This window comes from Ovis canadensis, chromosome 14, assembly GCF_042477335.2.
Source record: "Ovis canadensis isolate MfBH-ARS-UI-01 breed Bighorn chromosome 14, ARS-UI_OviCan_v2, whole genome shotgun sequence".
Lineage (NCBI taxonomy): Eukaryota > Metazoa > Chordata > Mammalia > Artiodactyla > Bovidae > Ovis > Ovis canadensis.
Genome location: NC_091258.1, coordinates 69,729,046 through 69,847,657, shown reverse-complemented (window position 1 = coordinate 69,847,657; position 118,612 = coordinate 69,729,046). Strand labels below are relative to the sequence as shown.

General features: G+C 54.1%; 5 protein-coding genes across 15 annotated transcripts; 2 read left to right on the top strand and 3 right to left on the bottom strand.

Moving 5' to 3' along the window:
• Nucleotides 1–8,098: 8,098 nt before the first annotated feature.
• CLEC11A (C-type lectin domain containing 11A) lies at nt 8,099–10,462 on the bottom strand. The gene is made up of 4 exons (XM_069551377.1): nt 10,076–10,462; nt 9,652–9,841; nt 9,145–9,336; nt 8,099–8,782 (listed from the first exon to the last, which is right to left on the bottom strand). The coding sequence occupies exons 1-4, from the start codon at nt 10,220–10,222 to the stop codon at nt 8,337–8,339; spliced, it is 975 nt and encodes a 324-aa protein (XP_069407478.1). The 5' UTR covers nt 10,223–10,462; the 3' UTR covers nt 8,099–8,336.
• A 2,026-nt stretch (nt 10,463–12,488) lies between these two features.
• LOC138419563 (uncharacterized) lies at nt 12,489–14,650 on the bottom strand. The gene is made up of 2 exons (XM_069552432.1): nt 13,643–14,650; nt 12,489–12,566 (listed from the first exon to the last, which is right to left on the bottom strand). Exons 1-2 carry the CDS (start codon nt 14,648–14,650, stop codon nt 12,489–12,491), a joined length of 1,086 nt encoding a protein of 361 aa, XP_069408533.1.
• A 2,169-nt stretch (nt 14,651–16,819) lies between these two features.
• SHANK1 (SH3 and multiple ankyrin repeat domains 1) lies at nt 16,820–64,087 on the top strand. 2 transcript variants are annotated; one of them, XM_069551316.1, is made up of 22 exons: nt 16,820–17,114; nt 17,358–17,561; nt 18,275–18,346; nt 19,910–20,018; nt 20,122–20,273; nt 22,899–23,066; nt 23,448–23,564; nt 30,636–30,713; nt 30,931–30,997; nt 31,262–31,592; nt 32,490–32,683; nt 37,008–37,121; nt 37,293–37,368; nt 45,615–45,697; nt 45,934–46,058; nt 46,650–46,785; nt 47,225–47,305; nt 48,111–48,179; nt 48,641–48,759; nt 55,758–55,854; nt 58,196–61,334; nt 63,281–64,087. In XM_069551316.1, the coding sequence occupies exons 1-22, from the start codon at nt 16,860–16,862 to the stop codon at nt 63,996–63,998; spliced, it is 6,504 nt and encodes a 2,167-aa protein (XP_069407417.1). In that variant the 5' UTR covers nt 16,820–16,859; the 3' UTR covers nt 63,999–64,087. The 2 variants fall into 2 exon arrangements, with proteins under 2 accessions (XP_069407417.1, XP_069407416.1); XM_069551315.1 differs by lacking the exon at nt 63,281–64,087 and adding an exon at nt 62,783–62,921.
• A 2,452-nt stretch (nt 64,088–66,539) lies between these two features.
• On the bottom strand, nt 66,540–76,502 carry C14H19orf81 (chromosome 14 C19orf81 homolog). The gene is made up of 5 exons (XM_069551418.1): nt 76,436–76,502; nt 69,527–69,599; nt 69,303–69,423; nt 68,080–68,219; nt 66,540–66,904 (listed from the first exon to the last, which is right to left on the bottom strand). Exons 1-5 carry the CDS (start codon nt 76,500–76,502, stop codon nt 66,709–66,711), a joined length of 597 nt encoding a protein of 198 aa, XP_069407519.1. The 3' UTR covers nt 66,540–66,708.
• Nucleotides 76,503–84,870: 8,368 nt separating this feature from the next.
• SYT3 (synaptotagmin 3) lies at nt 84,871–99,557 on the top strand. 10 transcript variants are annotated; one of them, XM_069551331.1, is made up of 11 exons: nt 84,871–84,952; nt 85,589–85,719; nt 87,198–87,363; nt 90,176–90,701; nt 92,894–93,281; nt 93,406–93,624; nt 95,961–96,081; nt 96,383–96,554; nt 96,643–96,775; nt 98,805–98,873; nt 99,042–99,557. In XM_069551331.1, the coding sequence occupies exons 3-10, from the start codon at nt 87,213–87,215 to the stop codon at nt 98,868–98,870; spliced, it is 1,776 nt and encodes a 591-aa protein (XP_069407432.1). In that variant the 5' UTR covers nt 84,871–84,952; nt 85,589–85,719; nt 87,198–87,212; the 3' UTR covers nt 98,871–98,873; nt 99,042–99,557. The 10 variants fall into 10 exon arrangements, with proteins under 10 accessions (XP_069407432.1, XP_069407439.1, XP_069407435.1 ...); XM_069551338.1 differs by having other exon boundaries at nt 84,882–84,952; nt 85,675–85,719; XM_069551334.1 differs by having other exon boundaries at nt 84,882–84,952; nt 87,193–87,363.
• The last annotated feature ends 19,055 nt before the right edge of the window (nt 99,558–118,612 follow it).

Sequence of the window (118,612 nt, the reverse complement as noted above, 5' to 3'; positions counted from 1 at the left end):
TTGTTGCCATTTCCTCCTCCCAGGATCTTCCAGACCCAGGAATCGAACCTGCGTCTGCTGAATTGGCAGGCGGATTCTTTACCACTGAGCCACCAGGGAAGCTCCACTCTTGAATAGAGTGATGGGTTAATAGGTGGTCTTTTTAAGCCTCATATTTACATATCTGTTATTTTGCGTGTATCAGATATTACAAAATAGGCAAAGAGATTGTTTTTAAGGCAGAGCTGGTGTTCCATTTCCTGTCCCCTCTGCCCCCCCTAGATGTGGCTTTCTGCCCACAAGGTGGCCAGGAGTTGTCACTGCTCAAGATCAGAAACCAAAGCCCGGTTGTACTTGGAATCCGTGGAGAGATCCAGAGGGGAAGGTTAACTTGCCTTCCCAAGGAGATTTCCAAAACCCACGCTCCCACTGCCACCCGGCCCGGCTCACACAAACCACCTATACTTTGAAAAGAAGCACTTTGCTCCTAAAAATGATGAGGCTGGCACTTTAGGAGGAGATGGGGGCTGGGGGCTGGGGTAGGAGGTTGTTCAAATGATGAACAGGGGGCTAGCTCAGGAAAAACCCGAGGAAGCCAGGAAGGAGTCCTGTTCACGGAGAACCACTGACAACAGAAAAGTAACTTAAAAGATGCCATCCCATGCTTCACACACTTCTCTCAACTGACCCTTAAAAGGAAGGATACACCTGACCTCACACAGTCTGTTGGAGGAACGTATAACCTGAATATAATCATCATAAGGAAACATCAGGCAAATTCAAGTGAAGAACTTCTATTATTTTTTTTAAAAGAGGGAGAGTTCTTCTTCCAAATTGTCAATATCATAAATATGGAAATGTCCCAGACTCAAGGAGACGCAACAACTAAAGGCAATACAGGTAATGCCAGGCCGGATCCTGAACTGCACGGGGAAAATGCTATGAAGGGCAGCATCTGGGCCAACTGACAAGACTGGTAAGCCACCACTAGATTAGACAATCATTATGTAAATGTTACATTTACTGAGGTTGATTACGGCTGGGTCAGGTAAGGCAATATCTCTAATTCTGAAGAAATACACAGGGAGGTATTTGAGGATAAAGGCCGTGATGTGTGTAACTAACCCTTACATGCTTCAGAAAATATATGTATTTTGAGAAATGAAACCGGCTGGGAATAAAACTCTGCTGTCTGTGGACACAGATAAAGCCAGCTGCAAAGTTAACAGGTAACATCTCTCCTAGAGATCTCTCCCACCACATAGCTGTAGTGTCGAACAACTCCCTTTGTGGGTTACCAGGGTGGCTCAGTGGTAAAGAATCCACGTGGCAAGCAGGAGATGTGAGTTCAATCCCTGGTTGGGGAAGATCCCCTGGAGGAGGAAATGGCAACCCACTCCAGTATTCTTGCCTGGAGAATCCCATGGACAGAGGAGCCTGGTGGGCTATAGTCCACGGGGTTGGGAAGAGTTGGATACGACTGAGCAACTCAAACAACAGCAACAACAAAGGACTATTTTACTCACTGAGAAACTTAGTTCTCAAAAATCATAAGCTTCTGGAAAACTTTGCTATTTGAAAGTATCTCCATAAGAATTACGGAGAAGGCAATGGCAACCCACTCCAGTACTCTTGCCTGGAAAATCCCATGGATGGAGGAGCCTGGTAGGCTGTAGTCCATGGGATCACGAAGAGTTGGACACTTACTGAGTGACTTCACTTTCACTTTTCACTTTCATGCATTGGAGAAGGAAATGGCAACCCACTCCAGTGTTCTTGCCTGAAGAATCCCAGGGATGGTGGAGCCTGGTGGGCTGCCATCTGTGGGGTTGCACAGAGTCGGACACGACTGGAGCAACTTAGCAGCAGTAGCAGCAGTAAGAATTAAACAGGGAGTTTCCAGGTGGTCCAGTGGTTAGGACCTGGTGCTTTCACCAGGTGGCCTAGGTTGGATCCCTGGTTGAGGAGCTAGGATCCTGCAAACTGTGCTGCATGGCAAAAAGAAAAAATAATAATAAACATCCTACTCTTGTCTAGAAGATGTAAGTTAGTTTGACACAGACAAGAAGCCTCCATTTCCAGCCCTGACACAGAGCTTTAGATAGAGTTTCCAGACACAACATGCCACATTTGTCTTAACTTTGTAGTTTCCAAGGAAACAGGACCCTGAGACCACTTTGCAGTTCAGACCTGATGCTGACTCATTTATACAAACTTCTGCTTTGCTCCCGAGCTATTAAAACACAGCTTCACTTAAATTTCACTCAAATTCCTCAGTTCAGTTCAGTTCAGTCGCTCATCATGTCTGACTCTTTGCGACCCCATGGACTGCAGCACGCCAGGCTTCCCTGTCCTCCACCAACTCCCAGACTTTGCTCAAACTCACGTCCATCGAGTCGGTGATGCCACCCAACCATCTCATCCTCTGTCATCCCCTTCTCCTCCTGCCTTCAATCTTTCCCAGCATCAGGATCTTTTCCAATGAGTCACTTCTTTGCATCAAGTGGCCAAAATATTGGAGTTTCAGCTTCAGCATCAGTCCTTCCAATGAATAATGACTGACTTCCTTTAGGATGGACTGGTTGGATCTCCTTGCAGTCCAAGGGAGTCTCCTCTAACACAGTTCAAAACCATCAGTTCTTTGGCGCTCAGTTTTCTTTATAGTCCAACTCTCACAGCCATACACGACTATTGGAAAAAAACATAGCTTTGACTACATAGACCTTTGTTGGCAAAGTAATGGCTCTGCTTTTTCATATACTGTCTAGATGGGTCATAGCTTTTCTTCCAAGGAGCAATTGTCTTTTAACTTCATGGCTGCAGTCACCATCTGCAGTGATTTTGGAGCCCCCAAAACAAAGCCTCTCACTGTTTCCATTGTTTCCCAATCTATTTGCCATGAAGCGATGGAACAGATGCCATGATATTAGTTTTCCGAATGTTGACTTTTAAGCCAAATTCCTCTCCTGCCCCAAATTCTATAGCTTGATCCCAGCTCCTTCTCTGGGATGTGGTCTTTTTCATTGCATGGATCCTTTCCCATCTGAGCCACCAGAGAAGCACAGAAATAGGTGCATAGCCTATCCCTTCTCCGGGGGATCTTCACAACCCAGGAATCAAAGCGGGGTCTCTTGCATTGCAGGTGGATTTTTTACCAGCTCAGCTACCAGGGAATCCCTTCTTTCACTGCAGCAAGTTGGTAAACCTGACTTTGGTTTGTCCCTGGTGATCAGGTTAGGATGGAAGGATGAGTGATGAGTGGATGGATGGAATGGATAGATGGATAGAGTGAAAACAGAAAAAAACCTCATTTAAAATGAATTCAGTAAACCCTGAAGGGCAAGCTCTCATGCACATATTACACATGGTAGCCTTCGTGTGTGTGTGTGTGTGTTTTAGTCAGTCAGTTGTGTCTGACTCATTGTGACCCCATGGACTATAGCCTGCCCAGTAGCCTGCATAACCAGAGGGAAAAAGAAAGATAAAAATTATTTTAACAGGGTCTATTTACATAAAATTCTTTGTATAAAATTCTCTCCATCTCAGCTCCTTTTTTATTTATTTCTGTGGCTGTGCCAGTCTCAGTCACGGCACGTGGGATGCGCAATCTTCACTGCAGCAATGCGGGATCATTAGGTGCGGCATGCAGGATCTAGTACCCCGACCAGGGATTGAACCCAGGCCCCCTGCATGGGAGCGCAGTCTTAGCCACTAGACCACCAGGTAAGTCCCTCAACTTCTTATTTACGATGATTAAGAATATTAGAGTTTTCCTCCTGGGACAGGGGAGAGGACATGTTTTCACATGAGAATTTCATCTCCTGATTTTAACAAGAGGGAGGAGGGTCCCTCCTTGCCCTAGGAACAATGCACTGACCCCTGTTTGCAGTCAACAAGAAACCACCAGCACCCCAAACTCCTGTTCTTCTCCAGTGAACTTTTATTCAAAACAATCCTCCCAAAGAGACGTAGAGAACAGATTTATGAACTTGGGGAGAGGGGAGGAGAGGGTGAGATGTATGGAAAGGGTAACATGGAAACTTACGTTGCCATATGTAAAATACATAGCCAATGGGAATTTGCTGTATGACTCAGGGAGCTCAAACAGGGGCTCTGTATCAACCTAGAGGGGTGTGATGGGGAGGGAGATGGGAGGGGGGTTCAAAAGGGAGGGGATATATATATACCTAAGGCTGACTCACGCTGAGGTTTGACAGAAAGCAACAAAATTCTGTAAAGCAATTATCCTTCAATTAAAAAATAAATTAATTTTTAAAAATCCTCCCCAGTTTTCTCCTGAACTCTAATAAAAGCTGACCGGTTTGTCACCTCTTCAGACTTGTTCACCCCAGCTTTCTTGTTCCAAATTCCAATTCTTCTGCTATTCCCACATAAACTCATTTTGCTGGCAAAATAATTGGCTATATTATGTTTTTAGGTTGAAAACAGATTGATGATGATAAAGCTAAAGCAATGGGATGAACTGTTAACCATAAATATATCTGGGTAAATGGTGTACACAAAACACTATCTGTCCATGGGTCAGATATCTGTCCATTAGTCCATGGGGTCACCTAATGGTGTAGACAAAATACTCTCTCTGTGTTTGTGCAGATTACTTGTAAGTCTGAAACTGCTTCCAAATAAAAAGCTTTGATTCTTTTAAAACAGGCTAAATTGGTTTGGACTAGCGTTTATCAGATCTTCAGCAGGCAAAGGAAGAATTTTTATGTTGTGTCTTATATTGTAATTCAGTACAAACTCAAGAACTCCAATTTTGAGAACTATTTCTTTCTATTTTCTCTGCATTTTGATATTTTCTACGAATTGATTTCACTTTTTAAAGAATGGTAATGATACACCGGTGGAAATTCACCCGTATTTTGAAAAAATTCTCGCAGGAAAGATCTTAGCGCCCACTACATTCTAAGGCTAACGGAATGTTGCTGTTGCTGCTGCTAAGTCGCTTCGGTCGTGTCCGACTCTGTGCGACCCCATAGACGGCAGCCCACCAGGCTCCCGCGTCCCTGGGATTCTCCAGGCAAGAACACTGGAGTGGGTTGCCATTTCCTTCTCCTATGCATGAAAGTGAAAAGTGAAAGTGAAGTCGCGCAGTCCTGTCCGACTCTTAGCGACTCCATGGACTGCAGCCTACCAGGCTCCTCCGTCCATGGGATTTTCCAGGCGAGAGTACTGGAGTGGGGTGCCATTGCGTTGCTGTTGCTGCTGCTGCTGCTGCTGCTGCTGCTGCTGCTGCTGCTGCTGCTGCGTCGCTTCAATCGTGTCCGACTCTGTGCGACCCCATAGACGGCAGCCCACCAGGCTCCCGCGTCCCTGGGATTCTCCAGGCAAGAACACTGGAGTGGGTTGCCATTTCCTTCTCAATCCATGAAAGTGAAAAGTGAAAGTGAAGTCGCTCAGTCGTGTCCGACTCTTCGCGACCCCATGGACTGCAGCTCACCAGGCTCCTCTGTCCATGGGATTTTCCAGGCAAGAGTACTGGAGTGGGGTGCCAATTCTGGTTTTCCTACTGGTTGACTCGGGACCGGACTACATTTCCCAAACTACCTCGGGGCGAGGTCCAGTGGCTCGGGAGTCGGGATCCGAGCTCTGATTGGAAACTGGGTGTGGTCCTCCAGTTTGCAGGGAGTGTAGGCAGTCTTCACATTGGAGAGGGGAAGGAGCTTGCCAGAGGCTCCACAAGAAGCTCCTGATGGCTTCTAGGAATGTGGTTCTGGGCAGGCCTGCCGCTCAGCCTGCTGGGATTTGTAGTCCTGCCAGGCCTGTGCAGGCCTGGTTCTTTTTCTTCACGATGGGGCATCTCAGGTTTACCCCCTTCCTCCACCACTTCTCTGGAAACCCTTACCTCATCAATCCCAACCACCTGCTGGGCCGTCTCTTGTCCATGGCTTCAAGCTCTCAAACCGCAGGTGCTCCACGGTAGGCCAGGGAGGTGGCACTGGCAGAGTCTGGGCTCTTGAGAGGGCTGGGAGGGTTTCTTGGAGGAGGTAGCAGGGTTCCCCTATGCAGAGCAGAGTCCAGAATCAGCCCAGAATACAACATACAGGTTAGCTGATCTGATGCATAAATAGTCCTTGCAAATGCCATCCATACCCAACCTCAGCTGTCTCTTGTGTACACAGCTCTTTGTCTCTTGACTGGTGTGACAGACACTGACAAACAATGGCACCTAGAATGATGGAAAGTGTGATAAGGAAAACCCCTGATCCACTGGGAGCCCAAGAGAGGCGCCTGACTGAGGCCTGCACGACACCAAGGAGGAAGAGAAACAGTAAGAAAGTCATCTCAGGGTTCTCACCATAGCGTCACACAGGCATCTTCCTTCATTCAAAGAACTCTCATGCCTGGGATGCTGGGAACAGGGAGTTAGTTATACCAGCTCTGCCCCACAGGGATCCCCAGTATGGCTGATTAGGGCTCGGTCAGGAGAGGAGTCAGAGGTTCTGGAACACCTAAGGCAGTACTTTACGCTGCTGGGAAGGGATGCTGGGGGGGCGGTGACTCATTAGCCGATTCTTGGAAGGAGCTTTGCATATGCAGACAGTGTCTAGAGAGAGCAGGCAGAGGTGAAGGTGAGGCTGAAAGAGCCAACTGAGGATCAGAGCCCATGCTGCAAAGACCCCTCTGTGTCTGGCACTATTTTAGGATGTAGATCTTATTGCCCCCATTGTACAGATGGGGACACTGAGGAACAGCAAAGTTATGTCTCACTCAAGTTACCCAGTAGGTAAGTGGCCAAGGAAGGATTAGAACCTGGGCCATCTGGCAGGTAACCACTGAACTGTCCCACCCACTGACTTCCCAGAATGTCAGGTCTGTGAGAGTGGAGCTCTCCCAGGTAGCAGCAGACACTCATCGCTGTCTGCCTCATCTGCCCTTTGAGATGCCCTTATGTGTTCCATAAGACATCCTGCTGCCCTACTGCGACCCTCGGAAAGAAACGTAGAGGGGGATGAATTTGGGGCAAAGTCTTCAGTCTCCTGATAGAAGTCTTCCTGACCAGAAGCCACCCCCACTTCTGTGACTCCAATGGGGGCGGTAGGGCTGGGAAATGACTCTTAAAGGGAGTGGGTGGCTTGTGCTCCCTCATTCCACTTCTGGAGATGACACAGTGGCTCGTTCCTCCCACTGGAGAAGCCAATGGTGACACTTTAGGTGGGAGGTGCCATGGCTGACAAAGGGGAAGGGACACAGACGTAAGGACAGACAGGGTCACACTCTGATTCCTGGGCTCCATGATGGTATAAGGATCAGAATACCATGATGCCTGTATGTGGGGAGACACTGGGTGGGTGTTTCCCAAAGAGTTCTTGCTCCAAAGAGTGCCGTCCAGAGTGCTGAGGCCCAGGCTGGGCCTGGGTGTCCTCACGCCCCAGGGGATTAAGGTATGAAAAATGGCCAGGGGGAAGAAAATGTAACGTGTGCCTTATGCACCTCCCTTTCCCAAATGCTCACTTTCCTGGGCTCATGTGAACATCCTACGAGCCATACAAGGTATGGGTAATAGTGCCTGTGTTCAGATGAGGAAACTGAGGCTCATAGCCGGGAGGAATTAGCTCATGGCCTCAAAGTCAAGGAGTGGAGGGATGGGTTGGGAGGGAGCCTAAGCTTCCAGGCTGGGTAGGTCCTTATGCTTGTGTCTAAACACAGGCCCTGGAGTTGGGGGAAGGGGAAGGGGGCAGGGCAGTGCCTGACTTTACATGACATTATGGTACCACCTGATGAGTCAGGTTTGAGACCCACTTAAAAAAAAAGAAAAATTAAATGGGAGTCTTTCCTGAAGGACTTCTCAGAGCCTTTAGCTCCTTTGTGCTTCCCAGATCTCTTTGATCAGGGCCAAGGCCAAGGCCTGGGACAATGACTGACAGGCTCTGGGTCCCAAAGACCTTGAGTAGGGGGCACAATGCAGGCGGAGGTGTTAGTCGCGTGTGCCTTCGTGGACTCCAGACATCTGTGCGCAGGAGCAGATGACCATGCGTACGTATGCACATGTGTTCTCTATCACTGATCTGGGGCTCGAATAATACCTGTAAACGGGGGACAGCTCTGGCCCCGCAAAAAGATAAAAGGTCAAAAGTGCCTCCACTGCCTACTCAAGTGAGATTCCACAACGCTTTATTGGCGCGGGACCTAGCCTCGTGCCCACCGCCTCCGGGAAAGACAGGCAAGGAAGGGGTCCCGGCCCCGCAGGAGTCCCCCAGGGATCGGCCAGCCAGGGAAAACACATTTCCATCCGCGGGCAAGGAAGGAAGGAAGGAACGGTGTCTTTGCGGGGAGTATAGCCCAGGCATAGGGCGGGTAGTGGGGCGCAGCGGAGAGGCGGGGAGCCGGCCCCGCTAATAGGGGAACTCGCAGACGTAGTAGAGGCGCCGATCGCAGTCGTGGTCCCACCAGGAGCCATCGTCCGAGGCCTGAGCCACGCAGTTCTCGAGCACGCCGCCGTTGGGCTGGTTGGGGCTGAGCGGGTGCGGCGCGGCGCTGGGCCGGGGGCCGGGCTCAGGGCTGGGGGCGCGGTGCCAGGCGAAGAAGGATACGCGCTGGCCGTTCTCGAAGAGGTAGAGGCCCTCGGCGCGCCGGTCGTGCACGCCCAGCCACACGGGCCAGTTGTAGGGGGCGAGCGCCGCGCGCAGGTAGCGGGTGAGCGTCTCCATCTGCCGACTGTCAGCGGGCTGAGCCAGGCTCCCGCCCCGCGCCACGCACCGAGCCTGCGCCGCCGCCTGAGCCTCGAAGTCGCGCGAGAGCAGGAAGCACTTATGGCCAAGACGCGCCCCCTTCAGGCAGCCTGCGGGCGGGGCGAGGCGGGGCCGAGCGGAGGCGGGGTTAGTGCCTCGGGGGCGGATCGAGGGCGGGACCAGAGCATCCCGGAGCCAATGACAGAGCCGCCAGGGGGCGTGGCCAGGCCGTGGGGCAGGACCGTAGGGGGCGTGGTGCGGCCGGAGCAGGGTCTGCTCACTAGCACAGTGGGGACCACGTTCACCCTCCCCACCAGCAAGCACACCCCAAATCCTCGAGGGCCGCCCCCCCCTAGCCCCTGACACCTAGGGTCCTCACGTCTCAGACACCCTTCGGGGCTTCCCTTTCCCCACCGGTCCGCGGCCTGACCTGGATCGTCCCTCCTTCCGCGCCCGGCGGGATGCGACTCACCCTCTAAGCGGCCATGCTCGCGCTCTGCGCGGCTCTGCGCCTCCTGCAGGGCTTGCACGGCGTCGCGGGTGTCGCCCGCCACTTCCCTCAGCTGCCGCAGCCCCCGAGTAAGCTCGGCCACGCGGGTGTCCAGCGTGTGCAGACGGACGTGCACCTGGTGCAGGCCGGCGTCCAGGCCGGCCAGGCGACCCACTGCGGGTGGACAGGGCGCACGCTGGACGGGGATCCTGGGGGCGGAGCCAGGGGACCGGAGGACCTGGAGGGGACCCGGGACCTACGGCTTCTGGGGCGGAGTTGGGGTGAGGGGTGGGGCCCTCAAGACTTCTGGAAGGTAGGGGCCAGTGGCCACCCTAGTCTCTTGAGAGGCAAAGCCGGGGACCCGGAGCTCCTGGGTGTGAGGGCTCCGAGCTGGGCGGTGGGCAACTGAAAAATCCTGGGGCAGGGAAAGGACGGTTCGTAAATGACCACGGAAGCCAAGGGGGCAGGGCGGAGCTAAGGATTACTTACGGATATAAGTGATGGCGTCCTCCGGGGTGGGAGAGGGGCTGGGGCTGACGTGGGGGGTCGATGTTGGTTCCTCCTCGCCTTCCTCCCCCTGCCCATTCTCCTCGGTCGCCCAGGCCCCCCTGCCTTCAGAGTTTCCCTCGGGATTTTGATCTCCCCTCCTAGCAGGCAGCCCCAGCGCTTCCTGTAAATGCTAAGGCAAGGAGGGTGATCAGGGCCAGGCTGGCAGCTACCTTCAGACTACCCAGACGCCCCTTTCCAGCTGTCAGCTGGCTGTCTGCCCTCTTCTCTGAACCCATCACCTTCATCCTCTGAGCCTATCCCATCCCTCCCGTTGCCCATTCTTCTAACCCTGGAATACACTCCTCCCAAGCCCACAGTCGCCCACCCGGACGCGCCACTAGAGTCCCAGCAATCTCCAACTCACCTTCAGCATCAGGGCTTCCCTCTCCCGCTCCTCCTCCTGGGCGCCACCCCAGCCCCCCTCCCACTCCCTCTCAGCTCCCCGAGCCCCATGACTGAAGCCCAGGAGCTGGGGTACCACCAGCGCGCCAAGGAGCCAGGCGGCCTGCATCAGGCTGGTCTCGGAGCACCCAAGGCTGCTGACGGGTGTGTCTCGGAGGAGAAGGATGTTTCTGGGGACCTGGAGTGCGTGCTGATTACCAGCCCCCTGTTTCGCGCCTCTCCCAGCTTCTCTCTGGTCCCTCTCCTCCCAACTCTTGTCTCTGTCGTTGGTCTCTGCTCCTCTGTGTGTGTCTCTCCCCGCCTCTCTTGGCTCCCCGGAGGCCCTGCCTCTGTGGCCGGAAACCTCCAACGTTCCAAAGCTTGGATCCCGCCTTGGGTCTCCACACACGCCCTCCTCTTCCCACTTTCCAGAGCTTGCTTCCGTCCCGTCCTGCTCTTCCCTTCTGCCTCGGCCAGAAGCTCCAGAAGGTCAGGAGGATGGAGCCAGCTCCCCAAGGGATCCTGGGGGCTCAGCCTCTGCCCAGGAACCTCCTCAGGGAGTTGACAGGGCTTGGCCCTGCTTCCCTCTCCTCTCCCTGGCCACGCCTCAGGTCAGGGGAGACCTCAAGGTCTTGCTAAGGTTGTTATTATCCTGTGGCCACCGTTGCCCACACACCCTGCGGAAGGAGGCTCTCATAGTATTCTCAGGCTCTTGAGCAACTCCTGCCCCCCAGATCTCCCATCCTGCCCTCCAGGCCCTTGCCCCAGATCCAGATGAGCATCTGTGCCTGTCTGTGGGGATCTGTGCAAAGAGCACACGTGTGGCTTGTGTGCAGCCCCCAGAAAGGTGGGGCTCTTGGATCCATCTGCCATGCTTTCCTGGAAGCCTCCTGCAGTCTGGGTCCTGGTTGGGGGTGACACGGGGAATTCCAGCTGTTCACAGACCCCACAGACAGCTCCATCGGGGTGAGGGGTGGGGGCAGAGGAGAGGGTGGAGATTGGGTGGGGTCCGAGAAGCTTTCTCCAGGAGGTGGAGTAAGCAGCTGCTGGGCTGGGTGCACAGAGAGCTCTGAGCGTTGAGAGCTACTTCATCTCCCGCCTGGACCACTGCAGTCCTCTCCTCCTGCCTCTCCTCCTCCTTCCTCCAGAGCCCCTCCAATCCACGCAGCCTGCCGCAGCCAGAGCAATGCTTCCAAACCGTAAATCAGATCACATCACTCCCCACTCCCCTGCTCCCCCCCAGCTTCCCATCATGTGCGGGAGTGAAGCCAAACCCTGGCCTCAGCACAGGCCTGGCCTGCCCAGCCTGGGGGTGGGCAGGGAAGGGTGGGTCCTTTGCACCTCTGCAAACTCATCACCCCCACTCCCTTCACTGCCCCCCTCCAAGCTCCAGCCACACTGATCTCTTTGCTACTTCCTGAATGCTAAGCTCCTTCCCGCTTCAGAGCTTTTGCACCAGCCTTTTCCTCCTTCTAGAAGGCTCTTCTCCCCAGCTCCTTCTCATCACTGAGGTCTCAGCTCAGAGAGGCCTTCCTCGGATAGTTTATTCAAACACCCCCTTTTATCTTTTTGGCTGAATCAAGACCAGCCTTGTCTTGCTGGCTTGTTTACCTGTTTGGTGTCTGTCTGTCGCCAACGAAGGTAGGCATCCCTGTTCATGGCTGTATCCTTGAAGCTAGGACAGGGCCAACCCAGCACATAGTAGGTACTCAGTCAATTGAACAAGGAAAGGAGCCTTCCCTGGCAGCGGGGTCACAGCTCAGCCAAAAGACTGAACCCTCCATGAATGTGTTTAAGTGGAAACTCTGGTTTCCTGTGGCCCTGGGGGTGGGGTGGGGGTGCCTGGCGACCAGGGTAGAGGTGATGAGGGCAGTGGTGGGGAGGCTGCAGAGGCAGGAGCAGCAGGAGGCTGGCCATGCCTACTCCATGCCAGACCCGTGAGTCATGTAGGGCTTCCCCAGCTTCAGCCAGGCGGGCAGTGCCAGGATCGCAGGGCCCACTCTTCCAGGGGGGACACCGAAGCTCAGAGAGGGGACAGCTGGGCCTGCTGGAGGTTACCAGCGCAGCAGCGGCAGCAAGCAGAAGCTTCTGGCTCCTGGCACGAGCAGGGCATCTGCCCTTAGCTGCCGGGAGCCCCAGGCTGGGACCTTGGAAATCAACACAGCCAGACTTTTCCATTTTCCAAGAAAGCAAAGGGCAGTGTGACCTTGGGCAGGCTGCCCACTGCCTCAGAGCTCGGGCCTCTCTTGTGCACCCATGAGGAGCCTGGGGACCCCTCACCGAGAGCTGATGTCCCGGCCGAGAAAAGCCTCATAAACCATAGAAAGGGTACATAACCCCTCTCACTGCTGGTGCCGACACACACAAGCAGCTGTTTTCTCCCCAGGCCCAGCTGCTCACCACCTGGGCTGATAGGGGTGAATCCAGAACTGGGTCTCCTGGGGCAGCTGGGCTGGCACCTGTTCCCGCTCATCCTGTGGCACCCCAGAGCCTGCAGCTGGACACGCACCCAGAGGCTGCCTGGAACTGCCCTCCGCAGGTGCGTGGGTTCCAGCTGATGGCCCCCGGGGGAGCTGTTGGAGCTGGGAGAAGGGTAGGGGCCTGGGCTGTGGCAACGCAATCACCGCTGCCCTATGCGATCAGCCCGGTCTCTGCAGGTGTGTCCCACACGCCATGCAGAGATGGCTGGGGGGATCGCGTGTGACAAAGAAAGATATGCAGTGGAGATATCACTATGGAGTGGCCAGTAGTGAACCCCAGCACACAGTAGGGGGACTTTGAGCCAGGCCATCTGTCTCTGATTCTGGCCACCACCTCTTGCTGGCTGGGTGACCGTGGGCAAATTGCTTAACTTCTCTGGGCCTCAGTTTCCCCCTCTCGTCATAAATGGGGATGGTGCAAGTCCCTAGCCCAGAGGACTACGGTGTGCAAAGTTGAGGAGTAAACCCAGCACAGAGCCGGGCACACCGGAAGTGCTCAAGACATGTCAGAGATAATTATCGGGAAGGAAGCGGTGGTGCAGGGTCGTGCCTCTCGATGGGCGTGTGCACACCTGTGTGATGGCCGGCCAGGGCACGGTGGGTGAATGTGATGGAGACAAAGCACACGTCTCCCTGTGGTTCTGTGTCTCTGTTTCAGGGTTGCGTGTGAGCTGGAGCTCTGAGCAAGCACAGCGGGCTGCGTGCCCGTGTGTGGGGTGGGTAGACGCGTGTGCTCTGCCGTGTGCATGCTCCGACACACGGGTGTGATATGTACATGATGTAGCTGGCTGTGCTCATGGTAATGTATCCTGTGAGAGCCCGCACGCCCTGGAGAAGATGTGTATGTGGAGACGTCTGCAGGGGCAGGGCTGGGGAGCGACTCGCTGCACCTGTGCCTTGCGGGAAGGTGTGTGTGTGCTGGGCGGACAGGACAGAAATCTATAGCTCTCACCATCCAGTTTGGGGGTGTGGAGTCTAGCAACGAATACTTAATTGCACCCTACTGTGTGTAGAGGTGGTGGGGGCGCCCTGGGAAGGGGCGGTCCTGGGGGGGGTGCGGGGAGAGGTACCCTTAGGGGGGCGGAGCCCCATCGCCGGGGTACTGGGGCAAGCAGGGGTGGAGTCAGGGTTCGGGGATCTGGCGGCGGAGAGGAGCGGTGGGGGAGGGCAGGGGAGGGGGCGGAGCCGGCGGGGGGGGATGGGCGAGGTTTGGGGGCGCTGGGAGGGGCGATGTCTCCTCCGCCGGCTCCCGGAGGGAGGGGAGAGGGCGGAGGGAGGGAGAGAGGGAGGGAGAGAGAGGGAGAGTCCGGGTGAGGGAGAGACAGCGAGAGCGAGAGAGCGAGCCGGGAGGCAGAGGAGGCGCGGAGCGGGCGGCGGCGGCGGCGGCGGCGGCGGCGGCGGCGGCGGCCTGAGGCCGAGGAGAGGAGCCGGCGAAGACGCGGCGCCCGGAGCCGGCCGGACCGAGCCGGGGGCGGGCTAGCTAGGAGGGGCGCGGCGGCCGCGGCGCAAGGGGGGGCGCTCTGCGGATGGCCAGGCCCGGCCCGCGGGGGGGGTGAGGTCCGCGGCCCCCCCGCCCGCCCCCCCGGCCCCCGCCCGCCCCCTCCCCGGGCCCGCTCGCCCTCCGGGGCGGTGGGGCATGGCCTGAGGGTCCTCCGTCTCCGGGGGGGTGGGGGGTGGGGGGAGGGGGGAGGGGCCGCGGGCGCCGCCGACCGGGACTCAGCAGCCCCGCCAGGCAGGTAAGGGGGCCGAAAACCGGGGGTCTGGGTTGAGGGGGGAAGCGCGGGCCCGGGGCCGCGGGCGGGGGCGGGGGCGCCCCGGACGTCCTTGGCCGAGCGCCGGGCTCCCGGCCCGGGTGTGCGGTGGGGGGCGGGGGTGAGGAGGGGAGCGTTGCCCCGGGCGACGCCAATTGGGTTACGCCCGGGTCCCCCGTGCCCCGTCCCGGATCGCGGACTTGCTGGGGCCATGCGGCCCCGTAGCCCCCTGCCCGAACCCGCCTCCCCGCGCTCCGGGGCCGAGGGTTCGGTCGCGGTACCCGCCTCCCGGCCAGCCCGGCCCGGCCACTCCCCCGCCTCGCCCATCGCGGCCCACCTGGGCCTCCTGGACCCCTCCTGCGGCCCCACCCCTCGAGGCCCCTCGCCGAGGTCATTCCGGCGCCCACACCCTCCAGCGGGGATCTGAGCCTCGGCCTCCGCCGCCCCCTTCGACCCCCTGTGGTTTCGGCTTCTCCTTCCAGACTCGTCCAATCCCCTCCCACCCTTTCACGAGCTCCCGGCATCCCAACCCGGTCCCCGCTTCCTTCCCCACCGGCCGGCGCGCCCCCTCGGCTCCCGCCCCCGAGTCCTGCTCCTGGGGGCCTCCGCCCCCTCTCCGCGGACCCGGGCTCTCCCCCACCAGTTTCTCGGCCCCAGCCCGGGCTCCCTCTGCCCGCCTCTCCCCTCCTCTCTCCGCCTCCATTCATTCTCCCGGGCCGGCTCTCGGCCACGCCGGCAGCCTCCCCCCGCCGTACCCCCGCAGCCTCCCAGGGCACCCCCTCTCTCCCCTTTCTTCCCCCCCCCCTCGCCGATTCCTCAGCCCGTCTCGGTACCAGCTGCGTGCCAGCTATTCTTAGCCGCGGAGCGTTTGATTCATGCCGCCCCGGCGGAGTGTGCCCGCTCCCTCCCTCGGGGCCTGAGGGGGAGGGGCCCGAGCTGGTCCTGGGGGTTGGGGGCAGCCGCACGCGCCGGGGGACCCGGCGAGCTTTGCTTTCAGGAGTCCGTGGAGGCTGGGGGAGGGGGTCAGCCGGGGTCAGCAGAGGGGGAGTGGCTGCCAGCCCCAGGTCTGGAGGTGGGAGTGGAGTCGCCGGGTAGGAGAAGGCCAGGGGGTCTCCGCCAGGGCCAAGTAGGGGAGGCTCTGCTGGGTACCCAGAAGGGGAGGGGGCCGTGGCCACGCTTAGGGGAGGGGGTGACCAGCCCATGGCTGGAGGCTGGCTCGCCCACAGTTCTTGAAACTCTCCTCCTCCCCCCGCACACATTTTGTCTTCCCTCCCCAACCCCCCCCCCAGCCCATCCCCACTCCCCCAAAGTCAGCAGTACCCTCCACTGCTTCCCATCTCCATGGCAACGTGCAGGAGCCGGGCCTGGTGTTGGGGGGAGGGACCAGACCAGACATTCTGGTTTCCGGTGCTGGGGTGGGAGGGGGGGAGAAAACGCGGAAGAAGGGCCCCATCTGGACTCACCCTTATAAGACCAATTCAGGGGGGAAGAACAGTGGGGATCTGAAAAATAGTGGAGATCTCACCCCCACCCCCCAGACTCTCATCCCACTCCTTAGCCTCCCTCCCAGCCCCCCAGTCTCCCTCAGAGTGGGCCCCCCAGGACCAGGCAATGCCTGTCCTTCCATCCAGCAGCGCCAGGCCTCGAACATGCCCGCAGGTCACCTACTGACGCCCTACACCCACCCAGGCCCCTGCAAGGCTGTCACCCGGACAGCCCTGCCAGGGCCAGTCTCCCCACCCACCCACACACCTTCTCAAGATGCGCCCCCCCCCCCCGGAAACTCGCAAAGGCCACCTCTTGTGGTTCCCCCCGGGGGACATCTCATGCCTGGTACTCTCTGCCCCGGCCGGGTGCCCCTGCCTCCTGGGATGCTGGCTCTCCAGCCACCCTCCATACACGCGGTCAGCCACACTTCAGTGAAGTCACCGGCTCCACCCTAGGCTCAGGGCACCTCCCTCTCCCCCTTACTACATCTCAGCCTCCTTGCGGTCATCCAGGAGGCACCAGGAGCAGAAGGCGGGAGGACCTCGGGAGAGGAGGGGCCAGGCTGGGGCCAGGAGGGCAAGGTGCCGGTGGGTCGCCCACCTGTCTGTCCTGGGCTAATTTTAGCTGCATTATCCCTGGCCTGGCAAAGTGGGCCAGCGGCTCCCGCGGTGATTCTGCGGTTTCTGGGACACCACCGCGCTGGGTCAGCGGCAAAGTGGGGCGCAGGAGGGGCGGGGGGCTGCGAGCAAGGCCAAGGGCAGGGAAGGAGACACGTGCAGGCAGCATGGCAGGGCTGGTGGTGGGGGGGGGGGCGTGTGTGCCGGGAGCTCAGGAGAGAGCTTGGAGGCGGTAGGAGTGTCTGGGGGTGTGTCCAGCCTCCTGCCTGCCTCCCTGGGGCAGCTTGGAGCCGCTGCCCTGGACCGTGTTTGTCCACTGAGTGTGCCTGTGGCCTCCAAAGGGCCTGGGCTCCTGGTCTGACCGCCACCCCGCCCCCTCCCCCGCCAGCCGCCTGTGATGCTGCCGTCCCCCATCGCCCCGTGGCCCCACGATGACCCACAGCCCCGCGTCAAGCGAAGAAGAGGAACGCCACAGTGCCAGCGAGTGTCCCGAGGGGGGCTCAGAGTCCGACAGCTCCCCAGACGGGCCCGGGAGAGGCCCCCAGGGGACCCGGGGCCGGGGCAGCGCAGCACCTGGTAGCCTGGCCTCGATCCGAGGCCTCCAGGGCCGCTCCATGTCCGTCCCAGACGACGCCCACTTCAGCATGATGGTTTTTAGGATTGGCATCCCTGACCTTCACCAGACAGTGAGCAACAGCCCTCTGGCCGGCGGATGGGGGGCGGGGGAGAGGGGCTGGTGGGAGACAGGGACCACCGGAGTCTGCATGGGGAGGGGGGAAGGGGAAGGGGTTCTGGATTCCATCACACATGGCCCCCACTGCCAGACCCCCATGGGTTTCCCCCAGCCCTCTTCTGTCCTGGGACTCACCCACAGCCCTCTGCAGACCACCTCAGGCCCCTTCTCTCTCTCCGGTCGCCTCCTCCACCAGAAATGCCTGCGGTTCAACCCCGACGCCACCATCTGGACGGCCAAGCAGCAGGTGCTCTGTGCCCTGAGCGAGAGCCTCCAGGATGTGCTCAACTATGGCCTGTTCCAGCCGGCCACCTCGGGCCGGGACGCCAACTTCCTGGAGGAGGAGCGACTGCTGCGGGAATATCCCCAGTCCTTCGAGAAGGGGGTGCCCTACCTGGAGGTGAGACCCCCACAGCCTTCCCAGCCCCTTCACAGATGCGAGCAGGCGTCTGCCCGCTCCCCGTTTTTTCTCCCAGCCCAGCCGTCAGCAAGGGAAAACCCCGTGGGCACTTCTGGCTATAAAGTGCGCCCTAAGAATCGCAGGGCTTCCCTGGTGGCTCAGAGGGTAAAGAATCTGCCTGCAATGCAGGAGACGTGGATTCCATCCCTGGGTTGGGAAGATCCCCTGGAGGAGGGAATGGCAACCCACTCCAGTATTCTTGCCTGGAAAATCCCGTGGACAGAGAAGCCTGATGGGCTACAGTCCATTGGGGTCGCAAAGAGTCAGACACGACTGAGTGACTGAACACTTTGACTTAACAGTCAGAATCAGAGAGGCCTGCGTTCAAATTAGCAGGTCATTCTTGCCTCTGACTGGTCAGCGGCGTGGCCTTGGGTGAGTCATTTCCCTGCCCCAGGTTTCCCCTGGCCTATCAAAGTGGGAAAGGGTTCCCAATGAGAGTGGTTATTCTAGAGCATTCCCCCGGGGTCCAGACACCTTAGGGGTTGCAGTCCACAGGCCCATAGTAGCCCAGCAGCCCTCTGCCCACCCAGCCAAGACTCTGGGGCTATTTTTCGCCCTGACCCTGCACTAACTCTTCCCTGGCTCAGAAGAGGTTTAGACCCCTGACTCTGAGTCTTTTGTCTCTCCCATCACCCCACCTGTGGCCTCAGTTCCGATACAAGACCCGTGTTTACAAGCAGACCAACCTGGATGAGAAGCAGCTGGCCAAGTTGCACACGAAGGTGAGAGGACCCTGCTGGCACTCACGCCACCCCAACCTGGAGCCCCCTTCCCTAACTACTTTCTCTCCTACCTCTTCCCGACAACCCTCCAAACCTTTTCTTCTGCCAGCATCCCCCACTTAACTTGGGATGCTGTGTCATATTTGGGACAACCCCCAATGCACCTGATGTCTCCATCACAGCCTTTCATTAAAAAAAAAAAAAAAACTTTTTATTTTGTACTGGAGTATAGCTGATTAACAATGTTGTGATAGTTTCAGGTGGACAGGGAAAGGACTCAGCCGTACATAGGCATGTGTACATTCTCCCCCAAACTCCTCTCCCATCCAGGCTGGCACATAACGTTGAGCAGAGTTCCATGTGCTGTATAGTACATCCTTGTTGGTTATCCATTTTAAACACAACAATGTGTACAGGACCTTCCCAAAGTCCTTAACTATCCCTTTCCGCCTCTAGCATACATCAGAGCCTTTCTCATCTTCTCTCTTTGCACCTCTGCCCAGGCTCATGCCGTTTCCACCTGGTTCCCACTTTCTTCATCCTTGGATTCTCCCCTCTCATCTCCTGCCCCCACCCCCAGCCAACGTGGCCTGCGACTCTGGTATCTAGTGTCCCTCTGTCTAGGGGCAGTTTCATAGACACCCTGCAGTTCACACAATCCCAGAGCCTGAATCTCTACCAGATCCAAGGATACCCTCCTCCACAGCCATTTATCCTCCTGGCATCTTGCTCTCTGGGGCTTCCCTGGTGGCTCAGTGGTAAAGAATCCGCCTGACAATGCAGGGGGCACAGGTTTGATCCCTGGGTGGGGAAGATCCCCTGGAGGAGGAAATGGCATCCCACTCCAGAGAATTCTTGCCTGGAGAATCCCATGGCCAGAGGAGCCTCGCGGGCTACTGTCCGTAGGGCCGCAAAGAGTTGGACACGACTGAGCGACTTAGTTATGTGCCCACACACCTTGCCCTCCCCAGTCCTCAGGCTGTATGTCAGTTGAATCTCCTCTGATCCCTGAAAGCTGGGAGGAAGTCAGGGGGCTGCTTTGGTCAGAAGTGAAATGAACGATCCTTGACACTTGGGAAGAAAGCTCGCTGGCTGCTGCTTATCCTCAGCCCCACCCCACCATGCACTTGTCTCTGTCCTCCCCCCGAACAGTCCGTCCATCCAGACCTGTACCATCTGTGGGAGCAGCCAGCCACATACGGCCCCTGGGGTACCTGTGGTGTACCAGGTCCAAACTGAGCCTCACTATGAGCGTGAAATACATAGCGGATCTTGAAGACTCAGTACCCCTGAAAGTATCTCAGTAATAAATTTCATGTGGATTACCTGTTGAATCAGTAATACTATGGATATATATGATAGACTAAAAACAGATAGGTCATCAAAGTGAATTTCAATATAATTGGAAGGTCTTCTTCCTTTAAAAAAGTGGTGGCTCCTAGGGACCTCTCGATGGCATGTGTGGCTTGCTATGAGATTCCTCTGGACAGCGCTGCTCCAGACCCAGCCTTGCCCCCTTCCTCCCTGACCGCCTGTCTTCTCTCTCTCTCATCTGCGGCTCAGACGGGGCTGAAGAAGTTCCTGGAGTACGTGCAGCTGGGGACATCCGATAAGGTGGCACGGCTGCTGGACAAGGGGCTGGACCCCAATTATCACGACTCAGATTCAGGAGGTAGGGAGCGGGCTGTGGGGCGGGGTGCTTTGGGAGGGCTGGGGAGTCAGGGACGGCGAGGCCCAGGGGCTGCACATGACCGGCCTTTCCCCCCGCCTCCCAGAGACCCCCCTGACGCTGGCTGCTCAGACTGAAGGCTCTGTAGAGGTGATTCGAACCCTATGCCTGGGTGGGGCACACATCGACTTCCGGGCCCGGGATGGCATGACCGCGCTACACAAGGCCGCCTGTGCCCGCCACTGCCTCGCTCTGACGGTGAGGTTTCAGATCCTCCTGGGACCCTCCCCAGAGCCCAGAGACATCCCGAGTGACCGTGTTCTTCACCCAGACTGCGTTCGGCCAATCCCCCCGGCCCCTCCGTCCACCTCCCCCCTCCACAGTCACTCCTCTGACTGCACCCAAAACCCTCCTGGGACCTATGGGAGCCCCCACCCTCCCCAGTTCAAGGCTCGTGATCAGCTATGGCCGATGGTCACGCGGACCCTTGCCCTGCCCCCAGGTAGATCATGCTAACTTCCTGACACCCAGAACTTCTCCAGCCCTGCTGAGCCAGCAGTCCACACCTACCTCTGTCTCCCCAAGGTCTAGACTCTTCCTGGTGCCCTTTATTTTTTATTTTTTTGGCCACACGGCACAGCGTGTAGGCTCTTAGTTCCCTGACCAGGGATTGATCCCGTGCCCCGTGCACTGGACATGCAGGGTCTTAACCACTGGCCCACCAGGGAAGTCCCCTGGTGCCCTTTAAAATACAGAGTGAGCTTCCCACCGTGCCCCCAGACACCATTGCCCCATCGCTCCCCCCAGACACTGGTTCTCATGCTTCCCAACTCGGCCCTTCCGTTCACTTCTCAACCTACAGCTCACACTCCCAGTACCCCACCTTTACTCACCTGAAACACAGCTACTACTCCAGTTGTTCAGCCACTCAGTCGTGTCCGACTCTTTGTGACCCCATGGACTGCGGCACACCAGGCCTCCCTGTCCATCACCAACTCCTGGAGTTTACTCAAACTCATGTCCATTGAGTCAGATGCCATCCAATCATCTCATCCTCTGTCATCCCCTTCTCCTCCTGCCCTTAATCTTTCCCAGCATCAGAGTCTTTTCCAATGAGTCGGCTCTTTGCATCAGGTGGCCAGAGTGTTGGAGCTTCAGCTTCAGCATCAGTCCTTCCAATGAATATTCAGGATGGACTTCCTGTAGGATGGACTGGTTTGATCTCCTCACTGCCCCAGTATAGTGCCTAAAATGTGCCTTTACAAGCAGATGAACCTCGTAGACCCTCAGTATATATACATGGGGGCTTCCCAGGTGGCTCAGAGGTAAAGAATCTTCCTGCAATGTAGGAGACTTGGGTTCAATCCATGAGTTGGGAAGATCGCCTGGAGAAGGAAATGGCACTCACTCCAGTATTCCTGCCTGGAAAATTCCATGGATAGTGGAGCCTGGTGGACTGCAGTCCATAGCGTCCCAAAAGAGTCGGATACCACTGAACGACTGAGTATGCACACATACACTCATGGAGTCAGCTTGCCTGGTCTTATTTTAAAATGTTCTTTCTCTCCTCCTACCCAAGGGCACTTGATCCCTTTTCATCCATAGGTCAGGATAGAGTGCCCTGGAAGTTGTTGGTAAACACCATGGTTCATAGATGATCCAGCCTAACCGGCTTTCCCTTCCCTTCTCCAATTCTTCCCTCAAGAACCCTGAAGGCAGTCAGACAGCAGTCCCAAAGGTCTGCCTCACAGCCCTGGAATTGACAGACCCTCTTCATGCACCCTCCTCCCTCAAACCCGTTCTCCCACCTGCTTCCCAGGTGGCTCTAGTGGTAAAGAACCCTCCTGCAAAGGCAGGAGACATGAAAGATATGGGTCCCATCCCTGGGTCTGGAAGGTTCCCCTGGAGAAGGAAATGGCAACCCACTCCAGCATTCTTGGCTGGAGAATCCCCATGGACAGAGGAGCCTGGTGGGCTACAGTCCATGGGGTCGCAGAGTCAGACAGGACTGAAGCAACTTAGCACATACACACATACGCACATACCCCCAAACCCCACTCCTGTTCACACCCAATCCCTCCCTCCCAGGCCCGCGCTTGTGCAATCCAGCAGCCACTAGCCACGGGCAGGGGAGGGGGGGCTGTTTAGATTTAAATAGAAGAAAATGAACTAAAATTAAAACTTCCGATTCTCGGGCTTACTAGCCACCTTCCAGCGGCTCGGTAGCCCCCCACGCGGCTGCCATGTTGGATCGTGCGGTTGTAACTATTTCCATCATCGCAAATGTTGGAAATGTGCTGTTGGACTGCGCCACCGCTGACTCTGTTCGCACGGCGCTGGCGCCGCCAACACTCCTCACACACTCGAAGCTGCCAGTCTTCCAGGCTCAGATCCATTCCTCAAGGGGGACCACTCCCTGCCCCTACCCCAGCCCCCGGCCCCAGTGAGGCCGAGCCAAGTTGCTTTGACCCGAGCTTGCCCCCTCTCAGATGCTTTCTCTGCCTCTTCTTGCAATCCAAGACCTCACCACACCTCCCACTCACCCAGGGGCCCTCCTGCATCCAGGCGCCCTTCTCTGACTGGTTCCCCACCACCAGCCTGTTGAGTAGGTGGGCACTGGCTCATAGGGGAAGGCTGGGCAGGATTTCAGAGTAGGAGGGAGGGGTCCTCTGGAGGCATCGCCCCAGTCCTTCCCTTGTTCACAGAGATGAGAGAGGCCCCGACAGGGCAAGGGCCAGCCTCAAGGTTAATCAAGGGCATCGTGGCAGCATCAGCTCTGGCTCTGACCCTGTGTGGGGTTACCCAGGTCTCTTGGTCCAACTGGCCCTTGATAACGAGCCACTACTTGTGTGATTATCGTCTTTTTTTTTTAACCTTTCCTAGGCGCTCCTGGATCTTGGGGGCTCCCCCAACTACAAGGACCGCCGAGGGCTGACTCCACTGTTCCACACGGCTATGGTGGGGGGTGACCCCCGCTGCTGCGAGCTGCTCCTGTACAACAGGGCCCAGCTGGGCATAGCTGATGAGAACGGCTGGCAGGAGATTCACCAGGTGCTCCCACTCGGCCTAGAGGGGTTGGGGGTGGCATGGGCAGCGCGTGGGCCCCGAGGGTGGGCAGGGATCAGGGACCCTAGTCCAGGGGTCTAGGGCTGCAGGTGCTGGGGTCCTCCCAGGGGACGGAGGTGGGAGTAGCATGGTCCCCAAAGAGGAAGCATAGAGGTGTCACCACCAGGACTCTGAGGAGTTAGCCTGGAGGCCTGAGCCTTGGAACGACTGGTGGCATTGACAGTGTGGGTCCCTAAGCAAGAATGGGGCCTCAGAGGGGAAGGAAGGGGGAGTGGCAGATGCAGGGCTGCCTGGCCTCCAGGTGAAGGAGAGAGACGCTGTGGCCAGGTGGGTCTGACCTGGGCTCTGGCCCCCGGTCCCCTCCAGGCCTGCCAGCGGGGTCATTCTCAGCATCTGGAACATCTGCTCTTCTACGGAGCTGAGCCTGGAGCCCAGAACGCCTCGGGGAACACGGCCCTGCACATCTGTGCCCTCTACAATAAGGTCTGCTCTCCTCCTGACTCCCGTCTCCCACCACCCCCCCCGGTGCCCCCCGGCCCGCTCTTCCACTGTTTCATTCATTTGTTCATTCATTCATTCAAGAGAGGTTTCCTGAGCTCCTCCCCTGGGTCAGGCTCAGAGCCGGGGGCTGAGGGGAGAGTAGCGAGCAAGACAACCTCCCATCAAGGGACACACCCTGCCAGGGCGATCCCAAGTGTTCAGAGGGAGGTCACCAGGAATCCAGGTCTCCATGGGGGCCCACATCTGGGCTTGGCCTTGGGGCTGGGTCGGATGGAGGTGGCTCTCAGGAGGATGTGCCATCAGAGCTAAGATGAGCAACAGGTGGTCATGTAGAAGAGGGCAGAAGGGGCATTCTCAGCAGAAGGCACAGTCTGTGCCAAAAAATCCAGAGGGGAGGGGGTCAGGATTGTTACTGGAAATGCAGGAAACTACAGTGGTCCTATTTCTTTCCTTTAAAAGTTGGTTAAGGTATATTTATTCATTTGTTTGTTTTTGGCGGTACTGGGTCTTCGTTGCTGTTGCGCGGGACTTCAGTTGTGGAGCACAGGCTCAGTAGTCTCGGTGCACGGGCTTCATCGCTCACAGCGTGTGGGATCTTCCCGGACCAGGGATCGAACCCGTGTCCGCTGAATTGGCAGGCAGATTCTCAACCACTAGACCACCGGGGAAGTCCTCCTTTTTTTTAAAATTTTTTTATTTTATGTTGGAGTGTACCTGATCCACAGTGTTGTGTTAGTTTCAGGTCTGCAGCAGTGATTCAGTGATATACAGACATATATCCCTTCTTTCTCAGGTCTTTTCCCATATAGGTTATTGCAGTCATTGAGTAGAGTCCCCTGTGCTCCACAGTGAGTCCTTGTTGCTTATCTGTTTTATATATAGTGTGTATATGTTGGGCTTCCCAGGTAGCACTAGTAATGAACCCACCTGCCAATGCAGGAGATATAAAACATGCAGGTACAATCCCTGGGTCTGGAAGACCCCCTGGAGGAGGGCATGGCAACCCACTCCAGTATTCTTGCTGGGAAAATGCCACGGACAGAGGAGCCTGGCAGGCTACAGTCCATGGGGTGGCAAAGAGCCAGACACGACTGAAGCGACTTCACTCGCACGCACACAGTGTGCGTATGTTAATCCCCAAGAGCCCTATTTCTAATGGGTCTCCATTCAGCTGCCAGTGGAGCACCCACTGCAGGGGACAAGGGACAGCCCCCGAAGGGACAAGAGTGTGTTGCCTGTTGTGGCGGTTCAGGGCGGGGTGGACGGTCCCCAGCTCGAGCGCTCTGAATGGAGGTGAGCAGTGAAGAGCTGCATGCCCGCTGCAGCTGTGCTGTCCTGGCTGGTTGGATTCAGGAAAGCTGGGGCTTTTAGCCTGATGACCCCAGCTGATTTGTCACCAGTGCACCAGGGGATCCTGCGCAAATCAGCCCAGGCCCCGAAGCCCCAGTCTTCCCTGCTTCCCAAGGCTCTCTGCCCTTGGAGGGTCTCCCTGCCCTTGGATGGTTGCCTCGGGGTCTTAGGAGGCCAGGGCCTGGCATGCTGCGGCTGATCCATCAGCCCCTTCCCCCCTCCTCCAGGAAGTCTCCCAGAACAGCCCCAGCCCCTTCTCTCTCACCAGAACGTGCAGTGCCAGGATGTGGCAGGTAGCCACGTGCCGCCTTGTGGCAGCGAGCAGTTTGCTCGCTCGGCACCCGCCGAGCAGGGAGAACGCAGTGTTTGTCAAATTGCCTGTACTTCCCCTCCCCGGTGCGTCTGTCTCTCCTGCTCCTGATGCGGGCCTCATTCCAGATTTTCTGATCCCACAGCCAATGCACAGGCCAGGGCACCCCAAGCAAGTCCCCTCCCCTCTCTGAGGTTCCATCCGGCTCCCTGAAGTCAGGATAACAGCAGCTGATTGAAGGGGATGAAAGATCATGCGTGATAAGTGCTCATCCCTAGGAGGCAGCTATGCTAATAATAATGATTATTATCATTATCATTACTGTTATCAGTCAGGATCTGGTCAGGAAACAGAAACCATACTGTCAATTTGAAAGGGAAAATGTAGTGTATAGATAGAGAGAGGGGGGGGTGATTCTCAGGTGGCGCTACTGGTAAAGAATCCACCTGCCAAGCAGGAGACGCAGGTTCAATCCCAGGGTTGGGAAGACCCCCTGGAGGAGGGCATGGCAACCTGCTCCAATATTCTTGCCTGGAGAATCCCATGGACAGAGGAGCCTGGTGGGCTACAGTCCATAGGGTCATACAGACAGGGAACAATTACTCCGAGTGGGTCAGATGAGTCAGCCATTTCCCTCGCCTTGAGCTTCTACTTTCTCATCTGTAAAATGGGTCAGTGACCTCTACCTCGCAAAGGATCAAGGGTGTGAACGTTTGGCTCGCTCTCAGCATGGCGCTTAGCAAATAGATGCTTGACCAACACAAGTTCTCCTCTGACTTTCTCTCCCCTCCTCTTCCTTCTGAGACTTTAAGCTTCCCAAAGCCCAGAGCTGGGTCTGAAAGATTTCCTCAGTTTCTGCCCCTCTGGTCTTCTGGCCAGCCCATCTAGCCTCTGGTGGTGAGGGTCAGGGCCACGTCTGGGTTGTGAACTCCTCAGGGGTAGGGCTTAAGTCTGATCAAGCGCTCTGTCCCAAGGCCGCGGCGTATAGTAGGCTTAGATGCATCTTTGTTGAATGAGTGGGAGTGAATGAATGAATGATGGATCAGATACCTTGAATCTCCTGCCAAGACCACACACAGCATCCAGCTCAGAACACTCAACAGGTATTTGCTTCGAGATAGATTGAATGACTCCGGGAATGAATGAATGATTTGAACGAATGACTTTTGCATGACTCAACTCCACGTCCTCATCCTTTCCGGGCCCATTTCCTGAGCACCTACTGTGTGCCGGCACGTGAGATGAATCAGACACAGCATGGCGCCCGTCCTCGGGAGGGTGGGAGGGTGGGAGGGTGGGAGAGGGGGAGTTCACAGTCTGGCAAAGAGGCAGATGTGTAAACAAATAATTACAATCCAGCGGGAAGAGTGCTAGCGCTCCAGTATATACAGGGTGCTCAGGGGTGGAGCGAACTGCTGGTTGAGATGAAAGAGATGCTCTTGGGCCTGTGCTAGGCAAGGTGACGGTGGGGGCAGGCAGATATGCAAAAACACACACAGCACCAATTTATCGTCGAGTCGGGGAGACGGCATATGCACACAGGGACACACACTCACACTCACAAACATGCCCGGAAAACGAACCAGGCTAACTTTGCCATCCAATCGGGGAGCCATCAGACTTGGGCGATCAGTTGTGTTTTCACAGTAGACAGATGAACGCTAGGATCAGAAAGCCTGGTTTAAGTCCCAGCTGCCCCACTGACTGGCTGTGTGACCTTGCCCTCTCTGAGCCTATCCCGTAGGATGGACCCGTACAAGCATCGTTGATGGGTCTGTCACATGAAGCGGATGAGACCGAGGAAGTGTCTAGTGAATGCTGGTTAGACTGGCATCTGGGCGATTTGGAGTGGAGCTGAGCTGGAGGCCAGGTTGGGTTTGCCCAGGCCAAGACAGAGGAGGGGGACTCCCCTCATCCAGCAACTGTTTATTGAACAGTTCTATGGGCCAGGCACCATGCCAGGCCATGGGTGCCACAGACAAAACCTTGCCTCTCCAAAATAGACAATGGAGTGGGGGAGAGATGCTGGAGATGAATAAAATCGAAATGTAATTTCAGGGAGGCAGTATTATAAGGCAAACGAGTTAATTCTGACTTAGAAGAATGCCCGGCACACAGCAGGTATCATATAAATTAAAATAAAGCCAGGAACAGGTCAAGGGTTTATTTTTGACAGGGTCATCAGAGGGGCCTCTTCTGAAGAATTGGCCTCTGTGCAGAAATGTGAATCAAGTGAGAAAGTGAGCTGTGTGGAGAGCTAGGGGCAGAGAGTCCCAAATCGAGGAAGCAGCAGGTGCAAAGGCCCTGGGGCAGGAGCATGCCTGCCAGAGAAGGGAGGCCAGTGTGCCTGCGGAGTAGGGAGTGAGGAAAGGTGGTAGCAGATGAGGTTGATGAGGCTGGGGCTGGGGGTGGCAGGGCAGGCAGATCAGCGGGGGGCCTCCCATCCAGGGCAAGGACGTTGGGTCTGTTATGACTGACACTGGCAAGGAGTTGATTTGGACTTGGATGGCATTGTCCGCCCCCTCTGACCATCCAGCCCTGGCCCCCAATGCGTCCTGCCTCCTTCCTTCCGGGACTAGCAGAGTGTTTGAGTAAGGGCTCAGGAGTCAGACACACCTGGGTTCAAATCCGAGGGCTGATCGTCACCAGCTCCCTTTGAAGCCTTAGTTTCCTCATCTGTAAAACGGGGACAGTCATCTCCATCTCACAGAATTGTTGGGCTAGTCGGTGGCTACTGCCTCTGAGGTGCTCTGATACGCAACGCAGTAAGTCCCCCGCCTCAAGAGGTCTGACTTGGTGGCTCTCAAGCTGGAGGCTCCTGCACGCTAGGGGACACTTGGCAGTGTCTGTGGATGCTCTCCGCTGCCCTCACTGAGAAGGGAGCGCTACTGGCATCTAGTGGCAGAGACCAGAGAATGATGCTCCATGCAATGCACAGGATGGCCCCACTACAGAGACTTGTCTGGCCCCTAAGCGTCAGTTGTGCTAATGATGAAAACCCCTGATTGGGAGGTTGGGGCGAGCAGATGCGAACTATTACATATACAATGGATAAACAACACAGCCCTACTGTAGAGCGCAGGCAGCTATAGTCAGTCTCCTATGATAAGCCGTTAACCGGGTTTCCCAGGCGGCGCTAGTGGTAAAGAACCTGCCTGCCAGCTCAGGAGACATCAGAGACAGTGGGTTTGATCCCTGGGTTGGGGAGATCCCCTGGAGGAGGGCATGACCACCCACCCCAGTATTCTTGCCTGGAGAATCTCCATGGACAGAGAGGAGCCTGGCGGGCTACAGTCCGTGGAGTCGCAAAGAGTCAGACATGACTGAAGCGATTTGGCATGCACGCAGGCAAACCATAATGGAAAAGAATAGCTCCAAAAAATGATATAAATATGTGTGCATGTGTGCATAACAGATTCACTTTGCTCTACAGCAGTAATTAACCCAACATTGTAAATCAACTGTACTTCAGTAAAACAGTAATAATAATAATAATAAAACGCTGGTTTAGGTTAGTAGCCATCCAGTACACTATATAAGCCTTTGACTGTGTGGATCACAATAAACTGTGGAAAATTCTGAAAGAGATGGGAATACCAGACCACCTGACCTGCCTCTTGAGAAATCTGTATGCAGGTCAGGAAGCAACAGTTAGAACTGGACATGGAACAACAGACTGGTTCCAAATAGGAAAAGGAGTACGTCAAGGCTGTATATTGTCACCCTGCTTATTTAACTTATATGCAGAGTACATCATGAGAAACACTGGACTGGAAGAAGCACAAGCTGGAGTCAAGATTGCCGGGAGAAATATCAATAACCTCAGATATGCAGATGACACCACCCTTATGGCAGAAAGTGAAGAGGAACTCAAAAGCCTCTTGATGAAAGTGAAAGAGGAGAGTTAAAAAGTTGGCTTAAAGCTCAACATTCAGAAAATGAAGATCATGGCATCTGGTCCCAGCACTTCATGGCAAATACATGGGGAAACAGTGTCAGACTTTATTTATGAGGGCTCCAAAATCACTGCAGATGGTGACTGCAGCCATGAAATTAAAAGACACTTACTCCTTGGAAGAAAAGTTATGACCAATCTAGATAGCATATTGAAAAGCAGAGACATTACTTTGCTAACAAAGGTCCATCTAGTCAAGGCTATGGTTTTTCTTGTGGTCATGTATGGATGTGAGAGTTGGACTGTGAAAAAAGCTGAGCACCAAAGAATTGATGCTTTTGAACTGTGCTGTTGGAGAAGACTCTTGAGAGTCCCTTGGACTGCAAGGAGATCCAACCAGTCCATTCTGAAGGAGATCAGCCCTGGGATTTCTTTGGAGGGAATGATGCTGAAGCTGAAACTCCAGTATTTTGGCCACCTCATCCAAAGAGTTGACTCATTGGAAAAGACTCTGATGCTGGGAGGGATTGGGGCAGGAGGAGAAGGGGACAACAGAGGATGCGATGGCTGGATGGCATTACTGACTCGATGGACATGAGTTTGAGTGAACTCCGGGAGATGGTGATGGACAGGGAGGCCTGGCTTGCTGCAATTCATGGGGTCGCAAAGAGTCGGACATGACTGAGCGACTGAACTGAACTGAACTGAACTGAATACACTATAACCCAAGTCACGAGTAGTTTTAAATATCCCAGGAGACACTTTGGAAAAAAAAAAAAAGGTGACATTAATTTTAGTAGCATATTTTGTTTCAAAAATACTATCCTTTCAAGTAATCAGTCCATGGGGTCGCTAATAGTCGGTCGGACACGACTGAGAGACTTCACTTTGACTTTTCACTTTCATGCATTGGAGAAGGAAATGGCAACCCACTCCAGTATTCTTACCTAGAGAATCCCAGGGATGGGGCAGCCTGGTGGGCTGCCGTCTCTGGGGTTGCACAGAGTCGGACACGACTGAAGCGACTTAGCAGCAGCAGAAATCAGTATAAAAGCTATTGTGCTGTGCTCAAGTGTTAGTCACTCAGTCATGTCCGACCCTTTGTGACCCCATGAACTGCAGCCCACCAGGCTCCTCCGCCCATGGGACTCTCCAGGCAAGAATACTGGAGCGGGTTGCCGTTTCCTCCTCCCGGGGATCTTCCCGACCATCTCCTGCACTGGCAGGCAGATTCTTTACCGCTGCGCCACCTGAGAAGCCCCCATAAAATCTACTAGAGAGACTGAAGCTACACTTTCGAGTCCTTGGAATCCAGCATGCACTGTGCAGGCAGAGCACCTCTGTGTGGCCCGGCCACGTTTAAAGGGCGAGTGGCTACTGTCCCGAGCAGGGCGGGTTCCCGCCAGATGGTTCCAAAGGCTCAGCGCAGTGTCTGCGTCGGCTCGCGGCCACAGTAACTGTTTTTCTCTTCCCTTTCCCCCGTGCCACTGACCACCAGGAGACGTGTGCCAGGATCCTTCTCTACCGAGGGGCCAACAAGGATGTCAAGAATAACAGTGGACAGACCCCCTTCCAGGTCTGTTGGGGCAGGTTGGGGAGGCGTGAAGAACTCAGAGGGGCTGAAGTCTGGGGGGCTGGGAGGGAGGCAGGCAGTCTGGGAGAGAGACTTGGCAGGCTGGACTTGCTGGGGTGAAGGCTGGGGGGCTGGGCAGCTGGCTGGAGACCTGATAGTGTTTCCTGTTTGTTTCCCCTCTCTCTCTCCTACCTGGGCCCCCCTTACCCCCTCACGCCAGGTGGCAGTGATCGCTGGGAATTTTGAACTCGGGGAGCTGATCCGAAACCATCGAGAACAGGATGTGGGTGAGCGAGCTAAGGGGAGAAGTCGGGGTCCTGAGGGGGGACGCGTGGTGGGACTGGGGAGTCAGCGAACCTGATCTGGGGGCCAGGATGGGACCAAATAAACCTTAGAGAACCGCAAACACCTGGGCAGCGGGAGGGGTCAGGTTCCAGACGCCCCGCTCTTTCTCATCTGTTTATCCCCTGGTGCCTTCCCCACCCAACCATCTCTTGCCTCCTGTGTGTCTCCCGCTCTGCCCCCCCCCCGGCTTCTGTGCCCCACCACAGTGCCCTTCCAGGAGTCCCCCAAGTATGCAGCCCGGCGACGGGGACCCCCGGGCACAGGGCTGACGGTGCCCCCCGCACTGCTGCGGGCCAACAGTGATACCAGCATGGCCCTGCCTGACTGGATGGTGTTTGCCGCTCCGGGGACCTCGTCCGCGGGGGCCCCCGGCCCCACCTCAGGGCCCCAGGGCCAGGCGCAGCCCACCGCCCCCAGCGCCAAGCTCAGCAGCGGGACCCTGCGAAGTGCCAGCAGCCCCCGGGGTGCCCGGGCCCGCTCCCCGTCCCGCGGGAGGCACCCCGAGGAGGCCAAGCGCCAGCCCCGTGGACGGCCCAGGTAGGAGAGGGCTCAGCCCTGGTCCTACAGACCCCTCTCCCACCCGAATCCCCTCCTGGGACCCACGGCTGCCCACCACCCCCACCAGGCCAGCCCAGGTGCCCACCTCCTGTCCCAGAGACAGCTGCCCCCGCCCCGCCACCCCGCTGCATCCAACTCTCTGGTCCCCACCTCGGACCACCAGGTCTCCCTCCTGACCCCAAGGCAGCGAGGGCTCCATGAACCAGGCCGAGTTTAGTTCATCAGCCGCTCCGTGGTCCGGCCGGGGGTGGGGAGGGCACCCAAGAGAAAGGTTGGTTCCAGCCCCTGAGGACAGGCAGGCAGGCAGACAGACAGACAGACAGCCTGGGCAAGGTGAGAGGAAGCTCAGCGGAGTTGGGGTGGGCGAGGAGGGAGACTGGAGGGGGTTCCAAGCCTGGAAATGAGGTCCCAGGCGGGGAGGATGAGCAGGGGGCATTGGGGGGAGCCAGCTGGAGGGGGACAGGGAGGGGGTGGGTGGGAGGAAGATGGTGGTAGGCTGGGGATGGCGGGAGAGGCGCTGGACCCAGCCCAGGAGGAAGCTAGGAGTCGCCAAAGGCTCGTGAGCCAGGGATGACACAGGCAGAGCTCAGCTTCAGGAAGCTGAATCAGGCAGGGTGTGCAGGCCCGTGGGAGGGGACAGAGCCGGAAGCCAGGAGGCAGGAAAGGGGGCCGGCGGCCCGCAGCGGGCAGGCAGGGGGAGCCCCAAATGCCCTCCTCCCCCCTACCCCCCACCCCCGGCCCCCAGAGCTGGAAAAGGCACTCAGACCCCCTCCCCCACCCTGATGCTCCACCTCCCACCCCCCAAGGACCCCTGTTCTCCCAGAGGCGCCCCCTCCCTCCACTCCCCCTTGCCTCTCACACCCTCTGTGTATGCAGCTCCAGCGGGACACCCCGGGAAGGGCCGGCCGGGGGCACGGGGGGCTCTGGGGGCCCTGGGGGCTCCCTGGGCAGCCGCGGGAGACGCAGGAAGCTCTACTCAGCAGTCCCCGGACGCTCCTTCATGGCCGTGAAGTCCTACCAGGCCCAAGCCGAGGGGGAGATCTCCCTGAGCAAGGGCGAAAAGATCAAAGGTAAAGGGGCAGGGTGCAGCCGGGCTGTGGGCAAGGGTCGGCAGGTGAACTCACCCGCCGCTCAGGGAGGGGCTGGCCCGCGACCAACGGTTGTCCAGGACCTGGAATGTCCAGGGCACGCTGGAGACCTCAGAGAGGCCTAGGTGCCCCTTCCGCCTCGGAGGAGCAAACAGTGGAGCTCAGATGCTGCTGAGGAGCATGCTGAGGAGGTGGGGTCCAGGCAAAACAGAGGAGACGAGCATCTCTAGGACATCGACCCCACGAGGTCCCATCTCGCTCACCGTCACCCTTGAAGGCAGGTGTCTGGAGCCCATTGTACAGTTGAAGGGGCAGAGCCTTGCACGGGTGAAGCAACTTGCCTGAGGTCCCCAGTCCGAACCCACAGTTCTTCTCGCTATCTTGTGCGGAGAGTGAGGGACACACCGCCTTGACTTCACCTCCTGCCTCTGCCAGGCGTCTTCATCTGAGACACGGGGTGGTGGTGCCCACTTCCCCGGGCTCTGATGAGATGGGCTGTAGGTGAAGCCAGTCCCTGCCGAGGGCTTCCTGAACAGAGGCTGCTGTCACGGGGCTTGCCTCTCTCCTGTTTCCCTGCCTTCCTCTGGAAAACCATGCCAGGATCCCCCGCCTGCAGACTTCACAAGGCTGCGGATATGTGTTCTTGGACAGAATGGTGCTTTGGAGACTGGAAGTACCCTGCCATAGTTCATTCAAGGCGGGGGAGCAATTCTTTGCCTGACTCCAGGCCGGCAGACGGGCCGAGTTGCGTAGGGGTTGAGAACCAGGCTGTCTGGGTTCAAGTCCCAGCTCCTGCACTTCCTAGCAGGGCAGCCTCAGGCGAGTGACTTCTCCAGGGTTCAGTGTTCTCATCTGTACAATGGGACCTTTGCGAGGATTAAGAGTCAGCTCTTGGAAAGCCCCCAGAACAGTGATTCATACCTAATAAGGCCAGCTGTCATTATCATATGTGGCCCACACTAGGGGCACTTAAAAGGGAGAGACCCTAGGCCCTGGGGGAAGCTGAGTCTGGGGGTGGAGTGGGGGGTCTTCCCACAGGAGACATGGTTTAAGTGGGCCTTGAAGAGCGTGCCAGGGTCAGAGTGTTAGTGCGGTTGTGTAATTACGTCTGTCTTGTAGTCTGTCTCCCTGGTGCCTGAGTTTCTGAAGATGAGGTCACGTGTCACCAGGGGCCGGGTCATCAGGGCCCAGGTTAATGACCCAGCACACAGAGGGCCTCAATGCACATCTGCTGAGTGAGTGAGTGAATGGATGAATGGCCGGATGCAGGAGCTAACTGTAGGGGCCAGGCAGGGGCAGTGCCTCTGGCAGGGGGACAGCGTGCCAGGGGAGAGAGTGTATGTGTGTGTATGGCTGGGTGGGGGGTCAGTTCAGTCGCTCAGTCGTGTCCAGCTCTTTGCAACCCCATGAACTGCAGCACACCAGGCCTCCCTGTCCATCACCAACTGCCGGAGTTTACCCAAACTCATGTCCATTGAGTCGGTGATGCCATCCAACCATCTCATCCTCTGTCATCCCCTTCTCCTCCCACCTTCAATCTTTCCCAGCATCAGGGTCTTTTCCATTGAGTCAGTTCTTTGCATCAGGTGGCCAAAGTATTGGAGTTTCAGCTTCAGCATCAGTCCTTCCAATGAACGCTCAGGACTGATTTCCTTTAGGATGGACTGGTTGGATCTCCTTGCTGTCCAAGGGACTCTCAGGAGTGGGGGTCAGGTCTGTGCAAAAGAAGAAAGGGAAGCTGAGGTCGGAGGTGAGGGACCCTCCCACAGGCAGAGGGCCATGGGCTGCATCTTCTCTGTGTCTTTCTGAATGTCAAGCCCAGTCATCCGATGCGCTGCCCTGACTTCGTATCCTTTCCTTAAAAGTTCCCTGATTGCCTCAGAGCACACCCACATCCATGATGTCACTGGGCTTCTTCATAGCCCGATTAAGGTAGCAGACTCCCTCTGCCCTCAGAATCAAAGCCTAGGGCCTTAGCCTGGCCTGCAAGCCCCTCCTCTGCTCACCCTGCCCCCGACACAGCCTCATCTCAGGCTAGTCTTTGCTTCACCTGCAGGGTTCCAGGGACCTTAGCCTCCTCATCCTTCCTCAAACGCCCCAAGTCCTTTTCCACCCTAACCTCTTTGCACATGCTGTTCCTTCTGCCCGGAAAGCCTATGCCCCCTCTCTCTGCCTCCTGCACTCCCCGCATCCTTCAGGTCTCAGCCCATATGTCACATCCTCTGAGACGCCTTCCCGAGCCCCCCGTGCCTTCAGATTTATTTGTTTATAAAGATTTTTTTTTGAAGTGGACCGTTTTAAAAGTCTTTACAGTATTTGTTAGAATATTGCTTCTGTTTTATGGTTTATGTAGAACCTTAGCTCCTCGACCAGGGATCAAACCCACACCCCCTGCATTGGAAGGCGAAGTCTTAACCTCTAGGACCACCAGGGAAGTCCCCTCATCAGATTTATATACTCCTATCTGGTCTTTATCCAAACACCCCCTCCTTTTCCCCCTCAAGCCCTGACCTCAGTTTTCCAATCATGGGGTCACTTGTAGAGTTATGACTCCACTGCTGCCAGTCTGGAAGCTCCATGAGGACAGGAGTGAGTGGTGCTGTGTCTGTGTCTGACAGCTCTACTCACTTCCCTGGTGGCTCAGACAGTAAAGAATCTGCCTGCAATGCCAGAGGAGACCCAGGTTTGATCCCTGGGTTAGGAAGATCCCCTGGAGAAGGGCATGGCAACCCACTCTGGCATTCTTGCCTGGAGAATCCCATGGACAGAGGAGCCTGCTGGGCTATAGTCCACAGGGTCACAAAGAGTCAGACACGACTGAGCGACTAACACAACAGCTCTACTCGGGTCCTAGCTTGATGTCTGGCTCATGACTGGCACAAAATACATATTTTTTTTAGTGAACAAATGATTGATTCCCAGATCATCCAGCCGGGCAAGGCAGAGTCAGCCAAGAGCCCAGACCTTTTGACACACATCTGCTCTCTTCCGTGACCTTGAGCATCTCCTGGCTGGGGTTTCCCCAGACCCTCTCAGAAGAGGTGGTCAGTGCAGGGCAAAGCATCAGATGGCCCCAATCCCAACCCTAGCATGGCTCAAGCCACCCCTGGGCAAGAGGTTTTTCTACTTTAGCTTCAACTTCATCTATAAAATGGGAAATCAGTTGTTACCTACTGAGGTGTAAGGATAGAGTGAGTGAAGAATGTGAAGGGCCCAGTGGGCACAGAGCTGTGAAAGATGCTGGAGAGGTGGGTGGCTGTGGGCTTGTTACTGTCACTCTCGTCATGATCAGGAACAGCAGCAGCAAAGCACTGGAACAGAGAGGTAGCAAGACCGGAGTGTTCAAATCCAGGCTGCAAAACCTGGGGCAAACAAGCCTGAATTCCTCCGAGCCTCTGTTTCTCCATCAGTAAAATGGGGCCAATGTCAGTGCCCCCTCTTAGGGTCCTGGCCCCAGTGAGAGTTGGATAGACATTAGCTGTCCCTACTGCCCATCACTGTAGGTCAATGTATGCTTGATGTCTAAGAGGTAGGGGTGGTAGGCAGGGGCCTCTGGTAACAAGCAGGGGAGAAGAGAGACGATTCTAATCTCCGATCTAGAGCCGGGGAAGCAGAGAGAGACAGAAAGAGGGATCTGGGAACAGATGACAAAAGGTTAAGTGGCAAGGAGACTGCAGGAGGTGGCAGGGGTAGTGATGAGGTAAACACGTGACCTAGGAGCCTAGTGGGGTTTAGGGAAGTTACGGAGTAAGTGAGTTGTGACTGGTTACCAGGGGAGATGAGAGCCAGTTGTGGACATGTCCCTAACTTGCAAGGACCATGTCATGGGACACAGCCCTTCTCCCCAGTGCCTCTCGGTGTCCCCATTGTGTTCAGGAAGCTACTATGCAGGAGTGACTATCTCCCACTTCCCCCTTGTGGGGCTTCCCCAATGGCTAAACAGCAAAGAATCCATCTGCAATGCAGAAGACAATGCAGATTCAATCCCTGGGTCCCGAAGATCCCCTGGAGGAGGAAATGGCAACCCACTCCAGTATTCTTGCCTGGGAAATCTCAAGGACAGAGGAGCCTGGCGGGCTGCCGTTCATGGGGTCGCAAAGATTCGGATATGACTGAGCGACTGAGCAGACACACACACTCCCCCCTTGCGCCTTCCTAAGGCTGCCCTTGGGCCAGGTTCTGGGCAAGGTGCTGAGAATTGTGGGAAGGCTGTGCATCAGATGTTGGGAGCGGGCAGGGCAGGGGAGGTGTGGGCAGCACGGAAATGCAGAAATATTTCTATTCTATGTCCCCACTCCCCATCCAGTGCTTAGCATCGGGGAAGGAGGCTTCTGGGAAGGCCAGGTCAAAGGTCGCGTCGGCTGGTTCCCCTCTGACTGCCTGGAAGAGGTGGCCAACCGCTCCCAGGAAGCAAAGCAAGGTAACAAGGAACCCCCAGGTGTCCCCGACTTACTCTAGATTCTCATGTCCCTTCCTTTCCCCCTCCTGGTGGGGGTGGGAGGTCGAAGGGAAGGTTTGGGCCAGGACCCCAGGGGCTGAACCCATGATTTCCAGAGTAGAAGGTCCAAGGTCATCCTCTGTCCCCCTGCAGAAAGCCGAAGTGACAAGGCAAAGAGACTCTTCCGGCATTATACCGTGGGCTCCTACGACAGCTTTGATGCCCCAAGGTAAATGTCCTTACACTCTCGGGCAACCCCCCCAGCCCAAATCCCTCCCATTTCGCCTTTTAAATATTTCCTCCACCTTCTAAATATTTCCGCCACCTTGAAGCCCCCTCTCTTGTCTGCTCCCTCTAGCGTTTGATCCGGGGTAGAGGGAGGCAGGGTTAGCTTCAGACCACACAACCCAACCCCAAACCGTCCTTGGCAGCCACTGAGACTGCCCAGCTCTGGGGTAGCCAGAGACCAATGAGGTGGACTGGGGCAAGGTGGGGATGCCGGGGGCGCTGGGGAGCTCACCTGTATGGTGGCTGGAGGCTCCTGTCTCCTCCACATGCTGCATCTCTGTGAAGTCCTGTGCAGCGGAAGTGTGTGCATCCCGAGCTGGCATGTTGGGGGGGTGGGGGGGGGGGACAAGCAGAGCGGGCCAGGCGGGGTGGGGGCAGGGAGAAGGCACACTGACACCTTTCCCCTCCCTGGCTGCTGGCTGACTTGCTTCTGAAGCTTGATGGATGGGATTGGCCCAGGGAGGTGAGAGGGGAGGGGAAGGGAGGAAACGGGGTCAGGAATGGGAAGGAAGGGGTGCCTGGGGGCGTATGGATGTGTGTGTGTACCCCCAGAGCTAAAGTTCCCCTGTGCGTGACCGTCTCACACAGTCGGCGAGCATCTCTGTACAGATTCCCCAGGCGTGTTCTCGCCCATGTGCCTCTGTAGGTGTGCATGACACGTGTCTGTGTGCATGTGTGGCCGGAGGCCCTTGGAGTTCTAGCCCCGTGCACATGCCCGTGACAGTGAGAGGGTGTGTCCCCCTCGGTACAGATGGGTGCATTTGTGGCTGTCATTTCTGGGTGCACGATTGTGGCTCATTGTGCAGCTGGCTCTCTCTGCACCTCTCTTTCCCCGAATCCGTGTGTCTGAGAATGAGGGCCAGTGTTTTTCAGAGATGTCCAGTGTGTCTGCCTACCACCTGGGGACCGGTGGTGGGTCCCTGCACATGCCTGTCCCTCTTCATGCACGTCGCTGTGTGTGCGCATTAACGCATAAAGTGTGTGCATGCATTTGTGTCTATCTGATTGATCTGGAATTCAGGACCTGGGGTGTTGGGGGAGGGGAGGGAGGAAGAGGGGAGGACTCCAGGGCTTGAGCTTCCAGAAGGGCCAGGCTGTGGGGGAGGGATGGTCATAACTGGGCATCTGAAAGATGACATCCCCCCCCACACCGCTCCCCCTAATCCAGGGAAGGGTCTCCTTGTTCGTAGCATCCTTCCATTAAATGTGTCCAAACCTACGTGTCTGTGTTCTGGCCAGTGGGGATGGATCGGGGCGGGGGAGGGCCGGGGGAGGAGGGGGGAGGAGAGAAATGACAATATGGGAAGAGAGGGTGGGACTGGGGTGCCACCCTGCTCCCCAAGTGTCCGAGGCGCTTGACCATTGTGCGTGTTCGCCTGGCACGTCTCCGGCTCTGGGCACTGGGTGAGTATCGAGGTCCGCCCCCACCACCGGAGTCTCCCCATCAGCCTCTGCTTCTTGTCTCTAGTCAGTGTCTCTGGGTCTCCCCTTGGCTTTGGTTTGGGGATCGTTTGCTTTACCAGCTGGATGAGGGTGGTCGCTCAGCTTCTTTCTCCTCTTTCCTCTGCTTGTCAAGTGCGTTGCCCCCCTCTCCCTCCCTTCCTGCCCGCTGGCATGTGCTGCCCTGCATGTCTGAGCTTCTCCTCCCCACACCCCCACCCTCCGCTGTCCCCGGCCCTGTCTGGGGTGGCCTGGCCCGTGCTGTGACCCTGCCTCCCTGCCGGAGCTGTGTCTTCCCGCCGCGTGTAACCCCTCTTGGCCTCTGCTGCCCTCTCTCCTCTCCCCGGGGGTCTGCGGCTCCCTCTCTCTGGCGCGGAGCCGTGGTGCGTGGATGTCCCTCCGCCTGGACTTCTTTGCGGGGAGGGGTGTCTCTCCCTGCCCTGGTGCCCAGTCTAAACGTCCTGGCTCTTCCTTTCCGGCCCCTTCCAGACTGTGTCGGGGAGCATCGTGCGTCTGTGTGCCGCGGGGGGCGTGGGGGAGGGCTGTGCGTCCCCTCTCGGGGTCTCTCTCGCCGCGCTGTCCCCCCCGGCTCGGGAAGTGGGGCTCGGTGTCCGCGCGTCCCTCGCACGCGGTTGCGAGGCGTCTCGTGTGATGTTGTGCGTCCCTCTCCCCGCGCTCCCTCGCTCTGCACCTGCGCGGGAGGGCTCGGGAGGGGGGAGGGGGCGAAGCGGGGGGGCCCAGACCGGAAGTGCCTCCCCCTTCTCCTCCCCCCGCGCTCGCCCCTCCCCCGTCTCCCGCCAAGGGGGCCCCCGCGCTCCCCTGCCGGCCCCCTCCCCCCGGCCCGGCCCCCTCCCCCGCCCGGCGCAGGACGCCAAGGGGTTAAGCCTCGCGCCCGCCGCCCGCCTCCGGAGCTGTCCGCGGTGCTGAAGCCGGCGCCGTCCGCGGTCCTCGCGCTCTCGCCGCGGCCCGACCCCGCGGCCCGCGCCCCCGCGGCCCCCCGGCATGTGAGCCCCCGGCCCTGCCCTCCCTCCCGCGGGAGGGCGCGCGCCCCCTCCCCCTCCCCCTCCCGGCGCGGGTCAGCATGAGGCGGGGCCTGGGGGCCCGGACACGGGGGTTCGGCCGAGCGGGGACGGGGACGCGGCGGCGGCGGCGGCGGCGGGGGCGGCCGGCACCGGGGCCGGGGCCGGGGCCGCGGCGGCGATGGCTCTGTCAGCGGTCGGCGGCGGCGGCGGCGGCGGGGGTCTCGGGGGCGGCCCCGGGGGGGGCTCCCTGCCGCAGCCGCCCCCCGCGCTCTCCTCCAGCTGGCCGGCCCTGGGGCCCCGGCGGCGCAGCGTCTGGTATATCTACAGGTAACGGAGCGTGCCGCCCCTTTTCCCCCCGCGGCCCGATCCGGAGGCCCCGGCCGCGGTGACGACCCTCCCCCAGCCGCTGATCCCCCATCCCCCAGGCTCCCTCCCAGCCCCCAAGCCTCCCGCCCCCTCCGCCCTTCTCCCCTAACCTTCTCTCGGCACTAAGCCCTTTCCGGACCCCTCTTCTCTCCCCTTCGTTTTCTCATTACCCCCAACCCGAGCCTCTCTCCCCGACCCCCACCACCATCACCCCCGACACACACACAGGCACACACACACTCCTCCGGCCCTTCGTAGGCCCTTCTAGGCTCCCTTCAGCTCCTTCTCCAGGACGTCCCTCCTAAGGAGGCCCTCCAAACGGACTCCACTCCGGGATTAGGGCCCCGCTTGTCCTTTCTGCCACCCTTACCTCCCCCACTCTAGAGCCCTCCCTTCAGGCATCTGCACCCCAGGCCCGCGTTCCTCTGATTCCTGTGTCCCCGCGCCCCTTCACGGAGTTGGCAAGTCCCCCCATTCATACCCCTCTCTCCCATTCACAGTCATCTCCCCCCCATCACACACGCATCCCGCCCCCGTCTCCCCTCCCCTCCTCTTTTTCCGCTGCGTGTCACTGTGCGACGGTGCGTGTGTTCCTGTGGCTGTGGCGGTGTGCGTGCGTGTGTATGACTGCCTGCAGCCCTGTTTGTGTGTGTGTGTATGTAAGCGAGAGAGAGAGAGAGAGAGAGAGAGAGAGAGAGAGAGAGAGAGAGAGAGAGAGAGAGAGAGAGAGAGATGGTGGGCTCCCGGCCCACCTCCCCAACTGTGTCCATCTGTATGTCCCTGTTTGCCGGCGTCTATCTCTGTGTGTGACTTGGAGCGATAGCGAGGCTGTCTGGGGACTAGTGTGTTTGCGTCGGGGAGGGGGGGGTCTGTCCCAGAGACTGCGGCTGTGTTTCCCAACACCCACCCTTCTTGCCCAGGCCTGTCCCCTCCCTGCCAACCACCCTTCACCGGTCCCCATCCCCACGCACCCCTCTCCCTGCCCTCAGGGGTCTGTGACTGTGTGGGGCACGTGTGCTGAGACACGGTTGAGCTTCTGCACGGGAACTGCATCTGCTTCTGTGTGTCACTTCTCAGCATGGGAGGGGGCTTGCTTCCCTGCGGGGGCAGGGGGAGGCTCTGGGCAGGCCGTGGAGAGGCCCCGTGGAGCTGGGACACGGGGAGGGGCTGAGTGGCAGAGGGGGCGCTATGTACAGCAGGAGGCTCTGGCTGTGGGATGCTGGGTGTGCGAGAGGGACCTTCAGCGTGGGGGTGGGGGGAGTGGAGGCTGCTGCAGTCCCTGTGTGTGGGATCTGGTGAACAAGAGCTGGCCGCTGAGCTCCAGAGGCCGCTCAGGGTCGCCGAGGGATGGCCTGGGGCGGAGCATTGTGTGTGCTCCTGCAGGGCAGGTAGTCAGCCCTACGGGAGCATGAATGGGGTGCTGCGTGGGTTGCGAACGGTAGGGCAGGGGGCGGGGCTAGAGGGTCTGGGTAGGAGGGTGGCAGGACGGAAAGGGAACAGGGGGTAGTGGGGGATACTGAAGTCGGGGGAGGAATGGGGAAAGCCGGAGCAGAGGAGCAGAGCGTGTGCGCGGGGCCAACGGAGGAATGGGGTAAGGAGGGGGTGCAGGAAGTGTGAAGAGAACTGGGGGGCGGGGATTCAGGCAGTTCAGGGAGAGCACAGAGAGGAGATGCAGGGAATGTAAATGAAATGCAGCTGCCAGTGAAAGGAGACAGAAGGAAGGGTGAAGTGAATTGAGGATGCGAAAGTCGGAGGAGGCTTCCACGGATGAGAATGGGGTGGGGGCGGGGAACTGGAGTAGGAAAGAAACCTAGGATGCTGTAGGGGATACAGTGGGGTTCTGTACTGAGGCTCGAGAGGCTGCGGGAGGGATGAGGGCAAAGGAGAGAGAGAGCTGGCCTGAGAGGGGGTGAGGAGGCCACAGAAATCTGTGGGAGACAACTGTGGGAAAGGGGATGTGGGGTGTGCAAGGGCAAAATGGGAGGTGGGGGGACAGCCCCGTGGGGTGTAATGCGGGCTTGCAGAGGTGAGAGCTGGTGGGGAGGGGGTTAGGGTCCCGGGGAGCTTTCAGACGACTTGAGGGGGGATCCAGGTGCAGAGCCAGAAGGTATACACAGGAGTAGAGGAGAAGGAATACCCAGTTGTAGAGAGTTATGGGCACAAGAGGGCAACTGGGCAGTTCAAGGAGCGTGAGAGAGACTGCACACAGAGCTGGGGGTTGCGTTGGAAAGTCATGGCAAGGAGAGGCGGATGTCCAGGATGGGGAGACTCGAGAGGGAGGGGTGGGGTGATCTGCTAGTGTTTGGATATTATTGGGGTATATGCTTGCCTACCACTCCAGTATTCTTGCCTGGAGAATCCCATGGACAGAGGAGCCTGGTGGGCTGCTGTCCATGCGGTCGCACAGAGTCAGACACGACTGAAGTGACTTAGCATGTATGCATGCATAGGTTGCCTATGGGGAATTCAAATCTTGGATGTGACATTTTTTTCTGACAGGTGTGATCTTGAGCAAATTTATTTCTCTGTGCCTCAGTTTCTTCATCTATAAAATGGGAATGATAACAGCCAGCCCCTCCCAGGGGGTGTCATGAGGACTGAATGAATACATAAACATAAAGTGCTTGGAATGCCGTCTGGCGTTCAGCAGCGGTTCGTAAATGTTACTTATTGTGCTACAGGCATAGCCTGGGATAAATTTCAGGAACTGGAGGGGCACGTTCATGGTGAACTGGAGCAAACGTATATGTGCTGGGGTTTTTGGTTTCAGTGGAGTGGAGGTTGTTACTATTGCAACTACCTGGGTATTTTCTTGGGAATTGTTGAAGAATGTTGTTCACTGTGTGAGCTCAGGCAAATTGCTTGACCCTTCTGTGCTTCTGTTTCTTCATTTGTAAAGTGGAAATGGTACTCACGCCTACCTAGAGGCTGGCCGTGGGAGATGATGGATTGAGTCATTTACCTGTCATTTACCATTTTCAGATACTGATTGACACATAGCATGGGCTTTTTCTTCGCATCTAATGGATAAAGGAGTCTTACTGAATTGTATTAGGGGCTGGATGTTTGGGGGAAGCTTATGTGTGAAGTGTGAGGAGAGAGTGGGGGTGAAAGATGGAGGGGGATGGGGGAAAGGTAGGGTTTGTGGGATGAATGAAATGAAAGTGAAACTGCTGTAAATGAGGAATAAAGGGGATCTGAAGAGCATTACTGGCCACTGGAGGGCCCTGGAGATCCGGAAGAGCTATGGGGCAGCGAGGGCATGAGGGCTCAGAGGAGACTGTCAGGCTACACGGTGGGCCCAGAGCTGGGGACAAGGATGCTACAGAGTTCGTGGTCAGACACAGGCAGCTCTAACCTCTCAACCCATTTCTATTGGCCCCATCGTTCACCCACTCAAGGAGCCTTCTTGACCTCTTTCCTCCCCTTCTTCATCGCTTTCAACCCCTTCCCTCCTTCTCTTCCAACATTCTGTCCACTCAGATACAAGGAGATCGATCCCTGGGTTGAATACAAGGTCTAGAAGACATAGTGGATATTGTGTAGACATGTTTACTGGAGCATCGTCAGCTCTGAGCCAGGGCAGTTATGGGCTGTGTCTACATGTGCGTGCCTGCTGTTGGGTCCATGGGGTTCTAATAGTGGCTGGGAGCAGGGCTGGGGCCAGGGCACATGTGCAGAACACTGTCCCTATGGTACAAATGTATGGATTCAACTGTGGACATGTTGGGGGTCATGGGAATATCCAGCAGGGCTTGCGTGTGTGGAGGGGGTTGGTGCCAAAATACAGTAAGAACACATTAAGTATTATTGGCATGTGCTAGTTTGTGTTCAGGGGGCGTGTTATGGGAATAGACTGAGATCAGAGTGTGGGGGAGTTATGGGATGTGTGGGGGAGGGGGTTGCTGAAATATACTGGAGTATTTGTGGAGGGCTGTTTTGCCAAACCTGTGGGGGTAGGTAATTGGAATGCACAGGGAGCATGCTTGTCTATTATGGGAGTGTGTTGGGGCCTGCGGATATTACTGGGGTATTCTGAGGGGGCTGCGTGTGCGCTGGGCCGGGTTTCAGACGTGACTGCAGGGTGTCTGGACGCTGCAAGGCATGCTGCCTCTGGGGACAGGGGTGGGGGATAGTGGGTATTCTGAAAAGCCTGGAGCCGGGTGCCTGGGTAATCCTGCTTATACTGGGGCTCCTGGAATGGAATGGATGTGCAGTCCTGATGTACAGCATGGTGATGTCTAGGGTTTGTGGCTGTTACCTGAGTGAGCCTGGGGCCAGTGTTGAGAGACATGAAATAGGTCTGCGTTTGACTGAACCTTCCTGGCTATGTGAGCATCCCCTAAATACACTGGTGGGCTCTGGTGGCCTTACAGGGAACTCTCCACGTATTCACATGCAGTTTTCATTTTGCTAGAATCCTCTGACCGCATGAAGGAGATCCATTTGAGTATGCCAGGAAGTAGATGTCATTGCTGCACGCTAGAATTTTCTGTGGTGATGGAGATGTTCCGTATCTGGGCCATCCAGAGTGGTAGCCACTAACCGTATGTGGCTCCTGGGCCCTTGGAAATGTGGCTAGTGAGGCTGAGGAACTGAATTTTTCCATTTAATTTTTAATTAATTTGCATATAAATAGACACAGGCAGCTAGCGGCCACCATATTGGACAGCTGCTGAATAAGCAGTGTTACAGTTTGCTCAGGGACCTGGGGAGATGTTACTGTAGCATGTATATATGTGTGTGAGTATATAGTCTGGGAGTCGGGAGAGGTATCATCCAAGTACAGTTGTCCCCTGGACCAAAAGACTTGACCAGAGACAGAACACATCCTCCTGCGTCTGCGCTCTGTATGCAGCACTCTGCTGAATACTGTGTGCACTCTAGATTAGGGAACTCACACCGTGACCCTGTCAGGTGGGGTCTGTCATCGTCCGCTGCGATAGACAAGGCAACCGAGGCCCCAGAGGTTAAAGTCGGGGCTCAAGGTCACAGGCAGGAAGTGGCCAGCAGGGCCTCCAGCCAGGCTGTCTGGCGTGTGGCAGTTGTACCTCTGCGTTCCTCCTGCCGTGCCTGCTGAATGGATGGGTGGATGGATGCCCTGATGGATGAATGAGGAAAGAGTGAGTGGGAGACCGCGCACCCCGGGCTCCGAGGGGGAGAGGCCTGTCAGTGCTGCTGCAAGCAGACGCACGTGGAGTGGGTGAGGAGGCTCCTGGGAGGAGGAGGGGGGCGGGACGAAGGGTTCCGGAGCTTAGGCTCAGGTCACCAGGTGGCTGATGGGGCACCAGGTGGCTCCGTGTCTCATGATCCCTTTTCCACTCACCCCACCCCGCCCCTCCCCCACCCTCCCCGCCAGCGATTACATCATCAAAGAGAAGACAGTTCTGCTGCAGAAGAAGGACAGTGAGGGGTTTGGGTTCGTGCTCCGGGGCGCCAAGGGTGAGTGCCGGCCGGGGAGGGCACGGGAGAAGGGCTCTCTGACCCAGGGGGATGGACAAGGGAAGGGACCCCCACCCACCTCTCAGGAACCCTCCCCCGACCTGCCCACCACCCCACCCCGGGGTGCTGGTCCCTCAGCTACTGTGAGGCCTCCGTGACTTGGGTCTGAGCCCCATCCCCTGCTCGGCCTCTCCACCCTCTCCCCTCCGACCCCGCCGGCTCCTCCCCATCTGCAGCGCAGACCCCCATCGAGGAGTTCACCCCCACCCCAGCCTTCCCGGCACTGCAGTATCTGGAGTCGGTGGACGAGGGTGGTGTGGCATGGCGGGCTGGACTGCGAATGGGAGACTTCCTCATCGAGGTGAGTCCTGGCCCCCAGCCTCCCAGGGGCTTCTCCCAAGACCCAGAGCCTGGCCCACCTGCCACAGACACCATGCTTTCCCCTGGGACCCTAGCAACAAACCCCCAGAACCCTAGTGATCCATGCCAAGATGCTGCTGCCCAGAACCAGATTCTCCTTTGGCACCAAGCTTTCCAGCCCCATGCCCTGCCCTTCCCCCCGCCCCCCAGCAGCTAGCCAGCCTCTTCAGTGATTCCATCTGAAAGCCTCTCGAAGCATATCAGACGATAACAGACCTGTCCCAGGGTGTAGGTGCGCACACGTGTGTGTATGTAGGCAGGCACGCGCATGTGCACACACACACACACAGCTGGAGGATAAGGAGGAAGAGAGGCAAATAGGGTGGGCCCAGCCCCTTCCCCAACCCTGAGGCCCTAAGAGTTACAGGAGTGGAGAGGTAGGGGCTTGCAAGGGGGCTGGGGGGAGGAGAAGAGTGACGGACAGCGCCGCAGACAGGGCCAGGCAGGAGGAGGCCACTTCAGCAGAGACCCAGAAGCAGAAAGCATCCCACCCCTCACATATCAGCTGTGGTTGGGGGTGTCTGTGCCACAGGTGAACGGGCAGAACGTGGTGAAGGTCGGCCACCGGCAGGTGGTGAACATGATCCGACAAGGGGGCAACACGCTGATGGTCAAGGTGGTGATGGTCACCAGGCACCCGGACATGGATGAAGCTGTTCATAAGAAAGGTGCTCCTCCCCCCGCCTTGCGTGGTCAGGCTTGGACACTCCCCGCGCCCTCCGCTGCTACTGGATTAAGACTCTCTGCAGCCCTAATGACCCAATGGTCCCGTCACCAGCAGCAGCCGCCCCCTCCCCAAGGCTGCTTGATCATGACTCTCAGGAGAGGAGCTGAGCCCAAGCTTAGCTTGCTGGAAGCTCCCCTGGAGAAGGAAATGGCAACTCACTCCAGAATCCTTGCCTGGAGAATCCCATGGACAGAGGCGCCTGGTGGGCTAGCTACAGTCTGTGGGGTCTCCAAAGAGTAGGACACGACTTAGCGACTAAACACCATCACCGGCATCTCTTCTCTGAGCTCTGGGAGCGCCGCGGTGGTTGGGGGTGGGGTGGGCCTGGAGGGTTTCTGTCCATGGTGCCGACGTCTGACCTCACTGTCATTTTTTTCCAGCACCCCAGCAAGCTAAGCGGCTGCCGCCCCCAGCCATCTCCTTGCGTTCCAAGTCTATGACCTCCGAGCTGGAGGAGATGGGTGAGCTGGTGGGGCTGCCGGGGACCAGGTGCTGCGGAGGGAGAGGGGGCCAAGGGCGGCTGGACCAGCCCTGGGTTTGTTAGTGTTAGTGACCAGGGGCTCTCGTCCTCCTGTCCTCATCGCGTCCCCCAGCCCACAGGTCAGACACCCTCTGACCTGCGTGTGTGTCGCTGGGAACGGGCGTCTGAGAGTCAGCTTTCCCTGTTTCCATCTGTTTCTCTGTCGGGTGTCTCTCTGGGTCTGTAACGTTCCTCTGCGGGTCCCGGTTTCCTTTCTAGCCCCTCTCCGTCTGTCCCAGCCCCACCCGCACCCTTCATTTCTCCCTCTACCAGCTCCCCGCACTCCCACTAACAGAAGGGAAGGCGAGCCCCCTCCCTCCAGGCAAGGCCGAGTGGACCCGGGGGGTCCGGATCCCCGCTCCTCCCCCGCCCCGCCGCCCCGCCGGAGCGGATCGGGGCAGCCGAGCGCCCCCCACCCCGGGTCCCTGAGGGAGGCGGGCGTTCCAGAAAGGGGGCCCCTCGCCTCCCCACGAAGTCCTAACTCTTGGCTCCTCTACTGCCTCCCCCCCGGGCTAGTCTCCCCCTGGAAGAAGAAGAGTGGTGAGTGGGCACAGGGCTGGCGGGGGGGCCCCAGTCCCGTCCCCGCCGGCGGGCTCGCCCCTCCCCGCCCCCGGCCCCTCCCCGCCCCACTCGCGCTTGCGCACGCCCGCCGGCCACGCCCGCAGGCCACGCCCACCGCCGGCCGAGCCCGCGCCGCCCCGCCCCCGGGGGCTCCCTTGGGCTTCATCCGCCTCCTTTGCCCACAGAGTACGAGCAGCAGCCGCCGCCGGTGCCCAGCATGGAGAAAAAGAGGACTGTGTATCAGATGGCTCTCAGTAAGTTGGCCCAGCCCTGCTCCCCGCGGGGCGGCCCCAGCTCCCCCGACCCCACCCCCCCTGGGGTGCCGCATCCGCCCCCCATCCCTCTCGCTTCTACCCCGTGCCCCCTTCAGCCACTTCCACGCTGATCGTACACAAACCCCAGCTTTGCACCAGCTGTTACGGTTAAGCACCCACCTCTGTCCTTAGGCTCTTCGCAGCCCCTTCTGCCTCCGCTCCACCCTCCCTCGTAGGATGTCTGTTCCCCGCCCTCAGCCCTTTACATCGCTGCATCCTGCCTGTCTTGCCCGGCTGGACCGTGTGTCTCCGAGGAGGCCCACCGGGAGGGAGATGGAGATGCCCTTCGCTGGTTCATACAAGTCACTGAATGGGGCACCCAGCAGCTCTGTCTCTGTGCCTGCCAGGCCCAAGCCCACTTCATTTCGCTGTCTCTCTGTCCCTCTTCCGCCTCCCCCTAGACAAACTGGATGAAATCTTGGCGGCAGCTCAGCAGACCATCAGTGCAAGTGAGAGTCCTGGGCCTGGTGGCCTGGCGTCTCTGGGCAAACACCGACCCAAAGGCTTCTTTACCACTGAGGTAGGCAGCCTGGTCTGTGGGACTGGGGAACCTGGGGGACTTGGGGGGAGGGAAGGTTGAGGGGTAGGCAGGGCAACTTGTAGCCTTTATCCCTCCCTCTACAAACCCTTTGTGATTCCACTGTGTTGAGTGCTCTGCCTAAGGGGCACCGGATTTTCTGGGGTCCCTCATTGCTCCCCACTCTGGGGGGGTCCCCTTTCCTCTCTACCCGTCCTCCTCCTCCTTTATCCCCCCAGATCCCATCTCTGTCACCTCCCCCCACTCCCCATCCCCAAATTTCATTGCTCCCTCTCTGGCCCACCTCTTTCTGTCCATCTCCGACCTGCCTTAAGGATCTCAAGGAAGGTAAATGGAGGTCAGGGATGGCACTCCCTGGCACAGGCACAGCGCATAATAATAGGTGCTCCACAAGTGGTAGTTATTAAAATATTAATTATCGTCTCTGTCTCCGCTCTGCCCGCTCACCTGCAGTGGGTGTTGATCACATTTCTGACACTCTGTTTTTAACATGGATTATCTCATTCATTCCTTGGAATCATCCTGGAAGGTGCACTCGGTTGTGATACAGAAGGGAAACTGAGGCTCAAAGAGGGAGCCAGGATTTCAGCCCCAGGCAATTCGGCAACTGGATCCACGGTCCAGCCACGGCCCTGTCGTTTCTGGTGCAGACCTGCTGGTCCCTCACTGGACTGTGCCCCTTCACGGGGACACATCCCCACCACTACTCTCCAGTTCTCTGCCCAGGCCCTCCCTGCCCTCTGAGTGCACCCTCTGACTCCCTTTCAGTAGGCCACACCCACCACCTGGTGGCCAAGAGGCCACTGACTCTAAAAAACCCTGTGCTTTGACTTTGGAGGGATTGTGGATCCTTTTAGGCTGGCCTAGTCCTCCGAATAATACTCCAAATTAATACTCTGAATAATGTATAAAATAAAATACATAATCCATAAGGGTCAAAACCCTTGATAGCTCAGCTGGTAAAGAATCCTCCTGCAATGCAGGAGACCCTGATTCAATTCCTGGGTTGGAAAGATGAACTGAAGAAGGGATAGGCTACCCCTTCCAGTATCCTTGGGCCTCCCTTGTGGCTCAGCTGGTAAAGAATCTGCCTGCAAAAAGGGAGATCTGGGTTCAATCCCTGGGTTGGGAAGATCCCCTGGAAAAGGGAAAGGCTACCCACTCCAGTATTCTGGTCTGGAGAATTCCATGGACTGTATAGTCCATGAGGTTGCAAAGAGTCGGACACGACTGAATGACTTTCACTTCACAAGGGTCAAGAACAGTACATAACCATGGGGAGTGACAACGGAAGGGTGTAGCCCCTCAGGGCAGTACAAGCCTCACCAAAAAGAATTCAACTCTTGTGAGCAGATGAAGTGAGGTTACAAGCCCCTTGAACCAAAAATAAAGGTAAAATATAATATATAAGATAACAAAAGAAGCCAGGTACACAGAAAAACAGTTATCAAAACATTTTAAAATTTTTATTAATATTTATTTTTATTTATTTGATTGTGCCACATCTTAGTTGCTGCACGTAGGATCTAGTTCCCTGACCAGAGATGGAACCCCAGCCCCCTGCATTGGGAGTTCAGAGTCTAAGCCACTAGACCACCAGAGAAGTCCCTCAAAACACTTTTAAAAGCAGAATTTGTGATACAGTCATGTCGGTGCCTTTTCTTCAACACAGTAGCCAGCAAGTTCCGGTGGTGGATCTAGACTACTCTAATTTCAAAGTTTCAAAGAAGCATAAACACTGTTTAGCGAAATGTGCTGTGAAGAAAGCTCTGCCATGAAGCAGGCAGAAATACTTGTGATTTCTGATATAGTCACGTTTTGCTAAGACTGGCACGTTGTGTGGCCGACGTCCTTAATTGAGGAAATGTGTTTTAGTTGAAGGCTAATGAAAATCAAGATGTAGGGAGTTTTCTCTCCATCCTAGTGCACAGCCCCCTCCCCACCCCCAAAATCTATCCACAGCCCTCCCAAGGGTTCAAACACCTACTCTGGAAGGGTCAGTACTCTTACAAGAGTCAAATGCAGCTGGCAGATTTTGTATTCAGAATTTCTTTCCGATTTAAAGGCAGAGGGTCCTTGGCTACTTCTCAGGGCTGGGCCCAGGGCCCTGCATGCAGGAGGCCCTTCCTTCACACCTGTCCTTGGTTTCTCAAAGAATCTGAAATCTCTCAGCCTGGGATTTCCCTGATGATCTGGTTGTTAAGACTTCCACTGCAGGAAGCCCTGATGATCTGGTTGTTAAGACTTCCACTGCAAGAAGCACAGGTTAGATCCCTGGTCAGGGAGATTAAAATCTCGCATGCCACGTGGCCAATAATAATAACCTACAGTGGAAAAGAACCTGTAAGAGAACAGACACATACACGTATATCATTTTGCTCTACACCTGAAACTAACACAACATTAAATCACTGTAAATCATTGTAAATCAATTCATTGTAAATCAGCCATACTTCAATTTAAAAAAGCACATGGGCAGTAGAGCCAGGCAAACCTGGCTTCAAAGCCTGACTCCCTCTAACTCTCTCACTTGGGCCATGCTTTATAATTTTTCTGTGCCTCAATTTCCTGTTCTGTAAAATATGGCTTATGTCAGTCTTGCTGGCTTTTAGGAGGATTGAATGAGATCAGCTTCTAGCAGAGGCTCTCAAGAGATGGTGAGCACCCCTAGCCACCGTAACCTAACTGGAGCCCCCACTGTGACCCCAGCCTGCACCCCCAGAGATGAACCCACAACAACATCCCAGACTCAATATGGAGTCTCTAGTAACAGATTAGGGCCAATCCTGTTCTCATTTATTCAACAAATGCATGGAGTACCCACCAAGTGCCAGGTTGCCAGCTCCTCTTTGCATGAACCTGCGTTAGAAGACAGACGAGATCCTGGCTCCAAAGACACCCCCTCCACCAGGGACCAGACACTAGCCAGTAATAAAACCAGCTACTTGCCCACCCCCATCACTGAGAAATAAAACGCCAGAGGTCTTCATGGGGTCTTCTTTTCTTCTGGGTCCTGGAGGCCAGTGGTCATTTCCCTTTTTCTTTTCTTTCCTTCTCCCTCCTGGCGTCTGTTCCTGGGCCTCCCCCAAGCCCTCCCTCTCATGTTGCAGGCTGTCTCTGTCACCATCTCTGCCCCCCTCCTCCCACCAGCCATCCTGATCTTTCTCAGCCCCTGAGACACAGGGGCTCCTCCGTGTCCTTCCTGTGTCTCTATGACCTTCCTGTGTCTCTCTGCCTCTCTCAGTGGGTGGTCTTGTTCTCATCTGTGTCTCCATCTCCCATCTGTTCTGGCTTCTCTCCCCTTTCCCAGCTGGACTCTGCTGCGTTTAAACCAGGGGGACAAGCAGGCAGTGTGGAAGCCCAGTGCAGACCCTGAGGCTCCTTTTAACAGGGGCCTGCACCACAATGGACAGAGGTCTCTGAAAGATACACCTCTGGGTTAAACATAAGGGGGGCTAGGGAGGATCCACCGCGCCAACAGGGGGGCTGCAGACCCCTGGCAGATCCACTGAAGGTCAAGATCCCTCTTGGGCTCCGTCTCTTCCTAGGGCTTTGCTGTTCGTCTCTCTGTTCTCTCCTCTGTGTGGCCTTCGTTTTCTTGGCTACTGTCTGTTACCTGGTCACTGATACCCTCTTCCCAGGGGTCCCCTGCTCCCTGTCCCCCACATCTTGGACTGGGTGGTCCAGGTTCTAGTTTCAGCCTCTCTCTGGACTCAGTTTCTCCCTCTGGTTATTTTTTCCATATCCTCTTGGTTGCATTCTCTGCCTCTCCCCCTCCCAGGGCGTCTCCGACCCTTCTGACTACATGTTTTCCCCTCCTAGGCTGGCCCTGGCCCTCTCCATGGCAGGACCTCACAGGACCACCTTTTTCTCGCTGCCTTGCTGTTTCAAGTCCCCTCCTGTCTCTCCCGCGCACCTCTGGACCCCCATATCTGTCTTTTGTCTAGCTCTGTCTGTCCATCAGCCTCCTACGCCGGTCTCTTTCCTCTCACCCCTTTCCGGGGCTGGCTCCCTAACGTGAATTTCCCAGCCTATCTTCAGCCTTTGGCCTGTGCACAGCGCCTGGGCACGCTCTCCTGTGGAGGCACCGGACCCTCAGCTGACCCGGGAGGTAGCGCAGAGGAGGGCGGGACCTCTGGCCGACTTCCTGGGGAGAAATCTGCCAGGCAGCCGGTGACGTCACGGCACCTGGCACCCTCTGATTGGCTTCCCTCTCTGCGCGGGACAGGATGCGTCCAGTTTGTCGACTGAGGTCAGCCTGTTCCACCTTGAGTCGGTCCGCCCCTCAAACAGTCATTCCTAGCCTCCTCGGACGCTATTATGCCTCCTCTGTCAATCTGGCACCTCCTCTGCCACTTTGATCCCTCTTGGTGCCGAACTAACCCATTCTTTGATCCCTCTTTTCCCTACACTTAGAAGGTCTACCAGTGTGCCAATATCAGACACCTCTCCCTTGAGCCTGGATCCTCTTCGGTTAAGGGAACTCTTCCTCTGTCACCCTAACCCCCCTGCTTTTATTCCGCCCCCTCCATTGCCTCCTCCCGCTTTGACTTCTCTGTCACTGTGATCCACCTCCCATCAGTCTCTCAGAGATCTAGTGTTACATCATCGGTGGCTTGCCACCTTGTCAGGATGTCCTTCATTCTGCAAATATCTATTGAGCACCTACTGTGTGCTGGACCTGCTGCTCAGTCCTGGTAGTATAGGAGGGAACCTGTCAAATTTACTTCCTTTAGAGAATTGGGGGAACTGGGTTCCACGGTAAGAGAAATCTCCAAATAACAGTGGTTTGAACAAGATAAATGCTTATATCTGTCATGTTGAACAAATCAGGAGTAAGGCGTCTAAGGGACCTGTGGTACCCTCTATGGTCGTGAAGATCCTTAGGTCTTCTGATTGGCTGCCCTCTCTGCTCGGGACAGGATGCTTCCAGTTTGGGTCTAGGATCCTTCTCATCCCAGACACAGAGTTCCCTCATAGTCCACAATGGCTGCTGGAGCTCCAGCTATTGGACCAGCATTCCAGATAGCAGGAACAAGGAACAGTGGAGAGACAGGAGTGCAAAGGAGGGCACATTGTTGCTTCTTGGGTTACCTCTAATGAGACTTTCCAGAAATAGCACACAACACTTCCACTTTTGCATTTGGGCCTGCACCTAGTCGCAAGGGAGGTTGGGAAATACAGTCTGTTAATTAAGTGCCAAAGAAGATCAGGCTGTTCTTATCGAGTAGAATGGGTATTGGGTAAGCCACATGCCGAGAAAGACAGACAACAAAGTAAGCAAATAATTATAATGACTCTAACCTGGGGTGAATGTTATCCAGGCTGAACTGTATTCAAGTCTCCTTCCTATCTGAAAAGAAACGAAAACATTTCTCCTCTAGAATTATCATAAGCCCTTGACCCTGTACCCATAGTGCCTGGGATAATGTCTGGTGCCTTCAGGAAGCCAACATTCTAGCTGGGGAGACAGACAGTAAACAAGTAAACCAGATCATTTCAGATGGAGAGAAGTGCCTTGAAGAAGACAGGACAGGGAAATGCAGTAGGCTGTGACTGGGAGGGATGTTTGAGCAGAAGAGGTAACGATGGAAAAGAATCTGTGATGATTAGGAGGAAAACATTGCGGAGAGAAGGTCCAGGACTTGTAAGTGTCCTAAACAGGGATGGACCTTGGGGCATCGAAGGAGCAAGAAAAGGTGGGCATGGTGGGACCAGAGCGGGAGATGTAGGCAAGGGCTAGATCATACATAGTGTCTTAGTTTGGGTTTCCTAGAATCAGAGTCAGAGATACTGATGCTCGAGAAAATGATTTCTTAAGGGGGAACCTGTAAAGGCGTGGGGGAGACAGGATGAGCTGCAGAGGTCAGCAAGCCTGATCTCCACTGAATTTCCCCTTCAGCCTGATCTCTCTCAGAGCTCTGGAGTGTGAATGACAGGATGGAGTTAATCCCGCCTTAGACCTTCATGTCACTGGGCTGCGGGCTGCTGCTGCCAGGAGTGGGGACACCTAACTGCTTGGGCACATCAGCTCCTTTGGGGGAGGGTGATTCTTCAGAACAAGGTGCTGCAGGCAGGTGACACTGCAGCTGGGGACGGGCACAGCATCCTGGCCAAGAAGATAACTGGGAGAGCACAGGCAGGGCCTACCGCAGGGGGATTTGAAGATCAGACTCGGGAATTCGGATCCCCTCTGAACTGATGTGAGATGTTGTAGTAGGATTTTAAGCAGGGCAATAGCATGATCTGAGTTTCTTTTAGAAAGATCCCTCACTTTTTTTTTTTAAGATTGATTGATTTTTATTTATTTGGCTGTGCTGGGTCTTTGTTGCTGCGTGGGTTTTTCTCTAGTTGCGATACACAGACTTCTCACTGCGGTGGCTTCTCTCGTAGCGCAGTACCAACTCTAGAGTGCCCTGGCTTCAGTTGTGCACAGCCTCAGTAATCTCAGCTCTTGGGCTCAGTTGCGCCACAGCACGTGGTGTCTTCCCAGATCAGGGATCGGACCGGTATCCCTTGCATTATAAGACAGATCCTTAGCCACTGGACCACCAGGGAAGCCCGCCTCTGACTCTTGTGTGAAAAGTAGATTAGAAAGGGGTGTCAGGACAGGGCTGGCAGCCAGGAACCAAGGAAGAGGCTACTGCAGCCATCCCGGCAAGTGATAACTTGGACCTGAGCAGTGACAACATGAGTGGAGAAAATGTGCCCAGATTAGTGATCGGTTGGAAGCAGAGCAGACTCAGTCGATAATCTGCCTACCCTCCCCCCCATTTCTTCCTCCCCACTGCTGCCATCAGGATTCAGAAATCTTTCTCTTCCCCGGAATTCCCTTCCGTTTCCTTCATGCCCCTCTCCCTTCCTGCAGAGGCTGGAGAAGGGAAGGAGGATGGCCATGGGGGGAATTCATGGATTTCCATGCCCTGACTGATCTTTCCCTGCTCTCTTTTCTCTCCCCTCCTCTGACCACCAACCCAAAGTCGAGCTTTGATCCCCACCACCGCTCCCAGCCAAGTTACGAACGTCCTTCCTACCTGCCTCCTGGACCCGGGCTCATGCTCCGGCAAAAATCTATTGGTATGTCACCTGTAGGGGAGGGCATAAGGGATGCCGGAGGGGAAAGGGGAGGCTGGGAGGGTGATGGTTTATGGGGAAAACAAGGGAGCCTGGGGATGTTCTTTTCTTTTTCCGTATGTGACAGTGAAGTTGGGGAAAGAGCTCAGGCTTTGTTGCTGGGCAAACCTGGGTTTAAATCCTGGTTCTTGTCCATCCCAGCTGTGTGGTCGGGGGCAGGTGGCTTCACTTCCCTGGGCCTGGGGCTCTGCATCTAGAAAATGGGGGCATCACTGCCCCTGCCTGGATGCAGTAAGTCAAAGCTCCCACCACAAACTCTGGTTCATTCTCTCATAGCTGACTCCATTTATTTATTCATTTATTTTACAGATGTTTATTGAGCACTGCCATATGCCAGGCTAGACTACTGGGGATTTGTCAGGAAACAAAACAGACTAAAGGGTCCTGCCCTCATGGAAATTACCTTCTAGCAGGGGAAGACAGACAACAGATTATAAGGATGAAAAATAAGAAAATGATATAGTATGTTAATTGTGGTGAGTGCTATGGGGGGAAAAAAAAGTAGAATGAGAGATGTCAGGCGTGCTGGGGGGGCAGGTTTGAGCTGAAAGTTGGAGATGAGCAGGGAGCCGTGGAGATATCTGGAGATAAGGCATTCCACGGAGCAGGCACAGTCAGTGCAAAGGTCCTGAGGCAGGTGTGGGGGACTGAGCTGCCATTTGCTGAGAGAGCAGCTTGGGAAGATAACAGGAGAGATCAGGAGCTCAGTTTAGGGTCTGCTGAGCTTGAGATGCCAATGAGACATCCAAAAGGGTGCAACATTTGGATACATGAGCCCAGAGCTCAGGGGCAAAGATGGGGTCTAAGACAAGCATGGGAGTCTTCAGCAGGGAAGTCATGAGTGAAGTGGTGACATTGGTTGAGATAATCAAGGGAGAGAGAGAAGTCAGAGGTGAAGAGAGAGTCGAGGACTGCGCCATGGCAGTTGATCAGTAGGCGAAAGATTTCACTCCTCCGGTTTTCTCCAAGTTGGCTTGCTGTTTGAATCTAGCTTTTCCCCAACTTCGGTGTCCACAGTCCACCAATGTGTGTTATTTTCCTAGTGACAGCTACCCTTACATCCACCTGACATTGCTTACCTATAAATTGGCTCCCTCTTTTAAAATATTAACCTCATTCTGAGTTCCATCTGTGAAATCACAGATTTGATGTGCTAATTACATTTCTTTTCTGCCTGTACAAGAAAAGAAATCGAGAACTATGCACATAAACAAGGTATCTCTTCCTGGCCCAAGCCAGTTTTGCTCACCTCAACAGACCCCTGGTGGTGGTGGTGGTGGTGGTGTAGTCACTAAGTAGTGTCCGACTCTTGCGACCCCATGGACTGTAGCTAGCCAGGCTCCTCTGCCCATGGGATTCTCCAGGCAAGAATACTGGGGTTGCCATTTCCTTCTCCAAAGAGATCCCTGCTGCTGCTGCTGCTAAGTCGCTTCAGTCGTGTCCGACTCTGCGACCCCATGGACGGCAGCCCACCAGGCTCCTCTGTCCCTGGGATTCTCCAGGCAAGAATACTGGAGTGGGTTGCCACTTCCTTCTCCAATGCATGCATGCATGCTAAGTTGCTTCAGTCATGTCCGACTCTGTGCGACCTCATAGACAGCAGCCCACCAGGCTCTTCTGTTCCTGGGATTCCCCAGGCAAGAATATTGGAGTGGGTTGCCATTTCTTTAGCCTATGTTATACCTTTGGACTTACAAAAGGCTCTCCTTCCTGGCCTGGGAAGGAAGTACATCTGAATTTCGCTCCACCTCTCTTGCTCCCTCTGCTGTTCGCTGTTGTGCAGTGCACAACCTGGATTACTGTATCGAGCGGATTTGCATTTACCACAGCTGGGGAAGAAAGCTCTGGACTAATGTTCCTCTTTAACACCTACTGGGTGAAAGCAACGGCACCCCACTCCAGTACTCTTGCCTGGAAAATCCCAAGGACAGAGGAACCTGGTCGGCTGCGGTCCATGGGGTCGCTAAGAGTCAGACATGACTGAGCTACTTCACTTTCACTTTTCACTTTCCTGCACTGTAGAAGGAAATGGCAGCCCACTCCAGTGTTCTTGCCTGGAGAGTCCCGGGGACGGGGGAGCCTGGGGGGCTGCCGTCTATGGGGTCGCACAGAGTCGGACACGACTGCGGCGACTTAGCAGCAGCAGCAGCAGCAGCAGCAGCAGCAGCAGGGTGTCACCATCAGTATCATCATGGCTGCTGTTGTACTACTGTAGCTCTACAGGATTAGGGGGGACCACCCCTCCCACCCCCGCCCTGCTCCTGGATCCTCTGTGTCTTCCCAGGGGCTGCAGAAGACGATAGACCCTACCTAGCACCCCCAGCCATGAAGTTCAGCCGCAGTCTGTCTGTGCCTGGTTCGGAGGACATCCCCCCGCCGCCCACCACGTCCCCACCAGAGCCCCCCTACAGCACGCCTCCAGCTCCGTCCTCCTCCGGCCGCCTCACTCCCTCTCCCCGGGGTGGGCCCTTCAATCCCAGCTCAGGTGGCACCCACCCAGCCTCGTCCCCGGCGTCCTTCGATGGGCCCGGCCCCCCTGACACCCGGATAGGGAGCCGAGAGAAGAGCCTGTATCACAGCGGGCCCCTGCCCCCAGCCCACCACCACCCGCCCCACCACCACCCGCCCCACCACCACCACCACGCCCCGCCCCCCCAGCCCCACCATCACCACGCGCACCCGCCTCACCCGCCGGAGATGGAGACCGGCGGCTCCCCCGACGACCCCCCACCCCGCCTGGCTCTGGGGCCCCAGCCCAGCCTACGAGGCTGGCGGGGCGGCGGGCCCAGCCCGACCCCAGGGGCCCTGTCCCCGTCGCACCACGGCAGCGGGGGTGGCGCCGGCGGCCCCTCCCAGGCTCCGGCGCTGCGCTACTTCCAGCTGCCTCCGCGGGCGGCCAGCGCGGCCATGTACGTGCCTGCCCGTTCCGGCCGCGGGCGCAAGGGCCCGCTGGTCAAGCAGACCAAAGTCGTCGAAGGCGAGCCCCAGAAGGGCGGCGGCCTCCCGCCCGCCCCCTCGCCCACGTCTCCGGCGTCCCCGCAGCCGCCGCCGCCGCCGCCGCCGGCCGCGGCCGCCGCGTCGGAAAAGAACTCCATCCCTATCCCCACAATCATCATCAAGGCGCCGTCCACCAGTAGCAGCGGCCGCAGCAGCCAGGGGAGCAGCACCGAGGCGGAGCCCCCGAGCCAGCCCGAGGCGGCGGGCGGCGGCGGCGGCGGCGGCGGCTCTTCCGCGCCCAGCCCCGCCCCGGCCGTGTCGCCCGTGCCGCCGTCGCCCTCGCCCGTGCCCACCCCCGCCTCGCCCAGCGGCCCGGCCACCCTGGATTTCACCAGCCAGTTCGGAGCGGCCCTGGTGGGGGCGGCTCGAAGGGAAGGGGGCTGGCAGAACGAAGCCCGCCGGCGGTCCACGCTCTTCCTCTCCACCGACGCGGGGGACGAGCCCGACGGCGGCGACAGCTCGCTGGGCCCAGGGGCGCCCCCGGGCCCCCGGCTGCGCCACTCCAAGTCCATCGACGAAGGCATGTTTTCGGCCGAGCCCTACCTCCGGCTGGAGTCGGCGGGCGCCGGGAGCAGCTACGCGGGCTACGCGGCCGGCAGCCGAGCCTACGGGGGCAGCAGCGCCTTCACCAGCTTCCTGCCGCCGCGACCCCTGGTCCACCCACTGACCGGCAAGGCCCTGGACCCGGCCTCCCCGCTCGGGCTGGCCCTGGCCGCCCGGGAGCGGGCGCTGAAGGAGTCCTCGGAGGGCGGTGGGCCCCCCCAGCCCCCTCCAAGGCCTCCATCGCCCCGCTACGAGGCCCCGCCGCCCACCCCGCACCACCACTCGCCCCACGCCCACCACGAGCCAGTGCTGCGCCTCTGGGGAGCCTCGCCCCCGGACCCGGCCCGCCGGGAGCTGGGGTACCGGGCAGGGCTGGGCAGCCAGGAGAAGTCCCTTCCGGCCAGCCCACCGGCGGCCCGACGCTCCTTGCTGCACCGCCTGCCTCCCACAGCTCCCGGGGTCGGGCCCCTCCTTCTGCAGCTGGGGCCCGAGCCTCCCGCCCCGCACCCCGGGGTGAGCAAGCCCTGGAGATCCGGCGCCCCCCCGGAGGAGCCCGAGCGGCTGCCCCTCCACGTGCGGTTCCTGGAGAACTGCCAGCCCCGGGCCGGGGGGGCGGGTGGAAGGGCCCCCCCCTCGGAGGACGGGCCGGGGGTCCCGCCGCCCAGCCCGCGCCGCTCTGTGCCGCCCTCGCCGACCTCCCCGCGGGGCAGTGAAGAGAACGGGCTCCCCCTGCTGGTCCTGCCGCCGCCCGCCCCCTCGGTGGACGTGGAAGACGGCGAGTTCCTCTTTGTGGAGCCGCTGCCCCCGCCCCTCGAGTTTTCCAATAGCTTCGAGAAGCCGGAGTCGCCTCTCACGCCGGGGCCTCCCCACCCGCTGCCGGACCCACCCACCCCGACCACCCCCTTGCCCCCTGTGCCGCCCCCGGCCGTGGCCGCCGCCCCTCCCACCCTGGACTCGACCGCATCCAGCCTGACTTCCTATGACAGCGAGGTGGCAACGCTGACCCAGGGGGCCCCCGCGGCTCCTGGGGACCCCCCTCCGCCAGGCCCTCCCGCCCCAGCCGCCCCGGCTCCCCCACCCCCCCAGCCTGGCCCAGACCCTCCCCCGGGCACGGATTCTGGTATTGAGGAGGTGGACAGTCGCAGCAGCAGCGACCACCCCCTGGAGACCATCAGCAGCGCCTCCACGCTGAGCAGCTTGTCCGCTGAAGGCGGGGGCGGCGCAGGGGGCGGAACTGGCAGCGTTGGAGGCAGTGGTGGCGCCAGCGTGGCCGGTGGGCCAGAGCTCCTGGACACCTACGTGGCCTACCTGGATGGCCAGGCCTTCGGGGGCAGTGGCACTCCTGGCCCTCCATACCCTCCGCAGCTCATGACTCCCTCTAAGCTCCGGGGCCGGGCGCTCGGGGCCGGCGGAGGCCTGCGGCCGGGACCCAGTGGGGGACTTCGAGACCCTGTCACTCCCACCAGCCCCACGGTCTCAGTGACGGGGGCGGGAACCGATGGGCTGCTGGCCCTGAGCGGTTGTCCGGGATCCTCGACGGCAGGCGTGGCTGGCGGCCCCGTGGCTGTAGAGCCAGAAGGCCCGCCAGTGCCCTTGCCATCGGCCTCCTCCCTGCCTCGGAAGCTGCTGCCCTGGGAGGAGGGCCCGGGCCCGCCGCCGCCCCCTCTGCCGGGGCCGTTAGCCCAGCCTCAGGCCTCAGCCTTGGCCACTGTAAAAGCCAGCATCATCAGTGAACTCAGCTCCAAGCTTCAGCAGTTTGGGGGCTCCTCGGCAGCTGGTGGCGCTCTGCCTTGGGCCCGGGGAGGCAGCGGGGGAAGCGGGGACAGCCACCACGGGGGAGCCAGCTACGTCCCCGAGCGGACTTCCTCCCTGCAGCGGCAGAGGTGAGCAGGGTGCGGGGCTGGCGGTTGGCAGTGAAAGACAGAGGGGTGATGCTGTGGGTACTGGAGTCCACCTCCCGCATCAACCCTGTCCCTTTAGGAGGTAGAAAGAAAACAGAAACCGGGCCCGCTTGGAGAAGTTTGCCCTTAGAGAAGCATGCTTTTCCAGGCACTCGAAATTTCCCTTTATCTCAGTAGCTTCTGTGATCTCCTCCCATCACCATGACAACCCACACTCCATGATGAACAAAGAGTGATGAACACAGGAGATTGGAGCACAACTTGCCCGTGTCCTTTCCTTGGTGGGTTGTCAGTTCTGACAACCCCTGAAATCTTCGAGTCCCTTTGAGCCCAGTGTTGGTTCAAGACAAGAGGCTTTAGGGCATGGTTGTCCTAAAGCCATGTCCAAGCATGGTTCTGGAGCTAGGTTTTTGTTTTTTGTTTAGTGGGGGGGGGGGGGGCTGCTTCCAGCCCTGCACTTGCTAACTGGGTGACCTTCAGCAAAGGAATCTACCTCTCTGTAGAAGGAGGAAGGCATAGAACTCACCTAAAAGGGTTTTTGAGGCCAACTGTATCATGAGATGGAGGAGGGGGGGGGGGAGTCTCTTAAAAGGCCATCAGGTATAGATGGAGGAATCTGGGAAGATGCAGGAAGTTTTCCAAAGCAGCTAGCTAGTTGGAATCAGCTCAAAGTTCAAGCCCTTCTAATCGAAGGGAAAGTATAGTCACATTCCTGACCCAGACACACAGAGCGAGTGGAGAGAGGTTTTTTAACCCTCTTGTCCTTCTTCAGAGCTTACTCTAATTCTGCTCAAGGGTTTGATATCCTTACAGTGATATTCTAAGGTGGTTTCTGAGGTCTTTGAGATCTTAAGGCATCTCACAGATGACAGAGGAAAGGATGCTTAATTTAGTTGACCCATCCACCAATGACTGACTTGCCATCTCTGTTACCCGGTGCCCTTCAGGGGGAGAGGGAGGGAATCCTGCAGTGGACAAAACAAGCAAAGCATATCCCTTATAGAGCTCACAGCCTGATAAGCAGAGGTGGAGGTCAGACAGGAAACAGTCATTGCGGTCATCCTAGGGAAAAAATACAATAATGGGATGGTTCAGGAGAGATGTCTCAAATAAAAGGCAAGCTGAACAGAGACTGGAGGAGGGAAGGGAGCGAACTGTATGGCTCCTGGAGGGAACAGAGCGCTGAGCTGAGGGAACCGTTCAAAGGCCCCGAGGCAGGGACTGTTGTGGAGGGAGCTAAAGGGATGAGGGGAATCCTTTTCTCCCCTCGTTTCTTCTCTCTTTCATCGCCCTCTCCTCATCTCTCTCTCTCTCTCTCTGTCCCCTGTCCCCTTCCATCTCTCTCCCCTGAATGCTCCTCCTCTTTTTTTGTTCCTCTCTCACCGTCTCCCTGTCTTCCACTCTGCTGTGACTTGGCCATACCCCGAAAGGCAGTATAGGGGAGTGGTTAAGAGCTCAGACTTTGGTGCCATATAACTGGGCTCTGCCACTTCCTGGCTGTGTGTCCTTAGGCAAGATACTTAACCTCTCTGTGCTGCTGATAATAATAGTAACCTGCATCAGGGCTGTCACGGGGATTCCATTGAGATGCGATCTGTAAAAGCACTTAGAACAATGCCTGGCACACGTGAGCATCAGTAAGTGGTGGCGATTATTATTATTATCACTTAATGTCTCTTTTTCTTTCATCTCTCTCGACTGTCGCCCTCCCTGTCCTCTCACTTTTCTCTCCCTTCATTTTCTGTCCTGACATCCATCTTACCCCCTCGCTCGCTCCTTCCATCTCTTCCCATCTCTCTACCCCGCGCCCCTGGTCTCTCTTCCTCTCTCCCTGTATCTTGACCTCTGCCTCTTCCTCGCCCCACCCTTGCCCTCCCCCCCCCCCCCCGACCCTTCTCTTCCACCCCCCGCCCCGTATCACATTCCAGACTCTCGGAAGACTCCCAGTCCTCGCTCCTCTCCAAACCTGTGAGCAGCCTGTTTCAGAACTGGTCCAAACCACCTCTGCCGCCACTCCCCACGGGAACCGCGGTGTCCCCTTCAGCCGCTGCAGCCCCGGGGGCCACCTCCCCATCGGCTTCCTCCTCCTCCACGTCCGCCCGCCACCTCCAGGGCGTGGAGTTCGAGATGCGCCCACCTTTGCTCCGCCGGGCCCCCAGCCCCTCATTGCTGCCCGCCTCGGAGCACAAGGTCAGCCCTGCGCCCCGGCCCTCGTCCCTACCCATCCTGCCTTCCGGACCCCTCTACCCGGGCCTCTTTGACATCCGAGGCTCCCCCACCGGAGGGGCAGGAGGCTCGGCTGACCCCTTCGCCCCCGTCTTTGTACCGCCGCACCCCGGGATGTCCGGGAGTCTCGGCGGGGCCTTGTCGGGGGCCTCCCGCTCCCTCTCACCGACCCGCCTGCTTTCCCTGCCCCCGGACAAGCCGTTCGGCGCTAAACCTCTGGGCTTCTGGACCAAGTTCGATGTGGCTGACTGGCTAGAGTGGCTGGGCTTGGCCGAACACCGGGCCCGGTTCCTGGACCACGAGATCGATGGCTCCCACCTTCCCGCCTTGACCAAGGAGGACTACGTCGATTTGGGGGTGACCAGGGTGGGACACCGCATGAACATCGACCGGGCTCTCAAGTTTTTCCTGGAGAGGTGATGGCTGGCCTGGACGGACCAGCCCGTCCACAGAACCCTTGAGCCTGCTGGCCTCTTGACCTCTGACCGCCCCTCCCACCCAACCCAACCGTCCTTCTCTCCCCGGGCCAGGGACTCTGCTAGAACTGCGCCCTGACCCTTGTCTCCCAAGGCCGGAGGTCACCAGGTGGCCTGATCCCGGCCAGACATTTGCACCTCACAGGAGGGGGCAGCTGACACGAGGCGGTGTGTGTGTGTGTGTGAAGGGGTAGGGGGAGCGGAGGGGCGCTGGAGGAAATCACAGAGAGGGGGTGGAGAAGGAGGGAAGGGTCGATTCTGGGGAGCGGGGGACAGACAGAGCCATAGAGGGCCAGCCCTGAGCCTGACCGCTTCGGGGTCGTCCCCCAGGCGGCAGAGGAAGGGGCCGCCCTCAGATTCCACCATCTGCCGCCCCTCTAACCACCCTTCCCCCCTTCTCCAAGCCCCTGGCTCTCCCCACCCTCCCCTCTCCCCAGCACACACAGCAGCCCCCGCCCCCCAGGCTCTTGCACGCCCCTTTGCACGCCTGCTCACCTCTCTCCCCTTCCTGGGCTACAATTTTGCACAAATGCGCCCTCTGGCTGTCTTGCGCGCTCCGCCTTGGCTTCCTCCGCCTGCCTTTGCTTCCGGCTCGCTCGGCTTCCCTGGCACACCACAGCGTCTGTCTCCCCACGCTCCACACCCCCTTGGTCTCAGACTTCCCACGGGCGCCCTCCCCCCCCCCCACCCCTCTCTCCTGAAGAATCTCTGGGCCCTTGCTGCAGACACACTTGGGACACCCTTTCCCTCGCCCTCTCTCAGACCGTGCGCCTCCCCCTAAACTCGCGCCTCCATTCTCCTGAAGCACCCTCTCCCCTTAATCCTGCACCCCCACATTCTCACTCTACCCACCCCTCCGTCTCACAGTGACACTCCCACGGCACCTCCTTGCCCCTCCCCCCACCCACTGTTGCTTGCACCCTCGCCTCCCAGGAACCATATCTTCTCCTCTTTGCCAGGCTTCCCCACTCCCTCGCCCCGTCGTTTCCCAGATCCTTGTCCATCTCCACTGTCAGTTCTTTGATGCAGCTTCTTGCACGCCCGCTCTTGCACACGCATTCTCCCCAGCACGTCCCTTGCTCTCTTGAAGCCGTCTTTTCGTCCTTAACTAGGCTCTTGCACCCCGCAGCCCTGCCTTGCACGCTCATGCTTGAATTTCTGGTTGTTCTTGGGTAACTTTTACCATCTCTTGGAGAACTCTGCAGCCTCTTTCCTTTTGCACATTCATCCCATTCCACACGCTCTTGAGCCTGTATTATTGTTTCTTTTCCTGGCAGTTTTTTTTTTTCCTGCCCCCAAAGATCAGCTCTTATGATCATTTGCACTCTGCCTGTTCTCTTAGCTCTGGACACTTTTTCTGTCAAGAGAAGACCCTGTGCACTCTCAGTTCCTGCCCACTTTGCTTCCTCGCTTCCTCCTCTCCCTGCCCCAGTCTGCCCTCTCAGCTCCTCCCTCCTCTGACTTCCGGTCCATCCATTTTGCACGACGACACCGCCTCCCCCCCATCTCCTAAACTTTCCGTCTCTCCCAGAAACTCCTCCCTCCAGCATGGCTGTCCCTTCCTGCACGCTTCCCTGTCCCTCTATTCCTAGGGCTTGGAAATTCTAAGCCACCCCCTTCCCCTGGAAAGCCCCCTCCCCTACTGTGGGCAAAAGGGGGAGGGCATCGCCCCTGATCCCCACCATGTTCAGCTGCCAAAGAAGGGAGCTCCCCCTCCTTCCCCCAAGCCCATTCCCCCTCTGCTGCCCCCTACCCCCGAGGGGGGGGGGCGCTCCGTCCTTGGGGGGAGGGTGCTTGCAACCCTCCCTCCTTACCACGTCAGGGATCTGCGGGGAACCTTGTGGGAGGGTCGTGGGAGGGGGGAGGGGTGGCGAGGAGAGGGGCGGAGGTCGCGCTGGGCCCCTACCCGCCCCCTCCCCCTTGTCGGATGCCCCCCGTCCGCAGGGGGCCTGCGCGGCGCTCGTCTATCAAGGGCTTGTTCATTCCGGATGGGTGCCGCGGGGTTGGGGAGGGTGTGGGGGGTGGGGAGGGGGGTAGGAGAGGTTGGGCTGGGGAGGGGGAAGGTACTGGATTGGGGGCAGCGCGGGGCGGAGAGAAGCGACAAAGCAAAAAGAGGAACAATAACAAAAGAAAATACAAAAAAAAAAAAACCTAGAACACACAAAAAAATCCAGAAAAAAAAAAAAACCTGAAATAAAGCCCGAGAATTGTCTTCCAAGGGGGGGTTGGGAGGAGGAAAAGGGGGGCGGATGAGGACGTCTGGTTCTCGTTGGGACAGGGATCACACGCGTTCAAATCCACGGGGCCCCGGTCTTCCCTCTCGCGGGCCTCGGAATTCACCCCTCAAGGGGTTGCGACCCAGGCGTCCATTCGCAGGGACTAGGGGAAGACTAGGGAGGCGGAATTATATCATGGGGGTTCGTCTCTACCCCCCGTCACCACCCTCCCCCAGACTCCCCACCAAGATTTTGCAGAGAGAAATGGCTTTTGTACCAGGTCATTCTTTATAATTAAACTCACAGTATCCACCCCCTCGAGCCGACCCCGCCTCCTTCCTGGGGAGGCAACTCCCCTTTTCCTCTGAGGTTCCCGGTGGGTATCCCGAGCCAGCGGGGCAGTGCGCAAGCGCAGCCGGGGCCCGCCCCCCCCAAATGTCAGTCTTCCTCGGTCGGCTCCGCCCCGAGAGCCTCGAGCATGCGCCGTCGGACCAGGGAGCGGCGCAGGTGCAGGCGGTAATCGCTCAGCAGCAGTTCGTCGTGGCGCACGAGAGAATGCAGGTTCCCGCGGAGTCGAAGCCCTGAGCGCAGCAGGCGCGAGCGAGTCTGGAAGTCCGTGACCATGATGAGCCACCTGTGAGGGGACAAGGCCAAGGGGAGAGAAGCGGGGCGGAGACGGAGGGGGAATCGCTGGCGGCCCCAGCCCCGCCTCTGGTTGCTGAAGAGTCCTTGCCTGATCTCTGAGTTCGTTTACCGAACGACTCGTCCCTCAACCCATCGCTGCGTCCCTAAACTCGCCAGGCCTGCACTCTCGTCGGGGTCAATCTGTTCTTTGACCCTCAGAGGGGTCAGTCTAGGCTCTGTCTTCCCTCAGCCCGGTTCTGTCGAGGCTCCATATTTCTAAACCGCCACTGCACTGGCCGCCCCGCCCCTTCAGTGCTGCTCTCAGGCCTGGTCCCGCCCTCCACCAGACAGTCTAGACCCCCGGGATCACTCTGACCCCGCCCTGCAAGGTGCTCAGGCTCATAGCTGCTGTCCCGTGTTCAGACCCCCACTCCTCGGTCTTGCGCATCCCTGTCACCACCTGGGTCACTGAAAGTCTGGCTCCTCTCTCCAGATCCCGCCTTCTTTTCCGATCTCACCTGGCCCTGCTCCCCCACCGCACCCACTCTTGGCTTCGCTCCTTCTAGGCTCCCGTGTGGGTGCATACAAAGTCGTTTCAGTCGTGACCGACTCTGCTCCCTTATGAACCGTAGCCCATCAGGTTCCACTAGCCCGCCAGGCTCCTCTGTCCATGGGATTCTCCAGGCAAGAATACTGGAGTGCGTTGCCATGCCCTCCTTCAAGGGACCATCCCCACCCAGGGATGGAACCCGTGTCTCTTCTCCTGCATTGGTAGGCGGGTTCTTTACCGCTAGTGCCGCCTTTCAGCCAGGTAGGGGTCCTTCTATCTACCACAACCTTCACTGGGGGCTCCAGGCCCCGCCCCCTCACTTTCTGTCCCCTCCCCGCCCCGCCCCTTGATGCGCTTCCTGTTGGCCCGCACCTCCTGGCCACGCCCACCCAAGGTCTCCGCCCCGCCCCGCCTCTCTCCGCCCTCACTCCCGGCCCCGCCCCCTCACTGTCTGTCCCTTCCCAGCCCCGCCCCTCGCTGCGCTTCCTGTCGGCCCGCACCTTCTGTTAGCTCCTGGCCACGCCCACCCAAAGTCCCCGCCCCACCTCTCTCCGCCCTCACTCCCGGCTCCGCCCCCTCATCGTGTTCACTGCGGGCCTACCACTTCAGGCCCTTCACCCCCACCAAGGACTCACCGGTCCCGGCGTCCGGCAGTCCCACAGATGACGTTCATGTTCTCAAAGCGGATGCTGCTCACGCGCCCACTCTCCATGGCCCCAGGGAACTCGGCTTCCAGGGCCTCCAGCACCTCCACGTGGGTAAGGTCCTCTTCAGGCTGGGGATGTCGGGCCGAGTTAAGTCCAGGTGCAAAAGTCCCCACCCTAGACCCACCTGCAGAACCTGCCAGAGCGAGGAGGATAGGAATCTTTCAGGTAGAAAGGCATCTGCTGCCATTCTAGGTGATTCTCAGACAAAAGAATCAATCCTCACCAAGCCGATTTGCCAGAAGTCAATGAACAGTCGGCTGAATGATTCACCAGTTGGCCAACTTTGCCTATCTATTGAAAACTTTTCCAGAAACCTGCGTTGGATGGTGAAGTTTTGGCAGCCCTTGAAGATTTCCGCAAGGATTTAAGCTGTACATTTTTCTTTTTATAGTCATATTAGCATTTTAAGGACTGTTCCTTTGTCAATAAATAAGGATCGTGGGGGAGGGGTTGACATCTTGTCAATCTATTTAACATTCAGAAAACACACTGATCACTAACCACCTTTCAGTCTCAGATTGCAGTGTGGAGGGTGATAGCATATGTCATATATAAAACTGCCAAGAAGCTACAGTGAAATCAAGAAATTGGTCACCTCCTGCTAGACTTGGGTGTGTATGTTGAGCGGCGGAGGCGGGGATGGGGTTGTTTCATGTTCAAAGACACGAAGAGAAGCAATGGAGTGTGGACTGGCCTTGTCAACAAGAACGGTGATCCCTTCGTCAGGGTAAAGTGACACAGATCAGCCGAGGGAACATTCAGAGGCTTGTGCTGGCAAGCCTCATTTAATTCTCAAATTAAAGGGTAAGACCTTAATAGCTACCTCTGCTGAAGCAGGAATGGCCACAGAAACCATACACGGCGTAACCACTTCACTGAATCTGTCAAACACCTAAGCTTTTTAAAAATGAGTTTTTGCACTATCTGTCCATTTTACAGATTTTCCTAGTAGACGGATTAGCAGGATTCCCCCTGTCCTCTGTCTCCCTTCTCTCCGCCTCTCTCAACGACGGCCCCTTTGACAAATTCACATTTTCAGCCACTTATCCTGGCGCCAGGCCCTCAGCTGCTGAGCTGTGGACCTTGGATTCAAGTCCTGTCCACCGCCCCAGCAGGGATCTGGGGTCACGGGCTGGGGGAGGGCCACTCACCGAGGTCTCCATGCACAGACAAAGCGGCTGAGCGGCAGGCGGCATAGGGAACTTCCGGATGCACGGGAGCTCTCGGTCCAGCGCCTCGTATTCTGCAATGACCTGACGCAGATACTGTTTCCTGGGAAAACAGCCAGCGGACAGGGACCTCCCAAGGTCAGGGGTCGGTGCCCTCGAGCTTAGAGAAGCTGAGGTCAGAAATCACGGGGCCAAGGACCACTCACGAGGATTTGACAGGTCTGCCCAGGCTCCGCGCCTGCATCTCCTCTGGGGTCTCTCGATCCACAAGGAGCACTCCTGGGGATGGAAAACCCAAGTACATCGGTTGCCCTGAGCACTCCTCACACCTTATTCTGCTTAAATGACATCACCAAGTGACTGGCTATGCCACTCCCAGGATAGCTCCTCTGCCAGTTATTCGGCTGTTGTGTCTCAGCCCCAGATTCCACCCTGCCCCACCCAGCTGTGGGATACCCCAGAGCTGGGACTCGCTACTAACCCCATTTCCCTTCCAACTTTTGGGGTCCCCTTCAGTTCAGTTCAGTCGCTCAGTCATGTCCGACTCTTTGCGACCCCATGAATCGCAGCACGCCAGGCCTCCCTGTCCATCACCAACTCCCGGAGTTCACTCAGACTCATGTCCATCGAGTCCGTGACACCATCCAGCCATCTCATCCTCTGTCGTCCCCTTCTCCTCCTGCCCCCAATCCCTCCCAGCATCAGAGTCTTTTCCAATGAGTCAACTCTTCACATGAGGTGGCCAAAGTACTGGAGTTTCAGCTTCAGCATCATTCCCTCCAAAGAAATCCCAGGGCTGATCTCCTTCAGAATGGACTGGTTGGATCTCCTTGCAGTCCAAGGGACTCTCAAGAGTCTTCTCCAACACCACAGTTCAAAAGCATCAATTCTTCGGCCCTCAGCTTTCTTCACAGTCCAACTCTCACATCCATATATGACCACTGGAAAAACCATAGCCTTGACTAGACAGACTTTTGTTAGCAAAGCAATGTCTCTGCTTTTCAATATGCTATCTAGGTTGGTCATAACTTTTCTTCCAAGGAGTAAGCGTCTTTTAATTTCATGGCTGCAGTCACCATCTGCAGTGATTTTGGAGCCCCCCCAAATAGTCTGACACTGTTTCCACTGTTTCCCCATCTATTTCCCATGAAGTGATGGGACCAGATGCCATGATCTTCGTTTTCTGAATGTTGAGATTTAAGCCAACTTTTTCACTGTCCACTTCACTTTCATCAAGAGGCTTTTTATTTCCTCTTCACTTTCTGCCATATGGGTGGTGCCATCTGCATATCTGAGGTTATTGATATTTCTCCCGGCAATCTTGATTCCAGCTTGTGCTTCTTCCACCCCAGCGTTTCTCATGATGTACTCTCAGAGACTCACAAATTTCCAGAGGCTTTCTCTTGCCTTCAGGATAAAGTCCTCCCCTGCTATGGGGACTCATTCCTCAATGTGTGGTCTGGGGGAGCCTCTCAGGGTCCCCTCCAGACCTACAGGATGAGAATCTGCATTTTAAACAGATCCCCTCTGAGAACCACCTGCCCTGCGTCACGTATGGTCCCTCTGCTGAGCTCTCTGCATTTCTGTCTGGCCATCCTGGCCTCCCTTCCATCCTTCCAATGCAGTAATCTCCTTCTCAAGTCTGTCCACTTAACAATAACTACATGTTTACAGTCCCTTTTGCAAAGCCAAACACCTTTTAAAGTTCTTTCCACTGAATCCTCACAACAACTTCTGAGGTAGTGTAGTTTAAGTTCAGTTCAGTTCAGTCGCTCAGTGTCCGACTCTTTGCGACCCCATGGACTGCAGCACGCCAGGCTTCCCTGTCCATCATCAACTCCCAGAGCTTGCTCAAACTCATGTCCATAGAGTCAGTAACGCGATCTAAGCATCTCATCCTGTCATCCCCTTCTCCTCCTGCCTTCAATCATTCCCAGCATCAGGGTGTTTTCAAATGAGTCAGTTCTTCACATCAGGATGTATAATGAACCTAAATGTTCCAATACCTAGCTTCAATCAATATCAATATTTTGCCAATCTTGTTTCATCTAGGGACTTCCCCACCACACAGAGAAGCACAGAGAAGTTAAGTGATTTCCTCAAGGTCACACAGCCCAAGCGATAGAATCATAAAAATCGAGCCATCTGGATCCAGAACATGTTCTCAATCCCCCAGGCTGCTGCTTCTCATCCCACTATTGTCTACACAACAGCTTCCTAACTTCTCAACCTCTCTGTCTCTCTCCTTCATTCATCCCATCAGAATAGCACTTTTTGCTACTGTTTCTTGGTTTGTTTTATAGTTATTTATTTATTTGGAGCTGTGCTGGCTCTTCATTGCTACATGGGTTTTGCTCTAGTTGCAGAGAGCACGGGCTACTTCCTAGTTGTGGTGCGCAGGCTTCTCACTGCAGTGGCTTTTGTTGTGGACCATGGGCTCTAGGCATGCAGGCTTCAATCGTCACAGCACACAGCCTCAGTAGTTGTGGCCCACAGGCTTAGTTGTCCCAGGGCATGTGGGATCTTCCCATGTGATCTCCTGCATTGGCAGGTGGATTCTTTACCATTGAGCCACTAGGGAAGCCTCAGAATACCATTTTGAAATGTAGATCCGACCACATCTCCACCTCCACTTTCCTCAGAACCCTCCCAGGACTTCTCGTTGTCTTCGGGATAAATTAAGACCGAGACCACATAGGACCAGACCCTGCTGATGTCTCAAGCCTGATCAGACAACATCGACCTCCTCACTTGCTGCATTCCAGAAACATCACCCTTCTGTGACTTGAACTCTCCATGCCCCCCACTCCTGCCACAGGACCTTGACACATGCTGTAAATCCACGTGGTGCTCTCTTCCCCCTCACTTAGCTCATCACGTCTCCTTGAGCATGTGAAGGGTTCCTGTCTTGAATGCATAACACCACGTACTGGCTGTCATCACAGCTGCCTTTTTACATTTATTTCTATGAGTCTCTAATTATAATGTGAACAACATAAGGTCAGGGGCTTGTCTTCTGCTCTGGGCACCTAGCAAAGCACCAGGCACCTAGTTGTAAGAATTTACTGGATGAAGACTGAAGGGATATAATCATCAAATGCAATACAATATCTTTGTTTGGATCTTAATTAAAACAAACCAACTGTAAAAAATGAAAGTTTTTAATAATTAGGGAAATTCAAATATATCCTAGATGAGATGATATTCAAGAAAAATTTATAAATTTTTGCTGGTTGTAATTAATGGCATGGTAGGTCTGTTTTCTAAAACTTGTTTTAAAACAAATTCGTCCTATAGAATGTCCCCCAAAAAATTGTGTGTGTGGGTGTCTAGGTGCAACAAGATTAGCAAAATATTGATAGTTATTGAAGTTAGGTATTGGAATGCGTGGATTTATTAAACATTTTCTCTATTTTTTTGAATGTTTGAATTTTTCCATAGTAGAGAAAAATCTTTTAAATTCCTATCACAGATAACTTAGAAATAAAATTATATGCCCTGGAAAAGTGTGTGAAATGACTTGGAAAATGACTCTAGCAACATCAAAGTGATATGTTTAAAAAGTGAATAAAACTGTTTCTTGTGAAATGTGGCATTGCAAATAAAGATTCCTAAATTACAACCATGATTTTAATATATTTGTTTCAATGTATATCCATAACTTAATAAAGGTGTACATTTATAAATGAGTACTTATTGAATAATTGAGTAAACATAATACTTCCAAACATCAAGAGACACCTCCAAGGCCTCCTGTGTGCCCTGAAGGATGATGCAGACAAAGAGATTAATGAGACCTCCACCCTTCCCTCCAAGAGCTTTTGGTGTGGTGGGGAAAGTGGTCACCGTAAAGTGCAGTACTTGCTACAGTGGAGGTGTCACAAGGTGGACAGTCTGGGGGCAATCAAGGAAGGCTCCTTGGAGGGGGTGATGTCTACCATGAGACTTAAGGGATACAAGAGGAATTTGCCAAATAAAGAAATGGCAGAGACCCTCCTCGTTAAAAAAAAAAGAAGAAAGAAAGAAATTGCAAAGAAAGGGATATTTTATGCAGAGGCATCACAGGTTGTGTGGGTGGGGCACTAAGGTCTTTAAGCAAAAGAGAATATTCCCAGAATTCTCTTCAGACCCAAAGCTAAGGAGTACTTCTTGCAATTGTAGGTTATTAATTATTTGTGAGATAACGTGTGTCATGTCTGCCTTCCTTGCATGAGAATAGCCTGGGTCATTTCATTCATTACTACAGGCAAACCACTTGGGACCTACAGGCTTTCTAATGGCCTAAGCCAAAATTTGCAACCTGACAAGCTAAAAATGTTACTGGCTCCAAAATACCACAAAGAAAATAGAGAAACTGAAATGAACAAATATTGATCTACAAAATGTGCCAACTGGTCAACTCAATGCCACTCAAATTTTTCTAGAGCTATACATAAAGTTTTGATGCTTTCGGACTGTTAGAGTTCTATTGGTGTTAGAGAAGACTCTTGAGAGTCCATTGAGTTGCAAGGAGATCAAACCAATCAATCCTAAAGGAAATTAGTCGTGAATTATTCATTGGAAGGACTGATGCTGAAGCTGAAGCTCCAAAACTTTAGCCACTTGATTCGAATAATGGACTCATTGGAAAAGACCCTGATAGTGGGAAAGATTGAAGGCAGGAGGAGAAGGTGATGATAGAGGATGAGATGGTTGGATGGCATTACCGACTGAATAAACATGAATTTGAGCAAACTCCAGGCTATCGTGAAGGTTGGGGAAGCCTGGCATGCTGCAGTCCGTGGGGTGGCAAAGAGTCGGACATGACTGAAGCAATCTAGCACAGCAGGGAGAAAACTCTTGAGAGTCCCTTGGACTGCAAAGAGATCAAACCAGTCAATCCTAAAGGAAATCATCCCTGAATATTCATTGGAAGGACTGATGCTGAAGCTGAAACTCCACTACTTTGGCCACCCGATGCAAAGAACTAACTCCTTGGAAAAGGCCCTGACACTAGGAAAGATTGAAGGCAGGAGGAGAAGGGGACGACAGAGGATGAGATGGTTGAATGTCATCACCAACTTGATGGACATGAGTTTGAGAAAGCTCCGGGAGTTGCTGATGAACAGGGAAGCCTGGCATGCTGCAGTCCATGGGGTCGCAAAAGAGTCAGACATGACTGAGTGACTGAACTGAATTGATAAATAAAGTATACTTATCAGGTGGGTGCCTCAGTCTAGGTTAGAGATGATGTGGGGTGGGGTGGGGGGTCTCCAAACAGAAGAGGTTTTCAAAGGCACTAACAGAGACTGGAGGACAGAGAAACTGTCCATTTTGCCACTAGAGAATTTGCTGTGCCTCGCCTAGCACCTGGCACAGAGTAGGTGCTTACAGCCAACACTCATGAAAGGAGACCATGTCAATGATTTCCATCCTTATTCCTCACTTGAGGAGTGTCCATTCCCCACCCATGGGAGAGATGGGAAGGGAACCAGGTGAGGCTCACCAATCCCCAGGATCCTCAGAAATACCTCATCCAGTGTAAACCAATGCCTTCGACCCCTACGGCTCATCATAATTGCCTGGCAAGCAGTCAAAAACTATAGATGCTAGGGCCCCAGTCCTAGAGATCCTGGTTAACTGGAATCTGAAGTAGGATTAGATATAAATTCTTTTAAAACTTTCTCCCACCTGATGCATAGACCCAATGACTAAAATAATCATTATAATTTCATTCATTTTCCCAGGCATTGAGACAAGAGTGAGTGGGTGCTTAGTGCCGGCCAATGAGATGTGAGGAGAGATTATTTGGAATTCTTAAGATTAAAACCTTTGGAAGTGATGCCTGGAACTTTGGCAGCCATTTGGTGACCATGAGGTATGCAAGCTAGTGTGCAAAAGGGATATATCCCACACTAAAAAGCAGGGAAACAGAAATCGGCTTCTCAATAACATTCACTGAGCTGCTGATCCACCCAAATACAAACCCTGCTCCATCTATAGTCTTTTACAGTGAGATAATGTCTTTCCTATTCTTTATACTGGGCTTCCCACATGGCTCAGTGGTAAAGAATCTCCTGCCACCAAGCAGGAGACGTGGGCTTGATCCCTGGGTTGGGAAGATCCCCCGGAGAAGGAAATGGTAACCCACTCCAGTATCCTTGCCTGGGAAATCCCACGGATAGAGGCTGGCGGGGTATAGTTCATGGGATTGCAAAGAGTCAGGCACAACTTAGCAACTGAACAACAATTCTTTATACTTCCTTAAGTCCAATTCTGTATTACCTGCTAGCCAAATGAACTGTCACCAAGATATTACTTTAGAAATGTTCAATGAGAAAATGAATGAAGCATGAGCTGTGCTAAAGTAGAGTGGAAATAGGCAGCCCTGGAAGATGAGCCTGACAGCTGGCACAGGCTACATAGGGCCTCAAACACTGGATTGAGGGGCTGGCGCCCTATCCTGGGAGTGATGGGGAACATGGAAGAGCTGCGAGCAAGGGAGAGAAAGGGTTAGTGCTGGGTGTCAGAAAGTTTTCTCTGGAGCTACCTAGGGGATGGGCGGGAGGGAAGAAACTGGAGGCCAGGGAGTCAGGTGGAGAAAGCGTCCATTGGAAGAGGACAAGCCCTGAGCCGGGGATGTGTGGACGGGGCAGAGAGAATGAGAACAAAGACAGGGTTAGGGACTGATGGCAGTGGGAGGAAACGGGAGTCGGCGGAACAATGCCTGGGGTCTGGATTGGGTTGGTCGCAGGGTTATTCAAAGATGGGAAGCAGGGAGAAGGAGTAGCTTCGGGAGAAGATGCTAAGTCCGGTGGTGGAGACAAAAAGGGTGTGAGGGGCCAGGGCAGGGAGTCTCTAGGGGCTCATGTCCTCCAGAAGAGTTGTTGAGGCCCCAGAGACTCATGGGAAACGTAGTTCCGGGTCCAGACGATTGGCCAAGGAACTGCAAAGGCTCACGGGAAATGGCGGTTTGCGACCTTAAAGGGTACTGCCTAGTGGACACAAGAAGTTGGGGGTAGCTCTCTCTTTGGAAGGCCAGTAACTCACTCACGGCCAGGCCGCAAGGCAGGCTGTGACACAATGCTCGGATGAAGGCCCTCCACCCCCACGCTTGCTTACAAACGCACAGTTACCTGCGTCCCTGTGCATGCCGGGGTTGCCCATGGCGGAGGAGCACAGGGGCTCCACCTCCTGTTGCATCCTGGGAAGGCGGGTGGGGGTTGTCTCAGGAGGACGGGGAGAAGAGCTCTGACTGGGCCACCCGCCCCAGCTCTGTCTCCCCGCTGCTTCCTCCCTCTTGTTCTTGAAGGCCCGGGGGAAAAATGTGGAAGGCTGAGTCCACATGGGCATCTGGTTTCCTTTCATCGCTGGGACCCTCTGTGTGTCCCACTTCCTTCTTGCCCAGCTTCCTTTTTCTTCCTCAACGTCCCCCGGTCTCCTCGAGCCTCTTTCCCCACTCCTGACACTCGCACAGTCTTCCTCATCTGCTCCCCATGTCTCTATCCCACTCCCTTCCTCCCTCTTTCCCCATTTCTTTATCCTGACTTCGCCCTGTCGCTCTCCCCATCTCTCCTCTACTCTTTCCCTCGTTTTCTCTGCCCTCTTTCTCCCCACATCTCTCCCCTTCCCTTCTTCCATCTCCCCAATCTCCCCCATCAGTTTCCCCAATATCGCCCCATCCCCCCTTCCCTCTCTGTCTTCATTGTTTTCTGGCTCTCTCTAACCCTATCCCCCCTCTCTGGCTCCCTACCTCTCTCCCCATCTCTCCCAGTCTCCTTTTTCCCTCTTTCCCCATCTCTCTTCTCTCATAGCTGCCTCTGTCGGGCCCCTTGTCCTCCCCCCCCTCTGTCATCCCTTTTCTGTTCCCACTTGCCCTCCGCTCATCCCTGTTTCACGCAGGAACTGGTTAGATACAGGCTAGATTCAAACAGAAACTGGGTTCTATATAGGGGAGGGAAAGGTGAGCAGGGGGCCTGGTTGCCATGGTACCTCCAGTGGATGGGGGAGGGGCTAGGAGTGAGGGAGGTTAGCCACAGAGATGCCCACAGGGCATCTCTTCTTTGTGTCTGCTGAGCTCTCAGCAGGGGAGAGAAGCCTAGACTTTCCCCCATATTTTGTCTTTCTCAGTCTGTCTCTGTTCCCTGTATCTCAAGCCTTCTCTCCACTTCAACTGGTCATTGCCTTAACTTCCTGCTTGATAAGCATTGGTTCTCTGCTTTTTAGTAGTAGCACCTCGATTTTCTGAGTCTCTAATATTTGTGGTGTTGGAGAAGACTCTTGAGAGTCCCTTGGGCTGCAAGGAGATCAAACCAGCCAGTCCTAAAGGAAATCAGTCCTGAATATTCGTTGGAAGGACTGATGCTGAAGCTGAAACTCCAATACTTTGGCCACCTGATTTGAAGAACTGACTCATTTGAAAACACTCTGATGCTGGGAAAGATTGAAGGCGGGAGTGTTGTAGCCACACGTTCCAGGAAACAAACTCACGCAGAAGGACAATGTAGATAGTGAAATGCAGTTTATTATACTGGCAGGCCCAAGGCAGAGTCTCCTGTTAGCCAAGGACCCCCCAACCAGTTTTTGTGAAAACCTTATATACCCTAAGTGTAAGTGCCCAAACCCATCTCCCCAAATTCCCTGAAACTAGTCTGAACAAAGGAAGAGAAAGATACAAAGTTAAGCCGTGATTCATATGCCTTAAGCCTAGGTAGTTAACAGTGGACAATTATCAATAGGCCTGTGGTCATACCCCAATAAGCATAATAGAATTTATGATTCTATTTGGTTACACAGATAATTAAGTTATTCTTTTAGGCAATGGAGAGTCTAGTTATGAGCCCTGCAGTTCTTCCATCCAGGAGGTCTGGTTTTCCAGTTGGTATGTCGTTTCCATAGATACTGGGCATATAGCTCAAAGTCCACAGTCCGACCCAAGATGGAGTCCTGCTTTCAACACAGAGCCTGTTCTGTCTGTTTCCTCCTACAGGAGGAGAGGGGGACGACAGAGGATGAGATGCTTGGATGGCATCACCAACTCTGTGGACATAAGTTTGAGTAAGCTCTGGGAGTTGGTGATGGACAGGGAAGCCTGACGTGCTGCAGTCCATGGAAGCACAAAGAGCTGGACATGACTGAGGGACTGAACTAAACTGAGCCTGAAAAGCAGTCTAGGATCGTCAACCTTGGACTTTTGCCAGATCCATTATACAACAGGGTCTTTCTTTTTCCAGTGAGGTTAAGAGGCTGGTTTGAGCTGCTGGGGACCATCACATTGCCATATGGGGAGAGAGCCTGCCTGAATGCAAAGACAACAGGAGGAAAGCAGAAACCAAAGATACAAACACTCAGGTTCCTGACGATGTTTGAGGCACCTAGATCTAGCTGTGCCTGAAGCCGTCACTCACTCAATTAATTCTGTGTTATTGCTTAGGTTATTTGAGTTTCTGTCATTGGTAATTACAACAGTCCAGACTTCAGTGGACTCATTTCCAGATCCAGTTCCTTTGCAGCCCAGACTCCCTCTCAGCATCCTTATGTCTTTTTCTCTCCCATGAGACTGTCCTTTACTTCTAGTTGCCAAGTTCATCCCTATAGGAGAGGACACATTTTTCATCCCAATGGCCACAGGCACACCCAGCCTGCACAGCCCATCAGTCTCCAAACTCTATCCCTTCTGCTTCCTGACTCCACTCTTTCTTCTCTTTATTCCTAAAGCCCAATACCCACTCTGGTGTCAAGGTCCTTTCTTGCCTGGACCCTCCCGCCGCAGACTCCTTCTTGCCCTCACATGCTCCAGTCTCTTCCCCACAAGGTTTCAGAGGGGTCTTTCAGCACTCAGAGCTGACCCCTCCCCTGTACTCAGCCCCCCATGGCTCCTCAGCACCTTGGACAACGTTTCAGGCAGGCGTTTGACAGATACATGATCTGGTCCTAGCTTCCTCTCTCACCTGGTACCTTCAAAACACTCTTCAGCTACCTTTTACTAATTACTTTATTTAATTAATCCCTCACCTCCACTCTCCACATGGTGCCTTTTCCTGGTGCCCAAATCCCCTCATCCTTTCAAAAGAAGCTCAAGTGCCCCCTCCTCCAGGAAGCCTTCCCTGACTCCTCCTCCTATCAGTTATGTTTTCTGTCTCCTCTCTGTGCACATTCTTTATCTGCTTCCCCACCACCCCCCACCCACCCCAGGCCTCTGAACACGGTGCGCTCTGCCTGTCTTGCTTGGGGATTTGGGTCTTTGTCTGCCTTCCACTCCAGACCATCCCTGACTCCTCTCTGGTTCTCCAACATCAGGAAAGTGTGGAACATGACTGTTGAATGAATGAATGAGGGACGATTCCCCTCTATTACTGTGACCTGCACTCAGCAACCCCCAAGCCCACTGCCCTCTCCCTGTTGGTCCACATGATGTAACATAGAATGAAGAAGTGAGTATGGACTCTGGAGTCAAACAGACTAGCATCAAATGCCATGTCCAGGCTGTGGAACCTTGGGCAAATGTCTTCTCCTCTTAGAGCCTTTGTTTCCTCCTCTCTTGCCAATAATGCTGCCTTGAAGGGCTGCTGCTGCTGCTGCTGCTGCTGCTGCTGCTAAGTCACTTCAGTCGTGTCCGACTCTGTGCAACCCAGTAGACGGCAGCCCACTAGGCTCCCCCGTCCCTGGGATTCTCCAAGCAAGAACACTGGAGTGTGTTGCCATTTCCTTCTCCAATGCATGAAGGTGAAAGATGAAAGTGAAGTCATGTCCGACTCCTAGCAACCCCATGGACTGCAGCCTACCAGGCTCCTCCGTCCATGGGATTAACCAGGCAAGAGTACTGGAGTAGCTTGAAGGGCTGCTGCTGCTAAGTCGGTTCAGTCGTGTCCGACTCTGTGCGACCCCATAAACAGCAGCCCACTAGGCTCCTCTGTCCCAGGGATTCTCCAGGCAAGAATACTGGAGTGGGTTGCCATTTCCTTCTCCAATGCATGAAAATGAAAAGTGAAAGGGAAGTCACTCAGTCGTGCCCGACTCTTAACGGCCCCATGGACTGCAGCCTACCAGGCTCCTCTGTCCATGGGATTTTCCAGGCAAGAGTACTGGAGTGGGGTGCCATTGCCTTCTCCACTTGAAGGGCTAATGGTGTTTAAATAAAGCAAGATACAGCAAAGCACCCACATGTGAGCCAGACACAAAAGAGACACTCAGTTGAAGGTTGCTCCCTTTCCCAGTTCTTAGCCTCAGGCTTTAGCTGCGTCTTCTGGGGCTCTCTCTTTCTTCTCTCTTTGGGTGTCTCTCTGCATCTCTGGGTGTCTGTCTGTCTCTTCTTCCCTCTGGCATCTGGATCTCTTAAATTCCCATCTCTCCGTGTCTTCATTTTTCTCTGTGATTTGTTCTTCTTTTCTCCCTACCTGTCTGTCTCTGGAACCCTGCCTCATTCATCTCTCTGTGTGCCTGAGTTTGAATTGCTCTGCCACATGCCTCTGGCTTTCTTTGTCTGCCTCCCATTCTCTGGGTCTCTGTGCCTTTCTGTGTGTCTCTGTCTCTGTGTCTCTCTCTGTCTCCATCGCTTTATTTGCTCTCTGTTTCTATCTCTCTACCCCGTTCCCTGTGTTTCTGCCTTAGCCCCACCTGTCTGCCACTGCCACTCACCCCAACTCTCTAGGATCATCTCTGTCCCACTCCCTGGCCTGGCGTGCAGCCCGGGACACAAATCCCTGAATCAGCATTTTCTTTCTATTCCAGAAATTATGTCAGCACCGCAGCAGGGGTTGGGCTGCTTGTAGCTCTGGTTAGAGGGTTTGCCTTCCTGGACCTTTGTCCACACAGGCCCTGGCCAGCATGGTCTGCCTCCGTTCTTATCGTTGGTTCTCCCACGGGAGCACCAGGAGAAATGGTGAGCCTGTGTTTACACACACTGTACGTGTCTCTGGGTGTGTGTGTCTGCATGTGTCTGCAGGCGCTGTGGGCGTGGGTCTGTAGGTACTTTGCAAACTCATCCATTCATTCATGCCTGCATCTATCCATCCACCCATGTAATGATATACTCATTCACCCACTCAGCTATCCATCCATTCCTCCAACCATCCATTCATCCATCCATCCATCCATCCATCCATCCATCCACCCATCCATCCACCTATCCACTGATCCATCCATTCACCTGTCCAACTCATAAATACATACACGCGAGTGTGTGGGCTCAGTCGTGTCTGACTCTCTGCGACCCCATGCACTGTAGCCTGCCAGGCTCCTCTGTCCATGGAATTTTCTAGGCAAGAATACTGGAGTACCACATTGCCATTTCCTACTCCAGGGGATATACCTCACCCAGGGATCGAACTCACGTCTCTAGCGCCTCCTGCACTGGCGAGCGGATCCTTTATCACTGTGCCACCTGGAAAGTCCATACACATACATACACTTCTCTGTTTATCCATCCACTCGTTCATTCATTCAGCCAGCCAGTATTTACTGAGTGCCTACTGCGTGCGAGGCACTGTGTCAGGCAGCAAGGACAGAGCTGTAAACAAAACGGCTCCCCCGTGGAGCTTATGTGCTCATCAGCCCTCCTCCCTGTGCCAAGCTTCCTCCTTCCAGGCTTTGCACAGACTGAGTCTTCTCCCCAGAGGAGTCCTCTCCCCTCCCTTATCTTCACCTGGTTTATGCCAACTCAAATATCACTTGCTCAGAGAAGTCTTCCGTGACCTCCTTCTCAGACACAGCACCCTGGACTTTCCTTCATGAATGTTGATCCTCAGATGGAGTTATTTAATGACCATCTGTCTCCACCGCTAGATCATGAGCCTGCCTTTCCAAGGCTGGGCTTCTCGTCTGCTTTGTTCCCAGTCAAATCCTTCGTGCCTAGAACAGTGCCTGGCGCTCAGTAGATGCTCAGTATCTGTCGAATAGCTGCGTGGATTGAATTGAATGCATGTCTCTGTCTCCTGCTTTCCTGTCCAGTGCTCTGCACTCTTCTACACCCCCTAGTGGTGATAACAGCCAAGGTCCTCAAACTTCCTAGAAGCAAACAATGTAGTGGCTGAAAGCGGGGAGTCTAGAGTCAGACCACGTGGCTTTGAATCAACTCTGATACCTCCCAACTGTGTGACCTTGGGCAGGGCACTTTCCCTCTCTGAGCCTCAATTTGCTCACTTGGAAAATGACATTAAACAGTCCATGAGCAGGGAAGCAGGGACTTCCTCCTGGTGATCCAGGGGTAAAGAATTCGCCCTGCGATGTGGGTTGGATCCCTGGTTCGTGAACGAGAACGCCACACGCTGCAGAGCTACGGTGCCCACATATCACAGCTAGAGAGTCCATCACCGCATGGAAAGATCCCGAGTCCCAAAATAAATAAATAAGCAAACCAAGAAAAAAAAAAGACTCCATGAGCCAATGCATGTAATTACTAATTACGACAACAGTAAACATTAACCATTTTCTCTGAATCGCTGGCGAATTAATCCTCAAAATAACCTAATGAGGTGGAATCTGGGTTTAAAAAAAGATCACCCTCCCAATTAAAAAAAAGGGGGAAAAAGATTACCCTCACTTATAGATGGGGAAATGGAGGCACCAAGAATGTAAGTCATTCACCCAAGGCCACAGGTGACGGGAGAGCAGGGCTGGGGTTTGAACCCACGCTCCCCGCTCCCAAAGTCACACATAGTCAACGCACTGCAGCTGTTCCTGATGCCTGAGGGCCTCTTTGGGAACATGTCATGGGGTTCTAGCAAGCCCTTCTGCATACACAACTCTGATTGTGTGCGTTACTGCAAGCTGCTGTGTGTCTCTCCCTGCCTGTGGACCCTGGGTGGAGGTCTGGCTGTGAGAGTGGTATTTGGGGTGCTTGTACTTCCATGCACACGTCTGCGGGTGCACCTCCTCCCATGCAAGCTTTCTTGGGTGCAAATGTAGGTCCGTCTGGGAGAAAGCAAGGAGCACTGAGGATAGGATTTGGAGAGAACTTGAAAGGCAATTCTGGGAGATTCAGCAGTATGATTTGTTGTTTAGTCGCTCAATCATGTCCGACTCTTTGCGACCCCATGGACTGCAGCACGCAAGGCTTCCCCATCCTTCACCATCTCCCAGAGTTTGCTCAAACTCATGTCCATTGAATCAGTGATGCCATCCAACCATCTCAAACTCTCTTGCCCCCTTCTCCTCCCGCCCTCAATCTCTCCCAGCATCAGGGTCTTTTCCAATGAGTTGGCTCTTCTCATCAGGTGACCAGAGTATTGCAGCTTCAGAGTTAGTCCTTTCAGAAAATATTCAGGATTGATTTCTTTTAGGATTGATTGGTTGGATCTCCTTGCTGTCCAAGGGACTCTCAAGAGGCTTCTCCAGCACCACAGTGTGAAAGCACCAGTTCTTGGGCTCTCAACTTTCATTATGGTCCAACTCTCACATCCGTCCATGACTACTGGAAAAACTTTGGCTAGACGGACCTTTGTTGGCAAAGTGATGTCTCTGCTTTTTAATACACTGTCTAGGTTTGTCATAGATTTTCTTCCAAGGAGCAAGCATCTTTTAATCAGCAGTATGATGGTGGCTGCAAAATGTATACATAGGCAGCAATGGGGGGGGGTCATCTAATTAAAGGGAGACGTGCCTCTGAGACATGTCTTAAAGTGTTTGCAATTTTTCACTTAGAGATTATATTTACATGGGTGTCACTGGGAGGCAGGGGGCAGCACTGAGAAAGACTGGGAGGAGCCCTCCAAGTCACCCCTGTGGGCTGCACCCAGATTAGGTAGTTCTGGACCTTCCTCAAGGGATTTCACCTCTGTGGGCCTCAGTTGGCTCCTCTGTGAAATGGGAATAACATAATTGCCCCCCACCTGATAGGGCCAAAGTGAAGATTAACTCAGAGAATGCTTTCAAAGCATTGAACCCCGGTGCAACTGTCATTAATTGCTGCTTTGAAAAAATATTCATTAAGCACCTCGTTGATGCAAACTCTCTCTATATACTGACTGGCTTTTCGAATCTCTGGGTCCCTTAGGAAATGAGACTTTTGTCTGTATTTTGGTGATGAGGAAACTGGAACTCAGAGCAAACAGGGCAAGGTCACAAAGGTAGAAACAGACCCAGGAAGAATTCGAGTCCAAGTCCTTGCTTCCACCTCCACAGCGGGCTCTGACTGTCTGCCTCCCCTCCCAGCACCAGCCCTCAGAGCCCCTCCACCGGGAGAGCTGGAAGTCCTGGGTCCTGCGGAAAAGCGGGGTGGGGAGTCGGGGGTCCTGCATCCCCAAGGGAGGAGGAGCAGGAGAGGTGAATTGCTGCATCTGAGAAAGGAGGGGGTTGGGAGCTCAGTACCCGGGGTCCTTGGGGAAGAGATGACCCGGGTCCCTGACTTCTCTAGGAGAGGAGGGGCTGGGGGCTGGGGCCCTTGGATCTCGGGGGGAGCAGAGGGTCCTGATCTCCGGTCTCTGTCTCCTCGGCGGTGAAAGTGCGCTGCGTCTCAGACGCCTCGGCCGGGGAAAGCGCCCTCCTTCCTCTCTGCGGCCGCGCGATTTCGGCTTGAAAGCCGCAGGTTCGAAGGGGAAGAAGGAGGGGGTGCGAGGGGAGGAGCCGAGGACCTGCGACAGGGGCGGGGGGAGGAGCCGAGCTGGCACCGCGGCCGGCGCGCGGGGCTGCGGCGGCGGCGGCAGGGGCAGCTCCGGGTGAGTCCGCTCCTCCCCCTCCCTCTGCCAGAGCCCCCGCCCCAGCCCCATCCCGGGGGGCGGCCCTGGCGCACGGGGGCGCGGGTAGGGGGCAGAGGTGCGCGGATCTCCGACCCGGGAGTGGGAGTGCTGCAGCGTCTCCTGGCTGCCCCGGGGGAGGGGCACGTGGTTCTGGAAGGGGGGGGTCCCGAAACACCTGGGTCCACCCCAACCTCGCCCACCAACCCCCCGGGCGTGGGGATGGTTTACCCACTCCATGGCCCCTCCGGACTTCGGACTCCGCGGCTTCTCGAGGTCCCAGACATTATTCCTCTCCCCGGCTGCGCCTTGGGACCCCGGAATCTCATAACCGCCCCCCCACCTCCAAAAAAATTCCCATCCTCTCTGCAGCCGGGAGAGGCACTAAGGACTCCAACTCCCATCAGTCCCTGCAGTGCCTGGTCTATGAAGCCGCAGCAACGCGAGCGCAAGGCCTGCCGGGAATTGTAGTCTTTTAAGCTTAACGGGAGCTGGGGGCCCGAAGGTGGGAAGGGGGTGGCCAGACCTCCCGGGGGTCGCCTGGGGTCGAGCAGCTGGCCCGAGTAGGACAAGATGTGAGGCTCGGGCTGAGCTTTTTCTCACGGCCACGGCCCCCAGATCCGGCCCCCCCTCCCACCACCTGGTTCTTGGGGACAGTTCCGCAGCCCCTTATCCACCCTACAACCCCCATGGCCTACCACCAGCCGCCGCCTCCGCTGCCATCCAGGACAAGGCAGGGATAAGCGCAGGTGAGTCTGACTATGCCGGTCTCAGAGTCCTGGCCTTCTGCAGCACCCCACGACACCTGTCCATCTGTGAGCCCTGATCTGTCTGTCCCTATTTTCCCCTGCACCCTCCTTCCAGTCTATCTCTGATGTCTAGCTCCAAACCATGTGTCGCTAATTCCCCTTCTCCCCACAGCCACCTATTTCTCCCTGTCCTTTATGAATCGCCCCCCCCCCAATCCAACCTTCCTTCTGCCCCCATGACTGTCTGCCCAGTCCTCCATCCACTGTATCCTTTTGTCCATCTGTGATCTCTGGCCATTATTTTTCTGTCCTTTATTTCTGCACCCTATCCATTCTCCTGTCCACTATTTGTCTCTCAAAGATATTTCAGTCCACTCTCTTGCCTGGCACTTATCACTGCCTGCTCGGTCCATGCATCTCTCACACTCCCATGAATTACACACCAGCTTATTCTTTATGGCTTGTCCATCCCAAATCTCAATCCTTGACTTTCCCTCCGTCTGTCTGTTCATCTGTCCCTCTCTTCCAGGCCCCAGTTTGCCCTTCCCATTATCTCTGTCTCCCCTCCCCTTCTCTCTCCCTCTTTCAACTTGGTCCTTATCTCTGCATCCTTCACCTTCATCGCTCCACCGCCAGCATCAGACAACCACCTCCTCTCTCTCTACCCCCATCCACCTCCTTCTCGCTCCCCCTCTCCTCTCCTTGTCTATACCTTCCTGTTCCCTGGACCTCCCAAGCCCTTTCCCACCCTGGGCCATTGCTCACGTTCTTCACACTGTTTTGAATGGTTTTCCTCACTCCAGCCCCACGGCCCACTGTCCGTGGCTGGCTCCGTCTCATCTTCCAGGTTTCAGGGAAGTCCCCCGATGACCCACCTCTGGGTCCCTTTGAGACACATCCTTCTTTTAGGGCGCTTCTCACAGTCTGAGGGCTCTATGTTGATATGTTTATGTGAGTGTTTGTTGATCTGTATGATCCTTATGTCCTCTCGTTGGATGGTGACACCAGGAAGCCAGGGACCGAGTGGGGCTTGTTCCCTGCTGGATCTGCAACAGCCCACACAGGGCCTCACGTGTAGTTGGTGCCCAGTGAATATCTGTTGAATGCACGGAGGACAAATGGCCGTTCCATTGTCTCTCCATCCCTAAGCTCTGTCCCTGCATCTGTGCAACCCTAATCTTTGTCTCCTTGTCTGTTCAACCCTTTATTTGTGCAGCCTGAATCTCTGCCCCTTGACTGGCCTTCCCAGTCTCTTCCTCCTTGTCCATTTCCTCCCAGTCTCTTCTCCCTTGTTCATTGCCCCCCAATCTCCATCCCCTTGTCCCTCCATCCCCCAATCTCTGTCCCTTTGTCATTCCACTCCCAATCACTGCCCCTTGCCTATCCTCTTTCGTTCTCTTTCCACCCCTTATCCACCCCCTCTCTCTCCCCCATCCCATTCCCCATCTGTACCCTTGCCCGGCCCCTCCCAAGCACAGGACTTGCTGGCCACCATGTCAGGAGACTACGAGGATGACCTCTGCCGTCGGGCGCTCATCCTGGTCTCGGACCTCTGTGCGCGGGTCCGAGATGCCGACACCAGTGACAGGTGCCAAGAGTTCAACGACCTGCGGATCAGAGGCTATCCCCGGGGCCCAGATGCAGGTCAGCACCCCCAGCCATGTTGGCCAGCCCCCTGCTTGCACCATAGGCAGAACTGTTAGAGATTTAGAGCAGCCTTGCTCAGCTTCCTATGCCTTATGGAGCCAGTCCCTCTTAGAGTCTTGCTTCCATCCTGCCTGTTGCTGATCCCCCTAACCTCTAATCTAAGGAGAAGGAGCTATGTGGTCCTTTTGACCCATGGCCTTCTGAGTTTTGCCCTGCGAGCCTCCTATCCACCCTCCCCACCCCCACTCCACTGCTGCCACACCCCCTTCAAGTGTCTTCGTGCATCTCACACAGTGCTTAGAAGCTCAGGCTCTAAATCAGTCTGTCTGACTTGTCTGGGTTCAAATCCCACCTCCCCCACTTATTAAATGCATGGGTTCTTCTGTACCTCAGTTTCCTCATCTGGAAAATGGGAATAATAAAAGTGACTACTCCATGGAGCAGCTGAGAGACTCAAATGATATAACGCATGTGACTTGCTAAAAACAAGCTGGGCACACAGTGGGCATTCCATAAATGTTGAAATATACTTACTGAGCACCGACTGTGTGCCAGGCAGTATGCAAGGTCCTTCACATATCTCATCAACTATTCATGATGACCCTTTGTGGTACATATAATCCCTATCTTCTGTTTTTTTTTTCATCTTATTTTTAAATTTTTTAATTGAAGTACAGTTGATTTACAGTGATTCATGTGTATGGCAAAGTGATTCAGATATAGATAGATATTGATGTATATATTCTTTTTCAGATTCCTTTCCACTATATGTTATTATAAGATACTGAATACAGTTATAATCCTTATTTTCAATGGGGGAAACTGAGGTTCAGATGGAGTGGTTGGTCCCCCAGCTAGAGAGCAGTAGGGTTCTGAGAGCTAGGGAATATCATGAGTGCCTCCATCCAGATGAGAAACCTTCTCAAAGCAGGAGCTGGGATGTTAGGATGACAGTCACACTCGCTGAGCGCCAGGGCGGGGCTCAGTATCTTAAGTGCAGGATGTCCAGGGGCCGGTGATAAGGGATGAGGCCCAGAGAGCTGCAGCAGCTGGCTCGGAGTCTCATGGTTTGTATGCAGAAGAGCCCGACTGTGGCCCCAGGAAGTCTAGCACACTACTGCAATTTGGCAAGCTGGGGGTGGGGTGTCTCAGGACCACCCTCAAATTCAGTAATTCCTAGGACTTTGACTTGGAAAGAGTCTGGGTCAGGCTAACAGTGGGGGACGGCATCTATCCAACTTTTCTCCCCCTTCTCTTCCAAAACAACCTCTTTTGCTCAGTTCTTCCCATGTTCAGAAGGCTGGGGAGTTCTTGCTCTGGTTTCTAACAGGCCTCAAGAACTCTAAGTAGGTGCTGATCATTTCAAAACGGACACCCTAAGGGGTTGGAGTGGGGTGGGAAACTCAGAGCCCTGCCACTGCCTGCCGTATGGCCCTGCACGGTCACTTCCTGTCTCTCTGAGCCTCAGTTGCCTTATCCGTAAAATAGGATCAATCACCCCCAGGGGTATAGCGTCACGAGGATGAACATCAGGGACCACTGACTTAGATCCACTGCGCAGCTCAGGACTGAAGTGCATCCCCTTGTCACCAAGTGCTCCCTGGAGGGACAGGACACAGCGCTTCCACCCTGCTGTCCTTGCTGCCAATGCTTTGGTGACCTGCTCCTCCCCCGTGCGCCCCATAACCCACCGTCTGTACTGAGCAGGAATTTCCCTCTGTGATCCACTTCATGGAGACCCAAGAGTCAACCCCCAAAACAAACTCACACGTCCTGGAAAAACCCCACTCCTGGCACCAATTACTGAACGAACCTTCGGTTCAAGATCTGGGCTGTCCCGGGTTTCTCTGAAAGGCATATCAGCGCACAGCAAGCATTCAGAATGTGTTAGTGGTGGGGGTGACGGTGTCGGATGCAGGTGGCAGTACTAGGATGTATCATCCTAACAAACAGTCCTGCTTGAACCGCCATTCATTGGGAAACACTGAATTGCGGCAGGCCAGTGGTGAAGGTGGTGGGCTCTGGAGCCAGGCGCCCTGGACCCAGACTCTGCTTCCTCCACTCCACCTACAGGACTTCGTGTCTGTGGTAACTTCATGTCTCTAGGTCTCAGTTTCCTTTTGTGAAAAGTACAACGGGCATAATCATGTTGCCAAGCTCCTAGGGTGCCCGTGAGGCATAAGGAAGCTAATATCTATAAAGCACAGTAACTTCTCAAGAAATGCTTGCCATTATCTTCCCCAGCTTCCTCTGTGAGCCATTCACTCCCTCCATTCTTTAAAACTGCTATGACAAGCAGAACAAGAGTTTTCCCCATTGCACAAAAGGGGCGGGTCAAGCTCAGAGAGGTGAAGATATGTTCCCAAAGCCACACAGCGAGCTGGAATTTGAACCCTGACCTACCTAACTGTGCCATGCGGTCTCCCCTCTCTTTGATCACCTCTGAGCATTTGGGGGAAGCTTGGTTCTAAATTGGAGGATGTACCCACTTATAGGAGAGGCAGTGCAATCAAGAGAATAAAAAAGGATGAAATTTGAAGACAGACTGCTGGTTCCAATCCCAGATCTGTCATGGACTAGCTGTGTAGCCTTAGACAAAGTCACCCAACCTCGCAGTTTCCTCGTCTTTAAAATGGGTAGACGGAAACACCGACGTCGCGTAGCCGTGGAGTCTATACTGAGTAGTATGTGTGATGTGTTTAGGACGGTGAGAGGCCAACACTGAAGCTTAGCTTTTTCCGGGGAGAGCAGCGGGAGGCTAAATTCTGACCCCACCCTGACCCCTGACCTTTGTCCTCACTCTCTCCAGACATCTCCGTGAGCCTGCTGTCGGTCATCGTGACGTTCTGTGGCATTGTCCTTCTGGGTGTCTCCCTCTTCGTGTCATGGAAGCTGTGCTGGGTGCCCTGGCGGGACAAGGGAGGCTCAACCGTGGGCGGTGGTCCCTTGCGCAAAGACCTAGGCCCCGGGGTCGGGCTGGCAGGCCTGGTAGGCGGCGGCGGGCACCACCTGGGGGCCGGCTTGGGTGGCCATCCCCTGCTGGGGGGCCCGCACCACCATGCCCACACGGCCCACCATCCGCCCTTCGCCGAGCTGCTGGAGCCAGGCAGCCTAGGGGGGTCTGACCCGCCTGAGCCCTCTTACTTGGACATGGACTCCTACCCAGAGGCCGCAGCTGCTGCAGTAGCCGCAGGGGTCAAACCGAGCCAGACATCTCCCGAGCTGCCCTCGGAGGGCGGGGCAGGCTCGGGGCTGCTCCTGTTGCCCCCCAGCGGTGGGGGCCTGCCCAGTGCCCAGTCGCATCAGCAGGTCACAAGCCTGGCACCCACCACCAGGTGAGACAGGCCGCCGGGCTGGGGGCCCACTGAGCTTCCTTTCCTCCTCCGCGTCGCCTTGCCATCTGCGGCGCTCCTGAATCCTGGGAAAGGACAGAACTTGGGGCATGGAGTCCTGGATCCTGGAGAAAGACGAAGCTGGGGACCCAGACTCCTGAGTTTGAGGGAGGAGGGGGCTGGAGGTCTGAGCTCTTAAAACCAGAGGAAGGAGGAAGATAGGGACAGGACTTGGAGATCAGGAAGGTGGGAGAGAACGGAGATTAGAGAGTCCCTGCAGCACAGAGCGATTCATCATTGGTGGGACCTGCAGTTCTCTGATCCACTGACCCTGATCCTATGCATGCATTTTGAGCGCCTAATATGACCAAGACCTGAGCTGGGTGTTGGGGAAAAAGTAGAGGTGAGCACTGCACACAGACCTTCATGTCACTCTCAGTCCAGGGGAAGTGGTTCCCCAGATCAGCCTGGCCTGAGCCAGCCAGGCCAGGGCTGCAGAAAGGCAGCCTAGGGGACACAGGTGGGACCGGATCACACAGGCTCCTGGATGCTGGATTGAGGGTCTGGGATGTTGTCCTGGGACGCTGGGGAGCCACGGAGGGCTTGAGCAGAGGAGGTCAGCTCTGGGTATAGAAAGACCTCTCTGGGGCCACACAGGGACAGACTGGACGCCGAGAGTCCAGGCAGGAGAGGACAAGGCTGTGCTGAGGTCATGGGGCGGTGGAGGTGGAGATGAGCTAGAGAGAGTCAGGGGGCAGCGAGTCGGGGATGGAACCGGGGGCTGATGGCTGCGGGTAGGAGAGGGTCGGAGGAGGTAAGGACAGCACCCAGGGGTCTGGCCTGGTGATCAGGTGGATGGTGGGGCTATCAGAGGACCTAGGAAGAGAGGAGGGTTTGAGGGAGACCCTGAGCTTATCTGGATCTTGTTGAACAGGAGGGACCTGGGGGAGCATCTCGGGGGAACTGCCTTCTAGAAGGATTGTCTCGGGCCCCAGAGGTTCATAGGTGGTTCTCCACCAGGTAGGGGCTGATCAGGGGCTCATGGAAAATGTAGTCTGAAGTCTCTGGGGAAGCCCTCCAGAGGTTGATGGATACACTGGTTCTGAGTTCCTCATTACCCCATTATACCTATGAAGAAACTGAGGCTCAGAGGGTGTCAATGACCTGCTCAAAGTCTCTCTGGGAGCAGGGAACGGCGCACTGATCAGTAGCTGGAGGCATCTCACCCCACATCCCTTTTCATGGCTCCGTGCTCCCCCTCCTCACTTCTCCCAGCCCCGTGCCTGCTCTCGGTGCATCTGGCGCTGCCCTGTCCAGTCGTCACTAGGGGCCCTACCACATGGATTTCACCATGGGTGCAATGGTCCATGCAGGAAAGGATGGATGAGCAGGGACCGTGGGGGTGGGAAAGTTCAGGAGATGGGAGGGAAGGAGTTTGAGGGGAGAGAGGAGGTGAGGTTGGCCCCAGGTATCTGACCTGCAGGCCGAGGTGGATCGTAGAGGGCTGGGAGAGGGAGTGGGCTGGGAGAAGGGAGTGAGCCCAGTGGGGAACACAAGAGGTATGTGGTGTCTGATGGGGCTGGGAGGCTGAACCTGGCTGGAGCCCAGGAGACACTTAGCAGGCAGAGGCTGCTGGTGGTCGTGGAAACCTGGGGCACAGATGAGCTTGTCCAGGGAAAGCATACGGGTGAGAAGGGAAGATGATGGCCAAGATGGTTAAGGACGGACCTGTGGGCTTCCATAGTGTTCCAGAAGCACAGCAAAGACAGTTGAGAGAGAAAGAGCAGGCCAAGGGGAGCAATGGCCAGGTGGGAGAGGGTGAGGATGGGCCGGGGAAATTTGGAGAAGGGCAGATGGGGGTTGGATAGTCTGGGCTGTGTGAAGCCCCAGGGCTCCACAGAGAAGTTATTCAGGGTCACTCCTGGAGGTCAGATGGAAGCTTTGAGAGGCTGGTGAGAGCCCACGTGTGGGCTGGAGCTATCTTAGAGCAGGGGATGGCCACCACCCCCATACAGATGGGGAAACTGAAGCTCAGGGAATTCAAGCGCCCTGCCCAAGGTCACAGTGGGCAAAGGTGGGGGTCTGCGGGCCCCTGGCTGTGGGGTTTGAGGAGGAGGCCAGGAAGGGCCCCCCAGGTCTTCAGGTGCAGTCAGAGATCAGAGCCACTGACCATCTGTTTTCCTCACCCCCTACAGGTACTCCGCCCTACCCCGGCCCCTTACCCAGCAGACCCTGACCCCGCAGCCAGACCCGGGCAGTGAGGAGCGGCCGCCCGCCCTACCCTTACCCCTGCCGGGTGGAGAAGAAAAGGCCAAGCTCATCGGACAGATCAAACCGGAGCTGTACCAGGGGACTGGACCCGGCGGCCGGCGGGGCGGCGGGGGCCCCGGCTCTGGGGAGGCCGGCGCGGGGGCGCCCTGTGGCCGCATCAGCTTCGCCCTGCGGTATCTCTACGGCTCCGACCAGCTGGTGGTGCGGATCCTGCAGGCCTTGGACCTCCCGGCCAAGGACTCCAACGGCTTCTCAGATCCCTACGTCAAGATCTACCTGCTGCCTGACCGCAAGAAGAAGTTTCAGACCAAGGTCTGGAGTGGAGGGCTGGATATCCGGGTCCCAGGGAGGGAGGGGCGGAGTTCCGGACCCCCGGGTCCGAGCGAGGAGGGGCCGGTGGGCATGGTGTCGGTCTCCCTCGCCCGCCCCCCTGCAGGTGCACAGGAAGACCCTGAACCCCGTCTTCAACGAGACGTTTCAGTTCTCGGTGCCGCTGGCTGAGTTGGCGCAGCGCAAACTGCACTTCAGCGTCTATGACTTTGACCGCTTCTCCCGGCACGACCTCATCGGCCAGGTGGTGCTGGACAACCTCCTGGAGCTGGCCGAGCAGCCCCCCGACCGCCCGCTGTGGAGGGACATAGTGGAGGGCGGCTCGGTCAGTGGCTCCTGCACCCCCTCCCCAGGGGGCCCAGGGTCCCTCAGCTTGCCCTCTCCTTGCCCCCCCTACTACTTCTCAACCTCACAACTCCTGGGTCCTGGAATTGTCTTTTTAACTTTATTTTACTGCAAAATATTGCAAATGTACAAGCAGGAACGGAGAATGGTATAATGGGCTCCCACTCCCCTTCTGCACTTAGTTAAATATTAACATCAGAACCAGGCTCCAGATTTCCCAACTTCTGACCCCACCTTGACATCTGATGGTAACCATTAAGAAAACTATAACAGATGCCACCCGTTTTATCAAAACTCCAGGCTGTGACCCCATGACTTCTGCCCTCTGAGCCCGGATTCCTGACCCTCCAACTTCCCAAGCCTAGAGTTCCCAGTTTTTGTTTGTCAAACTTCCTTCCCCCCTTACAACCTCCTCATTTTTCAATTCCCAGTCTTCCTGAGACACCCCCCAAGCCCCTCTGATCTCTGAACATTTTGTTTCAAAGCCCCGACCCTCAAGCTCTCTTAATTTAATCTAATGCTCTGTGTCTCCATGGTCTCCACCAGAACCCTGATAGTGTGATTCGCTAGAGCCTCATACTGGAATCCCCGATGTCCTGACATCTCCCCAGTGCCCCCAACAGCCCCACTGGCCCCTTCCTCCTGTCTTGCAGCCTTGTTCTCCTGTACATCCAATCCTTCCCCGAGCCCAGCTCCTAGGTCTTTGTTTGGATGTCTTGACCCCTTTTGCACCCCGAACTTCACACCCTCCCAACTCCTCAGTCCTCTCAGTTCCAGTCCTTGGGTTTCCCAACACTCCAGCTCTCTGTTGATCTGGGGAAGCTGTGTGTGAGTGGAGAGGGGTGTGAGCTCCGTCCTCATATCTTGAGAGGGCTGGTTTTGCCCACCCGATGGCCCAACTCAAGCTCCTTCCTATCTCTAAGCCTCCGTTTCCCCCTATGTACAAGGACATGGTTGAACCAGGCACATATGGCTCTTCCTAAGGTCCCCTTGACCTGGGGGGACCACAGCCCGCTTGCTCTGTCCCCCAAGCTCAGGCTCTGAGAACTACCTGCCTAGTTGTAGGGTCCTGGCCCGGCTCCCTGTTGTTCCCGAAGGCCACCCTGCTCAAGGGCCCCCTCCTGCATCCATCCTTGTCTCCTCCGTCACCTCACATTTTCTCTTCTGCTCCTGATTACTCCAGGCCTAGGTGGTCACACAGGGGCCAGCATCATGGGGACGCCTGGGGGGAGTCTTTGCTCAGGGCAGCAGGGAGTCTGTGGGAAGAGGTGACAGCTAAGCTGAGGCTTGATGACTGAGAGGCAACAGGGAGGGTGGGTACTCTCGCTGAGGACACAGCTGAGGCACAGCCTCAGGGAAGCCAGTGGGGAGTCCAGGGACCTGGGCTCCGGCCGCGTGGGTTGGGAGCAAGGCGCTGAGATGAGGCTGAAGACCAGGGCAGCCAGGGCGTAGGGCCCCTCGCCCTGGCCACCGCTCCAGGTCCCTCCGCATGTGTCGAGGCAGGGGATCTGTCTCCCTTGTAACCACATGCTGGCTCTTGTCTGTCTCCTGCCCCAAGACTGACTTCTCCCTGTGCCTTTTCTCACCTTCCTGGGCCTCTGTCCCACCTCTCTGGATCTCTGTCCCTTCTTCATGTAGGTCTCTGCCTCTGTTCCTCTCTCCTCCTGCACCCTCCTCCCCCGCCTTTTTCCCTCCCCTCTCATTCTGGGTCTCTGTCACTCGCTGGGTTTCCATATGTGTTAGTCGCTTCAGCCGTATCTGACTCTTTGCAACCCCATGGACTGTAGCCCACCAGCCTCCTCTGTCCATGGGATTCTCCAGGCAGAAATATGGGAGTGGGTTGCCATTCCCTTCTCCAGGGGATCTTCCCGACCCAGGGATTGAAGCCGAGTCTCCTGCATTGCAGGCGGATTCTTTCCTGTCTGCACCAGGGATCCCACACCGACCGCCCGCCCGCCCCGCTCTGCTCTGGGTCTTTCTGACTCTAGACTTCTGTGGGTCTGTCATTCTGTGGGTTTGCACCTCTGTCTCAGCCGATTTCTCACAGTGTTCTCTCTGCCTCCCTCTTTCTGTCCTTCTCCCCCCCAGCCACGCCTCTTCCAGTTTTCCCCGCAGAACAAATAGGCTTTGACGGTGGTGGGCCGCTGTGGCCGGGGAGTTTACCAGGTTTTGGCCCGGAGTCAGATTGTTAAGTGGATCGGAAACCTGAGTCCTGGAAATCAGGGAGGAGAGCTGGAGGCTGGAGATGGGGAAGTCAGGGAGAGGCTGGGGGAAGGCTGAGACAGCGCACCGCGGGCCCCCTTTCCCCCACTGCAGGAAAAGGCAGATCTTGGGGAGCTCAACTTCTCACTCTGCTACCTCCCCACGGCCGGCCGCCTCACCGTGACCATCATCAAAGCCTCTAACCTCAAAGCGATGGACCTCACCGGCTTCTCAGGTGGGTTCCAGAAAGGCGCCGGTTTCTGAGGGGCGGGGAGGAGGGTGAGACTCCTGGGTCTGAGCCAGGAGGGGGCTGGAAGCACCGACTCCACAGGGTCCTGAGAGAGGAGGGGAGGGGGGTCCAGACCCCCTAAGTCTGGGAGACGAGAGTCTGGGGTCTGGGCTCCTGGATCTGAGGGGCTAGGAGAGAAAAGGTTGGGGAACCAAATGCTTGGGTCTGGGAGAAAGGTCTGGGGTCCGTGATGGGGTCCGAGGGTCAAAGACCCGGTTCAGCGCCCTCCCTCCACGCCCGCCCCCAGACCCCTATGTGAAGGCCTCTCTAATCAGCGAGGGGCGGCGTCTGAAGAAGCGGAAAACCTCCATCAAGAAGAACACGCTGAACCCCACGTACAACGAGGCGCTGGTGTTCGACGTGGCCCCTGAGAGCGTGGAGAATGTGGGGCTCAGCATCGCGGTGGTGGACTACGACTGGTGAGGCGGGGGACGGGGTGAGAGTGGGGTGTGGGGCCCGGCCTGCCGGCCTCTGGGGTGTTCACCGGCCCCCGCCCGTGACCCCCAGCATCGGGCACAATGAGGTGATCGGCGTGTGCCGCGTGGGTCCCGACGCCGCCGACCCCCACGGCCGCGAGCACTGGGCCGAGATGCTGGCCAACCCGCGCAAGCCCGTGGAGCACTGGCATCAGCTGGTGGAGGTGAGTAGGGCGCCACTCACCCCTTCATTCGCGCAACCCCTCATGTCTTTGTGGGCTGCTCAGTCACAGGTTCGAATCCCCGCCCTGCCCTCTTCAGTGGTGTGACTTAGAGCAAGTTCCTTGATCCCTCTGTGCCCCAGTTTCCCCAGCTGGGAAATGGGACCGTTAGAAGTGTCTATTGTTAGGACAGATGTGAAGATGCAGTGAGTTAATGCAGGACTAAGGGCTGCCTCTTAGTAAGGGCTCAGTAAATAGTCAGCTACTCTTATTACCCATAATGTGAAGTCCCCCCGAAAAAAGAAAAAAAAAAAACTCGATGATAAAATAGAGCAGGGCTTTATTTAAAGCAGGCTGTGAAAATTGGTGGATTGTGGTTTACTGGGTAGGGATCAATGATTTTTCTTTTGAAATGAATAAGAAAATAAAATTGAAGTAGAACAGAACAGAAATTTTCACAGGGCAGGAAACCAAGGATTGTGGTATTAATTTATTTTTTCCCTGGGGGTTGCAGTCCAAAACGTTTGAGAGTCTGGAGGGGAAAGGGAATCTGGAGGGGAGTTGGGGGGGTGCCCTTTCAATTAGGGAGTCCTGGAGGGCTTCTTGGAAGAGGAGACATTTGAGCAGAGGCGTGGGGGTTGAGAAGGAATGGGCTTAGGTAAAGAAGCTCGAAGGAAGAGGGTAAGGCTGCCAGTTCCTCCAAATCATTGAGAAGAGGGGTGTCAGTCAGTGGTGAGCCTGGAGCAGAGAAAGAAGGGGACGGGAAGAGCCCAAGAGGCCTTGGGGGTCACAGGAGAACCAGCTTGACAATTTTTAAATTAAAAGTTTAAGATCACTTAAGATCCTTAATTGGTCAAGAGAAATTTTCAAGCCTGGGTTCTCTCATTTAAATCCAAGAAAAGCAAAGAAGTAACTTTCAAAACTATTGATGACTCTACTGTCACTAAAGCCAAGAAAGTAAGATTATACTAAATTCTTGCAGGGTAAAAATAAAACATTTGAGGTAGTATGAATTTCAGTACACTTACTCTCTTTTTTTTTTCCAATATTTTCTCAACTAGTTTAACATTCTTGGGGGGGGAGGGGGGGGATAAAAAATACCCAAAAATCGAGTACATATTTCTCCTTTTGTCTTTGGTTCCTGAGCCCAGGAACTGGCCTTTACTGACAATTTAAATAAATTTCTCTTTTAAATAAATAAAATAAATTTTAAAGAAAACAAGTTTTCTTTAAAATGGCACTGGACTAGCTTTTACTTAAAATTTATATTTTGCTCATCATGGACTATTTTTGCATTAATTTTGATTTTTTTAAGAACAAAGACGGTATTACAATAGCATTTATCTGGATTGCTGAGTTTGGGTGCACCTTGATTTTACACATGGATTCAAATCCTCACTTGGAACTGACTAGTGTGGCCCTGCTTTGAAGTTTTCTCTGGGGTTGGAGTGGGGAGGAATGTAAAGGGCTGAGCGCAGAACTCAGAAGTGAGTTTTGAAAAGACTGATTATACTTCGCTGAACAGATGGCAGCTCTCCCTCCTTTCATCACTTACTCTTCTTCTAATTCACTCACTCGTTTATTCACAAACTTCTCTGGCAGCTCCTGTGAGCCAAGCTCCCCGTGCTCCTCAGTGGAGAGGAGCTGAACCCTGGCAGAGTCTAGCCGTGACCTTGACTTTCAGCCAATGATGTTCTGCGGCTGACCCTGACCATTCTCTAGCTCAGCCCTCCCGTGGCTCCCCAGCACTCTCAGACCTGGGTTTCAGCTCCTCAGGGGTTGTGCAAGGTCTTCCCTATCTCCCCAGTGGCCTCGTCATCTCTTCTCACATTTCCAGTGATGTCTTCTTCGTACCTCTGTTTTCCCATCTGTAGAATGGGACTGCAGTACCACTTGCCCCATCACTTCAGAGCTGGGCAAAAAACAGAACTATAAATGATGAAACCAGGTGTGATGTCTTATTAGGTTCATTACTAGCCACTGTTTTGCCTCTGTCCCCCTCCTCCTGAGCCTTCTGGATTTCCTCCTTCAGGAAAAGACTTTGACCAGCTTCACAAAAGGCAGTAAAGGATTGTCAGAGAAAGAGAACTCAGAGTGAGCGGTAAGGAACCCAGACCAGGGGTGGGAGGGGCTGGATTCCTGGGTTTGAGGATGGAGGGACATAGCACCGGGATTCCTGGGTCCCTGGGGTGTTTGATGGTCATGACCAGCCAGGTCCTGGGCTGGCTGTCCGCCATCGCTAATGCTTCCTTGCTGCCCGGTCCTGCAGGTCTGGCCAAGGCTTGGAATGAGACCAGGCCCCCTGAGGACCCCATCCCTTCCTGCCCGGACTGTGAATTCATCTCCTCGAAGCCATAACGTCCGAGCCGCGTGGTGCAAGGCAGCCCTGGGCCTGCCCATCCTTCCGCTCCTGGAGGCTTGGGGCTGGTGGGAAGCAGGCGGGCCCAGCTCCCTGTTTCAGGGTGGGGGGCATTCAGTTTCCACTGTGTCTGTCTTCCCTCCCCGGGGTTCCCCATCTAGGTGAGGGGCCATGCATGTCTGGGGGATCCCTGTCCCCCCAAAACCTCTGTCTGTCTGTCGTCTGTCCCTTTGCTGTTTGTACAAGACTTGGTGTCCTAACCCTCGTGCTGGCTGTGAATGTCAACGGGCCAATCTCCCGTGTTCCCCTAGACACGCACACGCCTGTGTCCACCCTTTCTGTTCGCCACACCCTGAGTCTGGCCGATTCCCCCCACTGCTGCTGCTATCAACTCCAGAATAAACACATACGTTGGGTCTCACTCCATCTGGGGCTCCTGTCCTTTCTGGGACTGGGAGGCTGGGTTGGAACATCTTGGCTCTGCATTCAAACAAATGTTTCATTCACTGGCAGAGAGACCTTTGGAAACTTAACTGATTTCTCTGAACTTTTCTAAATTTCACATTGGCCAGGACCACTGTAGTCATAGGACACAAAATGCAACCCAGACTATTGTAAGCCACAAGCAGAAATGCAGGACCTTCACAGAAGCCTGAGAGTACAGAAGGACTCCAGGCGTGGTTGGACCCAGGTGTTTGAGAGCGTCTGCTTTGTCCTTTATTGACTTCGTTCTCAGGCAGATCTTTGCGATGATAACAAATGGTCATTTGGAACTGCAGGCTTATAATGCTGAAACTGTTCTGCCTTCAGCTGAAGAAAACAGAATTCCCAACAGAGAGAGCTGAAATGGTAGAGATTTCTTTTGCTCATCTAACATTTTAAAGACACAAAATCCCAGGGTTAGTTCAGCTGCTCAGTGTCAGGCACTAAGCTGGCATCTCTGAGAATAGTTTGCTTTCCCCGCACGGGCACAAACTGTCTGCAATGGTACCACGCATCCTGTTCTCAGACAGCGACATCCAAAGCAGAAAATGCGGTCAAGGGCCTTTCCCTCATGTGTTTGACATTTTTATTTTCTCCCTAGAAGAGTTCTCCTTTCTCATTTGCCAGACTGGGTTCTAGGGGACCAGACTGGGTTGCAATGCAGTCTGGAAAGTGAGCATCTGTCATTTCTAGTCTATGTCGTGGGGTGTGGGCTTTGCCAGCAAGAAAGCATGGAAAGGGGGATGGTTGTGAGGTAGGAAATTAACAGGACCTGCTGCAGTTGCAGAAAATTAGGAAACAAAATAAGGATATTCCCTTTCTCTCTTTCTCTGCATCCATATCCTTCAGGAAAACGAGTCTGATTGGTCCTCCTCAGATCTTAAATGACCACCTCCAGCTAAGCAACTGTCCAGTTGGCAAGCTTGCTCTTGCCCATCCCCCCAGCCCCACCCCTGCCATAGCTGACTCCCCACCTCCCCATCCCACCCAGATTGGATCAGACTCCCTCAGGAACCCTACCCTTCTTGCCCAGCAGTGAATTCATCTCCTGAAGTCGTAACATTTTTTAGTTAGAGAACGCAGGGGTTCCCTTAATTGACAGCCCCAACAGAATGACATGGCAGGGGGCAGGGGACAGTCCTTCAAAGTAGCCAGTGTCCACTCCATGACTAGTTGACATTAATTCACACCCCCTCGCCCGTACACACCATTTCAAAAAATTCAATCATGAAAAACAGTAGTATAGTTCCTGTATTTGTTGACGCGGGGTGCCATAACAAATTACCACAGGCCGACTAGCTGAGAACAACGGAAGTGTATTCTCTGAGAGTTCTAGAGACCGGAAGTCTGAAGTCAAGATGTCAGCCCGTTCCTTCTGAGACTCTGCCAGAGAACCTCGTGCCTCATCCGTGCCTCTCACCCGGCTCCTGGTAGCTGTCTGAAATCCTTGGTGCTTCTGTAGATGTATCGCTCCACTCTGCTTCCTACACCACCTGGTCCCGCGTGGATCTCATACTTCCCTCTTCCTTTCCGGTTCTTTCTCTTTTAAAGCACATAGCACACTGATTTATTTTTTTTTAATTGTAGTCTGATTAGGAGTACATGAACTCTTTTTTCTCGAGCATTGAGCAGCACTTTTCAAGCCCTAATAAATGTCAAGGTTAGAAAGGTGCGATACTGTTCAGCTTAAAGGTAAATAAGCAGGGTGACAATATACAGCCTTGACGTACTCCTTTTCCTATTTGGAACCAGTCTGTTGTTCCACGTCCAGTTCTAACTGTTGCTTCCTGACCTGCATACAGATTTCTCAAGAGGCAGGTCAGGTGGTCTGGTATTCCCATCTCTTTCAGAATTTTCCACAGTTTGTTGTGATCCACACAGTCAAAGGCTTTGGCATAGTCAATAAAGCAGAAATAGATATGCCAGCAAATATGCCAACAAATTTGGAAAACTCAGCAGTAGCCACAGGACTGGAAAAAGTCAGTTTTCATTCCAATCCCAAAGAAAGGCAATGCCAAAGAATGCTCAAACTATTGCACAATTGCACTCATCTCACATGCTAGTAAGGTAATGCTCAAGATTCTCCAAGCCAGGGTTCAGCAATACGTGAACCGTGAAATTCCAGATGTTCAAGCTGGTTTTAGAAAAGGCAGAGGAACTAGAGATAAAATTGCCATCTGTTGGATTATCAAAAAAGAAAGAGAGTTCCAGAAAAACATCTATTTCTGCTTTATTGACTATGTGAAAGCTTTTGACTGTGTGGATCACAACAAACTGTGGAAAATTCTAAAAGAGATGGGAATATCAGACCACCTGACCTGCCTCTTGAGAAACCTGTATCTAGGTCAGGAAGCAACAGTTAGAACCGGATGTGGAACAACAGACTGGTTCCAAATAGGGAAAGGAGTACGTCAAGGCTGTATATTGTCACCCTGTTTATTTAACTTATATGCAGGGTGCATCATGAGAAATGCTGGGCTGGAGGAAGCACAAGCTGAAATCAAGATTACCAGGAGAAATATCAATAACCTCAAATATGCAGATGACACCACCCTTATGGCAGAAAGCGAAGAAGAACTAATGAGCCTCTTGATGAAATTGAAAGAGGAGAGTGAAAAAGTTGGCTTAAAACTCAACATTCAGAAATCTAAGATCATGGCATCTGGTCCCAGCACTTCATGGCAAATAGATGGGGAAACAGTGTCAGACTTTATTTTTGGGGGCTCCAAAATCACTGCAGATGGTGACTGCAGCCATGAAATTAAAAGACACTTACTCCTTGGAAGAAAAGTTATGACCAACCTAGATAGCATATTAAAAAGCAGAGCCATTACTTTGCCAACACAGGTCCATCTAGTCAAGGCTATGGTTTTTCCAGTAGTCATGTATGGATATGAGAGTTGGACTATAAAGAAAACTGAGCGCCGAAGAATTGATGCTTTTGAACTGTGGTGTTGGAGAAGACTCTTGAATGTCCCTTGGACTGCAAGGAGATCCAAACAGTCCATCCTAGAGGAGATCAGTCCTGAGTATTCAATGGAAGGACTGATGTTGAAGCTGAAAGTCCAATACTTTGGCCACCTGATGCAAAGAACTGACTCATTGGAAAAGACTCTGATGCTGGGAAACATACTTACTGAGAGCATTGCCAATGACTGAACAACAAGGCATTTGCCATCTGCCTTTACGGAGATTGAACCCCATGCTGCCATAGCTGTTGACCTTCAACAACCCCTGAGGGAGTTCAGGGTGGAGTGAGGCACTCTGTGCTCCAGGGAATCTGGTAGGACAGGTCTGGTAGGATAGTTGGATGTTTTCAGGAACAGATTTTATGATCTCAATCCTCGCATCTCCTCATATCTAGAGAAGCACTAAATCCCCTCATGGTGATATCAAATCCTCACTAACAAAAAGACTTTTGTAAAATGGGTGCTTCATGGCACTGAACTCCCCCTTCACCAAAACCTTATATGTTGGCTTTCCCCACTGCCGCTTGGGAGCAGTCTCTCAGAGCTATATGAGACGCTGCCTCCCGGGCTGCCGTCCTCATCTTGCCCCCAATAAAACTTAACTCATAACTCTCAAGTAGTACATTTTTTTTTAATCGACAGATTGAAGGCGGGAGGTGAAGGGGACGACAGAGGATGAGATGGTTGGATGGCATCGCCGACTCAATGGACATGAGTTTGAGTAAACTCTGGGAGTTGGTGATGGACAGGGAGGCTTGGAGTCCTGCAGTCCATGGGGTCGCAAAGAGTCAGACTCGACTGAGCTACTGAACTGAACTGAAGGTTAACAGGGCAGCCTGTTAGCATCCACAAGAATGACAAGTTGATTTTAACCTAATAAATACCCTGAAAATATCCTTAAGAAGATAATCCATCACGCCAAACTTTTCCTTTACATTAATGTCATACTCTACTGAGTGTGCTGCTAGTTCATTCTCTTTGCCATCTTTGATGATGCCACTACGTTCAGCAAGTTTATCTGGTACACAGGTGAGCTTTTTTGTTTTGTTTTGTTTGACCAGGACCTGCGGCATGTGAGATCTTAGTTCCCCGACCAGGGGACAAACCCGTGCCCCCTGCAGTGGAAGCGCAGAGTCCCAGCCACTAGAATTCCCTACAAGCGAGCTTTGAATTTGAGCCTAGATTCAAATTCCTCCTCCTCACATATTATCTCTTTGACTTTGGGCAAAATAGATAACCTCTCCATGCCCTGATTTCTTTAACTGTAAGATAGAGAAATGATAATGCCTACTTCGCAAGAATGTTATGCAGATTAGTGAAATAATACATGAGACACTTAGCGTGGTATTTGGTATATAGCAACTGACTCAAATGTTAGCTGTTAATATGGATAATAATGCTGACTGTAATTGCTAATAATTATTATGTATTATTAGAATATAGTTGTGCATTAGAGATCTTCATAATCACTTTCATGATGACCTGATATATTAAGGATCAGGTGTTCTAGAAGGGGAAATGATGTTTCAGGGTAAGGAAATGTAAGCAGGGCAATTTTTTTTTTTTTTATCACCTGTTTGCTTTGAATAACATCAGTTGGTTATAGTCATCCATATATGTTTTTTCCCCTCCTTTCTCTTATAAAGATACCTGTCATTAGATTTAAGGACCAGTCTAAATCCTGAACAATCTCATCTCGATACCCTTACTTCAGTTATACATCTTTAGAGACCCCCCTTTCCTAGTAAAGTCCCAATCCAGGTTCTGGGGAGTTAGGAAAATATCTTCTGAGGGTCATCATTAAACTTGCTACATACCATCATACCATCTTGGAAAAACAGCTCATCAATTTTTCATAAAGTGAGACATAAGCTTACCATGTGACCCAGAAAAGGCACTCCAAAGTATTCACCCATGAGAAGTAAGAACACATGTACGCACAAATATTCAGAGCAACTTTATTCATCACAACCCCAATCTGGAAAACTAGGAACGGTGGGAACTTTCTAAACAATGGGTAATTGTATGTTGGTAGGACAGAATGCTACTCAGCAATTAGAAGAACTGCCTACTGATAATGTATAACACCGCAGATAGAAGCCAGGCAGAAAGGAGTGCAAACTGTATGATTCTATTTCTGTGAAATTGTAGAGACCATTAATCCTTAAGATAGAAGTCAGATTAGGGTTGCCTAGTTAGCATGTTGAAAAGCAGAGACATTACTTTGCCAACAAAGATCCGTCTAGTCAAGGCTATGGTTTTTCCAGTGGTCATGTATGGATGCGAGAGTTGGACTGTGAAGAAAGCTGAGTGCCGAAGAATTGATGCTTTTGAACTGTGGTGTTGGAGAAGACTCTTGAGAGTCCCTTGGACTGCAAGGAGGTCCAACCAGTCCATTCTGAAGGAGATCAGCCCTGGGATTTCTTTGGAGGGAATGATGCTGAAGCTGAAACTCCAGTACTTTGGCCACCTCATGTGAAGAGTTGACTCATTGGAAAAGACTCTGATGCTGGGAGGGACTGGGGGCAGGAGGAGAAGGGGACGACAGAGGATGAGATGGCTGGATGGCATCACCGACTCGATGGACGTGAGTCTGAGTGAACTCCGGGAGATGGTGATGGACAGGGAGGCCTGGCGTGCTGCAATTCATGGGGTCGCAAAGAGTCGGACACTACTGAGCGACTGAACTGAGGCCAAGGGAGTGGGGATGGGGGGTTGATTATATGCCTGTACAGAGCAACCTTTTTTTTTTTAAAGGAATGCTCTGAGTTTTTAAAAACAATTTTATGTCTCTATTTACTGTGCGGGGTCTTCGTTTAGTTGAGGGCTTGTCTCTAGTTGTGGAGAGCAGAGGCTACTCTCTAGTTGCAGTCGAGAACCTCTCATCACGGTGGTTTCTCTTGTGCAGCACAGGCTCTGGGTGCAAGGGCTTCAGTAGTCGCAGCATGTGGGCTCAGCAGTCACAGCTCACAGGCTCTAGAGCTCGGGCTCCATAGTTGTGGTGCATGGACTCAGCTACTCAGCATGTGGGATCCTCCGGACCAGGGATTGAATCCATGTCTCCTGCCACAAGCAAGCGGATCCTTTACCACTGAGCCATCAGGGAAGCCAGAAACTGTTCTATATCTTGATTGTGAAGATGGCCATACACTGTATATATTTGTCAAAGCCCATAGAAGAATACACTTAAAATTGGGGCATTGTTTTAAGTTACGGTAAAATACACGTAACGTAAAGTTTACTGTCTAAACGCTTTTGAAGGTTCAGTGCAATAGTGTTCAGTAGATTCACATTGTTTTGCTACCAGTCTCCAGAACTTTTTTATCTTGTAAAAATGGAAGTTTTATATTCATTAAACAACTCCTCACTCCCCACCACCCTCCCTGCCTCAGCCCCTGGCAACCACCATTCTACTATCTGTCCCCATGAATTTGACTGCTCTAGGTACCTCATGTAAGTAGAATCATAAGGTGTCTTCCTTCAATTGTAATAAATATCCCATACTAATATAGGATGTTAATAATAAAGGGAATTAGGAGAGGGTATTAGGGACTGTGGAATTAGGGTACAGAGTTCCCATTAGGATAGATGGGAAATTTCTGTACTTTAAGCTCAATTTTTTTCTGTAAACCTAAAGCTGCTTTCGGAGAAGGCAATGGCACCCCACTCCAGTACTCTTGCCTGGGAAATCCCATGGACGGAGGAGCATGGTGGGCTGCAGTCCATGGGGTCGCTAAGAGTCGGACACGACTGAGCGACTTCACTTTCACTTTTCACTTTATGCATTGGAGAAGGAATTGGCAACCCACTCCAGTGTTCTTGCCTGGAGAATCCCAGGGACGGGGGAGCCTGGTGGGCCGCCGTCTATGGGGTCGCATAGAGTCGGACACGACTGAAGCGACTTAGTAGTAGTAGTAGTAAAGCTGCTTTAAATAAAAAGCTTATTAATCTCTTTTAAACATAACAGATGCCACTCAGGCAAAAACCACAGGTGTCTATTATATGGGTCCATAGCTGCAGGTGGGCGTCCCCTCTAACAATAGTTTGCACGTCTGTGGGCGATTATGGAGCTTGGAAATAATAATAAAGGTGACTGCCCTCTGCACACTAAAGTATTTGAGTCCAAGGTCATTCCTTATTCCTGAACACAATTTCTTTCTGCCTGAGATACCGTTCTCCAGGGCTCTCGAGCGGAGGGATGTAACCAATCAAGAATGGCCCGTCAGTGGCGTCACCAGTCACCAAGACCTCCAAGGGCCCCGGCACACTGTGGCGCCCTCTGGCGGAGAGAGGGAGCCAGTCTGGTCAGCTGACTTGGGCCAAGTTCCAATGCCGGGTGCGACGCCCCCCACGCCCCCTGGCGACTCAAGCCACTTTCCATCTCCAGAAACCCGACCCGGAGAGAGAGATTCTGAGAGGAAGGAAAGAGCAAGAGTACCTGGCATCCAATCAGATACAGGAATGAACTCAACAGCCATCCAATCAGATTAGCGGACCCAACCGAATAGCTCAGGTATCCCATTAGATGGAGTAGAGTTGCCATGACAACACGAGTGTCCGTAGGGTTGGCTGGGTCCCCGAGCTCGAACGCGTGAGCGCCACCTGGCGCTCAGCAACGCGGGGCCACGTACCCGCGGCGAGCGCGTGCTTGCTGAAGGCTGCCGGTAAGGCCGAGCAGAGCCTGCGGGAGTGAGGTCGCCAGGTGCGGAGCCTTGGAGGGCATGAGCTCCCCGGCGAGCCCGCGTGAGCTCCTGCGAGCCCGCTGGCGGGTCGCGCGCACCTGCTCCAGTGCGGCGGATGGTGTGCGGGCCCTCGTGTTTCTGTCTTCTTTTACCTTGATAATAGGCGGGAAAAGGGCCTGAAGCGAGGTGTTAGGTGACAGGCACAAGGGGGGTGACAGACTGAGGAATCCGGGTCGGGAGCGGCGGGGCTGACTGACAGATGGGCCGGGGTCGGGGCTGTGGCCGGGCTCTGTCCCAGAAAAGGCCTGGGAGAGGATGTTGCCCCATAAAAATCTTGTTGAAGGACAGAGCCCAGGCTTTGCGGGCCCTTGAACGTGGACTTGCTCTGCCTCTTGAGTTATCCACTATTGGTTCTAGGCAGAAGGAAGAGCAGGGGAAAAGCGCGTGCTTGGTATGTTTGAGGCACAGAAAGAAAGTCAGAAATGCCGGAGGGAGCATAATAAGTGAGGGGGGAGGGGAGGCCCAAAATGGAGGCAGAGAGGCAGGGGCCAAATTGTATAGCGCCTGGTGGCCACAGTGAGGTGCTTCCTTTTTATTCTAAGAGGAAAGAGAAGGCGTGAGCTAACTAGGCCAGAATTCAAGACCTTCTGCGTAGATTTGCTGTGTATCTCGGTCAAGTCACTGTACCACTCTGATTCTTTTGTTGTCCGAAGTGTGGGGGGGAAAAAAAGAGTCCAGGAAGGAGATTCAAGAGATGGTGAGTTTTCTCCCATCTTATATTTTCCCTCTAGTGGATTCCAAAAGAGGGGCTGAGAGATTTCCTTCAAAGAAGCTAAGACTGAAGTTATCCCAAAGAGCCTTTTGTACTGAGCCTTTTGTACAGAGAACTCCCACCTTCAGTTCCTTGATCCAGTCCTTTGTGACCCAAAGCTCCTCTCCAGGAATGGAAGGAGGGATCCTGGACTCCTTGAAGACAGTCTTCTTCCTTTCGATGCCTCCCAGGCAGTCTGCTTAGAACTCAGCTGGGCTTTATAACCTGTGGCCAGACTTCAGGGGGTCAAAATTTCCCCTGAAATTGTATACAAAGTTTTGTCCACAGGTCTTTGTCTCTAGGGAAAGGATTTCTAGTTCATCAGATTCTCAAAGGATTATTTCATTTGCAAAAGACAGAACTCCAATGCAGACTGGCTGGGAAAAAAAAAAAGAAAAGAAAAGAAAAAAAAGGAAGATGGATTGTTACTGCCTCATATAAATGAAAAGTCATGGCCACCCCCAAAACTTCAAGCGCAGGTTGAGACACTCACGTGATATTATCTGGGTGCCTCTGGTGAGCCCTGACTTCCTCTGATTGGCTTCATCTTCACACAGGCTCTCCCTTCCTGGTGGAAGTGACCTTGTGATTACATTGAAAGTGAAAGTCACTCAGTTGTGTCCCACTCTTTGCGACCCCACGGACTGTAGCCCTCCAGGCTCCTCTGTCCATGGAATTCTCCAGCAAGAATAGTGGAGTGGGTTGCCACTTCCTTCTCCAGGGGATCTTCCCAACCCAGGGATTGAACCCGGGTCTCCTGCATTGCAGGCAGAGTCTTTAGTGTCTGAGCCACCAGGGAAGCCCCATGTGATTACATTAGACCCACCTGAATAATCCCAGCTACTCTCCCTGTCTTCTTTTCTTTTCTGGCTGCACCTTGCAACATGTGGCACCTTGCAGCAATTCCTTAACCAAGGATCGAACCCATGCCCTCTGTCACTGAAGTCTGAAGTCTTACCCACTGGCCCACCAGGGAAGTTCCTTAGTCTCCCTATCTTAAAGTCAGCTGATTAGCAACCTTAATTCCTTCATCAGCCTTCATCCCAATTTACCATCTAACCTGACATATTCACAGGTTCTGGGGATTAGGACATCTTTGGGGAGCCATCATTATGCCTATCGCAGCAGGGGTAAATGCTATGGAAGCAACAGAAAGTAGTCATTGTTTTCTGGATGCTGGGTTAGAAGCAAGGTTAGGGTGAGGAGGGGCTGGGAAATGGAACGGAGTTAACATTAAAATGAATACATACTACCTCTCAGACACTATTCTTGGAACTTTAGATACATTATTTACTTTTTTTTTTTACTTTATTTTACTTTACAATACTGTATTGGTTTTGCCATACATTGACATGAATCTGCCACGGGTGTACATGAGTTCCCAATCCTGAACCCCCCTCCCACCTCCCACCCTATATCATCTCTCTGGATTATTATTTACTTTTTATGACAACCCTGTTAATATCCCCATTTTACAAATGAGAACCAAATATCCCCATTTTACAAATGAGAAAACAGAAGTTCAGAGTGATGGGGTAATGTGTCACAAAACTGGTGGCAGAAGTGGGATTAGAAGTCAGGCCTGTCTGCCTCTAAAAGACATTTAAAATAGAACCTTAGGCAGGGGACTTCCCTGGTGGTCAAGCGCTTAAGACTGTGCTCCCAAGGCAGGGGCACGGGTTCAGTCCCTGGTCAGGGAACTAAGATCCTTGGTCAGTGAACTAAGAGCCTACATGCCACAAACAAGGCCAAAATAAAGAAAGAACTGATTATTTTAAAAGAATGGGAAGAATTTTTTTTAATATGAAAAATTTGGGGACTTTCCAGGTAGTCTAGTAGTTAAGACCACATGCCTCCAATGCAGGGAGTGAGGGTTTGTTTGATCCCTGGTTAGTCAAGGAACTAAGATTTCATGTGCTAGGTGGCCTGGCCAAAAACAAAAAAGATGTAATATTTTAAAAAATAGAACCTTACGTTTATATTCACAGTATACCATGGACATGTATTCACATGTATTTCTTCCCTTTTAGAAAATTATTTATTTTTTCAAACATACAAGTAATGTATGGATAGAGTGTCCTTGCTTTTTAAAAACTGTGTAATAGGTCAAGCTAGAGTCCCCTTTGACCACCTGTCTATAATCACAGTTTCTTCCCTGGAAGTAACCTTTGTTTATCCATTTACGGTGGGTCCTTCTAGATCTTTGTCTATAAGTGTGTGCATATATCTAGTAATATAGTGTATGCATAGTATTGTATAGTAAATGAGTAGTATTGTTTTGAGCAAGCATGTGAGTGTGTTTTAACATAAATGGGATCATACTGTACATATTGTTCTGCAGCTTGCTTTTTTAACTCAACAATATGTCTTGGAAATCCATCCAGCTTTATTTAAATAGCTCTGTACCATTTCTTTCAAGAGCTGCAGTGGTGTTCCAAAAAACCCGTGTTTCTTTATCCATTCTCCTGTTGCTGGACATTTGGGTTATTTTTGGTTTCTTTGCTCTTACAATGTTGCTGTGAACATCTTTTTTCTCAGGTACATGTATGTTGCCTGTGGGTCAATCAGGACAGGCAGAATCATCAGGTTATGTGAGTATCTGCATTTTAATTTAAATAACACTTTCTGTAACTTCCAACTACTGCCATATAGTGAGTATCAAAAGCTCAGGAACTTCAATTCTGTGATGGTTGATGGAGTCTGGCTTATCTAGGGCTGGTCTGCAGTGGGCTGCAAGTCCGGCTGGCTCAGGTCTGCTCCAAGTATCTCATTCTAGGGCCCAGGCCAAGAAGGGTCCGCACCTACAGCAGGCATCTCGCGGCCAGAGAAGAGTCACAGAGAACTAACGGCAGCAAGCTAAGCCAATCACGTCCTAGATTTACACACCACCGTTCCCACCCACAAGCCATTGGCCAAAGCAAGTCACATGACTGCACACAGCGTGAAGGGCCGGGAATGATGTCATGGCGAAGGCGTGGGGACAGTGTGACAGCAGTTTTCACTTCTGCAAGCCTAGGACAGAGGGCTTTCCACATCCAATCAACACTCACACCCCAGTCAACCCAGTTTTGGCCAGCCCTGCGGGAGAAATGTGTGTTGACTTTCTTTTTCCCAAAACGCCTTTATGGCTGCTCCCAGCCAAGGGGCAGCACAAAAGCATCAAGCAGGGGGACTTCCCTGATGGCGCAGTGGGTAAGAGGGCGCCAACCAGGGTACCCAGGCTCAGTCCCTGGTCTGGGGAGACTCCTCGCACCACAGAGCGACTCAGCCCGTGCACCATAACTATGGAAGCCTACACTGTAGAGACCAAGCGCCACGGCTACTGAGCCCGTGGGCCTCGAGACTGTGCTCTGCAGCCGGAGAAGCCACTGCAATGATAAGCCTGCGAACCACAACAGAGGCCCAGAGCAGCGCCCCCAGGAAATCACTGGCTGAAGATCAAAAGAGCCTGCCACTACCCTGGATGGAAGGGGAGTTTGGGGGAGAATGGATATCTGTATATGGATGGCTGAGTCCCTTTGCTGTCCACCTGAAACTATCACAACATTGTTCATTGGCTATACTCCAAAACAAAAATTAAAAGGATTTTTTTTTAATGGTGCCATGCAGATTGCTCTATTGTGTAGAGATTTCTCTACACAATTTTTCTACAAAATTTCTCTATTTTTTCCTTTGTCAATAAAGAACTTCTCATTTAGAAAAAAAAGAGAGAGCCTGCCACTAATTAATCCTCTTGCCATTCCCTGTGATTTTAAAGTTGCTTCCTTTGTACCGATCTCAGCTTCCACGCCTGTCAATGGAACACAGGACGTGGAGTCGTATAGCCCAAGGTCTGAATCCCAGGAGTTGTGTGTGCCTGGTTTATGTAATTTTGAACAATCGCTTAATCGCCCCCAGCTGCCATTATTTCAGCAGTGTGGAGTGGGGTCGATAAACTCTGCCTTCCCTAGTTCCTCTGCAACAAGAGTCCTCTCAAGTCGAGTATATATGATCAGCATTGAAACATGTAGAGCCACGGATTCGACTCTTCCATTTTATTTATTTATTGGCCGTACCACACAGCATTTGGGATCTCAGTTCTGCAGCCAAGGGTCGAATCCATGCCCCCTGCAGTGGAAGCTCAGGGTCCTAACCACTAGACCACCAGGGAAGTCTCAGCGCTTCATTTCAGAGTTAAGTAAGCTGACAACCCACGGAGGGGAAATGAGAGCATACTGAGCTGTATGAGAAAAGATAGCAGGAAGTCACTCGCAATACCCATCACTTCTGTCACACTTGGAAGTAACAGAACCTCAATGAAAACTGGTTTAAGCAATAAAATAAAATAAAATGGAAAGAGAGTGTGTATTTCTTGGTTCACGTAACTGGGAAGTTCAAGACTAGTTCCAGCATCAGGAATGGCTGGATCAGGCACTCAGACATCACTGTTGGGAGCGTGACTCCCCATTTCTCCTATCTGCTTTCCTCTCTGTGGCCCTCATTCTCAGGCAGCTCCCTCTCTATTAGGGTAGCATCACCAGGTGTCATATAGGAAAATTACAAAAAAAAACAACAGCAACAATAAAAGGCTCCTGGGATGGACAGATTACCAAAAAGCCACTAACTCTGAGTAGGTCATTTCAAAACGGCAGCCCTTCCATCCGGGTAGCACAGTCCTGAAATCAGGACATAGGTTTGGCAAGAGAAGCAGAGGCTGAACATGTGCAGAGCTCAGATTGCCCAAGCGTGTGCAGCAAACCCAAGGGAAGCAGGCTGGTCACTGGCACTTTCGGATTTCATTTCTACCAGCTAACCCACCCCAAGATTGAGGCAAGTAACCCCAGAAAAGGTCTCGGGATTGGGAGACACCAGACCTAGGCCATGCGTGCACGTGTGCTCAGCCGTGCCCAACTCTTTGTGACCCTATGGAGGAGCCCGGCAGGCTCCTCTGGCCATGGGATTCTCCAGACAAGAATACTGGAGTGGCTTGCCATTTCCTTCTCCAGGGGATCTTCCCCACCCAGGGAATGAACCTGGGTCTCCTGCATTGCAGATTCTTTACCATCTGAGCCACCAAGGAAGCCCCCAGGTCATGCACCTTCTCCTAATACCTAGGATGGGTTAATGCCACTGAAATCCCATAGAATGAATATAGAACAAGGGAGAGTTCCCAGCGGAAATTACATTGCTATTACTAGAAAGAGGAGGAACTCCTTGCCAGGCTGACAAGACAGCAGAGACCCACTACACTCCCTCAAGGAGACTGCAGTCTAGCCCAGGGAGTAATAAACAAGCAGATTAACGAGACGCTTGGAAGTTGGGTTTGTAAGAGCACAGATGGTCTCTATTCCAACTTCAGTGAAGTAGGTTCCTCACCTCGACAACACTGTAAGCTTCACGAGGGCAGCTTTTTGTTCTCCGATCTTTGGTTCATCACTGTATCCCCAGTTGGCAGCGCAGACCTTAGTCCACATAGGAGATAAATGAATGAATGGTTAAGAAATAGATAGGGCAAGAGTGATTCAGAAAGAAGACAACAGGATGCGGGTATAGCAGCATCCCCAGGATCACACATCCTCCACTAATTTTTAACATTTAAGCTTTCAAATTTGGCTTTTGCAAATGATGCTATGATACACATCTTTGCATGAGTATTTTTGTGTACTTCTCTGATTATTTCTTCTTTTTTTTAAGTCTTTTGTTTTATTTTTAATTGGAGGATAATTACTTTGCAAGATTGTGGCGGTTTCTGCCATACATCAGCATGAATCAGCCATAGGTATACACATGTCCCCTCCCTCTTAAACCTCCTTCCCTGACTATTTCTGTAATATAAGTCCCTAGGAGTTGAATTACTGGGTGATTAAGAAAACTGCAGCAAAAGGCAAATTGACTTTTCACATTAACTGTTTTGTTTTGTTACTTTTGATAAAACCCAAGGGCATAGCTTTAAAACAACTTTGTGAATCGTTATTTTTTTGCCCATCAGATGAGCAAAAAAAAATTTTTAAGGTTCTCCTGAAGGCTGGTGAGCATACAGCAAAACAGACATTCATGCCCATACTCCCCGGTGTCGGAATGTAAATTGCCACCACCCTTTTGGAAAGCAAGTTGGCACTAGATGTCAGTTCAGGAAAAATGTTCACACTCGCACAGCCTGAGGATCCACCTGCAAGTCAAGAGACTCATATACAAAGAGGTTCGTCATGATGTTGTTTATAATGGTATTTTTAAGATGAAATTACCAGCATACCCAACTAGAAGGAAATGGTTAACTCTCTGCTGCATCCGCTCAATAGAATATTACACAGCCATTTAAAATGACATTTAGAAGAATATGTATTAGCATGGAAATGCTGGTGAGGTAATGTTCAGTGAACAAAAGCAGAATGCTCACATTTTATGTGAAGTATGAAGATAACTATGCTTCTAAAGACTAAGTGGAAATGCACCAGACTGTTAAGCAGTGATTTGGATGGTGGACATTTATATATATATATATATATATATATATATATATATATATATATATATATATAATTCTGTTTTCCACCCGTGCTCTCATGCTCATTGTGGCAGACAGTATAAAGATGCCCACGTCCTAATCCCTGGATTTATGTAGCAAAAGGGACTTTGCAGATATGATGAAGTCGTGCTTAGTTGTTCGGTCATGTCCGACTCTTTGCAACCCCATGGACTGTAGCCCACCAGGCTCCTCTGTCCCTGGAATTCACCTGGCAAGAATGCTGGCATGGGTTGTCATTTTCTACTCCAAAAATGAAGTTAAGGATCTTGAAAAAGAGAAGAGGGACTTTGCTGGTGGTCCAGTGGCTAAAATTCCATATTCCCAACGCAGGGGGCCCGGGTTCGATCCTTGGTCAGGGAATTAGATCCCACATGATGCAACCCAGAGTTCACATGCCCCCCCTAAAGATCCCACATGCCACAGCTAGGACCTGGTACTGCCAAATCAATGAACACATATTAGAAAAGGAGAGGGTAGCCTAGATTATCCAGTGGGGCCCAGTGTGGTCACAAGGGAGCTTGTAAGAGGAAGCTGGAGCATCAGAGTCACAGAAGGCGATGTGACGATGGAAGCCGAGGGTGGGGTCAGAAGCCAAGCGATGCAGATGCCTCTGGAAGCTGGAAAGATTCTCCCTTCAGCCTCCAGAAGGAACACACCTTGGTTCTAGCCCAGCGAGACCGATTTGAAACTTCTGGTCTCCAGAACTGTGAGAGAATAAATCTGTGTCTTTTAAGCCACTAAGTTTATGGTAGTTTGTTACAGCTGCAATAGAAAACTCATACAGCCATGAGTTATTTTATTTTGAAAAATAAATCTTTTAAATATATGTAATATAGGGTTTCCCTGGTGGCTCAGTGGTGAAGAATCTGCCTGCCAGTGCAGGAGACACGGGTTCGATCCCTGGTCCGGGAAGGTCCCCACATGCCACGGAGCAACTAAGCTGTTGTGCCACGACTGCTGAGCCTGGAGCCCAGTAGTCATGGGCTAAGTCCAGGCTGCAGCTAATGAAGGCCAAGTGTCCTACAGCCTGTGATCAGTAACAAGGGAAGCCAGTGCAGTGAGAAGCCCGTGTCCCACGCTAGAGAAAGCCAGAGCAGCAACGAAGACCCAGCACAGCCAAAAATACAATAAATAAATAATCCTATTTAAAAAGCAAACCTTTTAAATATATGTAGTATACACAGAGAAAAAGACATAAGTGACACTCGTCCAACTCGGCAAATTCCTGCAAGGTGCACATGTCCGTGTGCTCAGCTGCCAGATTAAGAAAGAGCACTTGCAGGCAGGCCCCCAGAAGCCCTCTCACGCTCCCGGCCAGGCACCACCCACCCTCGAAGGGCACTCGCTAGCCTAACCTCAAACCCCATAGGTCCTTTTTGCCTCTTCCTTGGTGGTTCAGTGGCTAAGGCTCCACACTCCCAGTGCAGAGGGACCCAGGTTCAATCTCTGGTCAGGGAACTAGATCCCACATGCCACAACTAAGCCTTAACATGGCCAAATAAGCAACAAAAATAAAATACATACACTTTTAAAAAGTAACGCAGTATACTGCCATGTGGCATTAAAAAATAAAATTTAAAATAAGCTATTTTGTTTCACCTCTTAGGTTCACATGTATAACCAGTCTAGATTTAATTTTTGTAAATTATATGAGATAGAAGCCAAAGAATTATTTATATATATTTTTATTGACGCATAGTTGATTTACAATGTTGCATTAGTTTCGGGGGTACAGTAACAGTTATAGATCTATAGATAGGTAGATTCTTTTTCAGATTCTTTTCCCTTGTTGTAGTTTAGTCACTAAGTCATGTCTGACTCTTTACGACCCCACAGACTATAGCCCACCAGGCTCCTCTGTCCATGGGATTTCCCAGGCAAGAATACCTGAATGGGTTGGTTGCCATTTCCTTCTCCAGGGGATCTTCCAGACCCAGGGATCTAACCCTCATCTTCTGCACTGGCAGATGGATTCTCTACTGCTGAGCCCCTGAAGAAGCACATATTTTAGGTCCTTGTTGATTATTTATTTTATACCAGTTATTATCATTTTATATCAGTTATTTTGAGGAACAATTTACATACGGTGAAATGCGCAGAAACTAAGTTTACAATTCCATGAGTTTTGGCAAATCTGTATACACATAACCAACACCTCACTCAGAACAACAGAATTTTTCCATCAACGCAGAAAGTTCCCTTCCAAGGAATTGCCAACCCCCATAGGGAACTACTATTCCGATTTCTATTACTAAAGAGTAATTTGGCCTTTTCCTGAACTCTGAGCAAATAGAATCATACTGTATGTACTCTCTGTGTCTGTTTTATTTTTTTTCTTGCTCAACATAACATCTATGAGATTCATCCATGTTACTGAATCTGTCAATAGTTTATTCCTTTGTGTTGGTTAAGAGTATTTTATTTTATGAATACACTACAATTAGCGTATCTGTTCCATTGTTGATAAAAGTCAGGGCTATTTCCAGTTTTATGTTATTATTAACAAAGATGCTTCAAACAGATTTATCTAAGCCTTTTTTTTTTTTTTGAAGTTGTTTATATATTTATTTATTTATTTAGGCCACACCACAAGGCATGAAGGATCTTAGTTCTCTGACCAGGGATGGAATCTCCACTTCCTTCAGTGGAGGCTTGGAGTCTTAACCACAAGACCGCCAGGGAAGTCCCTTATCTGAGCTTTGAGTGGAATGTATGGATCTGTATTTTCATTTCTTTGGGCTGAGCACCTAAGAGTGAAATTATCTTGTTATACCAGAGGTTATAGGACCAGCGTTCTCTTCCCATCTGTTCAATGCCTGAGAATGCTGTTGTTCAGTCACTCACTCGTGTCCGACTTTGCGACCCCATGGACTGCAGCAGGCTTCCCTGCCCTTCTCTATCTTCCAGAGCCTGCTCAAATTCAAGTCAATTGAGTTGGTGATGCCCAAACATAGTGGCCTCATATGTTTTGTCCAGTTTTGTCACGGGAGGGCTGTTCTGGTACCAGTGAACCGATCATGGCCATAAGCAGGAATTCCCAGTGTATCAGATTTATAATGAAAAGAAACTGTGATTCAGTCAAGTCCCAGATAACATGGCAGAGGGGGAAGAATGTGAGCTTTGGATTCAAAAAGAGCAGATTTGGAGTTCAACTCTAACACTTCTTCACTGTGGGGTCTTGGATCAGTATTCACCTCTATGAACTTGAGTCTTCTCTGTAAAATGTGGGGGAGAGATAATAGCATCTTCCTTGAGTGATTCGGGGAAAGATTATGGAAGTGATAACGTTAAGTGCCTGTCTAATGCATAGTAGACACCACAAACACAGTTCATGTTTTGTTATGTTGAGGGATGGTTTTGTTTCAAGAAAATCATTTGTGTAGTACTCGGAAGACTGGATGGATTATGTATTATATTCAACAAACGTAATGAAAAGAGACCCTTTTTCTGACACGTTTTAGACACTGGGGATATAATGGTCACTGAGGATAGACTGGGTCTCTGTCCTCAAGGAGTCTACCTACTAGGGAAGGAAGACAGTCAGTGAACGGTAGGTAAACAAACAATGAAGCAAAGCTCAGTTATCATTGCATTCTATGAAGAAAACAGACAAGGGCCATTGTAGACTGCAGGTTTAACTCGAATCAGGGTGCAAAGTCTGCAGAGTGTCCAGCGGAGGGTACCATGATCTAATTTACACTTTAACAAGATCACTCTGTGGAGAAGAGGTTGTAGGGAGGCAGGAGTGGCCGCAGTCAGGCTAGTGAAGAGGCCTGGAGCCTGGCATTGGAGAGGGGATGTTGGTTTTGGTCACATGCTGGCAGAAGAGATGGAAAGAAGGGACTGTCTGCAGCCTCTTTAGAGGAAGAGCCACAGGACTGGATGAGTTGGGTTTACGGGTGAAAAAAAGAGCCCCACTGAGAACAATTTTTACATTCATTTTTTAAAAAATCTGTATGTATTTATTTTGGCTGCTCCGGGTCTTGGGTGTGACCTGTGGGATCTAGCTCCCTGAGCAGGAATTGAACCCA

Coding starts and splice junctions, on each gene's coding strand:
- SHANK1 (XM_069551316.1), top strand. CDS start 16,860: ATGACCCACAGCCCCGCGTCAAGCGAAGAAGAGGAACGCCACAGTGCC. Junction 37,369..45,614: donor GACAGCTTTGATGCCCCAAG/GTAAATGTCCTT, acceptor CCTCCCCGCCAG/CGATTACATCATCAAAGAGA. Junction 48,180..48,640: donor TGTGTATCAGATGGCTCTCA/GTAAGTTGGCCC, acceptor GCCTCCCCCTAG/ACAAACTGGATGAAATCTTG.
- C14H19orf81 (XM_069551418.1), bottom strand. CDS start 76,502: ATGCAACAGGAGGTGGAGCCCCTGTGCTCCTCCGCCATGGGCAACCCC. Junction 69,424..69,526: donor GGCAGACCTGTCAAATCCTC/GTGAGTGGTCCT, acceptor CTGTTTTCCCAG/GAAACAGTATCTGCGTCAGG. Junction 66,905..68,079: donor ACTGCCGGACGCCGGGACCG/GTGAGTCCTTGG, acceptor GTCCCCTCACAG/GTGGCTCATCATGGTCACGG.
- CLEC11A (XM_069551377.1), bottom strand. CDS start 10,222: ATGCAGGCCGCCTGGCTCCTTGGCGCGCTGGTGGTACCCCAGCTCCTG. Junction 9,842..10,075: donor GGGAAGCCCTGATGCTGAAG/GTGAGTTGGAGA, acceptor TCCTTGCCTTAG/CATTTACAGGAAGCGCTGGG. Junction 8,783..9,144: donor CGAGCATGGCCGCTTAGAGG/GTGAGTCGCATC, acceptor CCCCGCCCGCAG/GCTGCCTGAAGGGGGCGCGT.
- LOC138419563 (XM_069552432.1), bottom strand. CDS start 14,650: ATGGGCGAGGCGGGGGAGTGGCCGGGCCGGGCTGGCCGGGAGGCGGGT. Junction 12,567..13,642: donor GGGGCTCCGCCCCCCTAAGG/GTACCTCTCCCC, acceptor GGGGTGCCACAG/GATGAGCGGGAACAGGTGCC.
- SYT3 (XM_069551331.1), top strand. CDS start 87,213: ATGTCAGGAGACTACGAGGATGACCTCTGCCGTCGGGCGCTCATCCTG. Junction 93,625..95,960: donor ACATAGTGGAGGGCGGCTCG/GTCAGTGGCTCC, acceptor CCCCCACTGCAG/GAAAAGGCAGATCTTGGGGA. Junction 96,082..96,382: donor GGACCTCACCGGCTTCTCAG/GTGGGTTCCAGA, acceptor GCCCGCCCCCAG/ACCCCTATGTGAAGGCCTCT.